This window comes from Geotrypetes seraphini, chromosome 7 (genome assembly GCF_902459505.1).
Source record: "Geotrypetes seraphini chromosome 7, aGeoSer1.1, whole genome shotgun sequence".
NCBI classification, from domain to species: domain Eukaryota; kingdom Metazoa; phylum Chordata; class Amphibia; order Gymnophiona; family Dermophiidae; genus Geotrypetes; species Geotrypetes seraphini.
The window spans coordinates 153564383-153684884 of NC_047090.1; the positions used below are offsets into that span (position 1 = coordinate 153564383).

The window sequence follows — 120502 nt, forward strand, 5'->3', positions numbered from 1 at the left end:
AAAATAAGAAAACCTTCTTTCGGTTCCTCCCAACCAAGGGCTCCTGAAGTAGATATGGGTGTACAAAGCGCGGAAGGAGATCTGTCGCTGAGTAAACCGGGTGCAGAGGCAAAAGTGGAGATAACGTCAGGAGAAAAAACCATCAGTTTTGACCCAGTCAAGGCAGCAGCAAGCGAAGTACACATGCGCTTGCCTAAAGCAGAATTGCCCAAATTGGAATCAACTGCAGATGCCACTTTGCCAGCAGTCGACGTGATTCTATCCAAACATGACATACCAGAGGAGATAGAAAGAAGCTTCCAGATGTTAGTGCCTTAATTGTTGAGACTGTGAAAGACTTCAGAGTCCCAGACATGCAACCGTCCACTGAAGGAAAAGAGTTGGAACCTGAAGTAGCAACTGCATCATCTCAAAGGTCTCTAGAAAGTAAGGAAGTAAAACATTCAGGTCTAGAAGGCGCAATTACGTTTCCCAAACTTCAAATGCCCAAGTTTGGTGCGTTTCCTTATACAGAGACCATTGCTGCTGCTGCACCCATAGCCATAGCAAAAACAGATGTCATCCAACCAGCAGTTGCAGCAGATGTGGAAGCTGCAGTGGCTCCAATTGAGGCATCAGCACTGGATGTAAAGGCCAAAGTCCCATGATAGAGAAAGTGAATCTGCCGCCTGGAAAATGCAAGTGCCTTCTGTAAAACTCCCAATCTTTATTAAACCTGACCTGAAAGCTCCAACAGTTGATCTTAGTCTCCCTAGCATAGATGTTTCAATTGCAAAACCAGAGGTACAGATGGAGGAGCATGAAGCCGAGACCAAGAAATTAACAGTTGAAAGTGAAATCACACCTGCAGTGATTGAACCTGGTATGGCAGAAAGTTCCTTCAAAATGCCCAAAATCGGCATTGCCTTCCTTTGGCCTCTTCTCCAGAAAGGGTACACGTGGCCAACATGAAACAGAATCGAGTGAATCAGAGGCTGAAATACCAAGGAACCGCAGTCGAAGGCGATCATCAAGTCAAACAGCCAGAACTTGAAAGCAAGGAAGGAGCCACTGTGGTTGGTATTCCGTCCTCTGGAGATCTTGAAGTAAAAGAAGAGAAAAGCAAAGCAAAAAGGTTTAAAATAAAAATGCCATCATTCCGTAAATCTCCCCAAAAGGGGAAGGGCCTAGAAGAAGACATTCTCGGGGAGCCACATCTAGAAGGAGAAACATTACTACCTGAACCCAAAGAAATCAAGGCTCTCGATGTCAGGAGTTTCCATAGAAGCAAAGGAACCACAAATTGGTATTACAGAACAGCTTGATGAGATTTCAGCAGAAACTAAGGGCATTGACTTTACAGGACCTGAAGGCAAAATTGTATTTCCCAAATTTGAGAAGCCCAAGTTTACTGTTTTGCCTCCTGAACCAAGAACGATTGATGCTACTGTAATCATAGTCAAACCTGAAGCTGACATTTCCCTACCAACACTTACAGCAGATGTAGAAACTACGCTCTCTACAGCTGAGCCTTCTCTGGATGATATATATGCCAAAGCCTCTCAAGGAGAAAGTGAATCTGCAGAGTATAAAATACAGATGCCCATCGTGAAACTCTCACAGTTCACTAAACCTGACATGAAAGCACCAAAGGTTGACATTAGTCTACCTTCAGTAGACATTGCAACTCTAAAATCAGAGGTACACACTCAAGAGCTAGAGGGACAGAGTGAACCATTGAAAATAGAAGGACAAATAGAACCTGCAGGGATTGAGAAGGAGGCTGTAGGGAGTTCTTTTAAAATGCCAAAACTTAAATTACCCTCATTTGGTCCATTCTCCAAAAAGGGAACTGCTGGCCAACTGGATGTTCAAGCAGGCCCTGGGGACACAAAAATAACTATGCCCTCAACCTTAGCAGAGGCTGAAATCCAACTTTCTCAAACTCAGGACGAGAAAGCAGATATAGATGTGGACAGTACAGAGCTGGAAATAAAAGGAAAGAAGAGCATAATAAAAGTACCTAAAATAAGAAAACCTTCTTTCGGTTCCTCCCAACCAAGGGCTCCTGAAGTAGATATGGGTGTACAAAGCGCGGAAGGAGATCTGTCGCTGAGTAAACCGGATGCAGAGGCAAAAGTGGAGATAACGTCAGGAGAAAAAACCATCAGTTTTGACCCAGTCAAGGCAGCAGCAAGCGAAGTACACATGCGCTTGCCTAAAGCAGAATTGCCCAAATTGGAATCAACTGCAGATGCCACTTTGCCAGCAGTCGACGTGATTCTATCCAAACATGACATACCAGGAGATAAAAAGAAGCTTCCAGATGTTAGTGCCTTAATTGTTGAGACTGTGAAAGACTTCAGAGTCCCAGACATGCAACCGTCCACTGAAGGAAAAGAGTTGGAACCTGAAGTAGCAACTGCATCATCTCAAAGGTCTCTAGAAAGTAAGGAAGTAAAACATTCAGGTCTAGAAGGCGCAATTACGTTTCCCAAACTTCAAATGCCCAAGTTTGGTGCGTTTCCTTATACAGAGACCATTGCTGCTGCTGCACCCATAGCCATAGCAAAAACAGATGTCATCCAACCAGCAGTTGCAGCAGATGTGGAAGCTGCAGTGGCTCCAATTGAGGCATCAGCACTGGATGTAAAGGCCAAAGTCCCTGATAGAGAAAGTGAATCTGCCGCCTGGAAAATGCAAGTGCCTTCTGTAAAACTCCCAATCTTTACTAAACCTGACCTGAAAGCTCCAACAGTTGATCTTAGTCTCCCTAGCATAGACGTTTCAATTGCAAAACCAGAGGTACAGATGGAGGAGCATGAAGCCGAGACCAAGAAATTAACAGTTGAAAGTGAAATCACACCTGCAGTGATTGAACCTGGTATGGCAGAAAGTTCCTTCAAAATGCCCAAAATCGGCATGCCTTCCTTTGGCCTCTTCTCCAGAAAGGGTACATGTGGCCAACATGAAACAGAATCGAGTGAATCAGAGGCTGAAATACCAGGAACCGCAGTCGAAGGCGATCATCAAGTCAAACAGCCAGAACTTGAAAGCAAGGAAGGAGCCACTGTGGTTGGTATTCCGTCCTCTGGAGATGTTGAAGTAAAAGAAGAGAAAAGCAAAGCAAAAAGGTTTAAAATAAAAATGCCATCATTCCGTAAATCTCCCCAAAAGGGGAAGGGCCTAGAAGAAGACATTCTCGGGGAGCCACATCTAGAAGGAGAAACATTACTACCTGAACCCAAAGAAATCAAGGCTCTCGATGTCGGAGTTTCCATAGAAGCAAAGGAACCACAAATTGGTATTACAGAACAGCTTGATGAGATTTCAGCAGAAACTAAGGGCATTGACTTTACAGGACCTGAAAGAAAAAATGTGTTTCCCAAATTTGAAAAGCCCAAGTTTACTGTTTTGCCTCCTGAACCAAGAACGATTGATGCTACTGTAATCATAGTCAAACCTGAAGCTGACATTTCCCTACCAACACTTACAGCAGATGTAGAAACTACGCTCTCTACAGCTGAGCCTTCTCTGGATGATATACATGCCAAAGCCTCTCAAGGAGAAAGTGAATCTGCAGAGTATAAAATACAGATGCCCATCGTGAAACTCTCACAGTTCACTAAACCTGACATGAAAGCACCAAAGGTTGACATTAGTCTACCTTCAGTAGACATTGCAACTCTAAAATCAGAGGTACACACTCAAGAGCTAGAGGGACAGAGTGAACCATTGAAAATAGAAGGACAAATAGAACCTGCAGGGATTGAGAAGGAGGCTGTAGGGAGTTCTTTTAAAATGCCAAAACATAAATTACCCTCATTTGGTCCATTCTCCAAAAAGGGAACTGCTGGCCAACTGGATGTTCAAGCAGGCCCTGGGGACACAAAAATAACTATGCCCTCAACCTTAGCAGAGCCTGAAATCCAACTTTCTCAAACTCAGGACGAGAAAGCAGATATAGATGTGGACAGTACAGAGCTGGAAATAAAAGGAAAGAAGAGCATAATAAAAGTACCTAAAATAAGAAAACCTTCTTTCGGTTCCTCCCAACCAAGGGCTCCTGAAGTAGATATGGGTGTACAAAGCGCGGAAGGAGATCTGTCGCTGAGTAAACCGGATGCAGAGGCAAAAGTGGAGATAACGTCAGGAGAAAAAACCATCAGTTTTGACCCAGTCAAGGCAGCAGCAAGCGAAGTACACATGCGCTTGCCTAAAGCAGAATTGCCCAAATTGGAATCAACTGCAGATGCCACTTTGCCAGCAGTCGACGTGATTCTATCCAAACATGACATACCAGAAGGAGATAAAAAGAAGCTTCCAGGTGTTAGTGCCTTAATTGTTGAGACTGTGAAAGACTTCAGAGTCCCAGACATGCAACCGTCCACTGAAGGAAAAGAGTTGGAACCTGAAGTAGCAACTGAATCATCTCAAAGGTCTCTAGAAAGTAAGGAAGTAAAACATTCAGGTCTAGAAGGCGCAATTACGTTTCCCAAATTTCAAATGCCCAAGTTTGGTGCGTTTCCTTATACAGAGACCATTGCTGCTGCTGCACCCATAGCCATAGCAGAAACAGATGTCATCCAACCAGCAGTTGCAGCAGATGTGGAAGCTGCAGAGGCTCCAATTGAGGCATCAGCACTGGATGTAAAGGCCAAAGTCCCTGATAGAGAAAGTGAATCTGCCGCCTGGAAAATGCAAGTGCCTTCTGTAAAACTCCCAATCTTTATTAAACCTGACCTGAAAGCTCCAACAATTGATCTTAGTCTCCCTAGCATAGACGTTTCAATTGCAAAACCAGAGGTACAGATGGAGGAGCATGAAGCCGAGACCAAGAAATTAACAGTTGAAAGTGAAATCACACCTGCAGTGATTGAACCTGGTATGGCAGAAAGTTCCTTCAAAATGCCCAAAATCGGCTTGCCTTCCTTTGGCCTCTTCTCCAGAAAGGGTACACGTGGCCAACATGAAACAGAATCGAGTGAATCAGAGGCTGAAATACCAGGAACCGCAGTCGAAGGCGATCATCAAGTCAAACAGCCAGAACTTGAAAGCAAGGAAGGAGCCACTGTGGTTGGTATTCCGTCCTCTGGAGATGTTGAAGTAAAAGAAGAGAAAAGCAAAGCAAAAAGGTTTAAAATAAAAATGCCATCATTCCGTAAATCTCCCCAAAAGGGGAAGGGCCTAGAAGAAGACATTCTCGGGGAGCCACATCTAGAAGGAGAAACATTACTACCTGAACCCAAAGAAATCAAGGCTCTCGATGTCGGAGTTTCCATAGAAGCAAAGGAACCACAAATTGGTATTACAGAACAGCTTGATGAGATTTCAGCAGAAACTAAGGGCATTGACTTTACAGGACCTGAAGGCAAAATTGTATTTCCCAAATTTGAGAAGCCCAAGTTTACTGTTTTGCCTCCTGAACCAAGAACGATTGATGCTACTGTAATCATAGTCAAACCTGAAGCTGACATTTCCCTACCAACACTTACAGCAGATGTAGAAACTACGCTCTCTACAGCTGAGCCTTCTCTGGATGATATACATGCCAAAGCCTCTCAAGGAGAAAGTGAATCTGCAGAGTATAAAATACAGATGCCCATCGTGAAACTCTCACAGTTCACTAAACCTGACATGAAAGCACCAAAGGTTGACATTAGTCTACCTTCAGTAGACATTGCAACTCTAAAATCAGAGGTACACACTCAAGAGCTAGAGGGACAGAGTGAACCATTGAAAATAGAAGGACAAATAGAACCTGCAGGGATTGAGAAGGAGGCTGTAGGGAGTTCTTTTAAAATGCCAAAACTTAAATTACCCTCATTTGGTCCATTCTCCAAAAAGGGAACTGCTGGCCAACTGGATGTTCAAGCAGGCCCTGGGGACACAAAAATAACTATGCCCTCAACCTTAGCAGAGGCTGAAATCCAACATTCTCAAACTCAGGACGAGAAAGCAGATATAGATGTGGACAGTACAGAGCTGGAAATAAAAGGAAAGAAGAGCATAATAAAAGCACCTAAAATAAGAAAGCCTTCTTTCGGTTCCTCCCAAACAAGGGCTCCTGAAGTAGATATGGTTGTACAAAGCGCGGAAGGAGATCTGTCGCTGAGTAAACCGGATGCAGAGGCAAAAGTGGAGATAACGTCAGGAGAAAAAACCATCAGTTTTGACCCAGTCAAGGCAGCAGCAAGCGAAGTACACATGCACTTGCCTAAAGCAGAATTGCCCAAATTGGAATCAACTGCAGATGCCACTTTGCCAGCAGTCGACGTGATTCTATCCAAACATGACATACCAGAAGGAGATAAAAAGAAGCTTCCAGATGTTAGTGCCTTAATTGTTGAGACTGTGAAAGACTTCAGAGTCCCAGACATGCAACCGTCCACTGAAGGAAAAGAGTTGGAACCTGAAGTAGCAACTGAATCATCTCAAAGGTCTCTAGAAAGTAAGGAAGTAAAACATTCAGGTCTAGAAGGCGCAATTACGTTTCCCAAACTTCAAATGCCCAAGTTTGGTGCGTTTCCTTATACAGGGACCATTGCTGCTGCTGCACCCATAGCCATAGCAGAAACAGATGTCATCCAACCAGCAGTTGCAGCAGATGTGGAAGCTGCAGAGGCTCCAATTGAGGCATCAGCACTGGATGTAAAGGCCAAAGTCCCTGATAGAGAAAGTGAATCTGCCGCCTGGAAAATGCAAGTGCCTTCTGTAAAACTCCCAATCTTTACTAAACCTGACCTGAAAGCTCCAACAATTGATCTTAGTCTCCCTAGCATAGACGTTTCAATTGCAAAACCAGAGGTACAGATGGAGGAGCATGAAGCCGAGACCAAGAAATTAACAGTTGAAAGTGAAATCACACCTGCAGTGATTGAACCTGGTATGGCAGAAAGTTCCTTCAAAATGCCCAAAATCGGCATGCCTTCCTTTGGCCTCTTCTCCAGAAAGGGTACACGTGGCCAACATGAAACAGAATCGAGTGAATCAGAGGCTGAAATACCAGGAACCGCAGTCGAAGGCGATCATCAAGTCAAACAGCCAGAACTTGAAAGCAAGGAAGGAGCCACTGTGGTTGGTATTCCGTCCTCTGGAGATCTCGAAGTAAAAGAAGAGAAAAGCAAAGCAAAAAGGTTTAAAATAAAAATGCCATCATTCCGTAAATCTCCCCAAAAGGGGAAGGGCCTAGAAGAAGACATTCTCGGGGAGCCACATCTAGAAGGAGAAACATTACTACCTGAACCCAAAGAAATCAAGGCTCTCGATGTCGGAGTTTCCATAGAAGCAAAGGAACCACAAATTGGTATTACAGAACAGCTTGATGAGATTTCAGCAGAAACTAAGGGCATTGACTTTACAGGACCTGAAGGCAAAATTGTATTTCACAAATTTGAGAAGCCCAAGTTTACTGTTTTGCCTCCTGAACCAAGAACGATTGATGCTACTGTAATCATAGTCAAACCTGAAGCTGACATTTCCCTACCAACACTTACAGCAGATGTAGAAACGACGCTCTCTACAGCTGAGCCTTCTCTGGATGATATACATACCAAAGCCTCTCAAGGAGAAAGTGAATCTGCAGAGTATAAAATACAGATGCCTATCGTGAAACTCTCACAGTTCACTAAACCTGACATGAAAGCACCAAAGGTTGACATTAGTCTACCTTCAGTAGACATTGCAACTCTAAAATTAGAGGTACACACTCAAGAGCTAGAGGGACAGAGTGAACCATTGAAAATAGGACAAATAGAACCTGCAGGGATTGAGAAGGAGGCTGTAGGGAGTTCTTTTAAAATGCCAAAACTTAAATTACCCTCATTTGGTCCATTCTCCAAAAAGGGAACTGCTGGCCAACTGGATGTTCAAGCAGGCCCTGGGGACACAAAAATAACTATGCCCTCAACCTTAGCAGAGGCTGAAATCCAACTTTCTCAAACTCAGGACGAGAAAGCAGATATAGATGTGGACAGTACAGAGCTGGAAATAAAAGGAAAGAAGAGCATAATAAAAGTACCTAAAATAAGAAAACCTTCTTTCGGTTCCTCCCAACCAAGGGCTCCTGAAGTAGATATGGGTGTACAAAGCGCGGAAGGAGATCTGTCGCTGAGTAAACCGGGTGCAGAGGCAAAAGTGGAGATAACGTCAGGAGAAAAAACCATCAGTTTTGACCCAGTCAAGGCAGCAGCAAGCGAAGTACACATGCGCTTGCCTAAAGCAGAATTGCCCAAATTGGAATCAACTGCAGATGCCACTTTGCCAGCAGTCGACGTGATTCTATCCAAACATGACATACCAGGAGATAGAAAGAAGCTTCCAGATGTTAGTGCCTTAATTGTTGAGACTGTGAAAGACTTCAGAGTCCCAGACATGCAACCGTCCACTGAAGGAAAAGAGTTGGAACCTGAAGTAGCAACTGCATCATCTCAAAGGTCTCTAGAAAGTAAGGAAGTAAAACATTCAGGTCTAGAAGGCGCAATTACGTTTCCCAAACTTCAAATGCCCAAGTTTGGTGCGTTTCCTTATACAGAGACCATTGCTGCTGCTGCACCCATAGCCATAGCAAAAACAGATGTCATCCAACCAGCAGTTGCAGCAGATGTGGAAGCTGCAGTGGCTCCAATTGAGGCATCAGCACTGGATGTAAAGGCCAAAGTCCCAGATAGAGAAAGTGAATCTGCCGCCTGGAAAATGCAAGTGCCTTCTGTAAAACTCCCAATCTTTATTAAACCTGACCTAAAAGCTCCAACAGTTGATCTTAGTCTCCCTAGCATAGATGTTTCAATTGCAAAACCAGAGGTACAGATGGAGGAGCATGAAGCCGAGACCAAGAAATTAACAGTTGAAAGTGAAATCACACCTGCAGTGATTGAACCTGGTATGGCAGAAAGTTCCTTCAAAATGCCCAAAATCGGCTTGCCTTCCTTTGGCCTCTTCTCCAGAAAGGGTACACGTGGCCAACATGAAACAGAATCGAGTGAATCAGAGGCTGAAATACCAAGAACCGCAGTCGAAGGCGATCATCAAGTCAAACAGCCAGAACTTGAAAGCAAGGAAGGAGCCACTGTGGTTGGTATTCCGTCCTCTGGAGATCTTGAAGTAAAAGAAGAGAAAAGCAAAGCAAAAAGGTTTAAAATAAAAATGCCATCATTCCGTAAATCTCCCCAAAAGGGGAAGGGCCTAGAAGAAGACATTCTCGGGGAGCCACATCTAGAAGGAGAAACATTACTACCTGAACCCAAAGAAATCAAGGCTCTCGATGTCAGAGTTTCCATAGAAGCAAAGGAACCACAAATTGGTATTACAGAACAGCTTGATGAGATTTCAGCAGAAACTAAGGGCATTGACTTTACAGGACCTGAAGGCAAAATTGTATTTCCCAAATTTGAGAAGCCCAAGTTTACTGTTTTGCCTCCTGAACCAAGAACGATTGATGCTACTGTAATCATAGTCAAACCTGAAGCTGACATTTCCCTACCAACACTTACAGCAGATGTAGAAACTACGCTCTCTACAGCTGAGCCTTCTCTGGATGATATATATGCCAAAGCCTCTCAAGGAGAAAGTGAATCTGCAGAGTATAAAATACAGATGCCCATCGTGAAACTCTCACAGTTCACTAAACCTGACATGAAAGCACCAAAGGTTGACATTAGTCTACCTTCAGTAGACATTGCAACTCTAAAATCAGAGGTACACACTCAAGAGCTAGAGGGACAGAGTGAACCATTGAAAATAGAAGGACAAATAGAACCTGCAGGGATTGAGAAGGAGGCTGTAGGGAGTTCTTTTAAAATGCCAAAACTTAAATTACCCTCATTTGGTCCATTCTCCAAAAAGGGAACTGCTGGCCAACTGGATGTTCAAGCAGGCCCTGGGGACACAAAAATAACTATGCCCTCAACCTTAGCAGAGGCTGAAATCCAACTTTCTCAAACTCAGGACGAGAAAGCAGATATAGATGTGGACAGTACAGAGCTGGAAATAAAAGGAAAGAAGAGCATAATAAAAGTACCTAAAATAAGAAAACCTTCTTTCGGTTCCTCCCAACCAAGGGCTCCTGAAGTAGATATGGGTGTACAAAGCGCGGAAGGAGATCTGTCGCTGAGTAAACCGGATGCAGAGGCAAAAGTGGAGATAACGTCAGGAGAAAAAACCATCAGTTTTGACCCAGTCAAGGCAGCAGCAAGCGAAGTACACATGCGCTTGCCTAAAGCAGAATTGCCCAAATTGGAATCAACTGCAGATGCCACTTTGCCAGCAGTCGACGTGATTCTATCCAAACATGACATACCAGGAGATAGAAAGAAGCTTCCAGATGTTAGTGCCTTAATTGTTGAGACTGTGAAAGACTTCAGAGTCCCAGACATGCAACCGTCCACTGAAGGAAAAGAGTTGGAACCTGAAGTAGCAACTGCATCATCTCAAAGGTCTCTAGAAAGTAAGGAAGTAAAACATTCAGGTCTAGAAGGCGCAATTACGTTTCCCAAACTTCAAATGCCCAAGTTTGGTGCGTTTCCTTATACAGAGACCATTGCTGCTGCTGCACCCATAGCCATAGCAAAAACAGATGTCATCCAACCAGCAGTTGCAGCAGATGTGGAAGCTGCAGTGGCTCCAATTGAGGCATCAGCACTGGATGTAAAGGCCAAAGTCCCTGATAGAGAAAGTGAATCTGCCGCCTGGAAAATGCAAGTGCCTTCTGTAAAACTCCCAATCTTTACTAAACCTGACCTGAAAGCTCCAACAGTTGATCTTAGTCTCCCTAGCATAGACATTTCAATTGCAAAACCAGAGGTACAGATGGAGGAGCATGAAGCCGAGACCAAGAAATTAACAGTTGAAAGTGAAATCACACCTGCAGTGATTGAACCTGGTATGGCAGAAAGTTCCTTCAAAATGCCCAAAATCGGCATGCCTTCCTTTGGCCTCTTCTCCAGAAAGGGTACACGTGGCCAACATGAAACAGAATCGAGTGAATCAGAGGCTGAAATACCAGGAACCGCAGTCGAAGGCGATCATCAAGTCAAACAGCCAGAACTTGAAAGCAAGGAAGGAGCCACTGTGGTTGGTATTCCGTCCTCTGGAGATCTCGAAGTAAAAGAAGAGAAAAGCAAAGCAAAAAGGTTTAAAATAAAAATGCCATCATTCCGTAAATCTCCCCAAAAGGGGAAGGGCCTAGAAGAAGACATTCTCGGGGAGCCACATCTAGAAGGAGAAACATTACTACCTGAACCCAAAGAAATCAAGGCTCTCGATGTCGGAGTTTCCATAGAAGCAAAGGAACCACTAATTGGTATTACAGAACAGCTTGATGAGATTTCAGCAGAAACTAAGGGCATTGACTTTACAGGACCTGAAGGCAAAATTGTATTTCCCAAATTTGAGAAGCCCAAGTTTACTGTTTTGCCTCCTGAACCAAGAACGATTGATGCTACTGTAATCATAGTCAAACCTGAAGCTGACATTTCCCTACCAACACTTACAGCAGATGTAGAAACTACGCTCTCTACAGCTGAGCCTTCTCTGGATGATATATATGCCAAAGCCTCTCAAGGAGAAAGTGAATTTGCAGAGTATAAAATACAGATGCCCATCGTGAAACTCTCACAGTTCACTAAACCTGACATGAAAGCACCAAAGGTTGACATTAGTCTACCTTCAGTAGACATTGCAACTCTAAAATCAGAGGTACACACTCAAGAGCTAGAGGGACAGAGTGAACCATTGAAAATAGAAGGACAAATAGAACCTGCAGGGATTGAGAAGGAGGCTGTAGGGAGTTCTTTTAAAATGCCAAAACTTAAATTACCCTCATTTGGTCCATTCTCCAAAAAGGGAACTGCTGGCCAACTGGATGTTCAAGCAGGCCCTGGGGACACAAAAATAACTATGCCCTCAACCTTAGCAGAGCCTGAAATCCAACTTTCTCAGACTCAGGACGAGAAAGCAGATATAGATGTGGACAGTACAGAGCTGGAAATAAAAGGAAAGAAGAGCAAAATAAAAGCACCTAAAATAAGAAAGCCTTCTTTCGGTTCCTCCCAAACAAGGGCTACTGAAGTAGATATGGTTGTACAAAGCGCGGAAGGAGATCTGTCGCTGAGTAAACCGGATGCAGAGGCAAAAGTGGAGATAACGTCAGGAGAAAAAACCATCAGTTTTGACCCAGTCAAGGCAGCAGCAAGCGAAGTACACATGCACTTGCCTAAAGCAGAATTGCCCAAATTGGAATCAACTGCAGATGCCACTTTGCCAGCAGCCGACGTGATTCTACCCAAACATGACATACCAGAAGGAGATAAAAAGAAGCTTCCAGATGTTAGTGCCTTAATTGTTGAGACTGTGAAAGACTTCAGAGTCCCAGACATGCAACCGTCCACTGAAGGAAAAGAGTTGGAACCTGAAGTAGCAACTGAATCATCTCAAAGGTCTCTAGAAAGTAAGGAAGTAAAACATTCAGGTCTAGAAGGCGCAATTACGTTTCCCAAATTTCAAATGCCCAAGTTTGGTGCGTTTCCTTATACAGAGACCATTGCTGCTGCTGCACCCATAGCCATAGCAGAAACAGATGTCATCCAACCAGCAGTTGCAGCAGATGTGGAAGCTGCAGAGGCTCCAATTGAGGCATCAGCATTGGATGTAAAGTCCAAAGTCCCTGATAGAGAAAGTGAATCTGCCGCCTGGAAAATGCAAGTGCCTTCTGTAAAACTCCCAATCTTTACTAAACCTGACCTGAAAGCTCCAACAGTTGATCTTAGTCTCTCTAGCATAGACGTTTCAATTGCAAAACCAGAGATACAGATGGAGGAGCATGAAGCCGAGACCAAGAAATTAACAGTTGAAAGTGAAATCGCACCTGCAGTGATTGAACCTGGTATGGCAGAAAGTTCCTTCAAAATGCCCAAAATCGGCATGCCTTCCTTTGGCCTCTTCTCCAGAAAGGGTACACGTGGCCAACATGAAACAGAATCGAGTGAATCAGATGCTGAAATACCAGGAACCGCAGTCGAAGGCGATCATCAAGTCAAACAGCCAGAACTTGAAAGCAAGGAAGGAGCCACTGTGGTTGGTATTCCGTCCTCTGGAGATCTTGAAGTAAAAGAAGAGAAAAGCAAAGCAAAAAGATTTAAAATAAAAATGCCATCATTCCGTAAATCTCCTCAAAAGGGGAAGGGCCTAGAAGAAGACATTCTCGGGGAGCCACATCTAGAAGGAGAAACATTACTACCTGAACCCGAAGAAATCAAGGCTCTCGATGTCGGAGTTTCCATAGAAGCAAAGGAACCACAAATTGGTATTACAGAACAGCTTGTTGAGATTTCAGCAGAAACTAAGGACATTGACTTTACAGGACCTGAAGGCAAAATTGTATTTCCCAAATTTGAGAAGCCCAAGTTTACTGTTTTGCCTCCTGAACCAAGAACGATTGATGCTACTGTAATCATAGTCAAACCTGAAGCTGACATTTCCCTACCAACACTTACAGCAGATGTAGAAACTACGCTCTCTACAGCTGAGCCTTCTCTGGATGATATACATGCCAAAGCCTCTCAAGGAGAAAGTGAATCTGCAGAGTATAAAATACAGATGCCCATCGTGAAACTCTCACAGTTCACTAAACCTGACATGAAAGCACCAAAGGTTGACATTAGTCTACCTTCAGTAGACATTGCAACTCTAAAATCAGAGGTACACACTCAAGAGCTAGAGGGACAGAGTGAACCATTGAAAATAGGACAAATAGAACCTGCAGGGATTGAGAAGGAGGCTGTAGGGAGTTCTTTTAAAATGCCAAAACTTAAATTACCCTCATTTGGTCCATTCTCCAAAAAGGGAACTGCTGGCCAACTGGATGTTCAAGCAGGCCCTGGGGACACAAAAATAACTATGCCCTCAACCTTAGCAGAGGCTGAAATCCAACTTTCTCAAACTCAGGACGAGAAAGCAGATATAGATGTGGACAGTACAGAGCTGGAAATAAAAGGAAAGAAGAGCATAATAAAAGTACCTAAAATAAGAAAACCTTCTTTCGGTTCCTCCCAACCAAGGGCTCCTGAAGTAGATATGGGTGTACAAAGCGCGGAAGGAGATCTGTCGCTGAGTAAACCGGATGCAGAGGCAAAAGTGGAGATAACGTCAAGAGAAAAAACCATCAGTTTTGACCCAGTCAAGGCAGCAGCAAGCGAAGTACACATGCGCTTGCCTAAAGCAGAATTGCCCAAATTGGAATCAACTGCAGATGCCACTTTGCCAGCAGTCGACGTGATTCTATCCAAACATGACATACCAGGAGATAGAAAGAAGCTTCCAGATGTTAGTGCCTTAATTGTTGAGACTGTGAAAGACTTCAGAGTCCCAGACATGCAACCGTCCACTGAAGGAAAAGAGTTGGAACCTGAAGTAGCAACTGCATCATCTCAAAGGTCTCTAGAAAGTAAGGAAGTAAAACATTCAGGTCTAGAAGGCGCAATTACGTTTCCCAAACTTCAAATGCCCAAGTTTGGTGCGTTTCCTTATACAGAGACCATTGCTGCTGCTGCACCCATAGCCATAGCAAAAACAGATGTCATCCAACCAGCAGTTGCAGCAGATGTGGAAGCTGCAGTGGCTCCAATTGAGGCATCAGCACTGGATGTAAAGGCCAAAGTCCCAGATAGAGAAAGTGAATCTGCCGCCTGGAAAATGCAAGTGCCTTCTGTAAAACTCCCAATCTTTATTAAACCTGACCTGAAAGCTCCAACAGTTGATCTTAGTCTCCCTAGCATAGATGTTTCAATTGCAAAACCAGAGGTACAGATGGAGGAGCATGAAGCCGAGACCAAGAAATTAACAGTTGAAAGTGAAATCACACCTGCAGTGATTGAACCTGGTATGGCAGAAAGTTCCTTCAAAATGCCCAAAATCGGCTTGCCTTCCTTTGGCCTCTTCTCCAGAAAGGGTACACGTGGCCAACATGAAACAGAATCGAGTGAATCAGAGGCTGAAATACCAGGAACCGCAGTCGAAGGCGATCATCAAGTCAAACAGCCAGAACTTGAAAGCAAGGAAGGAGCCACTGTGGTTGGTATTCCGTCCTCTGGAGATCTTGAAGTAAAAGAAGAGAAAAGCAAAGCAAAAAGGTTTAAAATAAAAATGCCATCATTCCGTAAATCTCCCCAAAAGGGGAAGGGCCTAGAAGAAGACATTCTCGGGGAGCCACATCTAGAAGGAGAAACATTACTACCTGAACCCAAAGAAATCAAGGCTCTCGATGTCAGAGTTTCCATAGAAGCAAAGGAACCACAAATTGGTATTACAGAACAGCTTGATGAGATTTCAGCAGAAACTAAGGGCATTGACTTTACAGGACCTGAAGGCAAAATTGTATTTCCCAAATTTGAGAAGCCCAAGTTTACTGTTTTGCCTCCTGAACCAAGAACGATTGATGCTACTGTAATCATAGTCAAACCTGAAGCTGAAATTTCCCTACCAACACTTAGAGCAGATGTAGAAACTACGCTCTCTACAGCTGAGCCTTCTCTGGATGATATATATGCCAAAGCCTCTCAAGGAGAAAGTGAATCTGCAGAGTATAAAATACAGATGCCCATCGTGAAACTCTCACAGTTCACTAAACCTGACATGAAAGCACCAAAGGTTGACATTAGTCTACCTTCAGTAGACATTGCAACTCTAAAATCAGAGGTACACACTCAAGAGCTAGAGGGACAGAGTGAACCATTGAAAATAGAAGGACAAATAGAACCTGCAGGGATTGAGAAGGAGGCTGTAGGGAGTTCTTTTAAAATGCCAAAACTTAAATTACCCTCATTTGGTCCATTCTCCAAAAAGGGAACTGCTGGCCAACTGGATGTTCAAGCAGGCCCTGGGGACACAAAAATAACTATGCCCTCAACCTTAGCAGAGCCTGAAATCCAACTTTCTCAGACTCAGGACGAGAAAGCAGATATAGATGTGGACAGTACAGAGCTGGAAATAAAAGGAAAGAAGAGCAAAATAAAAGCACCTAAAATAAGAAAGCCTTCTTTCGGTTCCTCCCAAACAAGGGCTACTGAAGTAGATATGGTTGTACAAAGCGCGGAAGGAGATCTGTCGCTGAGTAAACCGGATGCAGAGGCAAAAGTGGAGATAACGTCAGGAGAAAAAACCATCAGTTTTGACCCAGTCAAGGCAGCAGCAAGCGAAGTACACATGCACTTGCCTAAAGCAGAATTGCCCAAATTGGAATCAACTGCAGATGCCACTTTGCCAGCAGCCGACGTGATTCTACCCAAACATGACATACCAGAAGGAGATAAAAAGAAGCTTCCAGATGTTAGTGCCTTAATTGTTGAGACTGTGAAAGACTTCAGAGTCCCAGACATGCAACCGTCCACTGAAGGAAAAGAGTTGGAACCTGAAGTAGCAACTGAATCATCTCAAAGGTCTCTAGAAAGTAAGGAAGTAAAACATTCAGGTCTAGAAGGCGCAATTACGTTTCCCAAATTTCAAATGCCCAAGTTTGGTGCGTTTCCTTATACAGAGACCATTGCTGATGCTGCACCCATAGCCATAGCAGAAACAGATGTCATCCAACCAGCAGTTGCAGCAGATGTGGAAGCTGCAGAGGCTCCAATTGAGGCATCAGCATTGGATGTAAAGTCCAAAGTCCCTGATAGAGAAAGTGAATCTGCCGCCTGGAAAATGCAAGTGCCTTCTGTAAAACTCCCAATCTTTACTAAACCTGACCTGAAAGCTCCAACAGTTGATCTTAGTCTCTCTAGCATAGACGTTTCAATTGCAAAACCAGAGATACAGATGGAGGAGCATGAAGCCGAGACCAAGAAATTAACAGTTGAAAGTGAAATCGCACCTGCAGTGATTGAACCTGGTATGGCAGAAAGTTCCTTCAAAATGCCCAAAATCGGCATGCCTTCCTTTGGCCTCTTCTCCAGAAAGGGTACACGTGGCCAACATGAAACAGAATCGAGTGAATCAGAGGCTGAAATACCAGGAACTGCAGTCGAAGGCGATCATCAAGTCAAACAGCCAGAACTTGAAAGCAAGAAAGGAGCCACTGTGGTTGGTATTCCGTCCTCTGGAGATCTTGAAGTAAAAGAAGAGAAAAGCAAAGCAAAAAGGTTTAAAATAAAAATGCCATCATTCCGTAAATCTCCCCAAAAGGGGAAGGGCCTAGAAGAAGACATTCTCGGGGAGCCACATCTAGAAGGAGAAACATTACTACCTGAACCCGAAGAAATCAAGGCTCTCGATGTCGGAGTTTCCATAGAAGCAAAGGAACCACAAATTGGTATTACAGAACAGCTTGTTGAGATTTCAGCAGAAACTAAGGGCATTGACTTTACAGGACCTGAAGGCAAAATTGTATTTCCCAAATTTGAGAAGCCCAAGTTTACTGTTTTGCCTCCTGAACCAAGAACGATTGATGCTACTGTAATCATAGTCAAACCTGAAGCTGACATTTCCCTACCAACACTTACAGCAGATGTAGAAACTATGCTCTCTACAGCTGAGCCTTCTCTGGATGATATACATGCCAAAGCCTCTCAAGGAGAAAGTGAATCTGCAGAGTATAAAATACAGATGCCCATCGTGAAACTCTCACAGTTCACTAAACCTGACATGAAAGCACCAAAGGTTGACATTAGTCTACCTTCAGTAGACATTGCAACTCTAAAATCAGAGGTGCACACTGAAGAGCTAGAGGGACAGAGTGAACCATTGAAAATAGAAGGACAAATAGAACCTGCAGGGATTGAGAAGGAGGCTGTAGGGAGTTCTTTTAAAATGCCAAAACTTAAATTACCCTCATTTGGTCCATTCTCCAAAAAGGGAACTGCTGGCCAACTGGATGTTCAAGCAGGCCCTGGGGACACAAAAATAACTATGCCCTCAACCGCAGCAGTGGCTGAAATCCAACTTTCTGAAAGTGAGAGTTCCACCAAAATTCGAAATCTTGCTATGCCTTACTTTGGTCCTTTCTCTGAAAATGATACTGACAGCCATTTTGAAGCTATGGATACCACAGATGCACCTTATGGAAGTGATGTTAATGCCAGAGCTTCTGAAAATAAACATGGAGAACTGAATATCCCTGTCCTTTCCCTGAAACTCCCACAGTTCACTAAAACTGATATGAATGTAGCAGTTGCTGAAATGTGTCTACCTTCAGTTGATTTCTCAAGTGAAGAACTAGAGATGCATAGGGTGGAACATGGAGCAGAATTCAAGAAATTAATATTTGAAAAAGAAATTGCATATGCAGTGACTGAATCTGAATCTCTGGTTAGTTCCTTCAAAATGCCAAAAATCAAATTTTCATCTTTGCAATCATACTCCAGAAAGGGCACTGGTATCCAGTTTGAAACTGGATCAAATATTATGGAGTCAAATATATCTGAATCCATAATTAAAAGTAATGTTGAAATAGAAATTGAAGAAGTTGAAACTGTGACACCAGCAGTTGTTCCATGCCCTGAAGATCTTTTTATCAAAGAAGAAAAAAGCAAAACAAGAAAATTAAAATTGCCAGCGTTTTCGAAATCCCTTCCAACAGGGAAGGGATCAGGGACGATTCTTATTGGTCAACCATGTGTAGAAATCAGAGAAATGCTATCTGAAGCTCAAGCAATGGAAGCTCTTAGTGCTAAAGTGGAGAGACCAGCTACAGGATCTTCAGATGATATTATTCAAGAATCTGAAGAAAAGCTTGTCTTTGCCAGTACAATTTTCAGATTACCTAGAGAAGACACCAAGGAGCCTGAATCTCATGAGTCCAGAGAAATAAAGTCCTTGCAAATTAGATCTTCTACACCATCAGATGGGTTTTCTTATGATGGAGAATTAATGCAAATTTCCATACCAGAAACTTTTACATCTGATTCTTTCATTCAAGATACAAAGATGCTGAAAAATGGTACTAAGATATTGGAACTTGAACAAGATTCTGCCCTACAAAGATTGAAAACAGATGTGGCAGGAGTTGAGATCCCTACTCTTTATATGAAATCTTTATCCCAGGAAGGGGGAATTGAATTACTTGAATGGAATATCCAAATCCCGGCAGATATTATGGCAAAAACTGAAGGAAAAATATCAAATGTTGATAGTAGTAGTGTTATTTCTGTTGGTATTTCAAATCTAAAAGCACAGGTAGATAGTGAAGAAACTGATACAGTGGGTGGAAATTTAAACATTAAATGTGGTGTAACATCTGAAGAGTCTGAGACAGCACAGCACAAAAGTCCATTCAAAAGCCCCAAAATTAAATTTGGTCCGTTTTTAAGCAATGAATATACAACCCAGCATGAAGCTGAACCTGAAACAAGTCAAAAACTATGCTCAGTCAAACTAGACTCTAGTGGCAAACTTAAAGGCACCGAAGTCTGGGAACCAAAACCAGACAAAATTAAGTTTAAAATGTCAAACGTTCTAACATCACAGTTAGATTTCAAGGATTCTGATGCTAGCTTTCCAAAAGATGGAGATGAGGCAACCCTGTGTAAAGAGAATGAGGTAGAAATTGATTCAAGTTCTGAAGTTTATAGCCTACAGGGAAATGAACCTATGGGGGTGGTGAAAATTTCTAAAGGCAAGTATGTCAAATTTATGGTCGCCTCAACCGAGGACATGAAGGACACTTTATTTTCTAGTACAATCACACCTCATGTTACCTACAGCAGCAGATGTGAAGATGAGGATTCAGATTTGCTAGTTCATAGCTGTGAGTCCAAACTGAAATCAAAGGTGAAAACAAACCTCAAAGAATTCGAACTTTTATCTCATGCTACTGAAATGTGTAAAGAATGTCCAGAAACTGATGTAATACCTGCTGAGACTTATTCCATTCAGATTATTAAAAAATCTCAGATTTTAACAGAGACTAAAACTCCTAAATTTGGATTTTCACTTCTGAAGGTAAAAATGCCTGATCTGTGTACTAATGTTGATATTGCAATTGGGCAAGTTTCTGACAAAAAGGATATCTCTGAGAGGTCAGAAGATAAAGAACACCAACCAGATATTGCTGATGAAAATGTGAAGATTGCACTACAAAAGACCAATACCTGTTCTAATGAAGTGATGGAAGAAACAACAGTAAATGTGACAGACATTGGCCAAAAAATGTCTTCCAATATCAGCATACCAAAGTTGAAAATGTTTACATTTGAAATTAAATCTTCCACAGATGATACAAGTAGCTGCCACAGTATGGAGCCAAGTCAAACAACAGAATCTATTTTATCTGAATCAGCTGCACAACCAGGTACTGAGGGAGATTTCCTAGAGGACCAAGATGATAAACATGACAATAATAAGTTACCTGGCAGATTGAAATTCTGGCTTCCAAGAGTTGGGTTTTCTCCTGTTGACACTAACCAAGAATTCAAGGCTGATATCCAGAAATCTATGGCAGAAGAAGCACAGCCAGCTGATCCTAATCTTTCTACACCAAAGAAAAAACCTGAATGGTTTAGACTTCCAAAAATTGTTTTTTCAGCTCCTATGAAAAGGGACAAGACTGCTGACCAAGAAAACATGAAAAAGCAAGTCGAAGTCGATAAAGCAGCAGCAGCCCCAAATGAATCTACTTCAACAGAAGAGGAAGCAATGAAAGGTCGAGAAAGTATAGAAGAGGCTGGACCAAAAACACCCAGTAACGTAGTTAGGTCTTCTGCAAGAACTGAGTTAATCTTGTTGGAAAAAGAGGAGGAAGATATTTCTGACATTCATCCTAAACCAGCAAACAAATAGGTGGATGAATGTGATTTAGAGAAACTGTACAAGTTATAGAATAGTCTGAAATACACAGACTTAAAAAATGTCCTTTCATAGGTTATAACAAGTTTGTAACTGGGATTGAAATAGGACCAGAGGGTCACAGCTTATGGAGAATTGATATGCCTATGCTTGTCCTCATGAAGACAAAGCTATAGTATTTTAAAATAAATCTTTGATGGTAAAGATGTTTGAGAAAAATACAACTGCCATACAGTAAGAAGGATGATTGTAATTAATTGAATTAAGGATGACTGGAAATAAACTATGCATATAGTTAAAAATAATGCCAAAATGAATGAACTGTAAGGACATTGGTTTAGATGTATAATTTTATATCCATGTGAAAATTATTAGAATCTCTAGCCTTTGGCCATGCATGGTCCTTCAAAGTGAATGTATGCCTAGTTGTTATACTTGGTAATTATGTTTGAAATTGCATAAATAATTTTTCAAAAAGTAAATGTATGCCAACATAAGAATTAGACAGAGAATCTTGTAAGTAAGCTTTCAAAATGTTCTATAAAGATCACATGCACTATCATCTTTGACTAATTCTTATGCTAGATCCATAGATGGTATCAAAAATTGCAAAAGATTCACTTTTCTCCAGGTCCTATAATTGACTGGAACGCGGCAGGAGCAACAAAATATAGACATTAACGATATGCTACTGAAAATTACGAGGATAAATCATGAGATGAACAAATATTGACCAATTTAGATTTTATTTTTTTAATGCACTTTTGTTTTAATGTACTTTGCTTGTAAAATAAAATTTTCTTTAGCTGATTAAGCAAAAGAACATATATACAGTATTTTATAATCATTACAATGCAAAACAAATCAAATTACAGATTTACATGCTGTTAACAAACTATTTTTAAGTCTGCAGTTGATATTTTGATATCATGCCAAATAAATGTTTTTATTTAATGCTTAAGAGTTCTGCAAAATATACACTGATGAGTGAAAACTTAATAGCAGACTGAGAAATTTAGGTCAAAATGAAAGGCTAGTCCTGTAGGAACCAGAACAGTCAATGGACAAAACAGCCCCTCTTCCATTTTAGGTTTATGGGGTTGCAGACTCATTCAAAAGAGCAGCTTGTGCCCTTCCTGCCCTGCCTTGACACCCTGGGGTCATCCTGCCCAACTCTAAAAATAGCCCTGACAGGAACAAGCACCCAATGGAGGTGGTGAAAACACAAAGGGCAGCACAATTTAAGGCAGCCTGGGATAAGCAGAGATGATCCCTAGATGCAAATCTGAGAGATCTACTGGGGTTTGTGACATTGCTCCAGAAAGCACAGTTACTTACTGTAACAGGTGTTATCCAGGAACAGCAGGCATATATTCTCATGAATGGGTGACGTCACCGACGGAGCCCCGGTACGGACCACTTCAAATGTGCATTGTCACTTTAAGTGTTTAGACAGTTCACAATAGCCCGAAATTTCTAAGCGTGAGTGCCTGCCCACCTGACGTAAGGCGCGTGGTCCCTCAGTTAAGATAAGCCAGCTAAGAAGTCAACCCGGGGAGGTGGGTGGGATGTGAGAATATCTGCCTGCTGTCCCTGGATAACACCTGTTACAGTAACTGTGCTTTATCCCAGGACAAGCAGGAAGCATATTCTCAAGAATGGGTGACCTCCAAGCTAACAGAGATGGGATGGTGGGAGTGTTGGCCTAAGAAAACAAATTTTGTAATACAGATTGGCCAAAGTGCCCATCCTGCCTGGAGAAAGACTCCAGACAGTAGTGAGAAGTGAATGTATGAACTGAGGACCAGGTGGCAGCTTTACAGATTTCCTAAATGGGAGTAGATCTGAGGAAAGCCACAGAAGCTTCCATAGCTCTAATTTTGTGGGCTGTGACATGACTCTCCAGTACCAGTCCAGTCTGAGCATAGCAGAACGAGAAACAGGCAGCCAGCCAGTTGGAAATTGTTCTCTTGGATACAGGATGCCCCAACTTGTTTGGGTCAAAGGAGATGAACAGTTGGGGAGATGTTCAATGTGGCTTTGTCCGGTTAATGTAGTAAGCTAGAGCCTGTTTACAGTCCAAAGTATGCAAAGCAATTTCCCCAGCATGAGAATGAGGCTTAGGGAAAAACACTGATAGAGCAATTGACTGATTAAGATGAAATTCAGTGACAACTTTTGGAAAAACTTTAGATGTGTATGCAGAACCACCTTGTCATGATGAAAAACTGTGAAGGGTGGATGTGCTACTAATACTTGTAACTCACTAACCCTCCTGGCAGAGGTGAGAGCAATAAGGAAGACCACTTTCCAGGTAAGAAACTTGAGATGAGCTGTGGCCATTGGTTCAAATGATGGCTTCATCAAACTGGAAATAACTACATTAAGGTCCCAGACAACAGGTGGAAGCTTGAGAGTGATTTCACATTGAAAAGTCCTTTTTTCATAAACCTGGAGACCAAAGGATGAGCAGTCAGAGGTTTGCCCTCGACTGGCATGTGAAACGCTGTAATAGAACTGAGATGGACTCTGATAGATGTAGACTTCAGACCAGAGTCAAACAGATGAAGAAGATAATCCAACACCAATTCCACTGCCAAGGAAGTTGGATCATGATGATGAAGATGACACCAGGATGAAAACCTAGTCCACTTTTGCTGATAACATTGCTGAGTGGTTGGTTTCCTGGACGCATCAAGAATTTGACGAAAAGGCTGAGAAAGTGTAAGTGAGATGGATTCAGCCTGAGAGAAACCAAGCTATCAGGTGTAGTGATTGCAGGTTGGGATGTAGAAGTGATTCCTGATTCTGAGTGAGCAAAGTAGGAAATATTGGAAGAGGTATGGGTTCCCTGGAACTGAGTTAAGTAGAAGGAAGAACCAATGTTGCCCTAGGCCACCATAGAGCAATGAGAATCATGATGGCTGCTTCTCTCTTGAGCTTGAATAAAGTTCTCAATATGAGAGGAAGTGGAGGAAATGCATATAGAAACAGACCTGTCCAATCCAGAAGAAAAGCATCTGCTGCCAGACGAAGAGGAGAGTAAAGTCTGGAGCAAAACTGGGGCAACTGGTGATTGTGAGGAGCCACAAACAAGTCCACTTGAGGAGTGCCCCATTGAGCAAAGATGGACTGGAGAGTTGCAGAGTCAAGAGTCCATTCGTGAGGCTGAAGAATTCTGCTGAGGTTGACTGCTAGGGAATTCTTCTCCCCCTGAAAGTAGACAGCCTTCAAGAAGAGATTGTGAGCTGTCCCAGTGTTCCCGCTAAGCTGCGCTGGCGTGCGCTGGCGCACAAAATATTACATCGCAGCGCACAAGTTTCACGTCACAGCGCACACTCGAGCGGAGGTGAGAGGAAGCGGCGGCGGTCTGCCCTGATCGCCTAAGATGCAGCAGCGGCGGCTCCTTTCATGATCCCCGTAAATTACGGGGATGCCGCCGCTGCTGCATCTTAGGCGATCAGGGCAGACCGCCGCCGCTTCCTCTCACCTCCGCTCGAGTGTGCGCTGTGACGTGAAACTTGTGCGCTGCGATGTAATATTTTGTGCGCCAGCGCACGCCAGCGCAGCTTAGCGGGAACACTGGCTGTCACCCAAGTCCAGATTTTTTGAGCTTCCTGGCATAACAGGAGAGAGCCCGTGCCTCCTTGCTTGTTTATGTAGTACATTGCTACTTGATTATCCGTGCAAAGGAGGAGGACTTGAGGGCAGATAAGATGATGAAAAGCCTTGAGGTCATAAAATATCACTCTGAGTTCTAGGAAATTGATGTGAAATTACCATTCCCTGGCAGTCTAAAGACCCTGAGTCTGCAGATCGTCCAAATGAGCTCCCCAGGCATAAGGGGTTGCATCTGTCATGATGACCTTGTGATGAGGGGGTAAATGGAAAAGGAGACCTCTGGATAAATTGAAGGAGGTCATCCACCATTGAAGCAACTACAGAAGAGATGATGTCACAGATATATGTTGTGAGAGACGATACGTCGCTTGAGACCACTGAGAACCGTTGAGGAGTGCAAAGATGCAGCCTTGCCAGTGGTGTGATATGGACAGTTGAAGTCATGTGGCCTAGAACCATCATGTGTCTGGCAGAGATGGTTTGAAGAGGAAGCAGTTGCTGACACAGACAGATGAGAGCCTGAAGGTGATCTGGCGGAAGAAACGCTCTCATGTGAATGGTGTCTAGAATTGCCCCAATGAATTGCAGACGTTGAGTCAGAATAAGATGTGATTTGGGGAAGTTTACTTTGAATCCTAGAACCTGGATTTAGAAATGGTCTGAGATGTTGCTTGGACCACTTCCTGAGATGAAACAGCCTTGATCAACCAGTCATCCAGGTAAGGAAAAACTTGAAGGCTGTGTGATCGGAGAGATGTGGCCACCACAATCAGGCACTTCGTGAAAACTCTGGGAGAAGATGCCAGGCCAAAGGGAAGTACCTTGTATTGGTAATGACAGTGATTGATTTGAAAATGGAGATACTTTCTGGAAGCCAGATGAATTGGAATGTGTGTAGGCTTCCTTGAGATACAGGGAGCATAGCCAGTCATTCTAATTGAGGAGAGGATACAGCAGGGTGAGTGAAAGCATCCGGAATTTCTCCTTGACTAGAAATTTGTTGAGAGCTCTGAGATCCAGGATGGGTCTCAGTCCTCCAGTCTTCTTGGGAACTAAGAAGTAATGGGAGTAGAATCCCTGCTTCTGCTGATTGAGAGGGACTTCCTCGATGGCATTCAGCAGGAGAAGGGATTGGACCTCCTGCAGAAGAAGGGAGGACTGTGCAGGGTCCAAAGAAGACTTGCTTGGAGGATTGTCTGTTGGTAGTCTGAAAATTAAGAGAGTAATCCTGACGAATGATGTTGAGGACCCAGAGGTCCGATGTTATGAGTTCCCAATGACTGATGAATAACAGAAGACGACCTCCGATGGGCTGAGGCAAAGTTTGGGAAATGGTGATATTGACTATGCTCCTGAAAAACAGGTCAAAAAGGCTGAGTAGATTTAGGTGGCACAGTTTGTTGTTTTTGCTGCTGTTGGCGAGGTTGTTGTCTCTGCCTCCTAGGTTGAGACTGAGGCGGAAGCATGGGTTTTGCAGCAAAACGACGTTGATATGAAGATTGCTGCCGGAAAGGGTGAGCTGGTGGAGGTTTCTTATTGGTCTTCACTAGAGTATCCCACCTGGTCTCATGGGCCAATAACTTTTGGGTGGTTGTATCTAAAGAAGTCCCAAAAAGGTCATTGTCCAAACAAGGAGCATTAGCGAGCCGATCCTGATGGTTTACATCAAGCTCTGATACCCTAAGCCAGGCTAGGCGTCGCATAACCACAGACAGCGCAGCACGTGAGGTTAGCTCAAAAGTATCATATATAGAGCGGACCATATATTTGCATAGCTGAAGCAAGTCAGAGATGTAACGCTGAAATGCAAGCAATTTGCAATCAGGCAAGTATTTTTGAAAAGCGGCAACTTGATTAACTAAGTGCTTTAAGTAGAATTAAAAATGAAAAGCATAGTTGCCGGACCAGTTGGCAAGCATGGCATTTTGATACAGTTGTTTGCCAAAACGGTCTATTGCTTTACCCTCTCTGCCAGGAGGTATGGAAGCATATTGTATACACAGGCTCCTGTAGATTTTTTAAGGGTTGACTCCACCAAAAGAAACTCATGGGGTAGCTGAGACTTGTTAAAGCCTGGTATGGGAACTACCCGGTGGAGTGAATCAAGTTTGCGAGGAGCCACAGGGATGGTCAAAGGAGTTTCTAAATTTTTGTAAAAGGTCTCCCTCAAGATGTCATGGAGGGGAAGCTTGAGAAACTCCTTAGGTGGCTGCTTATAATCTAATGCGTCCAAAATCTGCTTAGATTTTTTGGAGTCAGCTTCCAGGGGTATAGAAAGAGTTTCAGCCATGTCTTTCAAAAATTTAGAAAAAGAAAACTTATCTGTTTTTTGAATAGGGACTTGTGAAGATGGTAATTGAGAATCTTCATCTGAAGAGATGTCATCATCAGAAAGAAGAGGCTCCTCAGAATCACCCCAAAGATCAGAATCTCGTGTAGGTGGAAGGCGATGTCGAGCACTTGGTGTCGATTCAAGATGTTTCATCTTCTTCAAGGCCTTACCCAATTTGACTGACACTGTCTCGGGAGATGTTTGCGAAGAAGAATGGTGCCGAGCTGTCTCCGACATCGAGCCTCTAACCAACCCAGGTGGTACCGATGAAGATTTCTGTAATGGTGCCGAGTCTGGAAATGTCGGTGCCGATATCGAAGACTCAGACCTGACTGTGACTGGCACTGGAGGAGCCAGCATCATCATAACAGGGAGTAAGAGCTGTAATTGCGCCCTTAACTCCTCCCGCAGCAGTTCTTGAATTTGCTGCTTGAGAGAGTGCACTGGTACCACTGGCTTTTTTGCCGGTACCGTCAGTGTGGCTCTGCGCTCCGGCGATGAGGAGGCTGATGCTCACCGCAATAGGAGCCGAGCGCTTCTTGGGTCTCCTCAAGGTCTGCAGGACTTGGCTCACTGCTGAAGTGACCTGAGGACCCGAAGGGGTGGGGGAAGGTGGCTTACCCACTGCGACACTAAAGATGATTTCATCGACGTCATATGTTGCGGTGTCAATTTCGGTGCGGACCCCGACGTCGGTACTGGTGTCAAATCACCCTCCATAACAGGACCAAAGAGGAGACGTTGCTGAATCTGATGATTTTTAAGAGTCTTCTTCTGAAGGGAGGAACAATGAGTGCATGATTCAGCCCTGTGCTCTGGCCCCAGACACTGGAGACATTAGCGATGCAGATCTGTGATGGAAATAGGGCAAGCACACCATCTGCCCTTCTTAAAACCCATTTGAGGACGTGACATTGAGGGAAAAATGGTCTCAGCAAAATCGATTGTCGAGGTTTAAGGAGTGGAATAGGCCCCGCCGGGCCGAACCCGCGAAAGCAAAAAAGTTAAAAAAAATTATTTTTTTTTAACTGTAAAAATGAAAGGAAGAAAACAAAAACTGATTAAAAAAGTCAGAAAATAAGCTGTGTGAGCGGAAAGGCAGTGAAAAACTATCAACGTCCGTTGATGAGCAACTTCTTAGCTCTGCAGAAGGTACTCGCACATGCAGAGTTTGGGCTATCGCAAACTTTCTAAACACTTAAAGTGGTGATGTACTTTTGAAGTTGTCCGTACCGGGGCTCCGTCGGTGACGTCACCCATTCGTGAGAATATGCTGCATGCTTGTCCTAGGATAAAATGAATTTGGTAGAGTAGGTAGGTCATATGATTCTTATCTGTTGTCTTATCTGTTTCTGTGTTAAGAAGGTTACTGGCACACTCCAGTGAGCACTAAAGCATTAAATGCAGATCCACACATCATGTTCTATAGATGACTGTTACTATAAGTCAGTGATCTATTTATTCATCACAAGTGAAAATAAAACATGAATTTAGTTAATAAAAGTGATTTTTTTTTTTCTTTCATATCAGAGGCATATCTTGTGGCAAAGTTGTATATTTTGGGTGAGTAGTTGTATGCTCATGCTTTATATAAATGTTTTTTGTGTATAAAAAAGCCTTGGTTTATGCTGAAGGATTGTGTGTGCAGGGCTCTGTCTCAGTATTCAGGACTAATGAGAACAGATACTTCTGGCAATGTCTAGTCACAGATGTGCCTTTACAAAACAAAAAGAAAATGCCTGACTCAGGGGTCATAACCAAATACTTAAAAATGGTATGTAGACTTCTTAATGCATTTGAATAAGTATTGTTTTAAAAGCTTTCTTTCTAAATAGTGAACTCTCAATATCAGTCATCAAAAGAAGATAAAACAGATACAGGCAGTAAAGGAAATTTAATTTTAAGAGACTGCACCAGGAACTGATGGTTGTCATGTTGACCATTTACATTGCTGCTGTTACTGCTCCTTTAAATTAGACATGCAGCCTTGTTGATCCTTCAGTTCATCAATACTTATTGAATACTTAGAATTCCAGTCTCGCTGGAAAACACCATTTAATTGTTCTTGTATGGTCCAGTTCTTTGACTGAGAATATGATGTTGCTTGGCTGATAACCAGTCCTACCCCAGCTGTGGAACTAAAATAATCTTCAGACCAATTGGATGTTCCTGGAAAATATTAAACTGATAGTCACTGAGAAAGTACAGAGATGATCTAATTACAGTGTAGGTAAATAAAATATGAAATCTGTAGATGCCTCATTGAGCTTGTACAGGTTTGTGCAACTCACAAATGGAAGTTTAGATTAGACATTAACACTATTATATGTGAACCCCAATTTTGTGTAGGTCATCAAGTGTCAGACCAAGTGAGGATGTTCAAAATTTGCACTGTATTTTACCAAAGAATCACTGAATGTGGAGCCTTTTGTAAAATACATGTGGAGGGGCATAATCAAACAAAACGTCTAAGTCCCCTTTTGGCCTAAGTCCTTAAACGTTCAAAACAGAAGCAGGGAAAGTATACATAACCAAAACAAACATCCTTGTTTTGATTACGGCCTGCCTGTACTAAACACCCAGATCACCACTACGTCTACATGGGCCCATGGGCCTCAGGCCCCGCCCCCAGGAGGGGCCTAAGGCTCCCTGGCCTATTCTGATTGGCCCAAGCACCTTAGGCCCCACCTGTGGGCGGGGCTTTGGGACGGCTGGGCCAATCCGGCCCCATTCTGGAGTCGGCTGCCTGCCGGACGGGCGGGTTTGGCATCCATCTGTCCGGCCAACTTGAAAATGTACGGGGAAGGGGGATGGGGGTGGGGGGTCTTGGGGTCGGCCAAGGGGGTCACGGGTCAGCGGGGGGGGGGGCGATCAGGGATTCTGGGGGGATGACCGTTGGGGGGAGGGGGGTTGCATCAAGGGCAGGAGGGCCTGGGATCCCTCCTGCCCGTAATGTAGTGGGGGGTGGGGGTAGGGGGTTGCCTGGGCCAGGAGGTCTTGGGCTCACTCCTGGCCTGATCGAGATGCGGGGGGGGGGGGGGTTGCTGGGGCCAGGAGGGCTTGGGCTCTCTCCTGGCTCGATGTTAATCGGCGGGGCAAGAGGGCTTGGGTTCCCTCTTGCCCCTATGTTGTGTGTAGGGGGAGGATGATGGATCGCAGCAGGAGAGATGCCTCATCTCCTCTACCGCGATGCCATCACTCCTCTACCGAAACTGCCGCGACCCACGGCAGGAGAGATAGGGCATCTCTCCTGCCGCAGGTCACAGCAGTTCGAGTAGAGGAGTGATGGCATTGCGGTAGAGGAGATGAGGCATCTCTCCTGCCGCAATGCTTGTGGTGGAGGGGTAGGCAGGTTGAGTTTTAGGCACTTAGACGCGTTTTGACTTGGTCTAAGTCAAAAACGTATAAGTGCCAACTAGGCAACCTGCCTAAGGTTTTGGTTATACCTGTTGTACGCCTAGGTGTAGGTCAGCCCCCTCCCGCCCACCGCCCTCCCTTTCCCCTCCTCTAAACACGCATCTTTTTTCTCTGTGCGTTTAGAGGCAGGGGAAAGGCCTAAGTTGGTTTTAGATACGTCTAAAAACCAGCTTTGGTTATGGGTACTTGGACAATCAGGCTTTTTGATCGTCCAAGTAGCCACTTAGGACACTTTTTAGACGTTTTTTTTTTTTATTATTATTATTATTACCCCCATAGTCTCAGAAAAAAAAAAATCAGTAAATTCAGCAACACATAAAGAACAATCATTTTACAAAACAAAACTTATTAGAAAAAAGAACAGCAGCATGTGGATCATTTGTATATGTAAGTGGTATTGTGAGCAGTAGATTTTACTAACTACACATGTACATGCCACATTTTCTAATAACGCCTCAGTTAAACCTCAATACAAAGTAAGCCAATGAAGGAAGGGAATGACACGGGGAAAAAATCTGTCCCCGTCACTGCACCGTCCCCGGCCCACCATCCTCTGCACCGCCCCGTCACCGCCATCCCTTTCACCGCCCAGTCACCGCCACTGCCATCCCATTCACCGCCCCGTCACCGTCCCCGCAGCATCCATATAAGCCTTAGTACTGCAATATTTAGCTTATTCCTTTCTTATAAATCAAAGTTCCTGCTGCTGAACTAGAGAAAGAGATGTTCAGCTGACAGGGCTTTGTTTATAAATTTTTATAAACACAACTAATATACTACTTTATCCTAAAGCAAAAAATAAATAAATAAATAGAATTTTTTTTTCTACCTTTGTTGTCTGGTTTCTGCTTTCCACATCTTCTCATTCAATTCCTTCCATCCACTGTGTGTCTTCTCTCTGCGTCTTCCATTTGCTGTTACTGTGCCTCTCCCTTCACCCCCTCCCACAATTGGTCTAGCACCCATCTTCTTCCCTCCGCTCCCCCATAGTCTGGCATCTGTCTTTTTCTTCCCTTCCAGCGTCTTCTCCCCACTCTGCCTTCCACATTTCCAAGGAAGAGAAACTTTTCCCTTTCACCTCCTCCTTTCTTGTGTGAGCCGGAACACGCGGTCCCCGCAGCCCCCACCCGCATGCCGGCTCGATCGTTTAACCAGCTTCCTCTCTCCAGCTCTCCTTAGTTTGCCGGCTTTCTTTTTCGGCGACCGACACGCTTTCAAAGAGCCGTGCACGCGCGGCTGCTCAAAGTTCAATCTTCTGCTCTGCTGCAACTTCCTGTTTCCGGTTGGGTCAGAGCAGAAGATTGAATACTGAGCAGCCGCGCATGCGCGGCTCTTTTGAAAGCGTTCCGGTCGCCAAAAAAGAAAGCCGGCAAACTAAGGTGAGGTGGAGAGAGGAAGCTGGTTAAACGATCGAGCCGGCGTGCGGGTGGGTGGGAGGGGGCTTCGGGGACCGTACGATCCTTTATGCCTCACTGCGGTGACAAGACCATTCACCGCTCCACGGGGCGGTGATGGCCTTGTCCCCGTCCCCGCAGAGGCTGCTAATTTTCATTCCCCATTTTTGGCGGGTTACCCGCAGCTAAACGCGGTAGCCGCGGGTAAACCGCCACCATGTCATTCTCTATTCTGAAGCTCACTGTTTTGGCATTTTAAGGTGATTTTCAACACATAGGGATAATGACAATTACTCCATCAATACAGGGCTGCGCTAAGAGTTATTTGACACCCTACACTAGTGTATTGCAAAGGCACCTCCTGTAGGCAATCAGCCCGCGCCAGTGCCTCTCCCTTGCAAGTACCCCCCACTGCCAGCAAAGTGCCCATTTGAAGGGCCTTTGCACATGTGCGGACGTTGATGTGATGACATCACGCACATACGGCGATGTCGTACACTTCCGGGTGTCTCGAGCCGGGGACACTAGATTTAGTGTGCCCCAGCTCAAGAAAGATTGCGAGACACTGCCCTACACAAACCTCCCCCTCATCAAGGACTCCTTCATATCTAGCATCTTCCTTTTTCTTTCATAGTTCAACATCTTCTCCTCCCACCCCTTTCTGGTCGCTCCCCCCACCTCTCTCTCCCATGGTATCCAGCATCTCTTTCCTTCCCTACCCCCACACCGCTAAGGTTACAAGCATCTCTCTGCTTTCCTAATCCCCTCTCTCTATAAGATGTTCAGTAGGTTTCCTCCCTTCCTTACCACCACTGGCACTGATGGTGGCAGTCATGGTATCTATAGAAGATCCTGCCTTCTCTGAACCTCCTGTTTTAGAGGGGATGGGATCTGGCAGGCGTTGACATATGCACATATGCTTAAGGCCCCATGCTGACCACGATGAATCCTCTGTACATGTTATGACTGCCGCATTAGTGTCACTCCCCAAATTTTGCCACCTTAGTGGACAGGCAGTATCTGTACCAAGATCCTCTCCCAAGCTCATGAACAATAAGTTAACTCACACTTGCCTATAAGCAGGTGTAAATGCTGATGTGGAAATCTTTTGAAATACATCACAAAACACACAATACAGGTGTAAACACAGTAACATAAGAACATAAGAAGTTGCCTCCGCTGAGGCAGACCAGAGGTCCATCTCGCCCAGCGGTCCGCTCGCGCGGCAGCCCATCAGGCCCATTGCCTGAGCAGTGGTCCCTGACTAGCTCTACAACCTATCTCTACTCCTATTCCTGTAACTTACCTCTACTCCTATCCCTACAACCCATATCTACACCTATCTATACCCCTCAATCCCTTTGTCCTCTAGGAACCTATCCAAACCTTCTTTGAAGCCCTGTACAGTGCTCCTGACTACCACAGCCTTTGGAAGCACATTCCATGTATCCACCACCCTCTGGGTGAAAAAGAACTTCCTAGCGTTTGTTCTAAACATAGAAACATAGAAAAAAGCAGCAGAAAAGGGCTATAGCCCACCAAGTCTGCCCATTCCAAGTATCCCCTCCCCTGAATTTACTCCCTTAAAGATCCCACGTGAGTATCCCATTTTCTCTTAAAATCCGTCACGCTGCTGGCCTTTATCACCTGGAGTGGGAGTCTGTTCCAATGATCCACTACTCTTTCGGTGAAGAAGTACTTCCTGGAGTCGCCATGAAACTTCCCTCCCCTGATTTTCAGCGGATGCCCTCTGGTGGTCGAGGGTCCCATGAGCCAGAAGATATCATCTTCTGACTCGATGTGTCCCGTGATGTACTTATATGTTTCAATCATATCTCCCCGTTCTCTTCTTTCCTCAAGTGAGTACAGCCGCAATTTTATAAATCTTTCTTCATACGTGAGATCCTTGAGCCCCAAGACCATCCTGGTGGCCGTTCGCTGAACCGACTCGATCCTCAGCACGTCCTTTCGGTAGTGTGGTCTCCAAAACTGAACACAGTACTCCAAGTGAGGCCTCACCATGGCTCTGTACAACGGCATCATAACTTCAGGTCTCCTGCTGACGAAACCTCTGCGGATACACCCCATCATTTGTCTTGCCCTGGAGGAAGCCTTCTCCACTTGATTGGCAACCTTCATGTCCTCACTAATGATCACCCCTAGGTCGCGTTCCGCCGTGGTCCTAACCAAGGTCTCACCATTTAGTACATAAGTTCTACGCGGGTTTCTCTTACCCAGATGCATTATCTTGCATTTTTTAGCATTGAAGCCTAGCTGCCAAGTAGTTGACCATTGTTCCAGCAACAGTAGGTCGTGTGTCATATTATCAGGTAATAAGCTTTTGCCTACTATGTTGCAAAGTTTGGCGTCGTCGGCGAACAGTGATACCCTTCCTCTAAGTCCTTGCGTCATATCTCTTATGAATAAGTTAAATAGAATCGGGCCCAGGACCGAGCCCTGCGGCACTCCACCGATCATGTCCGATGCTTCGGATGGGGTACCGTTCACCACCACCTTCTGAAGTCTACCGCTCAGCCAATCCCCAACCCATGTAGTTAGAGTGTCTCCTAATCCTATCGATTTCAGCTTGTTCAGTAATCTTCGATGAGGGACGCTATCAAATGCTTTACTGAAGTCCAAATATACCACGTCCAATGACTCTCAGGCGTCCAGTTGTCTAGTAACCCAGTCAAAAAAGCTAATCAGATTAGATTGGCAGGATCTGCCCTGGGTGAACCCGTGTTGGTGTGGATCACGCAGTTTTTCTTCGTCTAGGATTGTTTTAAGATTCTGTTTGATCAGTGTTTCCATGAGTTTACACACTATAGACGTGAGACTCACTGGTCTGTAGTTTGCTGTCTCTGTCCTGCAGCCCTTTTTGTGGAGTGGGATTACGTTGGCGGTTTTCCAGTCCAAGGGGACCCTTCCTGTGCTTAGGGAAAGATTGAAAAGAACAGATAATGGTTCTGCCAGGACTTCCCTTAACTCCCTGGGGTGTAGGTTATCCGGTCCCATGGCTTTGTTTACCTTGAGTCTTGATAGTTCGTCATAGACGCTACTGGGCGTAAATTCAAAATCTTGAAACAGGTCTTTCTGGTTATCTCCCGTCTGCAGCTGTGGACCAGCTCCCGGCGCTTCGCGGGTGAACACTGAACAGAAGTATTTGTTTAGTAGTTCTGCCTTCTCAGAATCTGATTCCGCAAAGTTACCGTCTGATTGCTTCAGGCGTACTATCCCATCTTTGTTTCTTTTCCTGTCACTAATATAGCTGAAGAAAGATTTATCCCCTTTCTTAATTTTCCGTGCTAGCTCTTCCTCCATTCGGAGTTTGGCTTCTCTGACTGCTGTTTTGACAGCTTTAGATCTGTCTAGATAGTCCTCTTTCGCCCCATTTCTGCCTAAATGTTTGTAGGTGATAAATGCGTCTTTTTTCTGTTTAACTAGGTCTGAAATTTCTTTACTGAACCATTGGGGTCTTTTGTTTCTCCTGCGTTTGTTTTAAACCTGTCCCCTTTCAATTTCTCCGAGTACCCCCTTGTACTTGTGGTTCCCCTTAGTTTGAAAATCTGTCCCTGTCTACTTTCTCTATGCCTTTCAGTATCTTGAAGATCTCTATCATGTCTCCCCTAAGTCTCCGCTTCTCCAGGGAGAAAAGTCCTAACTGTTTCAATCTGTCAGTATATGAGAGATTTTCCATACCCTTTATCAGCTTTGTTGCTCTTCTCTGGACTCCCTCAAGTACTGCCATGTCCTTCTAGTAGATGATGGCAGATAATGACCTGAATGGGCCATCCAGTCCTCCCCAAAGAGCTCAGAATGTGTTACAGGTTAGCATACATAATACAGTCAAACCTCAGTTTGCGAGTGTTTTGCAAGACAAGCAAAACATTTTCGCAAATCATGACTCGCAAACTGAGCATTGACTTGATTTGCGAGTCTCCCCACCTGTGAACCAGCATCGCCCCCCCCCCCCCCGCCCGCGAACGCTGCCCCCCTCGCGAATACCCGCCCAAACTGAAGCCTTACCCCCATCTGGCACCGGAATGCATCATCAACCCATAGGAGATGCTGGTGCCAGTGCCCGAAGATCATGCTGCTTGCCGGACTGGGCCTTGATCATCTGCACATGCTCAAGGCCTTCTGGCTCCCGCCTCTCTCCGAGACGAGAGCCAGAAGGCCTTGAGCATGTGCAGATGCTCAAGGCCCAGTTCGGCAAACAGCACGATCTTTGGGCACCGGCATCTCCTGTGAGTTGGTGCTGCATGCCGGTGCGCAGGAGGGATGTGGAAGTGCACCAGTGGCCTCGGGGATGGGGGGTCTTTTTGGGATGTGGTGGGGTGGAGCAGCACCGATGGCTGCGGGGGTGGTGAGGTGGAACCAATCAAGCAAGTTTCCCTTACTTCCTATGGGGAAACTCGCTTTGATATACGAGTAATTTGGTTTACGAGTATGCTTCTGGAACGAATTATGCTCGTAAACCAAGGTTCCACTGTATATAGTTAACGGGTTACAATTTGCCATAGTTATAGTACAAGTTTTGTTTTTATTTTTTATGATGATTTACATATGTAAATGTCTTTTTATATACATGAAACTTGAGAAAAAACCACACTTGTTGCATAATAAACTCAAAGACTGTCAACGTACACACAAATACTGTAAAGTGCTTAGACACCTCAGACCTAAATACCCCAACCCAGACCAACCAGCTCCTACCGTAGGGCTAGCATCTGTCATAGGCAACCCCAAAGCACTATATATGTGGAGAAAAACGCTCAAAGGCATAAAATAAACTCCACAAACTGTGAGTGTAGACAAGACAGAGATATCATGCAATGGGCCATAGTAAAAATAAATGAATAAATAACAAAAGCAACCAGACTATAAAATCCACAGGATAAGGTCTGAACAGTACATCCAGTTACAAAAACATATACAGTATTCAAATATGTCTAAAATTTTAATGCAATAATTTTTACATATAAGGTATCCACAGCCAGTCGTATAGCTCAAAAATGTGCTTGAAAACATGCTATATGTTATATATTTGTACATCCAGAGAATTGAGATCTACTAGAAAGTATGCATACATCTCTAATATTTTGAGAAAACATTGTTCAGTTGCTCAATTACATGAATGTATTTTTGCTATGCAGTTGCAAACATCATACAATAGACGCAGAATTTAAAAGATAAATTATATTATTCAGATGTGTAGTCCACTACGAGGGATGGTAGGGGTGGATAAGTACTTTACAGTCTGAATCTAACCAGCCTTGTACCTATTTATCTTTTATTTTCCTAGCTCAGGATCCAGTAACATAAAAGCAGGACAAAGAATCTTTGCTAGACTAGGAATAGTGAAATCCGAGGCTACTGTTAAACAAGATCCTTTGTGCCTTAAGCAGAAAATTGGTTTAAACAGCACACAACCCTCATGAAGAAACAGCCAATTAGGACAAAGCTTACACCTGGGACTGGCTTTTACTTCCCTACTGCAGGCAGGAGAAAGAGAGGAACACATAGCAGCAGCAGAGCTGGAGACCTAGAAGCAACCCATGTAGGGTTTGGAGAGTCAATTCAGTCCAAGCAAGGGAGCAAGACAAACAGCATTTTGAACCACAGGTAGAATCCCCAAAATCAGGAATTCAGAATGATAATATGTCACCATGTTCTGAGAATGCTGAAGTTAAAGGGGTAGATGAATTCAGGGACTTTACTGAAAGCAGTGCAGACTATTTTCCTACTGAAAGCATAATGGAAGTGAAACTATTTAAAAGGCTAAAAGATTACTGTTTTAAAAGTAAGTAATTTTTAAAGCTGTGTTGTTTTCCTGACCTACTGAAGGCAGAGTTAAAGAAGCTGAAAAGACTCAAAAGGAATAAGCTAGTAATGTGAAAACTGTAGTTCTTTTTTAATGCTCTTCCTTAGTGGAATGGTAAGACTGTTTTATTGGTTACTAGTTTTTTAGCCCGTTACATTAACGTGTGCTAGAATAGATGTGTAGACAGACATTTCTTTCTGTATGTCTGTCTTTCTCTCTCCCTGCCCCCTTTCTTTCTGTCTGTCTTTCTTTATATCTCTCTCCCTGGCCCCCTGTTTTGCTGTCTGTCTTTCTTTCTGTCTCTCTCCCTGGCCCCCTGTCTGTCTGTCTTTCTTTCTTTCTGTCTCTCTCCCTGCCCACTGTCTGTCTTTCTTTCTTTGTCTCTTCCCCCTGTCTAGCAGCACCCCCTTCCCTGCTCCCGCTGTCCAGCAGTAGCCCTTCTCCCTTCCTTTTACCTCCCTCCTATCCAACAGCATCCCTTCCCTGCTCCCCCTGTCCAGCAGTATCCCTTCTCCCTTACTTTTACCTCCCCCCTGTCCAGCAGCACCCTTTTTTCCGTCTGTATAGTGTTTTGGGGTTGCCTATGATAGATGCTGGCTGTTACCCTACAGTAGGAGCTGGTTGCTCTGGGTTGGGGTGTTTACGTCTGAGATGCCTCAACGCTTTACAGTAGTTGTGTACTGATAGTCTTTGAGTTTATTATGCTATATGTGTGTCTTTTTCTTAGTTTTTTGTTTATTGTCCTGCACCCTCTATGAAGATTTATTTTTATACCTATGTAAATCTGCTAAAATTATATACATCAAAAACAAATTATTAAGAAGAAATCTGTCAAAGAAACAGAATAGACTGCCAGTATGATACTTACCAACATATACCCCTTTATCAGTGATCATATATTTGCTGTGATTTACTCTACAAAAAGGAATGCTTGAATGATTCCCAACTGGAACAATAAAGATTTTCTGCAAAAGAGGTAATTACAAAAATGAAGATTTATGCATTACAGAAATACATTTGAATGATCTTTCAGGAAACTCTGATGGAATATTCTTTCTCATCTGTGTAGCTAATTAAGCTGTGGTGAAATCTGGGCTCAGTGCATTCTAATGCTGGACTTTCCTAAGTGCTAAGCCCACATTTAATGTGGCATTAAAGTAGGGCTTTCATTTGCTTTTGTTTAGTTTTGCAGGTTGTGCACTAATGTTCCCATTAGTACATGACACCTGCAAAAAAATAATGTGAGATCATAGAAACATAGAAATATGATGGCAGATAAAAGCCAAATGGCCCATCCAATCTGCCCATCCACAGTGGTCACTGCAATGTTTTTATTTATTTATTTAATTTTCTATACCGTTCTCCCAGGGGAGCTCAGAATGGTTTACATGAATTTATTCAGGTACTCAAGCATTTTTCCCTGTCTGTCTCGGTGGGCTCACAATCTATTTAATGTACCTGGGGCAATGGGGGGATTAAGTGACTTGCCCAGGGTCACAAGGAGCAGCATGAGTTTAAACCCACTACCTCAGGGTGCTGAGGCTGTAGCTTTAACCACTGCGAGTGAGGTGATTCAATTTGCAGACAATACGAAGTTATTCAGAGTAGTGAAGACACAGAAGGACTGCGAAGACCTGCAACATGACATAAACACGCTCGAGAAATGGGCTGCGACATGGCAAATGAGGTTTAACGTGTAAGGTGATGCATATCAGTAACAAAAATCTTATACACGAATACAGGATGTCCGGTGCAGTACTCGGAAAGACCCCCCAGGAAAGAGACTTGGGAGTACTGGTCGACTTCATAAGAAAGGCTCCAAGATGGAGACAGCAAACTACAGACCGGTGAGTCTCACATCAATAGTGAGCAAACTAATGGAAACTCTAATCAAACGCCAATTGGATACGATCATGAACGAGGAGAATCTACGGGATCCCCGTCAACATGGATTTACTAAGGGGAGATCCTGCCAATCCAACCTGATCGGCTTCTTTGATTGGGTGACGAGAAAGCTGGATGTTGGGGAGTCCCTGGACATCGTATACCTGGACTTCAGCAAAGCATTCGATAGCGTACCACATCGCAGGTTGCTGAGCAAGATGAGTTCTATAGGATTGGGCGACACGTTGACGAAATGGATTGGGAACTGGCTTGAGGGTAGGCTTCAGAGGGTAGTGGTGAATGGCACCCCCTCCGAAACGACGGAGGTGATCAGTGGAGTGCCACAGGGTTCCGTCCTGGGCCCGATCCTGTTCAACATCTACATAAGAGACTTGGCAGAAGGGCTCCGAGGTAAAATAACATTATTCGCTGATGACGCCAAACTAAGCAATGTAGTGGCCAAGAGTGCAACAGACAAAAATTCAATGCCCGACAACATGATGCACGACCTACTACTACTGGAGCGCTGGTCTAGGTCCTGGCAACTCAGCTTCAATGCCAAAAATGCAAAGTCATGCACCTGGGCAGCCAAAATCCATGCAAGACTTACACCCTAAATGGCGAGATCCTAACAAGAACTGAAGCAGAACGTGACTTAGGGGTGATCGTCAGTGAGGACATGAAGGCTGCCAATCAAGTGGAGCAAGCTTCCTCCAAAGGCAAATCATAGGTTGCATACGCAGAAGTTTCGTCAGCCGTAAGCCTGAAGTCATTATGCCATTGTATAGATCCATGGTGAGACCATACCTGGAGTACTGTGTGCAATTTTGGAGGCCGCATTACCGAAAAGATGTGCTGAGACTAGAGTCGGTCCAGAGAATGGCCACCCGGATGATCGCAGGTCTCAAGGATCTCCCGTACGAGGAAAGGCTGGATAAGTTACAGCTCTACTCACTCGAGGAACGCAGAGAGAGGGGAGACATAAGAACATAAGAACATAAGCAGTGCCTCTGCCGGTCAGACCATAGGTCCATCCTGCCCAGCAGTCCGCTCCCGCGGCGGCCCAAACAGGTCACGACCTGTCTGAATCACTAGAAGGGGCTCCCTTGCCACCTTGGTATCTCGTTTAAGTCCTGCCTTCCTATCGAAGTCCTAGCCCTCCAGTCTTGCACATGCACGACCTGGTTGGTTTATACTCATTACCTGGTTAACATTCTATACTTGTGTTACATCCCAGCTCCTCCCTCAGTATCCCACGATCCCTTTATCCGTCAGGAATCTGTCCAATCCCTGTTTGAATCCTTGGACCGTACTCTGCTTGATCACTTCCTCTGGTAGTGCATTCCAAGTGTCCACGACCCTCTGGGTGAAAAAAAACTTCCTTGCATTTGTTTTGAACCTATCTCCCTTCAGTTTCTCAGAATGCCCCCTTGTATTTGCTGTCCCCTTTAGTCTGAAGAATCTGTCCCTATCCACCCTCTCTATGCCCCTCATGATCTTGAAGGTCTCTATCATATCTCCCCTGAGCCTCCTTTTCTCCAGAGAGAAGAGCCCCAGCCTTTCCAGCCTCTCGGTGTATGAGCAGTGTTCCAGCCCTCTTACCATTCTCGTTGCTCTCCTTTGGACTCTCTCAAGTACCGCCATGTCCTTCTTGAGGTGTGGCGACCAATACTGAACACAGTATTCCAGATGCGGACGCACCATCGCTCGATACAATGGCATGATGACTTCCCGTGTTCTGGTTGTTATGCCCTTCTTTATGATGCCCAGCATCCTGTTGGCTTTTTTCGAGGCTGCTGCGCACTGTGCAGATGGCTTCAGTGATGCATCCACCAACACACCCAAGTCTCTCTCGAGTCTGCTGTCTCCCAACAATACCCCCTCCAATTTGTAGCTGAACAACGGGTTCTTTTTCCCTATATGCATGACCTTGCATTTGTCCACGTTGAAGCGCATTTGCCATTTGTTTGCCCAGTCTTCCAGCTTGTCCAGGTCCCTTTGTAGGTCCTCACACTCCTCCCTGGTCCTAACTCTGCTGCACAGTTTGGTATCGTCTGCGAATTTTATAACCTCACACTTTGCCTCCTTTTCCAGGTCATTTATGAATATGTTAAAAAGCAACGGCCCCAGCACCGATCCCTGTGGCACACCGCTCGTGACTCCCCGCCAGTCAGAAAATTGACCCTTTACTCCAACCCTCTGCAGTCTACCTGACAACCAGTGTTTGATCCATCTGTGCACATCCCCTCCCACCCCGTGGTTCCACAGCTTCTTAAGTAGCCTTTCATGTGGCACCTTGTCGAAAGCCTTCTGAAAATCGAGGTAAATGATGTCTATGGGCTCCCCATTGTCCACCCGACTGCTTATTCCCTCAAAGAAGTACAGAAGGTTCGTTAGGCACGACCTTCCCTTGCAGAATCCATGCTGGCTTGTTCTCAGTAGGCCATTCCTCTCGATGTGCTCGCAAATGGCGTCCTTGATCATAGCTTCCACCATCTTCCCTATAATTGAAGTTAGGCTTACCGGCCTGTAGTTCCCGGGGTCACCCCTCGATCCCTTCTTGAAGATGGGTGTGACATTTGCCAATTTCCAGTCCTCTGGTACCTCACCAGTTTTCAAGGATAGGTTGCAAACATGCTGGATTGTGCCCGCTATTTCCTGTCTTAGTTCCTTCAGAACCCTTGGGTGGATCCCGTCCGGGCCCGGTGATTTGCCACATTTTAACCTGTCTATCTGTTTGAGGGCATCCTCCTTACTTACCTCTATGTGCTCTAGTTTCTCAGCCTGTTCCCCACTCATGAGCTCCTCTGAGTCCGGTATATTAGATGTGTCTTCGCTCGTGAAAACCGACGAGAAGAACGTGTTCAACCTCTCAGCTACCTCTTTATCCTCCTTAACCACTCCCTTCCTGTCCCCATCGTCCAACGGCCCCACTTCCTCTCTCGCTGGTCGCTTCCCCTTTACGTAACTGAAGAATGCCTTGAAGTTTTTCGCCTCCCTGGCCAGCCCCTCTTCGTATTTCCCCTTTGCTTTTCTAACCTCCCGGTGGCATTCCTTTTGGCATTTCTTGTGCGCCTGGTGATTTTCCTCTGTTGGATCCTTTTTCCATCTCCGGAAGGATACTTTTTTGTCCTTTATCGCCCTCTTTACTTCTATTGACATCCAAACCGGGTCTTTTGATCGCTTGTTCTTGCAGCCTTTCCTGAAATTGGGGACGTACATTCTCTGTGCTTCTTGCAGGGTGTCCCTGAATAGGGTCCAGGTGCTTTCCACAGTCTCCATCCTAAAGATGTTTCTGAGCTTTCTCCCCACCATTTCCCTCATAGCAACATAGTTCCCTTTCTTGAAGTTCAGTGCAGTTGTTGCGGTCCTCCTAACTATGGGTGTCCCTCTTTCTAATGTGAATCTGATCGTGTTGTGGTCACTGTTGCCTAGTGGTCCTCCCACTTCTGCCCCTCTTGCAGGCCCCCCTAATCCGTTTAGGATGAGGTCAAGAGTAGTACCCCCTCGCGTCGGTTCTTTGACTAGTTGCTCCATAAAGCAGTCCTTCACAGCTTCTACAAATCCTGTCTCCCTAGTGCAGTTGTAGTGACCCGTACTCCAGTCTATCCCTGGGTAGTTGAAGTCCCCCATCACTGTTACACTTCCAGTCCTGCACTCCTGTCTCAATTCCTCTTCCAAGTCGTGTCCGACTCCCTCTGGCGCACCAGGTGGTCGATAGTACAGCCCCAGTTTTATGCCCGCGTCCTTGTTTCCCGGTAATTTGACCCATAGCGATTCCAGCCCTTCTGCCTTCGTTGCCATATCCATCCCGACTGAGTGGATAGTGTCCTTTATATATAGTGCTATGCCTCCCCCCTTTTTGTGGGTCCTGTCCCTCCTATAGAGCTTGTACCCCGGCAGCGCTACATCCCATTGATTTTCCTCTGTCCACCAGGTTTCTACAATTCCAATTATATCCAGGTCCTCCCCCTTGGCCATGACTTCTAGTTCACCCATCTTGGCCGTGAGGCTTCTTGCATTTGTGTATAGGCACCGCAGGTCCCGTCGTTTTTCTTCCACCTCTGCATTTACCTGGGCCACTTGCCCTTGGATTTCTGGCAGTTTTCCCGCTCTCTGTGCTTCTGCTTTGCCCTCAGCCTTTACCCTCTTAGGTTTCAGCTCCCCCACATTTCTGCCACCCCACTTTCCCGCTTTTCCTCTGGGATTTCTAGCCCTACCGGCCCCATCCTGGGCTATCATCCCTTGAGCTTCTGTTTGATCCCCCTCGCCTTGTGGTACTTCCATGTTACCCTCGGCTTTCGCCTTCATGCCACTCAGTCCCTCTGTGTCCCCATGCCCCTTAGTCTTCTCCCAGCAAGCTCCCTTTACCTGATGTTTCTCTCGCTGTCTGATTTTGAGGTCTTCCGGTCCCTCTGTTTCCTTCCTGCAGTCAGCCCGTTCAGCATCTGTTCTGGATACTGTTGTCCGAAGCGTCAACATCAGATCAGCTGTCGGCTTTCTCCCTCTCCTCAGTTTAAAGCCCTCTCGATCTCCTTCCTCACATTGGCTGCCAGTAGTCTGGTTCCCGCTGTGCTCAGGTGCAGGCCGTCCCGCCGGTAGAGCTTGCTCTTTCCCCAGAAGGACGTCCAGTTCCTCACAAAGCGGAAACCCTCCTCCTGGCACCATCTCCTCAACCATGCATTTACAGCTTGGAGGTCTGCCTGCCTCTTTGCATCTGCTCTCGGTACAGGCAGGATCTCCGAGAATGCTATCCTCCGTGTGCTCCGCTTCAGCTTTTGTCCCAGGACCCTGAACTGGTCAGTCAGTGCGTCCATGCTGAAGTTCCTCCAGCATCACATCATGATCGAGACGTTCAAGTATCTCACGGGTCGCATCGAAGTAGAAGAAGATATCTTCCTTCTCAAGGGTCCCACAGCAACCAGAGGGCACCCGTGGAAAATCAGGGGAGGGAAACTGCACAGTGACACCAGGAAATTCTTTTTCACTGAAAGAGTGGTTGACCGCTGGAACAATCTTCCACTTCAGGTCACTGAGGCCAGCAGCGTGCCTGATTTTAAGGCCAAATGGGATAGACACGTGGGATCTATTCACTGAGTTAGGTGGGGAAGGGTCATTGCGGTGGGCAGACTAGATGGGCCGTGGCCCTTATCTGCCATCTATTTCTATGTTTCTATGACAAGTCAATGAAGCCATCTGCGCAATGTGCGGTGGCGGCGAAAAGGGCGAACAGAATGCTAGGAATGATTAAGAAAGAGATCACAAACAGATCGGAGAAGGTTGTCATACTGCTGTACCGGGTCATGGTACGCCCACATCTGGAGTATTGCGTCCAGCACTGGTCGCCATACATGAAGAAGGACACAGTACTACTCGAAAGGGTCCAGAGAAGAGCGACTAAAATGGTTAAGGGGCTGGAGGAGTTGCCGTATAGTGAGAAATTAGAGAAACTGGGCCTCATCTCCCTTGAAAAGAGGAGACTGAGAGGGGACATGATCGAAACATTCAAAGTACTGAAGGGAATAGACTTAGTAGATAAAGACAGGTTGTTCACCCTCTTCAAGGTAGGGAGAACGAGAGGGCGCTCTCTAAAGTTAAAAGGGGATATATTCTGTATAAACGAGAGTGGTAGAAAACTGGAACGCTCTTCCGGAGTCTGTCATAGGGGAAAACACCCTCCAGGGATTCAAGACAAAGTTAGACAAGTTCCTGCTTAACCGGAACATACGCAGGTAAGGCTAGTCTCAGTTGGGGCACTGGTTTTTGATCTAAGGGCCAGCGCATAAGCAGACTGCTGGGCACAATGGACCACTGGTCTGACCCAGCAGCGGCAATTCTTATGTTCCACACCTTCAAATACCACCTCCTATTTAGAAGGCACTAAGTTCTGTCACATTACCCTGTGCTATCCAATTAGGGCCTGATTCTGTATAGGATGTTGGTCTCAGCGGCCATCTAAGAAGCAGCTGAGAATTGCACGCTGGCGTCCTGTACAGAATCACATCTATGTTAAAGGACAGATGCCTTACCCCCTCCCCCCCCGCCGATTCCCTAATCGGCGCCCATGTCAGCCTGCACTGGTTAGAGAATCATGCCTGCCTGATCGCAAAGATAGGCAGGTCGGGCGCCTATCTTTGCCGAAGGATCCCTTGCCATCAGCTGATTGTGACATAGGAATCCCCGATCAGTTGAGCTGGCAGGACTTCCAGAAAATGTGGCTTCGGGGAGTCCTGCCGACTCAGCTGATAGGGGGGGAAATACCCCTGCTGCGATCAGCTGAGCTGGCTGTGGCAGAGAATCCCCCAACACCCACCCCCAAGACTGACAGGAAGGATGCCCACTCCCTCCTGCCTAATACCCCCCCCAACATCCCCACAACCGCGATCGGCAGGAGAGATGCCCACTAGCTTTTGCCGCTGGGCCCCCTTGATCCCCTGACACCCCAACATCCTTACCCCGACACCGTTGGAAACAGGATACTGGGCTTGATGGACCTTCAGTCTGTCCCAGTATGGCAATGTTTATGTTCTTATTTTAGAAATATCCATGCATAAATTATGCCTCCCCCAAAATATCCCTCCCTTTTCCCACCCTCCTTATGACACACTCATCTTTCTCTGCCCCACTGCCCTCCTCATAGCACACTCAACTTGCTCTTCCTCTTCCATATGGCACACTCATCTTGCTCTGCCCCTCCCATCCTTATCTTGGTACACTCGCCTTGCTCTTCCCACTGCTTTTTAACACATTTATCAATGATCTAGAGATAATTAAAATTGCTAACGATATAAAGTTGTTAAATCACAAGAAGACTGTGAAAAATTGTAAGAGGAGCTTGTGAGACTGGGAGACTGAGCATTAAAATGACAGATGATATTTAATGTGAGCAAGTGCAAAGTGATACATGTGGGAAAGAGGAACCCGAACTATAGCTATGTGATGTTCGGTTCTATGTTAGGTGTCATTGTTGAGGATATGTTGAAACCTTTGACTCAACGTGTTACAGCAGCTAAGAAAGCAAACAAAATGTTAGGAATTATCAGAAAAGGAATGGAAAATGTTATAATACCCTTGTATCACTCTATGGTACGGTTGCACCTCAAATACTGTGTACAGTTCTGGTCACCATATCTCAAAAAAGATATAGCAGAATTAGAAAAGGTACGGAGAAGGGCAACAAAAATAATAAAAGGGATGAGATGACTTTCCTATGAAGAAAAGCTAAAGCGGCTAGGGCTCTTCAGCTTGGAGAAGAGATGGCTCAGGGGTGATATGATAGAAGTCTATAAAATAATGAGTTGAGTGGAAAGGGTAGATGTGAATCGCTTATTCAATCTTTCCAAAAATACTAGAACTAGGGGACATGCGATGAAGCTACTAAGTAGTAGATTTAAAACAAACCAGAGAAAATATTTCTTCACAAAATGTGTAATTAAACTCTGGAATTTGTTGCCAGAGAATGTGGTGAAATCAGTTAGCTTAGTGGGGTTTAAAAAGGTTTGGATAATTTCCTCAAAGAAAAGTCCATAGGCCATTATTGAGATGGCTTGGGAAAATCCACTGCTTAATCCTAGGATAAGCAGCATAAAATCTGTTCTACTACTTGGGATCTAGCTAGGTATTTAGGATCTGGATTGGCCACTGGTGGAAACAGGATACTGGGCTTGATGGACCTTCGGTCTGTCCAAGGATGGCAATTTTATGCCTATTCTTCTCCCCTCCACCTTCAAGGCACACTCACCCTGCTCTGCTCTGTCACCCCCTCACCCCCACTCCCGTGGGACATTCTCCTTAATTTGCCTCCTCCGCTCTAGAGAGTTGCATGGGGACAGAAATCCCACCCATCCCCGCCAGGATCCTCTCTGTCCCCACCTGTCCCCATCAGGATCCTCTCCATCCCCACCCATCCCCACAAGGAATTACCTCCATCCCCGCCCGTCCCCATAAAAAGCAGCAATTACTTCTGACAGGGTCATCAATTCCACAGTTTCTTTTGTGTTTGCGCTGCTGTTTTCCTTGTGGAATCTCTTTGGTGGAACCCTTTTTTTGTTTTCTATTCAGGTAATTCACTTATAAACCCCCTCTTTTACTAAGGCTCACGTGTCCATTATATTATATGGATGAACCCTGCTTCCAAAGCCTTCCATCCCCGTGGGAGTCCTGTTGGCTAGAGGGGGGTCACCGTGGGAGTCCCATGGGCCAGAGGGGGGTCCCCATGGGTTAGGGGGGATTCCAGTGAGATTCCCATGATCCCTGTTCCCAAGCAGACCTCTATTCCGCTCTCTGTTCTACCCCATCATAGTGCACTCAGCCAGCATCAGCTGCTCTCTCCCTCTCCTGCAGAGATCATGAAGCAGGAAGAAGATGAAGTTAACTGCTGTACATTGAGTCACTTCCTCCTCCTCTGCTGGTTTAGACCCAATAGTGAACCATGGAGTTCATGTTCAGAATCAGATCTAAGCCGGCAGAGGGAAAGGAAATGGGGAATCGTATACTGCCCTTTTGTGGCTTTGGCATTTCAAAGCTTACGTTCAAAAGCGGTGGGTACTGGAGGATTAAGTGACTTGCCCAGGGTCACAAGGAGCAGCACTGGGATTTGATCTCACAACCTCTGGGTGCAGAGGCAGCAGCTCTACCAGTGAGCCACACCTTCTGATTTGCAGCGGTTCACTTCCTCCTCCTCCTGCTGCACAATCTCTTTGGAGGGGGGAGAGAGAGCAGCTGATGTTAGCAGCTTCGCAGGGTTCCTTTCCTTCATTGTTTCAACATGTCTATTTGTAAAATGTCTGCTCCCATTGCACATGCTGGGAAATCCATGTCCTGAGCTGGACCTCTCATTTCCAATCTCTACATTCTGTGTAAAATGGGGCTTATGTTTATGTACAGGCATTCCTGGGGTTGAGAATACATGAAGTAGGGGTGGCACTGGTCCTTAATGCATGTATTATATGAAATATACACAAGTGCACCTAGAGGACAACTCTATAAGGATGTGTGTAAATCCTATAGTCCAAAACTGCAAGGATTCAACAAAGGGATAAAGACTATCCTCTTCTCAGGCTACTTCAAGTGAAACTGTAAGCCAACAGAGGGAAGAAGGAGCATATCTTAAACATTTCTGGAAAGATTTACTGCGTGCATACACTGAAAAAGAGGGGTTTGGGGCGTGGCTTGGAGCTGCAGTAAGATGGTCGGCTGATAGTGCAGCTCCTCTATAGCAGGTTGAAGTTATAAGAAAATAAGCTTCAAAATTCAATTTTTTTAATTGAACTTCTGAATACCTTTAGTATTATGGCATCGAGTAAGCAGATGAAGGGAGAAATAGCCGGTACAAGTTTAGGGTGTGCGAAGAGATCGAAAACGGAGCCGACGACTCCTTCAAAGGTACTGTTGCCACGGGATGACTGCAGTGATATCGTGGCAGAGCTCAGGCAAATTAAAGAAATAGTCTTAAACAACTTGCTGAAGATACAAGAGGCTATAGATGAAGTGGCTAGCCTCACACGAAGAATGGCAGTTATGGATGTTAAGGTGGATCAGCTGGAACGCAGGACTGAGCCAAATGAAGCTGAAATACGGCAGTTGAAACCAGATAAAAAGTTAATTCAAAGCCTGTCAAGAGATCTTGAGGATTGCATTAATCGTGCAAAACGGAATAATTTGAGAATAATTGGATTACCGGAAGGTATAGAAAAAAATGACCCGGTTTCATTTTTAGAGAGCTTTTTACCTAAGATCTTGCCTCTTAAATTCAAATATCCTATGGAATTTGAGAGAGCCCATAGGATTCCAGCTCGAAGAGGAAATAAACAGCTGGGACCGCGTCCTTTAATTTTCAAATTATTAAGGTATCAGCAGGTCATGGAGATTCTCAGGCTTGCAAAAGAAAACCGAAATTTAAAGTGTCAAGACTCAAAAATTTACATTGTGCCTGATTTTGTCAAAACTACTACACATAAAAGAAAGAAATTGTTAGAACTGAGGCCAAAATTGAAAAGTCTAGGTGCTAGGTATGGTTTGATATACCCAGCCACAATGAGAGTCACATATGAAAACAAGACTTTGAATTTTGAAGATCCAGTAAAATTACAGGAATTTTTGGATAACTGTGAACACCCAATGTCTATATAATATACTTTTATTTATGGAAAATCTGTTTGCATGGGATCCTTTTGAACAAACGTTCTAAACGGGCATGGTTATTAGCTGCAGATGACAACATTCTCTCTTAAATTAGTTGGATTGGATTGTTTATAATATTTATAGACAGCATTTCTTGGTCAAGAGGGTACTTTTTACAGCATATAAGTTACATTTGAATGGATTGAGTTGCTAAAGTTTAAGTCTGGCATGTTAATATGCTAAAAGAGATAGCGGCGCCTTTGGATCTGAACTCCTCCCAGAAATGTTATTATTGGAAACTCAGGAAATGTGATGATCAGATATTTGTATCAGCGTTACCAACTTCTGGCACCAGGAAGTTGAATGGTTGAAAGAATTAGAATGTGGCAACTTTTCAACAATCAGACAAATCATATAAATCAACATGTTGGGGTTCCCTGTGAAATGATTCAGAGGAATTCAAAAAGCATTGTAATGGTTATGCATCCTTGAGATACAGAAAAGGAGGGTTACCAAGGTTTTCCTTTTTTGTTTTAAAAGAGAAGGGATGAAAATGTTTGGAGAGAGTTTGTTTCTTGGATGCTGCAGTGGTTTCATAATCCTCCTTTCCATTATTGCTCTGTTCTTTGCTTTACTGTCTGATTGGATGGTTGTGCATGTCCTCTTGCATACTATGTTCCTGGATTTTGATGGAATGCTACGCTTTTGAAGTTTAACAATAGTAGCAATGCATAGTATGGTGTTTATGGGCATTCGGTTCCTATAATTATCATTTGAATATAAGATTTTTCCCTAGACTGATGTGGATTACATATAGGAAGAATGATTTTCATCGTCTTGTTGTAGAAGAGTGATTGACATTTAGAATTCATGTATAACTTTATTTCTGCAGTTCTAAAATATATGGACTTTTACCAATCCATAAACAAGGAAAACATTAGTTTATTTTTGATAATCAAACGGAGACTGAGACTGATAGGTTCAAATTTGGAGTCAGATGAGATGGTACATTATTTCCTGATTTACATAGATACACATAGTGACATCGAAGTTGAAACTGAATGGAGGACAAGTTGATAGGAATTTTAGAATTTAGTAGTCAACCTTAAAGTGATAATAGACTTATACAATGAATTTCAGATTGCTTCTTTTGGGAGTCTTGGGTTTATGATAATAATAGATATGAAAATGAAATGTCAGATCTTGTATTTCTTTTTTTATAATTAATTGCTTTGTTTTTCTTTTTAATGGTATTTTTTATGAGTTTTTCTAATATTTTATTTTACAATTATTAATGGATAAATGATATAAGTTTTATTAATGATATAAGTTTATTAAGTCAGGAAACATAATATATATTTTTGATTTGGCAGGAGTAAAATAATTATATTAATTAAATTGATAGTTATTTATGAACATAGAAACATAGAAAAAGACGGCAGATAAGGGCCGCGGCCCATCTAGTCTGCCCACTCCAATGATCCTCCCCTATTTAACTCTGTGCAGAGATCCCACGTGACGATCCCATTTCTTCTTAAAATCAGGCACGCTGCTTGCCTCGATCACCTGAAGTGGAAGTCTATTCCAGCGATCAACCACTCTTTCGATGAAAAAGTATTTCCTGGTGTCGCCATGCAATTTCCCACCCCTGATTTTCCATGGATGTCCTCTTGTCGTCGTTGGACCTTTGAAAAAAAAGAAATCCTCTTCTACCTCGATACGGCCCGTGAGGTACTTGAACGTCTCGATCATATCTCCCCTCTCTCTGCGTTCCTCGAGTGAGTATAGCTGCAATTTATCCAGTCGTTCCTCGTACGGGAGATCTTTGAGTCCCGAGACCATCCGGGTGGCCATTCGCTGGACTGACTCAAGTCTCAGTACATCCTTGCGGTAATGAGGCCTCCAGAATTGCACGCAATATTCCAGATGGGGCCTCACCATAGTTCATTATTAAATGACATGAGGTAAACTTGAACAGATATTATTTAATTATATAGTTGTTGGAAATTATTATGCATTCATTAAGATTTTAAATAAATTATTAAAATATGGGAAATTTATATTTGATTAGTAAAGTTATTGGATTAAAGAATTTCTGGAAATATATATATATATAATGAAAGGGTCATGGAATATAGCTTTTTGGATAATTTTTCTAAATAAATAGTTTTTGGTTAATTTGGAAATCATAATAGTTTTAACTATAGTCTTGTAATTACAGTTCTTTCATGAGTTAAGAACAATTTAATGTATGCAAATTTGGGCTTTATTGGTTTAAATGGGAATAATCCTCCAACAGTTTATTTTAGATATGATAAATTAATTTATAATTTGGGTATGTAAAATTTAGATAGCTTATTATATTTATGAATTTGGATATAATATTTAACCTGTAGAAATTTCTCATCACCTGTTACCACATATGTGTTTCCAAGTTTTCTCTTTTGATCAGGGGAGTGGGGAGGGAGTGGGTTGGGGGTATGAAAAAGGGGTTTGGGGAGGGAGGGGATTTCTTTCCTTAGTTTTTCAAAGTGGGAAAAGTGATAATGTAGTTTATTTTCAATATAATTTTATTTATTTGAAGATATTTTAGAAGTTTTATTTTATAGAATTATATGAATTTTAAAATATTTTCGTTAAATGTAAATGGCCTAAACCATCCAATTAAAAGGAAAAAAAAACATTTTTTTTTAAACATCAAAATGCGGATATTTGTTTTATCCAAGAGACTCATCTGTTGGCTGAAGTATCCAAAAAATTGGTGGGTAATTGGGTGAAGTATTGTTTCTTTGACCCTGCTGTGGGGAAAAAAGCGGGTGTAGCTATCTTAATCAATAAAAAATGTAATGCAATATTCAATAAGGTAGCTTCAGATCCTTTAGGAAGATGGTTGCATGTAAACATGAGCATGGGTAATACTACTATGGCGCTTTTCAATGTATAAGCCCCTATTTCGAACCAAATAGAGTTGTTTAAGTCTCTGCAAAGTTAGTATTACCACTGGCTGCTTTGAATCCCCGTAGCGTACTCTGCCCGACCACTTCCTCCGGGAGCGCGTTCCATGTGTCCACAACCCTCTGTGTGAAGAAGAATCTCCTGGCATTTGTTCTAAACTTCTCCCCTTCCAGTTTCTCCGAGTGCCCTCTTGTGCCTGTGGTTCCCCGTAATTTGAAGAATCTATTCTTGTCTACCTTCTCCATGCCCTTCATGATCTTGAAAGTTTCTATCATGTCCCCCCCCTAAGCCTCCTCTTTTCCAGGGAGAAGAGTCCCAGCTTGTCCAGCCTGTCAGCGTATGAACAGTCCTCCATACCATTTATCATTTTCGTAGCTCTTCTCTGGACCTTCTCAAGCATCGCCATGTCTTTCCTGAGGTACGGCGACCAATATTGGACGCAGTACTCTAGATGCGGGCGCACCATTGCACGATACAGTGGCATGATGACTTCCTTCGTCCTGGTTGTAATTCCCTTCTTAATGATGCCCAGCATTCTGTTAGCTTTCTTCGAGGCCGCTGCACATTGCGCTGATGATTTCATGGTTGTATCTAATAGCACACCCAAGTCTTTTTCAAGATTACTCTCCCCCAGCAATGTTCCCCCCATTTTGTAGCTGTACCTCGGGTTCCTTTTCCCTATATGCATGACCTTACATTTTTCTATGTTAAAGCACATTTGCCATTTGTTTTCCCACTCTTCCAGTTTGCTTAGGTCCCTTTGCAGGTCTTCGCACTCCTTTGTGTTCCTAACTCTGCTGCAGAGTTTGGTGTCATCAGCAAATTTTATAACTTCACACCTCGTCTCCGTTTCCAAGTCGTTGATAAATATATTGAACAGCAGTGGTCCCAGCATTGACCCCTGCGGAACACCGCTTGTGACCCTCTGCCAGTCGGAGTATTGGCCCTTCACTCCAACCCTTTGTTTTCTGTCGGCCAACCATTTGATCCATTTGTGTACATCCCTTCCCATCCCGTGGTTCGACAATTTCTTAAGTAGCCGCTCATGGGGGACCTTATCAAAGGCCTTTTGGAAGTCGAGATAAATGATATCTATGGATTCCCCTTTGTCCATCTGGCTGTTTATCCCTTCAAAGAAGTGCAGTAGGTTTGTTTGGCACGATCTTCCCTAGCAGAAGCCATGTTGGCTCGGTTTCAGCTATTCCTCGTAAAGAGTGGGAATATAAACTCTCTGCATATGCAGATGATATATTATTGTATTTGAGAAATCCTGGCACAACCATTTCTTGCCTGCTAGAATTGATAGGAAATTTTGGAAAATTCTCAGGGTATAAAATAAATTGGAGCAAATCTGAAATTCTTCCACTTAATGTACACTGTACAAAAAGTATGTTTGATACATTCTCATTTGTATGGAAAGATGATGGTTTAAAATATTTAGGAATTTGGATCAAAACCACGTTAGATGATACGATTAAGGAGAATGAAAAGCTGTTACTAAAAAAGGTAACAGAAATGTGTGAACATTGGAATCCATTACATTTGTCTTGGTGGGGGAGAGTTCAAACGGTTAAAATGATGATAATGTCTATGGTTTGTTATCAAATGGGAATGATACCAGTGTTTTTTCAGGGGTCTTTTTATAAAAAATTGAATTCATTGCTTACTAAATTTATTTGGCTTGGTAAAACTCCCAGAAATGCTCTAGTATCTTTACAAAAGCCAATTAAAGAGGGTGGGGTAAATTTTCCAAATTTTTATAGGTATCATCAGGCCTATATTTTACGTCAAGGTATGTATTGGGTCCTCCCGGAGCTCATTGAGTACACTCCAGAGTGGTTATATTTGGAATGGCGACTCAAGTTTCCTTTACATCTTAGTCATGTTCTTAGTATCAAGATGCCCAGATTATATAAAGAAAATAGAATTTTAATGGACACTTGGAAAACATTACGATTTGTCAATAATTTATCAACTATTCCTATCAGCAAGTCAACAAATCAAACCATTTGGCTAAACCCCAAGATTCAAATTGGCGGTTTTAAGATCATCTGGAAGCATTGGATAATTGCAGGATGTTATTCTAAATGGTAAACTGCTTGATTTTACACAATTGCAACATAAATTTGGGCTCAATAAATCGCTAAGTTTTAGATGGTTGCAATTGAAGCAGGCCATTCAGGCAGGGTTCCCTGAATGGAAAAGTCTCAATAATCAATATAGTTTGGAATTCTCATGCTTCCAGGTAGACTTTATGGGACACCAGGCCACGCAGTGGTATAAAACTATTAATGATTTGGTTAAAAAGAAACCTAAAAACGGCCTTAGGGATATTTGGAGCATTGAGATTAAGCACCAGATTTCGGCTTCTCAATGGCCACAGATTTGGTCTTGGAGAATGAAATGTACAATGTCAGCATCTATGAGACAAACATGTTTTTTTCTTTTGCATAGAGCATTTTGGACCCCAGTTAGAAAGATTTACAAGTGATGTTTTCTATATTATTTATGGTCATGTTTGTATACTTGTTAAAAGATTGAAAATGAATAAAGATTATGAAAAAAAGAAGAAGTATCTTTTTGTAATAATGCATTCTTACCTATTATCCTAAAGAAATCTTCATATAGATCTTCAGAAAAGAAATAAAAACAATTCTCTTCAAGAAATCACTGAATCACTCTTAACATATCAATTACCGTCCATCCTCCTGCCCTCACCCCGCCCCACAGATACTACCAGTCCTTCTCAATTGCTTTTGAAATCACCAATAATTTACTGTATCCCACTATGTATATCTCTTTTATATCTCCTTTTGTAATCCGCCTTCTCAACTTTTCTTGAACTTACCAATGATCCAATATTGTAACCCACCTTTTATAACTCTTTTGTAATCCGCCCTGAACTGCAAGGTAATGGCGGAATAGAAATCTCTAATGTAATGTAATGTAATGTAATTATAAATTATTTCATTATAGCTAGATTACCATTTCATATGATATCAATTGATCCTTCTAATACCCTTTAGACAGAATTATATTTAATCAACTTTATTATAAAAATTCCTCAATCAATATGTTACTATTAAATAATTGAAATTTCCAAAATTTCATGAGTAATGGAAAATAAAGTCCATATTTGAGACCCTTTTCTTTCAAATGTGGCCTCAGTTGAAGAAACTGTTTTCTTATGTCCGCAGTATGCTTTTCAAAATCTGGCAAGAATAGCAACTTTGAAACTTTATAGTTTAAATTTCTGTCAGCTTTAGCCAAATTCAAAATCTCTAAAGCCTACTGGAATCTTAAGGCCTTGAATATTAAAGGACTTGGCTTCACTTGGCTAGCTGACCGTTTGTATGGAATTCTGTGTGCACGTTCTATCTCCAGGGGATGTTTTGAATTTAACTGCAGTAACTTTGGTAAAAGGTTTTCCGGGAACTGCACAGCATTTTTCCCTTCCAAATTCTCAGCCAAACCAATAATTTTCATATTCTTCCTTCTTCCACGATTCTCATAATCTTCAAGTTGCTTCTTTAAGTCTTTAATATCTTACTATCAGCTTTATATTGCACCGCAGTGATTTCCAACTGCTCCACTTTGTTTTCCAGTGTCAACATTCTCTGACTGGCAATCTCCATCTGCCTGTTAATATTTACTACCTCCTCTTTCACTTCAGCGATCCCGCCTGCATTATCCAGAAGCATTTGTCTCAGGCTCTGAAATTCAGCCATCATTTCACCCTGTCTAGCACATCAACGGTTTCAGCATGGAGAGGCACCTTCAACAGCGTGCACGGGGCTTGTTTCATCCTCTTAGCGGATCCCCCCGCCACGAAGGCAGTATCTATTTTCGCCTGCCGCGTAGCTGCCATACTCCCCAATACTTTAACAATATTTTAGCTTCGAAAAAACCGCGACATACTATTTATATTCACAGCGAGTCACCTGGGTTTAAGGAGCTCCACAATTACACTGCCATCTTGTGTGCTGCCAAGCCATGCCCCTCTTAGTGATATGTTTCTAAAAGTGCTCTTTTTTTCTGCCATATATGGCCAATGATATGATTTTGGGCTCCAGTATTGCATAGTTCGTTTAGACAGCTAAGGCTGCTATCTATGCTTGTTGTGTCTATGAGGCTGCTTTGAGTAATTTTTCAGTGTGTTAATTGGTTCCTACAGCAGAGACAGGTACTGGTATTGCAATATTTTTGTTTTCACGCTACCTTTGTTAATCAATTCTATGCGCATACATGTCATGTCTTATCCTCCTATCATGTTCCTAGTAGGGGGCGGGGGGAGCCTGCTATTTTCTTCTATGTTGCTTCCTCCCTCTGGGGAAAGTTTTTAAAAGTGTGCAGGCACATAAACATAGAAACATAGAAAGTGACGGCAGATAAGGGCCAAGGCCCATCAAGTCTGCCCACACCAATGACCCTCCCCTACCTCCCTTTGCGAAGAGATCCCACCTTTCGATCCCATTTAGCTTTAAAATCAGGCACACTGCTGGCCTCAATCACCTGCATCGGAAGACCATTCCATCGATCCACCACCCTCTCGGTGAAGAAGTATTTCCTGGTGTCGCCATGCAATGTCCCTCCCCTGATTTTCCATGGATGCCCTCGTGTTGACGTGGGTTCCTTGAAGAAGAAGATATCCTCCCCCACCTCGATACGGCGCGTGAGGTACTTGAATGTCTCTATCATGTCCCCCCTCTCCCTGCGTTCCTCTAGGGAGTAGAGCTGCAATTTATTCAGCCGTTCCTCATACGGGAGATCCCTGAGCCCCGTGACCATCCGTGTGGCCATTCGCTGGACCGATTCAAGTCTCAGCACATCTTTGCGGTAATGTGGTCTCCAGAATTGTACACAGTATTCCAGATGGGGTCTCACCATGGACCTATATAATGGCATTATGACTTCGGGCTTACGGCTAACGAAACTCCTTCGTATGCAAACCGTGATTTGTCTGGCTTTAGATGAAGCTTTCTCCACCTGAGTTGCAGTCTTCATGTCCTCACTGATGATCACCCCTAAGTCTCGTTCCGCTACAGTTCTCTCCAGGATCTCACCATTAAGAGTGTAAGTCTTACATGGATTTTTGTTGCCAAGGTGCATGACCTTGCATTTTTTGGCATTGAAGTTTAGTTGCCAGGTCCTGGACCAATTCTCCAGTAGGAGGAGGTCGTGTGCCATACTATCGGTCTTGGATTTGTTGTCAGGTCCTGTTGTGTTCTTGTCAACTATATTGCATAATTTGGCGTCATCGGCGAATAACGTTAATTTACCCTGAAGCCCCTCAGCCAAGTCTCTTATGAAGATGTTGAACAAGATTGGGCCCAAGACCGAGCTCTGCGGCACTCCATTTATCACCTCTGTCGTTTCGGAGGGGGAGCCATTCACCACCACCCTCTGAAGTCTACCTCCTAGCCAATCCCCCACCCATGTAGTCAAGGTATCTCCCAAACCTATAGAGCTCATCTTGCTCAACAACCTGCGGTGTGGTACACTATCGAATGCTTTGCTGAAATCTAAGTACACGACGTCCAGGGACTCCCCAATATCCAGCTTCCTCGTCACCCAGTCAAAGAAGCTGATCAGGTTGGATTGACAGGACCTCCCCTTTGTAAACCCATGTTGACGGGGATCTCGCAGATTCCCCTCGTTAAGGACCGTATCCAATTGGTGTTTGATTAGAGTTTCCATTAGTTTGCTTACTATTGATGTGAGACTCACTGGTCTGTAGTTCGCAGCCTCCGTCCTGCTTCCCTTTTTGTGGAGTGGAATGACATTAGCCGTTTTCCAGTCTAGCGGGACTTTTCCTTTGCTAAGGGAGAGATTGAAGAGTGTTGATAGTGGTTTCGCCAAGGTGTCTCTTAACTCCCTGAGTACTCTGGGGTGTATGTTGTCTGGCTTTGTGAACCTTGAGTTTGGATAGTTCACTGTAGACACTACTGGGCGTAAACTCGAAGCTGTAAAACGGGTCTATCGAGCTATCCCCTGTTGGTAGCTGAGGGCCGGATCCCTGCGCCTCATGGGTGAAAACTGAGCAAAAGTATTCATTTAACAGTTTAGCCTTCTCGGAGTCCGATTCTACATAGTTCCCGTCCGGTTTCCTAAGGCGTACTATCCCTCCTGTGTTCCTGTTTCTATCACTAATATACCTAAAGAATGCTTTATCGCCCTTTTTGATATTCTTTGCTAGATTCTCCTCTGCCTGCAATTTGGCCTCTCTGACTGCTGTTTTGACGGTTCTTGACTTGGCCAGATAGTCTTCCCTGGAGCCCTGCTTCCCTGAATGTTTGAAGGAGATGAATGCTCTTTTCTTCTCTTTTATGAGGTTGGAGACCTCCGTAGAGAACCACTGCGGTTTGTTTTTTCTTCGTCGTTTACTTACAGATTTAATAAATCGGTTTGTTGCTTCGTGTATGGTAGCTTTCAGTGTTGACCACAATTCCTCTACATTATCAGTCTCTGCTTGGTTTTGCAGCGACTGATGGATGAATTCCCCCATGTCCTCGAAGTTGGTGTCCTTGAAGCTGAGGACCTTAGTTAATGTGTTGGATTTGGTGAAACCTTTTCTGTTGCCTTTATCAAACAGGCACAACATACTGTGCATGCTTTTGTTCAAGTTTCAAGTTTATTAATATTTTGATATACCGACTAGAGAATGACATGGCTGCACAAAACGGGGGGGGGGGGGGGGGAAGTGCTCACTGCAGGCACAGGGACAAGGTCATCCACCGCCCCGTGCAGCGGTGAATGGCCTTGTCCCCGCAGTTAAGGGAGGGAAGGTGTACGGTCACCTATCGCGTGCGCCCCCCTCCCATCCTTCCATACGGCCAAATCTATCTCCCCATTACCTTCACGGTGCTTTCGTAAAAAAACTTACTGAAGCCTGCCTGCCTGCAGTCGCGTATTGTGGGTGGAAGCTTCTCCTCTGACGCAATTTCCGGTTACGTCAGAGGAGAAGCTTCCGCCCACACAACGCGATTGCAGGCAGGCAGGCTTCAGTAAGTTTTTTACGAAAGCACCGTGAAGGTAAGAGGGAGGGAGGGAGATTGATTTGGCCGTAGGTAGGGAGGGGGGCCACGCGCAATTGGTGACTGCTCGCCTTCCCTCCTTTAAGTTTCAATTCTTTACTAATGCGCCGTAAAGGTAAGGGGGAGGGAGGGTGATTCTCGGGCCGCTGAAGGGTGGTGAGGTGGCGAGAGGGAAGGGTAGATGCTGCGGGGATGGGGCAGTGAAGGGGACGGTGGGGACGGGGTGGTGAAGGGGACGGTGGTCCGGTGAAGGGACAGTGACGGGGACAGATTTTTTTCCCGTGTCATTCTCTAATACCAACTATCACAAGTATTTGGTCAGTTTACAATAATAAAAAGTTAAAAAATTATTTAAAATATTAAAATTATGTATAACAACAAAAAAAAAAGTCTAAATAAAAATAGGGGGAGCCCTGTCATAAAATTACTCTTCACAACATTACATCCAAAGTTTTCTTACCACATCCACTGTGAGGTTGGCTTGATGATCATTGAGCGCACGCAGTGATTTTAGGTAAGCAAACATTGAAGGGTCGGTGTGCATCCAGCAACTGATCAGAAGTTGTATCTGCACATGTCGATTAAAAGCTGCTCTTCGCAAAGCATTATCAATCACTGCCCAGTATCTAATAAGAAAATAATAACACTCTTTTTCAAACATGCCAGAAGAATATATTCTAAGGATTAACATGAGCACTTGTTCAGCTGTGTTAAAGAAATCCTGGAGAGGCTCCTGGCCCTTAAATTGCTTGTGCGGGTCTATCCAGGGGTATATTCAGTAGCATTTAACAGATAGTGCCACTGAATTTCCTTTCTAACCATCCAGGCTGAAACTGGCTAGTTTGTGGATGGTCCGGGGTAGAGGTAGTATGAAGCAGAAGCTTGGCCAGTGAGTAGCAATTTTCAATCCACTAACCAGCTGAGCAACTGCATAGTTAGAACACAAAGAAAGGCTGTTCTAACTTTATGTAGGGTGTTAACAAGTACCAGTCTGAATACTGGCCAGTGCCCGGTTAACTTCCAGGTCTTGGCTAAATGTGTTGCCTGCCCTTTCCCCCTCTCCCACTCCCCAAAAGCACATAGCCCCCCCTCCAATCCTCTCCCTTCTCCCCCCAGAAGCACACATTCCCTCTTTTGATCCCTCTTCCTCCCTCTTATCTCATTGAGGCATTACCCCCCTTTCTGGTCCCTCCCAACTCCCCTCACCCCATGCAGGATAGGCTCTTTCTCAGGCCTAGCTAAAGTCCCTAGTAATCCAGTGGGGATCATGGGGGCAGGAGCAAACCTTAAGTACTGTGAGACTGCCACTAGAGGTTGTGGCAGCTATTTTCAAGAGGCAGCAGCAAGTGGGGTTCACTCCTACACACTCGCCTAGGGATCAGGGTCTGTAAATTCTACTTTTTTACTCAAATCAATACCCTATATGAAACTGATAAAAAAACTCTGCAACACTAAAAGGCCTCAATTAAACACACCATACATTCACACACCTACAAGTGGAAAAGACAAAAGATAAGCAAGAAAGAAAAAAAAGAAAGAAGTGGAGAAAAAGCCTCAGTTCTACTTCATCTGGCAAAAAACTCCACTTCATAAGATAACCACTTGCACATGTGAACACAAAAAGTGAAAAAAGCACTGTAATAGCCTGTAGAGTGCTGTTTGACATTACTCTACAGGCTATTACAGTGCTTTTTTCACTTTTTGTGTTCACATGTGCAAGTGGTTATCTTATGAAGTGGAGTTTTTTGCCAGATGAGGCTTTTTCTCCACTTCTTTCTTTTTTTCTTTCTTGCTTATTTTTTGTCTTTTCCACTTGAGGGTGTGTGAATGTATGGTGTGTTTGATTGAGGCCTTTTAGTGTTGCAGAGATTTTTTGCAGTTCCATATAGGGTATTGATTTGAGTAAAAAAGTAGTTCACTCCTACACCCACTGCCCCCCCCCCCCCCCACTGGACAACCAGGGAGTTTAGGTAGGCCCAGGTTGGGGCCTATCCTGACCAAGGGTGGATTGAGAGAAGGTATAGACTTGGTTGGAAGCTGGAAAGGGTTTTTGCTTCCTCAGGGGGGTGGGAGTGAAGGAGGACCTGTGTGTTTTTGGATGGGGTTGGTAGGGAGAATGGAATGGAAAGCAGGGGAGCAGAGGGCATCTGCAAGGTCTACAAATAGGGTAAAGGGTCATGGATTTGATAAATGGCATAGTGAGGGTAGGAGGCACCCTGGGAGGTGACGCTCCTCTGCACCCTCCTCTCCTCCCTGCTCCTTCCTGCCCTCCACTCCATACTCGCACTTTCCCTTCCCCCCACATACATCTGTAAATCTTCGCCAGAGCGAGTGGCTTGTCCAGCATGCCGCTCGCACTAGTGTTGCTTTTCCCTCTGACGTCACTTCCTGGCCCTGCAACCTGGAAGTGATTCAAAGGGGAACCAGGCCGGCACAAGAAACAGGCAGGAGAAGTTGCTTGTGCTGGCAAAGATCTACAGAGGTACAGGGTGGTGGGGGGCAGGTATGGCATGAGCGTGGTGGAGAGGTGCCAACACCTCCATCGAGATGGCGCCCGGAGAGGTCTGCACCCTCCCCTCCCCCCCCCCCGCTTCCCCCTTACTACATCACTGGATTTGATACACCATCTTTCTGTGGACACAACCAAAGCAGCTTACATATACTATAAGCAGGCACATAAGCTCCAGCAGCCAGTACAACTGCAATTGGCCCAAGACATTCAGTGCCGGTGCCCGGACATGACCAGCATTGAATATGTAGCGCTAATTCTGCCCAGGTGGTCAGCATTCAAAAATATACTGAATGTCAACCAGCCTGTTCCCAATCAGGAATAGAAAGTTCTAGAAGTTAAAAGGAAAAGCAGATAGGCCCTCTGTACTGTACCCTCTGCACAAAATTTGGAGGATAAACAGCAGAAGAGAATTGCAGTGAACTTCCAGAGGAGCTTCTGACTGAAGGCTTCCAGTAGTCATTCCCCACTGGCCCTCAATAGACATTCCTTATTGACCATTGAGGCCTTATCTATTCTCAGTTTAAAAAAATAGTAAAAATGCACACAGAGTAAAACATAGTAAATGACAGCAGATAAAGACCTGAATAGTCTATCAGACCTTTACATGGGGACTGCAGAACACAAAACAGAAAGCCTTTTCAAGCTGGGGAGAGAAAGACACTGACAGGGAGAGAAAGGCTGTTGCAGACTAACTGGAGAGGAAGACTAGCTGGGGGAGTGAGCTTGAAAGATTGGAGAGAAGAAGAGAGACTGATGGAAACAGGAATGGGAAGGGAGGTAGAGGACTATTAGGGATAGGCTTGGGGCTGAGAGGAGGAGGTCTTTTAGGAGTGGTGGGTCCCTGAACATTTTGGAGGTTAATAAGAGGTTCACACAACTAAAATGGTTGGAAAACTCTGCACTAATTTATTATTTGGTCTCTGCTGTTTAGCAGTGTGGTTATGTAAAGTTCGGAGATAAATCATCTGTCATACTTGATAAAAACAAATTTAAAATGTTGTGTAACAAAATATGTCAAAAGGGAAAGATTTACATTGGCCAAACCAGTGCCTTACTTTGCAGGTTCTTTGAAGCGGGATGTAGGGAAATACTCCATGACTGACACGTACAGATACTCTTCTGCGCCCTCAATAGTGCTTATGATAGCACCGAGATCATGGGTACGGCCACTGGGGCAAAACCTGGACGGAGAAGCCTGAAAGAAAGTGAAGCAGCAAAGTTCGATGACATGAATTATCACATTTATGAAATACATTCTATTTCTTATTCAGTATTTTCTCCAGGACCTAAAAATCCTGGCAAGCACCCTCTGCCAACTGTCTTTTTTCGCTACTGAAATTAGCACTGCAAGGTCTGAACTGTCCCATTTAAAAATTTCCCATCCAAAAAGAAACCAACCAGCAATTTACCATATCCCAAATACCTATTTCATGCAACAAATCCAACAATAGGCCACAAAGGTTGATATCAAAAGTCACTAATGGATGTAGTTGTTTCAAGGCATCTCATCCCTCATCTGCTCACATCCTGAGATCACAGGTACCAGCTCTATGTGTGACAGGATATCACCAATATTTTTTTGAAGCATTGCCCAGACATCAGAGCTGAAAGCTTCAGGATACAGAGCATCGGGGGAAAGCAGAAAGAAAGGCTGTGTCTCCTAAGCCAATGTTTCTCAACTTGGTCCTGGAGTACCTCCTTCAGTCAGGTTTTCAGGATATCCACATTGAATTTGCAAAAGACAAAGACAAAAGACAAAGGCAAAAGACAAAGAACTGGAAACAGAACTAAGGTGAGAATGCAAGAATGGAATTGTCACGGTAATGGGGGCTTTAACTACCCCGGGATAGACTGGAGTATTGGAAGCTCAAAGAATGCAAGGGAAATGGAATTCCTAGAGACTGTGCGGGACCGCTTCATGGACCAGCTCATCAAGGAACCAACGAGAGGGAATGCAACTCTCGACCTACTACTCAATGGGCTGGGGGGATCTGCAAAGGAAGTGGAAGTAATAGGACCACTAGGAAACAGTGATCACAACATGATCTAGTACAAACTACAAGTAGGAGCATCAAAAGGGAAGAGAACCACAGCAACAACGCTCAACTTCAAGAAGGGGAACTATGACGCTATGAGAGCAATGGTGAGAAGGAAACTCAGGAAAGGCTTGGGAAAAACAAAGACTGTGGAGCAAGCTTGGTCCCTATTCAGGGACATGGTACAGGAAGCACAAACCCTGTATATCCCCAGATTCAGAAAAGGGTGCAAAAAGAATCAAACAAAAAACTCGGTGTGGATAAACAATGCAGTGAAGGATGCGATACGGGGCAAGAAACAATCATTCCGGAAGTGGAAAAGGGACAAAACCGAGGAAAACTGGAAAAAGCACAGGGAACATCAGAAAGAATGTCACCGAATGGTCAGGAAAGCGAAAAGAGAATACGAAGAGAGACTGTCCAAAGAAGCAGGAAATTTCAAATCCTTCTTCAGATATATTAAAGGGAAGCAACCGGCGAGGGAGGAAGTGGGACCGTTGGACGATGGAGACATCAAAGGAGCGATAAGGGGGGAAGAGGAGGTGGCTGACAGATTAAACATGTTCTTCTCATCAGTCTTCACAAGCGAGGACACATCCAATATACTGGAAACCGAAGAATTCTTTAAAGGAGACCCAGAGGAAAAGCTATCGACATTAGAGGTAAGCCTCCAAGATGTCCTCCAACAGATAGACAGATTAAAAATCGACAAATCCCCAGGTCCGGACGGGATCCAAGGGTACTAAAGGAACTGAAAACCGAAATAGCAGAGACACTCCAAAAAGTTTGCAACCTGTCCTTGAAAACAGGGGTGATCCCGGAGGATTGGAAAATAGCAAATGTCACACCTATCTTCAAAAAGGGCTCGAGAGGTGATCCAGGAAACTACAGACCGGTGAGTTTGACTTCAGTGCCAGGCAAGATGGTAGAAGCACTGATAAAAGACAGTATCTGTGAGCATATAGAAAGAAATAGACTAATGAAAACGAGCCAGCATGACTTCTGCAAAGGAAGATCATGCCAAACAATCTTACTACACTTCTTTGAAGGGATAAACAGCCAGATGGACAAAGGGGACCCCATAGACATCATATATCTCGACTTTCAAAAAGCCTTTGACAAGGTACCTCATGAGCAGCTATTTAGGAAACTGTGGAATCACGGGGTGGAAGGGGACGTACATAGATGGGTTAAATACTGGTTGGCAGACAGAAAGCAGAGGGTTGCAGTGAAGAGCCACTACTCGGGCTGGAGAAGGGTAACGAGCGGTGTCCCACAGGGGTCTGTGCTCGGGCTGCTGGTGTTCAATGTATTTATAAATGACCTGGAAGCGGGGACAAAGTGTGAAGTTATAAAATTCGCAGATGAAGGAGTCACGTGATGTGCTGAGCCGAGCAGGACGTGCTCTGCTCGAGCTCCGGGACCCTGAGTCCCTACGCACCCTACCTGCCTTCGAATCTTGACTTAGCCTCCAATTAATTGGATCGGGTGTTTATGGAGAGGTACCTGCAGTCTCCCTGCACTGCTATGAGTTCCAAATCGGGCCACGTTGCAAAGGATCGTGAGGTAAGAGCCTCGCGGTCTGAAACCAAGATGGCAGCGGCGGCGGCTGAGGAGGGCTCCGCGCTCCCTTTATCGGCGGCCCACATCGAAGCGTTGTCCGCCTCGGTGGTGAGGGCTCTGGATGCCCGATTCGACCAACTCTCTGCCCAGCTGACCTCGATGGAAACTCTGCTCTCTGATACCACCCGACGTACCAGGAAGCTGGAAACCCGCGTCGCCCACATGGAGGAGGCCCACTCTGCTTCCGCAGTGGACCTCTCTTCCTTAAAAGCCCAACTTCGGCGCCAGGAGGACAAACTTGAAGATTTGGAGAACCGCTCGAGGCGTGATAATTTGCGCCTGATCGGCCTGCCTGAGGCGGTCTCGGATGCTCGCCTGCTTACCACCTTGGAGTCCTGGCTTCAGGCTGAGTTGCCGCTCCCCGCTGGAATGGGGCCCCTTAGGTTGGAAAGAGCTCACCGCCTTGGCCGGCGGGCTGAGGATCATACCCGCGCACGGGTAACAATATTCAAAGTTCTCAACTCTTCTCACAAAGCTGAGCTCATGCGGCACTACAGGCGGAAACGTAACACGCTTACCTACAAAGGGGCTCTGGTCCACTTGTTCCAGGACTATTCCCCCACCTTGCAGGAGTGGAGGCGCCAGTTCTCCATGGTTTGTACTGCTTTGTTTGAGCGCAAGCAGCGTTTCCAACTCTCCTATCCTGCCCTCCTGCGGATTTGGACTGCTGCCGGGTGGAAGAGCTACACTTCAACAGAGGATGCACAGGCCTACTTGGATGCTCTTCCGGGGGAGAGTGGCCCTTCCTCGGCCCCTTGAGATTCCGACGGCCTTGCTTTGGAGCTTCCTGGGATCTCATCGTGGCCCCTTTCTTTGGGGGGCTCCTTGTTTGGCTTATGCCTGCGTTTGGCCTTTGGCCCCCTTTAGTGGGAGTCTTCCTTTTTCAGGACCTTGGAGTGTGGTTGGGTGGCAGTGATGTTTCTCCTTACTGTTGGCTTCTCTTGATGCCACACGGAGTGACCGTGACCCTTGCTGGACTGGAGCCGCCTAAGGACTTCTTGACCTTCCCTTCGTGTATTGCTTGATTGTAATGGATCTTGTTGTGGGTGATTGAAGATTATTTGGGGGGTCTGATTGTGGTTGGGGGATGCAAGCTTACCTGGGGATTGGCTTTCTTGTGGGGTTCTCCTTCTATAACGGAGGCCTGACATTTTGGTTCCCCAATTGTACTGTTTGTCTGAGTGGGGGGGGGGGCATGGGGCGGTGGGTGAGTGGCAGGTATATCGAGTGTAGGCGAGTGGGGTTTCTGCTTTCCTTTGCTTCTTGAGGTGGGTGGGGTGGGGGGATTGGGGGCCCTGTCTGCATCTTTGTGTGGCTTCCTCTCCACTCCATGTCGATTGACTGGGGTGTGTGTTTGTGGTTGGCTTACTGGGTATGTTGGGGGGGTGGTGGTTGAGAAGGGGTGGGGGTTGGGTTTGGGCGGGTTGGGTTGGTGGGGGCAGGGGGTTCTCCTTCAGAATGTCCATTTTGTTTACTTTGCTTTTGCATAATTCCTGTTTTCTCTTTCAGGAATGGTGTTAGTGGTGTGGGACCAACGCTCTGGGGGATGGCTGGGCCCCTGGGGTGATTTCCATTTCTTTTCTTTGCCTTTTTTACGATGCTTCCGTCCTGACTTTCTGACCTGAGTACCCCTTTTAGATTAACCTCTTGGAATGTCGGGGGCATCATATCTCCGATAAAGCGGTCCAAAATCTTAGCAGCTTTACAGCATTACCGCTCTGATATTGCTTGTTTACAAGAAACCCGCCTGACTGACTCGGAACATCTTAAATTGGCCCGCTCCTGGGTGGGGGTGGTCTATTTTTCCTCCTCTCAAGGCCGTCATGGTGGGGTGGCTGTGTTGGTCCGTAAATCTTCGCCTCTTGGGGTGCAGGTTCTAGACAAGGGGGGTGATGGGAGATCCTTGCTCTTGCGCCTCACCCTGGGTGTCCGATCCTATCTTCTGCTTGTCGCTTATGGCCCCAACTCGGGGGAATCCGCTTTTCTTCAACATCTGCTTCAGATTTGCTCTCGTTTTTCTGGGGATCCGCTTCTCATTCTGGGGGATTTTAATTTGGTAATGTGTCCGGACTTAGATAAGTCTGGAACCTCAGTTGCTTCTCTGGGGGCTCGGGGTCGTCTTCTTTCTGACTTTTGTGATACTCTTTCCGTGGTTGACCCTTGGCATTTTTTACATCCTGAAGTTCGAGATTATACACATCTTTCTCGGGCCCATGGGACCTGGTCCCGGATTGATCACAACTTTTTGTCTTCCTCATTGTTCCCCTTTGTCAAATCGGCAGAGATTGGTCCTCTGAATATTTTGAACCATACTCCAATTTGGGTGGATGTTTCTCTGGATTCTATCTTCGGACCCCATTTTGGCGCTTTCCCGCCTATCTTGCTAAGGACAAGGAATTTCAAACCTTTTTGCATACCCATTGGGAGGACTACTCTACTAGAGGTCTGCATGGGAACGGGGATTGCGAGGATCCCGCGGGGATCCCGCGGGTTCCCCCCCTGGCCCACCACGGGACTCCCACGGGGACGCCCCCTGGCCCACGGGACTCCCACGGGGATGCCCCACTGACCCACGGGACTCCCACGGGGACGCCCCCTGGCCCACGGGACTCCCACGGGGATGAAAACAGCCTACTTAAATTCTGGCGATGCAGGCGTGCAGCTTACAAGTCCGGCGTCGCGGCGGGAAATAGCCATGCTGAGCAGTGAGCTCAGCACGTACACAGATGAAAGCCTTGCTTGCTGATTGGTCCGGCGGCCCCGCCCTGCCGTGCCGCCGGACCAATCAGCAAGCAAGGCTTTCATCTGTGTACGTGCTGAGCTCACTGCTCAGCATGGCTATTTCCCGCCGCGACGCCGGACTTGTAAGCTGCACGCCTGAAAAAGAAATCATCCTGGCCGGGGTCGGTGTCATGCTCCGGAGCTTCTACAGCCTTCCTATCTCCCTCTCCCTTCTACCTGCTTCCGGCCACACCCCCTGCTCCGCGGCTCTCTTCGGCAACTCAGCAGCAGCGATCGACACAAGCTTCTGACGTCGGGGCCTACCCTCTGCGAGTCCCGCTTGTTTCAACTTCCTTTTTACGGGACTCGTAGAGGGAAGGCCTCGATGTCGGCAGTTTGTCTTGATCACCGCTGCTGATGAGTTGCTTAAGAGAGCCGCGGACCAGGGGGGTTTTGCCAGGTGCAGGTAGAAGGGAGAGGGCCAGATGCAGGACTCGTGGGTGAGGGAGCAGAAGAGAGAGAGAAAGAGAGAGGGGAGGGAAACAAAAGGAAATATTTCATACTGGGCTGGATCGGAGTGGAGGGAAGGTGGAAAGATTCTGGCTACCGGGTGCAGTAACAAAAGAAAAGGGGGGAAAGCTGAAAATGGAGATAGTGACACAAAGAAGAGAAAGAGTAAGCAGGACCTACTGAATAAGGATAGAGATACAGAGGGGACATGAAGAGGAGGTGAAATAGAGACATATAAGTAATGCTGAAAAAGTGTGTGGGGGGGGAGATAAAGACATTGAAAGGGCAAATGGTGAACATGGGGTAAAGACAAGGACAGAGACAAATGAAGATTCTGAAAAAGTGGTGAGATAGGGATATAGGTGAGATGGACACAAAGAAGGGTGATGCTGGAAAATAGGTGGAATGGTAATTCTGACAAACACAGAAGGGAAATGCTGGATCAAGGAGAGATGGGGCTCAGGCTGGATGGAATGAGGAGAAATGCCTTGTTGGCCCGGAACTTCCTCTCCTACGTCAGAATTGACATCAGGGAGCGGAATGCTGGTCAGCGCGACGCTTCTGCAGGGAAAGCTTGGGACAGTGGTGGCTTGGGGGCTATTCCCCGATGGCGGTGGCAGCAAACCGAGTGGCTTGGGGGAGGGCACGGAGAAAGAAAGAAAGGGGGCAGACAGGGAGACAGAAAGAAAAAGTTGGGGGAGAGAATGAGGTCTGGAGGAGAGGAAACATACAGGAGGCTGAAAGAAAGGAAGAAAGATGGATGCACAGTCAGTAGAAGAAAGTGCAACCAGAGACTCATGAAATCACCAAACAGCAAAGGTAGGAAAAATGATTTTATTTTCAATTAATGATCAAAATGTGTCTGTTTTGAGAATTTATATCTGCTGTCTATATTTTGCACTATGGCTCCCTTTTACTAAACCGCAATATCGTTTTTTAGCGCAGGGAGCCTATGAGCATTGAGAGCAGCGCGAGGCATTCAGCGTAACTCCCTGTGCTAAAACCTACTATTGTGGTTTAGTAAAAAGGGAGGGGGTGTATTTGTCTATTTTTGTATTTTGTTACCGAGGTGACATTGCATAGAGTCATCTGCCGTGACCTCTTTGAAAAAACCGGGAATATGAATAATTAACATTTTCTCTGCCTTTCATTGTGCTTTGTGGGTTTTTTTAAATTTTATTGTTTGTAGATCATTTTGACTTAGTCATTATAAAGTAGCTCGCAAGCCCATAAAGTGTGGGCACCCCTGCTCTTACTCTGGGGCACCAGACCTCCCTCACGGCACACACACGGCAAATGGAAGAAAGAGGAGAATTTTTGGTCGTAGGGAGGAAGGTACAGAATGTGATAGGGAAGAAAAAGATGAGAGTGAGAAATGTGGCAAGGGAACAATGGGACAGATTGAAAGGGATGCAAGAGGGAGGAATATTGGACAGTGGTGAAGGGAATGGAGGGAGAGATGTGGCATAGTGTTGGAGAGGGGTGATAGAAGGAGAAATGTTGGGCATGGGGCTGGTGGGCAGGCACGAAAGATGAGAAAGAGATAAATGCTGGACCATGGTAGGGGGAACCAATGGACAGCAACAGAAGAATTTACAGAAGATGGGAAAGCGGAAAAAAGAAACTGGGACCAACTTTATGGAAAAATAAGTCTCCAGACAACGAAGGTAAAAAACGGAATTTATTGACTAAAATATGTTAGCTTTGGGAAATGTATATGGCAGATGTCTTTGTTTTGTGTTCAAAAGAAAAGGAAATGCATTTCTGGTTTTATTTCTACAGTGTTGAAGTACTTGTTGACCCTTGCTGTGACTGGTGGGGATCCCCAAGCACCGCCAGCAGAGGACCTCCTCTAGAGATGGCCAGAACTCCCCTCCACCAAGCGCAGCAGTCGCTGGCAGCATCCATGAGCCACTGAGGTGCCAGCATCTGTGACTCAGGGATGCTACTGCTGCCTGCCAAGCTTGGCAAAAGGGACCCCCGGCCAACTGCAAAGGAAGTCCTCAGCTGACAGTTTGTGGGTTCTCATCAGCTGAGTATTTATATTTTATATTTACATTAGAGGTTCTGGTAGAAACCCATTTACAAAGTATGTATTCTTCCCAATTAATATTTCCAAATTAATAAAGTCTCTGTGCTTATTTGTAAATGGGTCTCTACCAGAGCCTTTAATTCAGTAGCATAATTAAATAAAATAACTATTTCTGAAGTTTATAGGGAAGGATGGTGACGGAGGGGATTCCTCGCGGGGACGGATGGGGACGGAGGGGATTCCTCGCGTGGACGGGTGGGGACGGAGGGATTCCTCAAGGGATGGGTGGGGACGGAGAGATTCCTCACGGGGACGGGTGGGGACGGAGGGATTCCTCACGGGGACGGGTGGGATTTTGGCGGGGACGGGTGGGATTTCTGTCCCCGCGCAACTCTCTATACTCTACTACAAATGCTCCTCATTTGGATGATCCAATTTTGTTTAAGCTTATCAATAAGGGTATTATTAACCTAGAACGGGCTTTGCGAGTGGCTAAGTGGTCTTTTCACTTGAATCCCTCGCGGGAGGCTCGAGAATGCTATTTGTCTACCCAGGAGGCCTTGAATTCGTTACTTCACTCCCGTTCCCAACGTTGGCTGGCTTTTCACAAGCACCGTTTTCAACGTTTCGGCAACAAACCTGGGCGTCTCATGGCCCGTTTGGTCAAAGTTGAGACTGCTAGGAAACCAATCTTGTCTCTCCGAACCCCAAGTGGGGGGGGGGGTAGTGACCAAAACGGCTGACATTTCCGGAATACTTTTTGACTTCTTTAGCCAGTTATATGCTGCCCCCGATGATGCTTCCCCGGACTTATTGATGGATTACCTTCAGTCATCTGGCCTTCCTCATTTGCCGGAAGATGTAGTTTCTTCTCTCAATAGCCCCTTTCGGGCGGCTGAATTAGAATCTGCTATTAAAGCCCTCCATTCTGATAGAGCCCCAGGCCCGGACGGCTTTTCGGGTGACTTTTACCGTCTCCTCTCTCCTCATCTATGTGGCCCTTTGTTGGCCTATTTTAACGCTGCTGTTGCTCAGGGCTCCTTTCCTCGTTATGCTAATGAGGCCATTATCTCTCTATTGTTGAAGCCTGGCAAGGAGGCTGACTCTCCGGGATCCTATCGTCCCATCTCTTTGATTAATGTGGACCTCAAGCTTTTTGCCCGTATGTTAGCTGATCGTCTTGCTCCACTTCTTCCTGAGCTTATTCATGAGGATCAGGTTGGGTTTGTTCGGGGGCGTCAATCGGTTTGTAATGTCCGTAAGGTTCTTTTTGCTCTAGCCCATTGTCATTCACACCAGATTCCGGCTCTGTTTGTCAGTCTTGATGCCTCTAAGGCATTTGATAGTGTCCATTGGTCTTTCTTGTTTCGCTCCCTAGAGCATGTTGGGTTGAGGGGTTTTTACCTTGCTGCTATACGTTCTCTTTATTCTAATCCACGGGCCTTGCTTCTCATCAACGGGACCCGCACGGATTCTTTCCCCATTCTTCGTGGTACCCGGCAGGGTTGCCCCCGTTCCCCCTTGTTGTTTCTTCTCTCTTTGGAGCCTTTGCTGTGTACTCTTCGGGGATTCGCGGCAGTGCGGGGCCTTTGTGTTGATGGGATTGAGTTGAAGACGTTAGCATTTGCGGATGATTTGTTTTTGATTCTTACTAGACCGGAAGATTCTTTACCGACAGCGTTGGAGCTCATCTCTGAATTTGGCTTTTATTCTGGTCTGTCTCTTAATCTGGATAAATCTTTGGCTTTGCCTTTCCCGCCTGAGCTGCGATCCAGGTGGAGGGGTGTCTTTCCTCTTCGTTGGGCGGACTCTACCTTGAAATACATGGGAGTCTTTATCCCTCAGGATTTGTCTAATCTCTATCGCTTGAACGTAGAGCCGCTGTTCTCAGCTCTTCAGAATAAATTGCAACTCTGGGGCACTCTCCCCTTTTCCCTTGTAGGTCGGGTGCATCTTTATAACATGCTCATTGTCCCCTGCTGGTTATATATCTTTCAGGTCCTTCCTCTTTATTTGTCTTTCTGGGATGAGAACCGACTGGTACGCTTGGTACAGAGCTTCCTTTGGTCTGGGAAGCGAACTCGTCTGCCTTATCGGCGGGCTTCAGCTCCATGGTATAGGGGCGGACTGGGTTTATTGAACCTCCATATTTTGACTGTTGGTTGTGGCATGTGCCACATTAATGATTTTTTTAGGGGTACTTCAGCATTTACTAACACTCCTTTGGAACTTTTCTGTTTTCGCTCTACTCACTTTAGTGCCTATTTTCACTCTCTTCCTTCTCTTGTGCCTGAATCTCTTTCTACAAAGGTGCTCCATGGTCCCCTACGGAAGGATTGGCGCTGGGTTTGTAAATTTCATGCTCTTTCTGCTTCTGTCACTCTCTTTCTACCTATCCGCTTTAATAGTTCCTTCCTACCAGGGATTGATGGGCCGAGTTTTGCTCGGTGGGAAACAAGGGGAATTCGCTACATATTTCACTTGGTTGATGATAATGGCAAAATCAAACCTTTTGCACAGTTGCAAGAGGAGTTTGGCCTCCCGTCCACTGATTATTTTGCTTATATGCAAATTCATCATTATATTTCTTCTTTATCCTCTGGGTCTTTGAATGCCTCTTGTCATGAGTCACTTTCCACAGCTTTCACCATTGGTTCTCAACTTCCTGTCCCCCTTAAATTCCATCATCGCCAATTGACGGATGAGTCCCCTTTGTTTGACCATTCCACCTTGAGGGAGGCTTGGGCACGTGATCTTGCTGTTGATTTGCCAGATGATGTGCTTTTGCAAGCTGTCCGTAGGTTGCCAGCCTTTCATAAATATACTACTTTTTGGGAACAACACTATAAGTTGGTTTTTCGTTTGTACATCTCTCCGAAGAGGGCTTATCTATCCCGCCTTCGTGAATCTGCAGCTTGTCCCAGATGCCAAGCTCCAGAGGCGGGCTTGGGACACATATTTTGGACTTGCCCTCATGTTCAAGCTTTTTGGAATGCTATTTTTGTCTTTGTGGAGCGCATTTGGAAAATTGTCATTCGCCGCTCTCCTTTGCTGTTGTTTGGCACTGTTCCTCATTATTTCCCCCAAGTGCGGGGAGCTGCGGCTTTCCTTAAATGGACTGTTTTGGTGGCTCTGAAATGTATTTTGCTCCACTGGCTTGAAGACACTGCTCCTGATTACTCTCTTTGGCGCTGTCGGATGATTACCTTCTTGATGTGGGAGCGAAGGGATGTGTTGGACCTTTATTCTCTGTCAGGCCGGGTCTTCCATCGCACTTGGGAACCATTTTGGACGACAATGACCCCGCTGGCCAGAAGCCGCTTATTGAACTGTTGAATCTTACACCTGATTTATCTGATCTTTGTATACTTTTCTTTAGACGAGATGTATTTGGAAGGAGGACCCTGGGGGGGGGGGTTCTTTATTTTGGGGAGGGTTGTGTTGGGCAGGGTTTCTTGGGAATTGAGCTTGGTTTTGTTCTTACAAAAACTTTTTGAGCTTGTCTATTTTCGGCATGTTTCTTGTTTGTTGGTTTTGTTGTGCTCAATAAAATATATTTGACTAAAATAAAATGCGCAGATGACACTAAACTCTGTAGCAGGATTAAAACTATAGGGGAATGTGATGAACTACAAAGAGACCTGACAACATTGGAAGAGTGGGCGAACAAATGGCAGATGAGCTTCAATATAGAGAAATGCAAGGTCATGCATATAGGGAAAAAGAACCTGATGTTCAGCTACAAAATGGAGGGGGCTGGTACTGGGGGAAAGTAACCTTGAAAAGGACTTGGGAGTTTTGGTGGATACAACAATGAAACCAACGGCGCAATGTGCGGCAGCTTCGAAGAAACAGAATGTTGGGTATTATCAAGAAGGGTATTGCAACAAGAACGAAGGAAGTCATCCTACCGCTGTATCGGGCGATGGTGCGCCCGCACCTGGAGTACTGTGTCCAATATTGGTCGCCATACCTTATAAAGGATATGGCGATACTTGAGAGGGTCCAGAGGAGAGCGACACGAATGATTAAGGGTATGGAGAACCTTTCATACGCTGAGAGGTTAGAGAGGCTGGGGCTCTTCACCCTGGAGAAGCGGAGACTCAGAGGTGACATGATAGCGACTTACAAGATTATGAAAGGTATAGAGAGGGTGGAGAGGGACAGATTCTTCAGCGTACGAGGAACTACAAAAATAAGAGGGCACTCAGAGAAATTGAAAGGGGACAGATTTAGAATCAATGCCAGAAAATTCTTCTTCATTCAGAGGGTGGTGGATACCTGGAATGCGCTCCCGGAAGATGTAATAGGACAGACTACATTAAGGGGTTTCAAAGAGGGATTAGATAAATTCCTGAAAGATAAGGTGATTGAGGGCTACAGATAAAGGAGGACAAAGGAGCAAAAAGGGCAAAGATAAGAGGGAAGAGGGTTTTTAGGATATAAGAAAGTAGGAATCCAAGGGTTAGACAAAAGATCACTTACAGGTCATGGACCTGATGGGCCGCCGCGGGAGCGGACTGCTGGGCTCGATGGACCCTTGGTCTGACCCAGCGGAGGCAAATTCTTATGTTCTTATGCATAAACTGCCTCCATTATATGCAAATTTCTTTCATGCATATTTATTGTGGAGATCTTGAAAACCTGATTAGCAAGGGGGTACTCCAGGACCGAGTTGCGAAACACTGTCCTAAGCTATGTTCCTACCTCTCCCTGAAGCCTATTGGCTGGCTAAGGAAAGTCTGACCAATGGGCTAACAGGAGAAGCAGAGATCAGTAGTAATGTAGGCCAAACAGGCTTCTTGTTTTTGATATACCATAGAAAAGTAGAAAAATGCAGGAAATGTAATGAGGAGCTGATGGGAGCAAGGGAAGGAAAAGAAGAGCTGAGAGAGGGTGAGAGTGTGGAGGAGTGTGAGAGTGTGAGGAGTGTGAGAGAGATGCAGGCAGAGAGGTTGGGAGAGGGAATGAAAGCTGTTAAAGAGGGTACTGGCTAGGAGATATAATACTGCTGTGAGGTCCTGGGGGGTAACTAAAAAGAAGAAAGAGAGGCTGATAGGGTAGGGTTAGGGTTACCAGATTTTCTGGAACTACAATCCAGACCCATGGATCTGACCCCAGACCCACCCAGTTCCACAAGGCCCCAACCAGTTCCACCCAAGCCATGCGCTGTTCCAGCCCCAGCACCACCACCTCAACCTGTTCATTTGTCGAGAAGACATCAGTGCATGCGCTGGTGTGAAGCGATGACATCACATGCATATGCACATGCGTGTGACATCACCAGTGTGTTGCATCTGCACATGCGCAGATGCTGTCCCGTCACTTGAGCATGGGAAGCCGCGCACTCATGAAGCTCAAGGTGTGAAAAATAACAAAAAATGCAAAATGGCGCTAACGTAAAGTTACCAAAGTAATTTTATTGTGTTTATCTTCAATCATGAAACCAAAAGAATAAAGCATAATTGCATTAGCAGTTACGTTAGCGGGAGATCGTTATAGTTGCCAAAATGCTGGCCTTCTGATAACGAGCTCAGCTCAATATTTCGAAACACTCTCATTATATACCTTTGGCTCAGTCTGACATCATCAGTTTGACAGCCAATCAAACTAACAGAGGAGGTGTTTAAAAGTTAGACAAAGAAATTCCTCTATGTTTAAAAGTTTCAGAAATTACATTTGTTTGTTTACATTCATTTCTGAATATACATTAACATTTTATAACATTTCCAATATTCCTTTGTCATTCTTAAAACTTATTTCAGACAATTTGTCTATGTATCAAACAAGCTGCTGAAAAGTTCTAAACCTGCTTTCGTGTTACCTACAAATAGTGCTGAAAATTAGTCAGCCTGCTTGTCATTACAATAAAGGAGAAGGAGGACGAGAAGGAGGGGCTGTTTTCCCCCTCTCCCTGCTAGAGACTGTTACAGAATCAGATTTCATTGATCTGCACACAGAAGCCTTCCTGTGTTAGAGACTGGAACAGCAGTCTCTGACTTTAAGTTAGCCATTTCTGGATGTTGTGTCTTCCATTTCATTTTTAATACCACTTCTTTCATATCCACACATTCAAACTTGCTTGGGCCCAAGCATTCATAATTTTCATTCATATCTCGGCCATTCATATTTCATAAATGTTATATCTCAGTTTAGGATACGTAATCCAATATACTTTTCCTACCCAGCCTAAGGCACATCTGGTATCAATTAACACCACGATGCTGAGAAGCGGGAAAACTAAACAAAAGACATGGAAAAAACTGAACACAAAATGGATTCCAAAGACACAAGAACCCAAAATGGAGTCCTTGTATATCCTGGTTTCCTTCATGATTTGGCCTAATAGCAAAGTACATAAAAAGAATATTATTATACTTTCCCTTATATTAATCTGTAGTGTGTTTTTCTGGCCTTGACTGCATCCATATTCAGATTTTTATTCACCCGTTTTTCATACGCTTCTATTTGGGCGTGGCCTTAACTAACACATATGCTTGTATCTAACTAGAGTTACCCAGAATCATACAAAAAAAACCAGGCCCTTTTGTAGAAAAATTCTACAAAATACTGCACTATCATATCCTGATGTCCATTCCATTACCGTCCCATAAACATCACCCCCTATTGGCCACAAGCCACTATTCCTCACACTCCTAGCTGGAAGCTTTACAAAACCTGGACAAAGTGCCGGGTTTTGAAAATCTGTCCTCTAAAAGGAGGACATGTCCGGGGAAATTTAGATATCTGGTAACCCTCTTTTTGAGGACTCTTGTCAGCAGTCTGGGTGGTCTTTAAAATTTACAACTTTTGTCCAGGGAAACCAAACATCTACACTCACGCATCTTTCTTGAGACCTGCTCCTTCCCCCCACTGCGCACCTTTCTGGAGTCCTCCTCCCTCTACCACACCTCCGCACACCTATCTGAAGCCCTCCTCCCTCTCCTCCGTGGGATCTTGTGCTTGGTCATCCAGCACTGCTGTAACTCTTTGCAGCGTGAGTGAAGTAAACACACTGCCATCATCGACCCAGAAGCTTTCTCTCTGCAGAGGAAAAGCTTCCGGATCAATGAAGGCAGCGTGGTTTACTTCACTCATTCACGATGCCGATGGCATCATTTTTACAGTAGCACTGAATAAGCAAGCACCAGATCCCGGGGGTGGTAAGAATTATGCTGGACTGCAGGGATGGGGAGGAAAGGGAAAGAAAGATGCCCTAGACCTGCAGTGGAAGAAAGGGAAGGGGCAGAGAGAGATACCATACCATGGGAGGAGAGGAAGAGAAGGAGGGAGTTGTCAGACCACTGGATGGGGAAGGGGGGGATAAGAAGAGAGAGATATCAGACCAGGAAAAGGAAGGAGGAGGGAGGGATTCTTGATTAAAGCAGGGGGAGGGGAAGGGAAAGACAGAGAGATACCAGATCACAAAAGGGGGAGAAGGGAAAGGAAGGAGAGAGATCCCAGACCATAGGCGTGAGAAAGAGGGGAGACAGATGTCAGACCACAGGAAAGGTAAAGAGAAGGAGAAGATGGTATACAGGGATGGAGGGGTGGGGAAGGAGAAAGCAATGGAGGAGATAATGCATAGGGATGGGAGGAGTGAGGAAAGTAAGAAAATGGAAGAAATGCTGTTTATGGATAGATGGGAATAGGGGAGAAGAAAAAGGGAGAAGATGGTATACATGGAAAGATGGGAAGGGAAGACATAGAAAAGTAGATAGATTTGAGGAGGAAGCAGAAAAATGGAAGAAAGTTGAATGTTAAAAGTTAATGCCAAAGATGGATGTAAACTTAGTCAAAAATGCTAAGGCAGGGTACTTCCTGTAAACAACAAGGAGATAAGAGAGGGGTCACGTGATGCAGCCTACCTAGTTGGACGCAGGGACTGAGAGCTCCCGCTCCACTGCCCGACATCGGCGATTACGTCCGCTATTTCCCGCTCCCTTCGATGTGGCTCCTGCTCCAGCTGGTCGGGTAACCTCCCTGCGCCGCGGGGACACCTTCGGGGGGTGACGGTTGAGCCGGGTATGCCCATAAGAGCGGCCCGAAGAGTTCGGGACAAGCGTCTGCCTGCGGCTCCCAAGATGGCGACAGAGCATGCTGCCTTTACGATCCCGGCCGGGGACTGGATAGCGGACATCACTAAGTCCGTCTCGGCAGCGCTAGCGGATCGGCTGAACAAACTGCAGTCGGCTGTGGACGAGGTAAATGAGAAATTTGATTCCCACAGCCGACGTCTGCTAGAGGTGGAGCAGCGAGTGTCCGATCAGGAGGACACGTGCACGGGCCTGGCTGCACAAATGGCGGAGCTCCGGAAGACCACCCAGGCACTGGAAGACAAACTAGAGGAACAGGAGAATCGCAGCCGCCGCAATAACCTGCGGCTCGTTGGGCTCCCAGAGACGGTGGGGGATCAGGACTTGTACAACATCTTTTCTGTCTGGCTCCCTGCTACCTTGGGTCTGCCCGCGGAGGCGACACGTTATGGCTGTGAAAGAGCCCACCGCATCGGAGCCAAGCCCGCAGACGGGAGGAGAGTACGCTCTGCCATTGCCCGCTATAACAACTGGAGGGAGAAAGAGCTGATCCTACAGGCCTACCGTAAGAAGGGGTCTCTGGACTATGAGGGCTCCAGGGTGCTGGTCTTCAACGACTACTCCGTGCGGGTTGCAGCTCAACGCAAGCTTCTGTCCCCATTCTGCACAGATCTACACAATCGAGGGGTGCGCTTCTCATTGGTGTTTCCGGCAAAGTTGAGAGTATGGCATGCTGGAGTAACCCACACCGCGTCTACAGTTGAGGAAGCCCGGGCACTGTTGGCGCGACTGCCCGCCTGAGTTGACCAAGGGGGCCGTTTGATTCTGATTTCTTCTCATGCTTCGGAGGGGTTCCTCTGGGGTCTGCTTGAGTTCTGGGTGCCATGGTGTGCCTTCTGCGGGCCTTGGTGGTGTGGGACCGTCACTTCGCCTTGCAAGTACCGGTTGAGTCTGCCTGACTGTTTTTCCTCGTGACTGGCATCTGGAGAGACCTAGGATTCTTGTTCCGGTGGGACCCGCTTGAATTCTGAGCTTTGCCATCTCTGCTTTGGTCCCTGGACTTGAACTTACACCTGCTTCTCTTTGAACCTTCTCCACTCTTCCGCTGATTTGTCCGGACTTGCTGACTGGGGGGAACGGGAGTGGATGGGGGGAGGGGGCGGGAGGTCTCTGAGTAGGCTGGGGGGGATCTGATTTTGGGTTTGTGTGCCGTAGGGGTGCGCTTGCTTTGGGAGGTTGGGGAGAGGGGTGGTGGGTTGGTGGGCTGGATGCGAGGAGATTGCGTGTGGGTGTGTATGTGTGTATGGGGGATGTTCGGGGGTACTGCAGGGGGGAGGGGGAGGGCTCATCGGGAGAAGACACTGCGACACTACCTTCTGGGAGAGGCAGAGCTCGGCTGGGAGGCTAGGCTTGCTCCCCTACTTTCTGAATCTGCTGAGTTGTCACCTGAGCGGCCTGATGACCCGGGATGAGCCACACTCTTTGCTGAGGGGGGGAGGGAGATGGAGCTTCCCTCCTTTGTTTCTTGCTTCTTCTTTCCTTTTTCTCTTTCTCCAGTGTCTTTCTGCTTTGGTTTCCTTCTGTCTTCTTTCTCTATGGCGGACTTGACAGTGGTCTCGTTTAATGTGAATGGTATCCACTCCCCCATTAAGAGGTCTCGTCTTCTGACTGGCCTGCGAAAGGCGGGGGCGGACATAGTTTATCTGCAGGAGACCCATCTCACTCAGAGCGAACATGCCAAATTGAGGAAAACCTGGGTTGGGGAAGTCTACTCCTCCGCGTTTAGTGGGAGGCAGCGTGGGGTGGCGATTCTGCTGCATAAGAGGCTGCCATTTACGCTGCATAAACAAATCACTGATCGGGATGGGAGATACATCATAGTTCTGGGGGAGGTCTGGGGCCTGAAAGTGATCCTTTGTAATTTATATGCTCCGAATGTTTACTGCCACAAATTTTTTTCTAAAATCCTATCCTTAGTGTCCACATATCCTGAGTACCAAGTGATCCTGGGGGGTGATTTCAATATCACGGCGGCTCCGGGGGTGGACTGCAAGCCTCCGAGGGCTCGAATGGGGGATCATGACGACAAGGGTGTGGGTTTTCTGATGCACAATTTAGCTCTTATTGATGTGTGGCGTGCCTTACACCCTTTTGACTCTGAGTTCACTTTTTACTCCCATGTTCACCAGGTTTATGCCAGGTTGGATTATTTTCTTCTTGATAAACGCTTGTTCTCCTGGGTTCATAAAGCTGAGATTCTTGAGAACACGCTTTCTGACCACGCGATGGTGAGACTCACCCTGACTCTATCCAGGGGTCGACAAGCGTCCTCCTGGAAATTGTCCCCGCACTTGTACTGTGATCCCGAGTTTCGCACTTTCTTACGGGCAAGATGGGTAGATTATCAGGCTACTAATGCTACTCCGGAGGTGGGGCCGGTGTCCTTTTGGTATGCTTCCAAGGCGGGTATGAGGGGCCACATTATAGCCTACACGGCTGCTAAGCGACGGGAACGAGAGGGGGAGCTTTTGACTCTTACTCAGCAACTACATGGGTTCCGTAGGGCGCATATAGCCACTTTATCTGAGGCGGACCGTCTAGCCTATCAGGGGGTGAGGAAGAAGATAGAGGCCCTGCTTGTTCAACGCGCAGAACAATCTCTCTTCTACCAAAGGTATAATCTCTATCGATGGGGCGGTAAGGCGGGGAAACTTCTTGCTAATTTGGTGAGGCCCTTCAAAAAACGGCAAATTATCACGGCTATTCGAGATGCCCAGGGGACTCGGCATGAGGGGGAGACGCAGATCGCTGCTCAGTTTGTCCAGTATTACGAAGCTCTCTATGGGCGCCGGCCGCTGGACAGGGATGCCTTGGAGGCTTTCTTTCGGGGCCTTCAAGTTCCTCGGTTGGATGATGCCCAGGCCACTTCTCTTAGTCAGCCGATTACTATGGAGGAGGTGAGGGCCGCCGTTAAAACTCTCACACTCACCAAGGCGCCGGGGCCGGATGGGTTTGGGCCGGAATACTATAGGATTCTGCCTGATCTGATTGCGCAGCCCCTGTGCGAGATGTATAATACGGTGGCAGCGGCGGGCGGCGCATTCCCGGATAACATGGCCCATGTGGTCCTGATCCCCAAGCCTGGCAAGGATCCGGATCTGGTGGGTTCCTTTCGGCCTATCTCCCTCTTGGACCAGGACATTAAACTTTTGGCTATGATATTGGCGCACCGGTTGAATCGTTATCTTCCGGCCCTGATTCACGCGGACCAAGTTGGTTTTGTCCCGGGACGCTATGCCTCTATGAATTTGATGAAAGTCTTGGGGGCCATCTATGCCCGGTCAGGGAAGGGAGGGTTAGAGGCAGTGGCGGGTCTGGACATGGAAAAGGCATTTGACAGTATCTCCTGGGACTATCTTTTTTGGGTTATGGGACGGGGGGGTTTCCAGGGGTGGTTTTTGGCCTGGGTGTCTGCTTTATACACTAATCCTAGGGCGCGCCTTCTGATTAATGGGGGACTCACCAAGGATTTTGGGTTGCAGCGGGGTACCCGTCAGGGTTGTCCTCTGTCCCCGCTCCTTTTTCTCCTGGCTATTGAACCGTTGGCTGCTAAAATAAGGCAAGATGGGGGGATTCGGGGGATTCAGATAGGGGGTCAGGAATGTAAAATTAGCCTTTTCGCTGATGACATCCTGCTGTATTTCGACCAGGTCACCCCCCATTTGTCTAGAGCTCTAGATGTCGTTCGGGCATTTGGAGCCTTGTCCGGTCTGCAAGTCAACTGTAGCAAGTCGGAGCTTTTGTTGCTGGGCGGGGGCCCCCCCGGTGTCATGGCACGCCTTATTACCTATCCCCCCTACCACTAAGCCTATGCGTTATCTGGGCATTTTTCTTAGCACGGACTTAGCTACGCTTTATAAAGTCAATGTCCAGCGACCCTTGGAGGCCATTGGGAAGTTATGTCGGTCCTGGCAGGACTTGCCGCTGGGCATTTTGGGGCGGGTGGCCCTGGTTAAGATGGTTTTGCTACCAAAAATCTTATACCCTTTGCAGACTATGCCGCTCTGGCTCCACCGCCGGGACGAGTTCTCGTTTAAAGCAGCTATCTCGCGGTTTATATGGAGAGCTAGGGCTCCGCGGATAGGGATGCTTAAACTCACCCTAGATAAATGTTTAGGCGGTCTTAGCCTTCCAGATCTTCGGATGTATAATGTGGCTGCGCTTTTTCGGTGGATTCATGAAGGGTATACCGGGCACACTCGATACTCCCCGGGGGAGTGGATGGAGGGCTGGTGTTCTCCTTTTCATTTTATCAATCTCCTTCACTCCCAACCAGACCTGGCGCGGCGGTCCCAGACAAGTCTTAGCTTTCTTCGTCCGTTCAGGATGGCGTGGCGGTGGTGGCGGCGTAGACAGGGTTTGCCTGGGGAGATCTCCCCCTTTGTGCGTTTTGAGGGCAATTCTCAATTTCTGCCCGGTTGGGGTCGATCGGTGTTTCGTGATTGGACGGCCCGGGGTTGTGTGAGTATGGACCAACTGTTAGAGTTGAGTCCTGAGGGATTCCCTTCCTTTCAACAGCTTAGGGAGCGGTGGGATCTCCCCTCCCGATATTTCTTCTCTTACTTACAACTTCGACATTATTGGGAAGCGGAACGGAGAGGCCGGGAGGGGGCTTGGGTTAGGGGGAGCCTGGACACCCTTTTTGCGGGGACCCCTGAGACTGCTAACACTCTGGCTTACTGGTATCGTTTGTTGAAATCGTCCATTTCCTTGTCTGTGCTTGCCCCGTTACGCTCTCGGTGGGAGCAGGAGTTGGGGTTGAGTCTTCCTGAGCCACATTTTTTGACTTGTTTCAAGACTCTTTACACCTACACTAAGTCCGCTGACTTTCAGGAGCTTCAGTTTAAGATCCTTCACCGGGCATACTTTACCAAGCAGCGGGGGGCCCGTTTGGGGCTTTGGGATAGTGCCCTATGCGTAAAGTGTCACACTCAGGCTGGAACTTACCTTCATTCCTTCTTGGAGTGTCCCAAGCTGCGTATTTGGGGGGAAGCACTCCCTCTTCTGGAGCGCGTAGTGGGCCGCACTGTGGAGTGGGACTATGGGTTCCTCCTTCTGGGGCTGCAGCATTCCCTCCGGGATCAGGGGTTTCATGTCCCTCAGTGTCGTTTCTTTTATAATGTTATCCTTCTTGTTAAAAAGTTGATCTTGACTTATTGGATGTCGGAGGATTCGCCTCCGGCGTCTCGGTGGCGGAGTAGACTTCTGGAGATGGCCCGCTTTGAGGTACGGTCTTATGCTAGATCGCCGTACCGGGATACGAGACAGTATGTTCGCTTGTGGGAGCAACTGCAGGAGTTGGTAGCGGCTTGAGGGGTGCTTGAGGCGAGGGGGCGTACTGACAGGTCCGCACTTTCTGCTCTCTTCTTCTTGTCTTCTTTTCTTTTCTTCTCTCTTTCCTTTTCTTTCTTTTACTCATTTCTTCTTCTTTTCGTCCCTCTTCTCTCTCTTCCTCCCCTTTGCTTGCTTTCTATTCTTTTCGGTGGTCTGTATGATCTTGCTTCTGGTGGTGCCCTGGGGGTGGGTTGGAGGGGGTTGTTATGTATGGGAGCCTGTTCTGAGATATGGTTTGACTGTAGGTGTGAGTGGGTGAGTGTGTGCAGGGATTGGTCCCGGTTGGGGACCACTACATAAAATAGTGGAAGGTTGTGACGCTGGATCTTTCTATTTTTGTATTTTCCTGGTTGGCTGAGCCTTCCCTGGGACTACTGTGCCCTGCCCCATAGAGCATTTTCGTTTCTGCTGTGTATTTGGGGGGGGGGGGGCTGTGACCGGGGATGTTGCTGTTGTACTTATTGTTCTGATTGCCTTTCTGGGCCCTTTGGCTGTATTTCTATTTCAGTTTTGTATTCTGCCTGAGTCTGGTTGTAACCTTTTTCACTTTCAATAAACATAAGTTTAAAAAAAAAAAAAAAAAAACAAGGAGATAAGAAACGGTATACTTCTAGAGTGTATACCAATTAATACTTATGAGATACAACCTCTCTTCTATCAATTTCAAATAATCAATTTGAACCAGTATTTGATTGATACTGCTCTTCATACGCTCAGAGATATGAAGCTCTAATGGGAAGTGGTTGCCTCCCTTGCGGAGCTCACCGTCTAGTCATAGCATATAGTGTAGTATTTCACTCAATTTCTGCAACATATTTCATCAGTGGCAAACAGGCAGGTGCGAGTTTCTCGCTTCCTGCCTTGTCTCGCGCCGCTCTGTGAATGGCTCTCCCAGTTCTCGGCTTTCTCCCCAGTGCTCCAACTCTGCCACTGCCTGGGGAGAAAGCCGGATAGAAGGGCAGGAGGCTGAAAGCTCCTACCCTACAGCGCTGGACCGCCCGTACCGCTAGAGAAATAAAGGTAGGGGAGGGGGGGTTAGTTAGTATTCGCTGTATAAGATTCACCCTTATTTCCACCCACTTTTTTAGGGGGAAATAGTGCGTCTTATAGAGCTAAAAATACGGTACATGTGAACTGAGTCGAGCTCCACTGGAAGATGACCCAGTATATAAACCAAAGATTAAATTAGATTAGAAATCTTATGTTTTCAGATGTACTTTCTGGGACACCAGACTGCTCAGTGGTATAAATTAATATCTGGATATTTGAATAAGAAACCAAAAACTGATTTACGGGACATTTGGAGCATTGAGATAAAGCATCAAATTACTGCATCTCAATGGCCACAAATTTGGGTTTGGAGAATGAGGTGTACAGTGTCTGAATCTATGAAACAAACTTGGATTTTTCTGTTATATAAAGCATTTTGGACCCAGGTTCGTTTACAGAAGTTAGATAGCTCTAAGTCTAATAGATGCTGGCACTGTCATCTCAAAGCTGGGACATTAGATCATTTGCTATTCTATTGTCCATTGATACTTGCTTTTTGGAAATCAATATGGGGTCTAATAAATTGTATGTTGGAAAATCCAGTGGCATTATCATATGATACGGTGCTGTTTGGCATGTCAATGAGGGCTAAGAGCCAAATATCATCTAATAATAACAGGCTTCTACTTATTATGACAAGGGTTGCCTTATAACAAATTACGAATAATTGGAAAAACTGGGAGAGGCTGAATTACAGTTTCTGGTGGAACTCTTTATGTCACATCTATAAAATGGAAAGGATAATAGCCACACAGCAGGGGAATTTTAGAAAATTTCTGAATATTTGGGAGCCATTAACAATATTGTAATGATTGAATATTATTTTTCCCCTTAAATATGCATGTCTAAGGTGGGCGGAGGGGGGAATGGTATTTTGGTCTGATTAGTAAGGTAAGGTATATGGGAATGGGGATTATTATATGTTTTCTTGAATTTAAAGACTGTTATTGATTTGGGGTGGGATAAATTCTGATATGGATTTTAACAGAATAATAAGTGTTGTATCTGAGTTTAAAATGTTATATATGCTGTTACACTTATTGTAAGTTTTTTAAAAATGAATAAAGAATTTAAAAAAATCAAAAGAAATCAATTTTTGCCTTAATATTTTTAATTGGGAACCCCAAGAAGTTAAACTTAGTATGTACAGTACTACAACATTGGAGACATAAAAACAGAAAAGAATACAAAGACATTTGTTATGCACATTTCCCAAAGTTAACATATTCCATATAAGAATAGCCATACTGGGTTTCTATCGGAGAGAGAAAGAGATAATGGTTACTGCGGATGGGCAGACTAGATGGGCCATTTGGCCTTTATCTGCCATCATGTTTCTATGTTTCAATGGTTCATCTAGTCCAGTATCCCATTTCCACAGTGGTCAATCCAGGTAACAAACACCTGGCAGAAACCCAAATTATAACAACATTCCATGCTACTGATCTCAGGACAAGCAGTGGCTTCTCCCATGTCTGTCTCAATAGCATACTTTTCCTCCAGGAACTTGTCTAAACCTTGTTTAAATCCAGCTACACTAACCACAGTTACCACAACCTCTGAGAACTTGTTCCATTTCAAACATTCAGAATAAAATGCTTTTTTCCTAGCTTTATTGTCTAGACATTTTATTTTGCCATCATGTTGGTTCCAGTTTCTCTTTTCTGCCATCCTGTCTGTCTGCTAATTCTTCTTGAAGTAGCTGCTGTTCATTTGGCTTTTTTTCTCTCTCCTGTCTATTACCTCACTACACCAGCCTTTTTGGTCTGTATTCAGCATGTTTTACATGTAAAAATCCTTAATAGCTTTACATTTACTTACAGAAAAATAGACTTTTGAAAAAGTTCCATTAAATTTCAGTTCCATAGGCTGACTTTGGTTGATATCAGTGGAATAATTGTCTGGCCAAGGTGATGGAATCGAAGCACTGGGAAAACCAAGATCCCAGTATGTGTTAAATGTTTTCAATAAATCTTTGGCTAAGCAGCTGCAATTGTATATCACAGCACCAAGTTCTTTCACCTGAGGAAACACCAAGACAAGTCATAAATACATGTAAAATGTCATGGAGGTTTGTTTAATCACCCTGGGCCTGTCATAATAAATTATAAAATCAATAAGAATTACCCCTCCCCCCCTTTTACTAAACCGCAGTAGAGGTTTCTACCACGGCCCGGAACACTAATGCTCTGACGCTGCTCTGACACTTATAGAATTCCTATGAGTGTCGGAGCATTAAGCACCCCAGGCCACAATAGAAACCTCTACCGCAATTTAGTAAAGAGGGCCTAAATTAATAGTTGCTTTGGAAGAGGAGAGGATCCGAATGCTTAAAGTTCATTATATAGCATGTTCCATAGTCTACCTGAGTAAGTGACCGCCAATCCATGTTGGCACTCCCAATGTATATGTGTTTCAAATCCACAATCCAAAATTTAGTGTGTAAAACACCACGTGTCAATTTTCCAAAATTTATTCTTCTGATATGAGCACCTACAAAAGATATAATCATGATTAGTGGCTAGTGTTTTTCATGTGGACTTTATATTCGAGAATGGCCAAAAAAGATAGACATACTAAGGGCCAAAATGTCTAGATAAGTCAATTAAAAAAAAAAGATAGATGTCTTGCAGTTTTGAAAATGAACATTTTCTCTTCTGGATTTCTGGACATCTTTCTCAAAACATCCAAACTCAGACTTAGACATCCTACTGAAAATGCCTCTCCATGTATTTCCCCTCCCCCTACGTCCTGGAATGCATGCTTCTATCCTATCAAATAAATTGTAGTTCCTTTCTTATGTTACTTTTATTTTAGATTGTACACTGCCTTGCTGTTTCCCTACAGTTAATCACAAATCAATCAATCAATCAGTACAGGGGCAGAGCTGTTCTGTGATAACCTTGGAATTTTCAAAGTAATGATAGGACCTAAAACACATTAAACAACCAGACTTGTATAAGATCACAGAAAGACAAGCCTGGAAGTGGCCTTAAGAAGTCAGTCAGTCTATCACCTTCCAACATGCTCATCACAATTCATTACCATCACAATAACAATAACAACCAAAATGTAAAACATGACAAATACAGAATCATGCTTTGAAATAGTAACATACCTTTGTTTTTCAGAACTTCAAGATCTGTAGACTTGTTAACCATTGATGGTTGGCTTGTTGCAACATACAGTGAGACATTTTTCATAAGTAAAGTTTCAAACTCCTTCAAAATCTCTTCTCCCTGAAATATATCTTATCATACTAGTAAGATGAAAACAAGGAACAAATGTATACTTATTTATAACAGTGATAAACATATCTCTCCATGTCCATGAGACCTCAGAAATGTTTTAAATATATTGTGATTCCAGACAGAGGCCACCAGGTCCAGAATGACCCCCCATCCCACATGGGTTCCATTATAAAACCCTCAGGAAAATAAAACATTACATATCTCTGTAGAAATGAGAATATAAGAATAACAGTAGTCTTTACTAATGTCCATAGTATAAGAAATAAGGATCTAGGGACTGTGATGGAAGAGGCTGATGGATTTTGTGGCATCTCCCATTGTCTTCAAATTCAAGCCAAAAACGCATTTTTTTGAAATTGGGTTTATGCCCTGTCCTCCCATTTTGGAAATCACCCATATCTGTTGCCATTTCCTCTTTAGTCCCCTACCTCTAGTCCCCTATATTTCCTCACCTATGTAACATGTATAAGCCTTTATCCTAGGTCCATCTTAATTGGATTGTAAGCTTTTTCAAGCAAGAATTGTCTCTTGCATGTTTGTTGTACAGCGCTGCATACATCTGATAGAGCTTTATAAATAACGAACAGTAGTAGGGAGATGTGATTCACAGAGAACCATGACTGGTTATATCGGGTTATAATCTATTAAGGAAAGTAAGGATATGATAGGGAGAAATGGAGGAGTGTTTATTTGTTAAAGAGAATATTAAAGCAACAGACTTACAGGACTTATGGAGCAAGGAAGAGGCGCTGTGGGATAAGCTGGAAGGAGGAAATGGATAACCTGTTTACATTGGTGTGATATACAGCCCTCCTTTACAGGAAGAAGTGGACTGAGATTTAATTGAGGACATTCACAGAGAAAATACTACTAATAAATGATTTCAATATGCTGGATGTTGATTGGGACATCTCTGTTGGGGGTTGTCTAGAAATAAGGAGAACCTGGATTCTTTATAGGGAGAACTGTTCCAGCAATGGAACCCATGCGGGATAGGGCCATTTTGGACTCGGTGCTTATGAATAGTGAAAGTATTCCTGATGTTATAGGGGGTGAACATCTGGGATCCAGTGATCACTGGATGGTGTGGTTTAATATTTAAGACATTGAAACAGAGAAGAAGAAAATCCCCACAGAATACAAGTAAAACCAGAGCAGAGAGAGCCAAAAATGGAGAATTGAATCACAGGTGCAGATATGGAGTAACTTTATTAATTGGCTGACCCGAAACAGCCGTGTTTTGACACAGTGCTGGGTATCCAAGGTTGTTATCACAAAGTTGACATATGCTGTGTTCAGTGTCCCAAGTAACAAATAATGCCTCATTTTGCACTGAGAGCAACATTCCTCAAAGTACCACACTATTTTAGTGCTTAGAAATTTGGGGGCTACTATTTATCACCTGAAAATTGTAAATATGGCATAAATCAACTTTGTGTCATGGCAATGATCCCTGATGCAGTTAATATTAAGACATACATAGAAAGGGTTTATTCAAAAGTGAAGGTTCTAACCTTCACAAGAACCAACTTTGTCAAGATAGAGGAATGTCTAAAATAGTTTTTAGCTGGATGGGAACAGCTTGTGGAAGAAGAAAAGCTGCGGGTAAAACTGAAAGGAGCTATTTTAAGGGCAACAAACCTTTTTGTTAGGAAAGAAAATATATGTAAGAGGAAAAGAAGATGCCTTAGAGGAAAAGAAGATGCCTTGGTTCTCCAAGTAATATCTGAAAAGGTAAGGAACAAGAAGTTGGCCTTCATAAACTATTGGAGGTCACAGAAAGTGGAAGACAGGCAACAATATCTGGAAAATCTAAGAAAAGCTGGTAAAGAAATCAGGAAAGCAAATATGCAAACAGAAGAATAAAACAGGCAATATGGTAAAATTGGCAAACAACACTTTTTGGATATGTTCGTGATAGGAGTAGGTACAAATTGTGATAGGAGTAGGTACAAAAGACTGTGTTAGCTAAAGTTGGACAAAGTGACGAGGTAGAATAGGATATATCTGAAGGAAGTGAAAAAACTTAGGAATTTTCTCATGGTTCCACTATCTGACTTTATCAGTACTTCTTTACAGTCTGGCACAGTCCCAGAGGACTGGAAAAAGACAGATGTGGTTCCGGGATAGGTCCCAAAGTGATGGGCTGGGTCAAGAACTGGTTGAGTAGAAGGTGACAGAGGGTAGTAATCAATGGAGATCGCTTTGAGGAAAGGGATGTTACCAGTGGTGTGCCTCAAAGTTCTGCTCTTGGGCCTGTTCTTTGATGCCCCTGAATAAGACTGGTGAGACCTCATTTAGAATATTTTTACAATTCTGGAGTCTGCACCTTCAAAAAGATATAAAAAGGATGGATTCAGTCCAGAGGAAGGCTACTAAAATGGTGTGTGGTCTTTGTCATAAGGTGTATGAGGACAGACTTAAAAATCTCAATCTATAATTGTTATCATTATTGATTTTATTTTGTACTTTTCTCTAAGGAAGAAGTCCATTGCCCTGACGCAGCTGTAATAGCGAAATGCCGGCTAGCTCTTGTCGGCAAGAACAGGACTGGGCAGAGATAGCACAAATAGAAAACAGAATCCCGATCCAGATAAGTTGTTTTGCATGAAGTTTTTTTTTGAATGATCAAGACAGCTATTATGAATGTTTGAATAGCTGACATAAAGATAAATTGATTCTCATCACAAGTAATTAGGTCGGAATAGGAGGTTTTTGAGCCAGTGAGGTTTTTACCCTTTCTATTATGTCTGCTTAAAACAAATATCAGCAGCATATGGGGTTCTGAGGCTCTTTTCCTCCGAAGTGAATTAATTTTGAAGCAGATCAAAGTACAGAAGATTCTTCACAATTCAAAAATATAAAAAGAAATAAACTGATTATAGAGGGGTATTGACAGTGAACCCCAATATTTACCTATCTCCATTGAAAATATTGGCCATTTAAACACACTCTCTGTTTTCTGTCTTTCAACCAGTTCTTACTTAAAAATAAACTGAGCAGTCTCAGTGTGGGCTAAAAAGTGACTGGGTTGGAAACTAGTTGAGTGGAAGATGACAAAGGGTAGTAGTAAATGGAGTCCCTTGAAGGAAAAGGGATGCTGTCAGTGGTGCATCTTAGGAAGAGGAAGAGATAATGGATGGACAGACTGGATGGGTCATATGGATCTTTATCTGCTGTCATTTTTCTTTTTTTTTTTTTTTAGGACAACAGGTTACAGGCTATCAGATTGCTTATCCTGCTTCATATAACAACATACATTTTACATCCTAGGATACACTGACAAAAACCCCCAAACAACAAGGCCATTTTGTCATTTTTCTATGTATGTATCTCTATGTATTTCACTGCATACCCAGAATCATAACAGTCATGCACCATGCTTAGATTGCTGTTCATACCCATTAACATTCTACTCTACTCCCTAAAAGGTATTTTCAGGTTGGATCATTTCAAAAGGTGACAGCAAAAGCTAGAAAGATGCAAGGTTGCATAGGGAGAGGTATGGCTAGTAAGAAAAAGGAGGTATTGATGCCTCTGTCTAAGGCTTTGGTGAGACCTCATTTAGAATATTGTGTACAATTCTGGAGGCCAAAACCTTCAAAAAGATATAAAAAGGATGGAGTAGGTCCAGAGGACGGCTACTAAAATGGTATGTGGTCTTCGTCATAAGGCGTATGGGGACAGACTTAAAGATCTCAATCTGTATACTTTGGAGGAAAGGCGGGAGAGGGGAGATATAATAGAGACGTTTAAATACATACATAATGTAAATGCGCATGAGTCGAGTCTCTTTAATTTGAAAGGAAACTCTGCAATGAGAGGGCATAGGATGAAGTTAAGAGGTGATAGGCTCTGGAGTAATCGAAGGAAACACTTTTTTACAGAAACGGTGGTAGTGGTAGATGCGAGGTGGTGGAGACAGTGTCTGTATCTGAATTCAAAAGGGCCTGGGATAGGCACATGGGATCTCTCAAACAGAGAAAGAGATAATGGTTACTGCGGATGGGCAGACTAGATGGGCCATTTGGCCTTTATCTGCCATCATGTTTCTATGAAGTGTTTTTTTTATTTAAGGACACCTATAATCTATAATTCGTTAATGAGAGATACTTCATTTCTCTCATTCAATCCCCTTCAAATTGTTCTTCCCTTAAATGTTACCTTTTCTTTAAAGATTGCACTTCCTCCCTTCCTTTCCTTTTGTTCAAGTTAGTCGGTGTGGGTGGAGGTTTGTTTGTTTCCTGTATTTATTGTATTTAAATATGTATGGTATCTAATTTTAATTAAATTGTACCTTGCTTAGGAAATCAGATAAATGATTGTATCAAATTTTAATAAAAACTTGGAACTTGATAACTGTATCCCTCATATCCATATGAATGTATACTTACCGGAGTAGAAGATGAGTCATTTACACCTACATCTGCTCCAGTCAGTGACCAATAGAAGGAAGCTATGTTAATATTCTCCTTGGCAATGCTGAGGAGATCCATCCATGCATCATACAAAGGTTTTCCATTAGTGATGTTATCTTCATAAGTCATGTCAACAGGAAAACTTTCCACAAGCACAAAACTGCAATAGATATTAAACGTCTTGACACAAAAGGTCACAAAGCTGAAATATGTAGGCTACCTTAAAGGCTACATCAAGTAATCTGCCACATATGGCACTGGTTCTCTAGACCCAATTTCCAGTATTAAAACCCCAGTACAAAAGGTTTAAAATTCCTACTCCTTTTTAAAAAGTGTAGAAAAAGCAATTATAAATTTATTTAATTTTTGGCAATCTGTCAAACTTTTTTGATTATGGCTGTCAGACCACTAACCCCTTTCTTCTACGAAACCACGCAGGCATTTTTTAGCGCAGAGAAAACCGCGCTGCTCCCAACACTCATTGAGTTCCTATGAACATCAGGAGCAGAATGGGCCATTCAGCAAGGCTCTGCACTAAAAACCGCTAGCGCGGTTTTGTAGAAGAGGGGATACGTCTAGGTAGGCCTACATCCCGCCCTATCCACTCCTCCAAAAATGCCCCTTTTCACTCTGGGCATACAGAGGCAGTGAAAAGGCCTAAGCTGGTTTTAGATACGTCTAAAACTAGTTTTGATTATCGGTACTTGGACAACCTGTCTTTTTTTTTTTTAAATTTTTATTTATAAGTTTTCCATTCTTACAATATTTGAGTAATATAATATACAATAAAGTTTTTTTTACATATTTAAAATATTGTCATTAATAATACATCGTATTTAAAATATGATATGATAAAGATTATACATTAGCATATATAATATAATTCCCATCCCCTTTTTATATAGTATATTTCCATTAATTAGTCAAATCCCACCCCATTCATATATAATTATTTATCATTGTGCTAAGAACTAATCATTAGAATATTTTGTCAATGGTTGCCAAATTTTATTAAAATTAAGATGATTTCCCTGTTGTAACGCTATTATTTTTTCCATTTTATAAATATGACAAACAGAATTCCACCAGAACGTATAATTTAATTTGGTGTAATCTTTCCAATTTTGAGTAATTTGTTGCATGGCGACTCCTGTTAGTATTAGTAATAGCTTATTATTGTTTGCTGAAATCGGACTCTTAGTTCTCATTGCAGTACCAAATAATATGGTGTCATACGAGAGTCCTACATGATTCTCTAGTAACTTATTAATTTGGGGCCAAATTAAATTCCAAAATGCGTTTACAAAGGGACAAAAAAAGATTAAATGATCTAACGTCCCTATTTCCAATTTACAGTGCCAGCATCTATTAGATATAGTACTATCTATTTTTTGCAGGCGCGTTGGGGTCCAGAATATTCTATGTAATAAAAATAACCATGTTTGATTCATAGATGCTGACCTTGTAGATCTTAATCTCCAGGACCAAAATCGTGGCCATTGAGATTCAGAAATTGTCTGACCTATCTCAATACTCCAAATATCCCTAAGACTTGTTTTCTTTTTTTTATTTAAAAATCCATATATCAATTTATACCATTTTGCGGCTTGGTGACCCAACAAATCCGTCTGGAAACATAGAACCTGTAAACTATATTGATTATTTAGATTTTTCCATTCAGGGAACCCTACCTGAATGGCCTGCTTCAATTGCATCCATTTAAAATATTGTGATTTATTTAATCCAAATTTATTTTGCAATTGTGAAAAACTAAGCAGTGAACCTTCTGATATGATATCATTCAATGTTCTTATTCCTGCATTTATCCATTGTTTCCAGACGATTTTAAATCCGCCAATTCTGATCCTGGAGTTTATCCATATTGATTGATTTAGAGATTTAGCAATAGGTTCAGGTGATAGATTACTAATATATCTCAATGTTTTCCAAGTGTCAAATAAAATTCTGTGGTCTTTGTATCTTTTAGGCATTGTTATAGTTATTAACTGTTCTGGATATAAAGGGAACAGGAGCCGCCATTCTAAATATAGCCAATCTGGTACATTTTCTAGAAGCTCTGGAAGGATCCAATACATACCCTGTCTTAAGATATAGGCTTGATGATACCTATAAAAATTTGGAAAATTTACCCCCCCTTCCATAATTGGTCTTTGTAATGATACTAAAGCGATTCTTGATCTTTTCCCACACCAAACAAATTTTGTAAGAATATTGTTAAGTTTTTTATAAAATGACCCCTGAAAAAATATTGGAATCATACTCATTTGGTAACAAACCACAGGCAATATCATCATTTTAATTGTTTGAATTCTTCCCCACCAAGAAAGATGTAATGGATTCCATTGCTCACACATTTCTGTTATTTTTTTCAATAAAAGTTTTTCATTCTCTTTGACTGTGTCTTCAATTGTATTTTTGATCATAATTCCTAAGTATTTTATACCATCATCTTTCCAAATAAATGAATATGGGTCAAATAATCCTTTGGTACAATGAACATTTATTGGGAGAATTTCAGATTTGTTCCAATTAATTTTATATCCAGAAAAAGTACCATATGTTTCTATTAAATTAAGTATACATGGAATAGTAGTTTCCGGTTTTCTTAAATATAATAATATATCATCTGCATATGCAGATATTTTAAATTCAAAATTGTTAAATGATATTCCCTCTATCTCCTTAGTTTTGTTTATTGCAATTAATAGAGGTTCTAGGACAATATCAAAAAGTAAAGGAGACAGAGGGCATCCCTGTCTAACTCCCCTGTGCAAGTTAAATCTATTTGATAAATTATTATTAATATATAATCTTGCTCCAGGAGAGCTATACAATGTCTGAATCATTTCAATAAAACCGGATCCTATACCAAACCATTGTAAAGCTTGGTATATAAAATTCCATTCCACTCTGTCAAAAGCTTTTTCTGCATCTAAAGATATTAAAAAAGCTGGATCATTTATATTTTTTGCTAAATTTAATGAGTGGAATGCTAATCTAGTATTATTTGATGAATGTCTTTTAGCAATAAATCCTGTTTGATGTACATCAATAATGAAAGGGAGAGCTTTTGCCAATCTTAATGCTAATACTTTAGCCATTAATTTGTTATCCACATTCAATAATGAAATAGGCCTGTAATTTGAAACCAGAGTAGGATCTTTGTTTGGTTTTGGTAAGACTATAATTATTGATTCTGCCATAGTACCAGAAATTTTTCCATTCTTTATTTGATATTGATATAAATTTAACAGATGTGGTAATATGATATTTTGAAAAAATTTATAAAATTCAACAGTATACCCATCTCCACCTGGAGCGGATCCAACTCTAAGAGACTTCAATGCTGTTTCTAATTCTTTTAATGATATAGGTTCTTCTAAACTTCCTTTTATATGATCTGGAATATTTGGTCCAATATATGAATTTAAAAAAGTTAATCCGTCTTGTTCTTTATTTTTATAAGAATTGGAAGTATATAATTCTTTATAAAAATCAAGAAATTGTGTTATAATATCTTTTGTGTTGGTATGTGTGTTACCTTTTGTATCTTTAATTGCAATAATCTTAGATTTTCTTTTCTTTGCTTTTAGAAAGTTTGCTAATAATTTACCAGCTTTATTTGAATTTCCATAATATTGTACTTGTTTGTTGAAAATGTCTTTCCTCACAATTTGAGAAGAAATTTCATTGTATTTAACTTTTAATTTTAATAATTCTTGTAATGTATTATTTTCCCATTTCTCAATTAATTTATTTTCTAATAATTTAATTTGCTTTCCCATCTCAATAAATTGTTTTTTTTTTTGTTTGTTAATAAATGTTGAATATGAAATAATATTTCCTCTCATAGTTGCTTTAAAAGCATCCCATAAGATCTCAGCATTAATATCATCTGATTCATTAAATTGAAAGAATTCTTGCATTTTTATTTTGAAATCTTCAAGAAATTTTGAATCCGCTAATAAATCATTATTAAATCTCCAAATTAAATCAGAGTTTTCAGCATCATAATTTTGAAGATTAATCCACACACCAGCATGATCTGAAATTATAATGGGATCAATTACTGCTTTTAAGACACGCTGCGCTATATTATTAGAAACAAATATATAATCAATTCGTGAAAAGGATTTATGGACCTGAGAACAAAAAGAAAATTCCTGATCATTAAAATGAAGAATTCGCCATATATCTACTAAATCACAAGATAGTATCAAATTATCTAAGCCTAATGATTTCATAACTTTACTTGGTTTTTTATCCAATATCGGATCCATTACAGCATTGAAATCCCCTACTACTATTAAATTAGATGTAGCCAGTGGTAAGAGCAATTGCTGAATTTGTTTAAAAAACTCCATTTGATTCGTATTAGGAGCATATAAATTGAATAAATTCAGGGTAGTATTTCCCAGAACCATTTCGACATGCACCCATCTTCCTAAGGGATCATAATTAATTAGTTTAAAATCTGCATTACATTTTTTATTTATTAGAACAGCCACTCCAGCCTTTTTCTTTAAAGCCGGTGCAAATAAACATTTAGAAATAAAACCTCCAGATAATTTTTTTGATTCAATTTCCGAAAGATGAGTTTCTTGAATAAAATAAATATCCGCATTTTGATTTTTAAGGAACGATAATAATTTCTTCTTCTTAATAGGATGATTTAAACCATTGACATTCAGCGAATACATTTTTAGATCCATCTGATTAATAATTATACTTAATCAATATTCTATGATTGTTTACATGATTAGCTCCTAGCACATTCATTGAAAATTTATCCCCTAACCCACCCATTATTTTCCCTCCCCTCCCACCCATTATCTTATTCTGATTTGGAACACGCATTGGTCATGCAAAACCTACATCTCCATCTCCAGGCAACTAATAATACATTATATTATTTAAAATATATTTCTGAATTCAATACATTCTATATACTTCCACCCTTATATTATTAAAAATTATATTCATTTAATCTATAAAATTTTATGAATTCACTGAGAATTAAATATATTTGAATTATAAAATTAAATTCAATATCATGCATACTTATAATATAATATTTCTAATAAATAAACATATTTCAAATATAGCTCTTATTCTCTATATATATCTATATCTATATCATCATATAACTTAAATATATCCAGTATTATATAAATATATAATATTGATCTTAATTATAATGCATTTCAATCGTTTTCATAGATCATCTTCATACTGAATTAATTTGAATGAATAATTGATTAAAATATACATTTTATGTCAGTAAATAAGTTTTATAATAAATTCATCTTTTATTAATTATCTATCATTCCATTACATTATTTTCTTATTTTTCATAATAAGTTAATATGACTGAATAATTAAATCAAATAAAAATTTTATATTAGACATCTATTTTATTAATTATTTCTGTCAATAATCAATTATTTTCTTGTATATATTTCATAAAATTATAATTTTCTTATACAGTGTTAAAATATTGTTTTTATAATAATTAATATATTTCATTTTTAAATCTTATTCTCAATATAACAATTATAAATTTTTCCTTTCAATATTTTAATGATATTTTCATTGTAAATCATTTCATTGATCCTTTATCATAATAATTTAATATGCTATATAATAGAATATATTATCTATTTTGATTAAAACTTGTATTTTATATATATTTTTTTTTAAAATAATTAATTTATTTATATTTTGATAATAATAATATATATTTTTTTTTTTTTTTTTTTTTTTTTTTTTTAATAATATTAATAATAATTAATGATATTAATGATTGTGGATGCTAATTTTTAAATATTGTTATATTATTGCATCCATTATTTCAATAAATTATATTTCCAGTTGATAACATTTCTTTTAATAATCTTCTTTATTTTCCCTTTTTTTTTTCCATCTTCTTTCTTCTTTCTTCTTTCTTCTTTCTTCAGCTGAATTGTTCTGTTATTTATATAAACTTAGGATCTTTTTGTGTCAGAAATTCTTTCAGTTTTGCCGGGTCTTGAAAATATATGGATTTATTTCCACTGGATACTCTCATAGTGGATGGATAATATATTCCATATATATATCCCTTTTCTTTCAGCTGCTGTCTGTATGTGAGGAATTGTTTTCTTATGTTAGCAGTATATTTAGCAAAATCCGGTACTAAAATCAGTTTTGATCCTTTATAATTCAAGTTTTTATTTGCTTTTGCCATTTTTAATATTTCTTGAGCTTGTTGATACCGTAATACCTTGAATATCAAAGGTCTTGGAGCAGCTTGGTTTACTGGCTTTCTTGTGGGGATTCTGTGGGCTCTTTCAATTTCTAACGGCCATTTTGAGTTGAGCTGAAGCAGTTTAGGTAACAGATTTTCTAGGAATTGTACAGGATCTCCTCCTTCAATATTTTCAGCCAGCCCCAAAATTCTTATGTTCTTTCTTTTTCCTCGGTTTTCCATGTCCACCATTTGATTTTTTAAAGCTGCTATTTCTTTTTTATCTTTGTCATATTCCTGTGTGAAAGATTCAAACCTCTCCACTTTTTCTTCCAGCACTGTCATTCTCAGTCTCTCAGTTTGGATTTCTTGTTTCATGTTAAGAAGCTCTTCTTTTACTTCAGATATTTTATTGGAGTTTTCAGTCAGCATAAGTTTTATTTTAAACAGTTCAGTCATTATATCAGCCTTTTCAGTGATTTCTTCAGTCTCCATCGGGAACGGGACACTCGATGGTGACAGGGGAGTGACTTTTGTTCTTTTTGCTGATATTCCCGATGTTGAAGGTTTTTCAGCTTTCCCCTGCTTTATATTCGCCATCTCCGACGTTGTTTAGTGTATTTTTTTTAGCGATTTGAAAAAGTAGAAGTTTTAATTTTGTTCCGTTTGTTGCCTGGATACGGGAGCGCTGTAGTTAGGCTGCCATATCGTGCGCGCTCCAAGCCACGCCCCGACAACCTGTCTTTTTGATCGTCCAAGTACCGTTGGGTTTATTTTGAATTCTACTCTTTCTTCGACTAATCAAATTAACAATGTATCTAAAAAATGCTTCTTTAGTTTACAGATGTTAAAGAGAGTTCGTAGTTTTTTTTCATCAGCATCATTTTGCCGTATTGGTCCAGGCTATTAGCTCACTTGGACTATGCAAATTCTCTTTACATCAGTTTATGCAAGTGTAACTTAAAGAGATTGCAGTTTATCCAGAACACAGCTGCCAAATTAATTTTCGGTAAGAGTCGATACAATCATGTTACTCCATTACTGAGGGCATTGCATTGGCTCCCGGTTTACTGGAAGGTTCAGTTCAAGTGTGCTAATGTTGTACTTAAAAGTTTATATGGGATCTTTTCCCCATTACTTACCTTTTCTTTTAATTCTCAACAACCTCTTTCTACTAGAGGAATACATAAATTTAAATTAGTATTCCCTTCTATTAGAGGTATTCAGACTTTAGGTAGGCTTTCAAACTCCATGGCATTTGCCTTGGTAAAAATCTGGAATGACCTCCCTTCAGAAATTAGACTCCTCTCTTCTTTGACATGTTTTAGAAAAACTTTGAAGACGTATCTGTTTAAGAAACTTTTAGCTGACAAATAAGGGATTGTAATAGATGAACTTCCTGTCCAATTATTGATTTCCTATGCTCTTCTGAGCTAATTTTGTTAACCGGTTCGAGTCCCTTTTGGGAATGACCCGATATATAAGACTAAGATTGGATTGGACACCTGAGCGTATTTTGCAGTAAGCCTTTTAATCTGCAGTAAACACTCACGAATGCTTACCACAGCTTAGTAAAAGGGTTCCTAAATGAGAAAAAAGCCCGGATTCTCTAAATGGCACTGTTATCGGCGGCCACTTTTAAGGTGGCTGCTTATCACGTGTCAATTGTGCGACGACGCCATTTAGAGAATCACGCCTCTGGCAAAAGTAGGCACCAGAAATGTAGGCCAGGGTTTTCAGGTCAAATATTTCCAGCGCCTACCTTTGATGTGAATCACACCGCCGGAGGCACCTACCAGCACCTAACGCCACTTCCAGCATTAGCCACACCTACAGTGGCATTAGGCACTGGTAGGCACCTCTGGCGGTGCGATTCCAGCACCATTTTTTAGGCGCTGGTAGGCGCCTTTTAATTTCTCTTTCGACCACTTTTAAACAGCATTTTAGACTTGATTTAGGTACTAGTAGGGCATCTACCAGCGCCTAAGTTAATACGCCGTTTATAGAAAATGGGCCAAAATGTCTGAACTAAGTACCACCTAACTTGTGCATCAAATGAACAGCTATGTGAACTGCTCTGGCTAATCTGTTGGAAGATAAGAAAGGTGAAAAAGATTTTAGATTAACCACAACCAATCAGGATCCACACAAGGTTAATCATACAGAGATTAGGTAACTAAATGAAGGAAAGAATCTCAGAATTGCCACTCCAAGGATCATAGTGATATTATCCATATAGGAATTGTGGCATGGGTATCTTTCACTGATGTGTTAACAAATTATATGAGGACGCACAACATATAATATGCTCATATAATGAGTCAAAATGTTGTGTGATCGTGGCACCGAGGTACCCCCCTCCCTCTTCAAACCCAGTATGCACCCAAAAAGAGGGAGAAAAAGCCTCAGACTAATGTAGCAGTATAGAACCAAAAGGTACAAATCAAAACTGCTTTTGATACTTTCACTGGCAAAAAAACTCCCTCACAGAACAGCTCTGGTTCAGAAAAAGACAAAGTCACCCAGAGGCATGTTCAAGGACTTAGCTGACAAAAGACGACTTGAGCTCCAAAGCTGTCATGTCTTCTCCAATCTTCCAAGCGACCTTGTTTCACCAATGTTTGGCTCATCAGGGGAACAAACAATGCAGCCTTGAAAAGTGCAACCACGATGAGACTTTGCCCTTTTCTAAACGTGAGCTGTTCTGTGAGGGAGTTTTTTTGCCAGTGAAAGTATTTAAAGCAGTTTGTTTTTGTTTGTTTTTTATAATTCTTTATTCATTTTTCATCTTACAACAAATACATATATATTAAACATTTGTCAATTAAAACATCATTTGAAATTCAGTTTTGATTTGTACCTTTTGGTTCTATAGAAACATAGAAATTGACGGCAGAAAAGGGCCATAGCCCATCGAGTCTGCCCATACCAACTCCCTGATTCTTACTCCCCTATAGATCCCACATGAATATCCCATTTTCTCTTAAAATCTGACACGCTGTTGGCCTCAATCACCTGCTGAGGCAGCTCGTTCCAATGATCGACCACCCTTTCGGTGAAGAAGTACTTCCTAGCATCACCTTGAAATTTCCCTCCCCTGATTTTCAGCGAGTGTCCTCTGGTTACCGTGGGCCCTGTAAGACTGAAGATATCATCTTTCACCTCTATACGCCCCGTGATATATTTAAAGGTCTCAATCATGTCCCCCCTCTCTCTTCGCTCCTCCAGTGAGTACATCTGCAGTTTTTTTAACCTTTCTTCATACGTGAGATCCCTGAGCCCCAAGACCATCCTGGTAGCCATTCGCTGAACCGACTCAATTCTCAACACATCTTTCCGGTAGTGTGGTCTCCAGAATTGAACACAATATTCGAGATGAGGTCTCACCATGGATCTGTACAGTGGCATTATGACTTCAGGTTTTCTGCTGACAAAACCCCTACGGATGCAGCCCATCATTTGTCTTGCCTTGGACGAAGCCTTCTCCACATGATTGGCAGCCTTCATATCATTGCTAATGATCACTCCTAAATCACGTTCCACCGTGGTCCTGGACAAGGTTTCACCATTTAGTGTGTAAGTTCTATGTGGATTTTTTTTGCCTAGGTGCATTACTTTACATTTTTTAGCATTGAAGCCTAACTGCCAAGTTGATGACCACTATTCCAGCTGCCGTAGGTCCTGCGTCATAAAGTCAGGCACACTGTTTTTGTCTACTATGTTGCATAGTTTGGCGGCGTCGGCAAACAGTGATACTTTTCCTCTAAGCCCTTGGGTCAAATCTCCTATGAATAAATTGAATAGAATCGGCCCTAAGACGGAGCCCTGAGGTACTCCACTCGTCACTGCTGACGTTTTGGAGGGGGTACCGTTTACCATCACCCTTTGAAGCCTACCATCTAGCCAATCCCTTACCCATTTAGTGAATGTATCCCCTAATCCCATCGATTTTAGTTTGTTCAACAGCCTGCGGTGTGGGACGCTATCAAAAGCTTTGCTGAAGTCCAAATATATCACGTCCAGGGACTCCCCGGCATCCAGATGACTGGTCATCCAGTCAAATAAGTCAATCAGATTAGATTGGCAGGACCTTCTCCTGGTAAATCCGTGTTGGTGTGGATCACGTAAATTTTCTTCGTCTAGAGTTTTGTCAAGTTTCTGTTTGATCAGTGTTTCCATGAGTTTGCACACTATGGATGTAAGACTCACCGGTCTGTAATTTTCTGTCTCTGTTCTGCAGCCCTTTTTGTGGAGTGGAATTACGTTAGCTGTTTTCCAGTCTAGGGGTACTTTTCCCGTGCGCATGGAAAGATTGAAGAGCACGGATAGTGGTTCAGCCAGAACTTCACTCAGCTCTCTGAGTACCCTGGGGTGTAGATTGTCTGGTCCCATGGCTTTGTCTACTTTGAGTCTTGAAAGTTCGTGGTAGACGCTACTGGGTGTAAACTCGCAATCCTGAAACAGGTCATTTTGGCTGTCTCTTATCTGTAGTTGTGGACCAGCTCCCAGTGCTTCACAGGTGAATACTGAGCAGAAGTATTCGTTTAGCAGTTCTGCCTTGGTAGTATCAGAATCTGCGTAGTTTCCATCTGATTGCCTAAGGCATTCTATCCCATTTTTGTTTCTCTTCCTGTCGCTAATGTATCTGAAAAAGGATTTGTCCCCTTTTTTAATGCTACATTAGTCTGAGGCTTTTTCTCCCTCTTTTGGGTGCATGCTGGGTTTGAAGAGAGGGGTACCTCGGTGCCATGATCACACATTTTGACTCATTATATCTTTCATTGATCCAAAACCTTCATATACTACAATGACTTTTTTCATCAATCTAATAAATTATTACTACTCAAAAAGTGTTTAATACATTATAGAAAAAAAATTTTTCTTTTTCTCAGAAGAATTTATTACTGATACTAATCAGCTTGAGTGTATTGCACCATAAGACACTATTAATAGTCTCGACCAATATTAGCGGTTCTAGATACTCAATGCTATAACTCAATGCTGGAGATATATAGCAAAGTCTCAATATGAGAAAATCAACATCATATTAAGTGACAACCAGCATTAATAGTTGTAAAATGGAGCATTTATCTTTTGCTTTGACCTATGTCAATAAGGCTGCATGGAATATGCCGCTATAGCCCCAATCAGTATTTGTCCGAAGGGGACCCGTTTTGCTGCTAACAAGCAGCTTCCTCAGGGTTTACAAATTGGGTTATAATTTTAGCGTTAAAACATCATAACGCTATCAAGGCACCTAAAAAATCAATGACTGAATCATACCTCCTTAGGCGCTATAGGCTGCCTACTTTCACTGTGGGTGTGGCTAATGCCAGAAGTGGCAGTAGACAGCCTAAAGTGCCTACATAGGCATGATTCATGACAAAGATAAGCACCAGAAATGTAGGCCTGAAAAACCCTGGCCTACATTTCCAGTGCCTATCTTTTCTAGAGGCGCGATTTTCTAAACGGTGCAGTCGTGTGATTGACAAGTCATCAGTAGCACTTTTTAGGCAGCTGCCAATATCAATGCCATATAGATACTCCGGGCCTACGTGTCTTCCAGTTTCCCTGCTGTTACAGTTCCATGATGATTCTGATTATATGCTGGACAATAAATAAATTTGGACTCAAATGGAGTGTCTTATGTGGTTTAATGCAGTAGACACAGTACACCAAAGGCTCTCCTAACAGAGAAAACGCTAATGGCAAATAGAGAGTTTTGCAGTTACACAGGCATAAAAAAAACTTGTCAGAATCATATTTGGAAATCAAGAGGAAAAGATAATACACTGGGCAGGACTGCTGATACTAAATGCCTTCCAGAGGGTATCACAGCTTGCTTCTATATTCATACAACTACAAATGGATGATCAACTTCCATCAGTCTTATATTATAACTACCTGTACATATTATATAAAACCATTTGGCTATTTTTGTATTTTTTCCAGTCACTTACTCCCCCTCTCCCTTTTATCAAACTGCACTAGAGGTTTTTAGCGCGAGCGGACAAAGTGGAATTCTATGAGCGTCAGAGCATTTACCACGCTGGCTCACGCTGAAAACTTCTAGCGCAGCTTGATAAAAGGGGCCCTTCATTTGCGAACTACTACTAGATACATTGAAAACTAATGACTTTAGCTCACCTGCAGGGGTCACCACAACTGTGAGCATGCTCCATCTTGGGTCCACGCTTTTCAAGGGCTATGCCATCTTTTGCATGTATCCGTTTATTGAGGAGAGTTTCTTCAGTCCCAGTGGTAACGAATATTGCTAGTGCTTTCAGGATGTAAACGGTCATCATGACTGCGCAGCACATCATTAGAAACATTCCTAACCTTTGAAACTAGAAAATAAATAGCCAATTTATATATCAAGCCCAGCTGAAAAAATGCTTAGATATTGGGCCCAGAAGGGTCCATTCAGTTGAACACCTGTTTTCAGCCTGCTCTACCACTTTGATTTTGAATCAAGAGATTTTGCCCTTACAAAGGGATATTTGATCTTACAGCCTTTTTGGAAGATTCACCTGACATCATTACTTCTAAATCCACTCTCCTTGTGACTCTTGGGAATGAGAAGGACAAGGCATTGGTTATGAAGAATTTCTAAAAAAAAATAAATTTAAATATATCATATTCTTGGACATAAATTTCTGCTTTCCAGTTTTCTTTTTTTTTTTATTTCCTGATCTATAATAAAATGTTAGCCGCGCATGCGCACTCTCGCCGCGTGTTCCCTGAGATCTGATCTGTCGCACTGTGCCCGCAGCGAGAGTGCGCATGCGCGCTTAATACGTCACCACACAACAGGCGGAACATGGCGAAAGAGACAGCCGGGACCGAAGGAGCCAACGGCAGAAATATCAGCTCGGGGAGCCGCAGCTCAGCCTCTTCAGACCCCGCCGCTCCTCCTCTTCGGGCAGCAGGCTCCTCTCACGCACCCAGCGCCGCCGCTCAGAGGCCGCCGGGACAAAGCTGCGGCGCCGATCACCTCCACAAGCCCGCTCCGCTCCTCCGGTCTCCCCGGGCCCTTTTTCCCGGACGCGGCTGAAGTTCACCGCTAGCCAGGTCAGATTTTGAGCCCTCCTGCCTCTGCCCATAATTCGTTTCGGTTTTGAGTCCCGCGGACCGACCGGCCAATAGAAGAGCCGTAAAATGCTGAGAGAGCCAATCAAAAATAAAGACGGAGGTTAAGGGCCGTTCGCGGACCCGCCAATAGAATGCAGAGACGGCGACTGCGGTGCAGTTCCGGGGGTTTTCTTGGTTTGGACAGAGCAGAGCGCAGGAGGCCGGTAGGTGGACGGTAGACCCATAGCGACCATCTGTCTATCTGCTCACAGTAGAGGAAAGACTCTGATGGATAGAGCAGCTTTCAGCTCTTTCTCTACTGAGATCCACCACAGCATTTGGAGACCTGGGGAAGGGGGCACAACAAATACTGGACCCAGGCACAGGGAGGGGGAGGGTGGAAAGACACACTGGACCCAGGAATGGGGGAGAAATGCTAGGCCTAAGGTTGGGGGAGCTGAAGAAAGGGAAAGAGAGAGAGAAACCTGGAGCATAAGGGGAGAGTGAAGAGAGGGGGCAGATGTTAGATTGGGGGGGGAGTGGAGTTGCAGAAGGGAGAAATGCTGATCCAGTGGAGGGGGGGGGGGAGAGATAGATGTGTAGACTACAAAAGATGGGTGGGGGGTCAGGAGGAGGCAGGAGGAAGGGGAGGAACAAGGCAATAACGGAGCAGGCCAGACTGCGGGAAGGGAAGGGGAGGCCGAAGGCCAGACCGCGGGAAGAGAAGGGGGAGTGGGGGAAATGCTGCTGCTGCTGCACAGGGGCAGGGAAAGACACAGAAAGACAGACAAAGAAAGGGGGCCAGAGAGAGAGACAGACAGAAAGAAAGACAGACAGACAGATATATATTCTAGCACCCGTTAATGTAAAGGGCTAAAAGACTAGTTAATGTCTATTTCTCTCCCATTTTGTGGGCTAGTTGACACGGAGGGGCATTTTCAACATGGAATGGGACGATTGATTGCAAGAAGTTTCATCACAGCGACGGAAGTAGTGATGGGATGGATTATTGGGAGAGGTGCGGAGGAACTGCCAGTGATAGCCTGAGCAGGACGGTGCAAGGGGAACGTTGAGCACCCGGCCCCATCTGGCCCTGCACCACAAGAGCAGAGCAGAATGGTGGACAGGAGGTGACAATGAGAGGAGAAGCTGGGAAAGGACATTTTGGGCAAAACATTCAAACATCCAGCAAAAAAAAATGAAAATTAATTCAAACCTGAAATACGTCTTTTTGTTTTGAAAATAACCATTTCCTAGATGTTTTTGAGCTTAGTGGTGTCGATCTTTTAGGACCATTTTCAAAAAGAAAACCACACACAAACAAGCCATTGGAATGTAGGAGGGGCCAGCATTCTTGGTAGACTGACCACACAAGCATCCCAGCTGAGCAGTGGGGGGCACTTAGAGGGCACTGAAGTGAACTTCACATAAAAGGTCCCAGATACACATCTCACTATGACCCCCTTAAAGAGTATAGTAAGCCCTCTAAAACCAGTAAACCCTCCAAAACCCACTCAAAACTTTACTCTACCCACCTGTACACAACAATAGTCCTTATGCCTGCAGGTGTCATCTTTATATAGGTACAGTTGGTTTTGGAAGCTTACACATTTCACTAAAAGTATACTAGGTAGACTGGAATATGGGCCTGGGTCTCCATCTCTATAGTCCACTGCACACTGGTCACTAGGCTACTCCAGAAACCTCCTTGCTCTTCTAATACGATTGGCCATAACATCTGAAGCTGTCGCCGTCCAAGCAACTCAGGAAGCACCTGCATATCCTCCCCTTGCCTGGTCCCACCCTCTCGACCCTCCTTCAACTGCCAACTTTTCTTCCTTTTCTGAAATCACAGAGGAAAAAACCGCACAACTTCTGTCCTCAAGCAAGCCTACTACATGCCCTTCAGACCCTATTCTCACCCCTCTACTTGACCCCATCTCATATACTGCTATCCCTCCATCTGCCATTTCCACTGCAACTGTCCTCGATGCCTTCAAACATGCGGTGGTTAAGCCTGTCCAACTATCACCCTGTCTCCCTTTTTCCTTTCCTATCCAAGCTACTTGAGCATGCTGTCCTCCGTCGCTGCCTTGATTTCCTTTCATCTTGACAGACTCTTGATCCTCCACAATCAGGATTTCACCCCCTACATACCACAGAGACTGCCCTCACCAAAGTCTAAAGTGACCTGTTCATAGCCAGATCTAAGGGCCTTTTTACTCAGTCCTCATCCTGCTTGACCTGTCTGCTGCCTTTGATACTGTTAATCACTACTTACTTCTTGATACGCCATCCTTGCTTGAATTTCGCAAATCTCCTGGTTTACCTCCTATCTCTCCCATCGCACCTTTAGTGGACCCTTCTCTGCTGCTTTCCCACTAGCAGTTGGAGTACCCCAGGATTTTGTCTTAGGACCTCTTCTTTTCTCTCTCCACACCTCTTCTCTCGGTGCCCTGATCTCTTCTCATGGTTTCTACAGATCTACCTCTCTACACCTGAAATTTCACCTAAAGTCCAAGAAAAAGTCTCAGTCTTTTTGGCTGACATTACTGCCTGGATGTCTCACTGCCATCTGAAACTAAATATGTCCAAGACTGAGCTGCTCCTCTTTCCACCTAAACCCTCCGCTCCTCTCCTTTGGTTTTCCATCTCTGTATATAATACTATTATTATTCCAGTCTCCTCCGCTCGCAACCTTGGAGTCGTCTTCGACTCTGACCTCTCATTTTCTACACACATCCAATAGACTGCTAAAGCCTGCCGCTTCTATCTCTAGAACATCACCAAAATTCACGCCTTCCTCTCTGAGCACACTACCTGGACCCTTATCCACACTCTCATAATCTCAAGCTTAGACTACTGCAATTTAATTCTAACAGGTCTCCCACTGAACCGCCTCTCCCCTCTGCAATCAGTGCAAAACAAAGTACAACGGCTTATCTACACTCACCTTACACCTCTCCTCAAATCAATTCACTGGCTCCCTATCTGTCTCTGCATACAGTTCAAATTCCTATTACTAACCTACAAGTGTGTTCATGTTGCAGCCCCTCAGTATCTCTCCTCTCTTATCTCTCCTTATACACCTCCCCGAGAATTCTGTTCCTCAGAGAAGCTGCCAATTCCAGACTACATTCCTTTCATCTAGCTGCCCCGTATGCCTAGAATAAACTACCTGAGATTGTCTGTCATGCCCCTAACCTTACCTTGTTTAAAAGCAGACTGAAAACCCACCTTTATGATAAAGCCTTCAATCCATAACCCTACTCCTCTCTGCTCACCACCCTAGTCGGGCAGATTAACCTCCTCCCTAACTGAATCCCCCACCCTGGCATCCTGTTTATCTATCTTGTCTGTTTAAATTATAAGCTCTTTCAAGTAGGGACCATCTCCTTCATGACTCTGTACAGCACTACGTACGTCTGGTAGCGATCTAGAAATAATAGTAGTAGTAATAGTAGAAAGCTGGTGTGTACCATTTCTTTCACATCTTTGGGAGATGGGAGGGGTCAGTAAGGGGGGGGGGAGTCATGCCTTACTCCCTCCAGTGGTTATCTGTCAGTTTGGGCAACTTTTTGGCACTTATTGAAACAGGACTAGCCTAAAATCTCCAATTTGTGCCCTAGACATTTTCTACAACGTTCCATTATTACAGAAAAGCATCCTATAAATAAATAAATAACAGAAAAGCATCCAAATCATAAGCCTGCCCTAGTTCCACCCAAACTATGCCCCCAACATGCCCTCTGGTGGTCTACTCTGCTTTGTTCACTGCTAATCTAATCTAATCTAAACCTTAAGTTTATATACCGCATCATCTCCATGAGAATGGAGCTCGACACGGTTTACAAGAACTTAAAATAGTGGGTAGAGAAGAAGAAAAAGGATTACATGAACTTATGTGTAGAAGGGGGGAGAGAAAGGGGGGAAGGATAGAGCTACAATTTGCTGAAAAGCCAGGTTTTCAGTTGTTTGCGGAATAACTGAAGGGAGCTCAGATTCCGCAGCGGGGTGGTGAGGTCGTTCCAAAGACCTGTGATTTTAAAGAGAAGGGATTTTCCCAGTTTGCCTGAATAGTGGATGCCGCGTGGAGAGGGGAAGGCTAGTTTAAGCCTTTGGGCAGTTCTGGAGGAGTCGGGACTGGAGGAGTTGAAAGACAGTGGGATAAGAGGAGGCAGGATTCCGTGAATGATCTTGAAAGCCAGGCAGGAACATTTGAAATGGATTCTGGAGATTATTGGGAGCCAGTGAAGTTTGGCAAGGAGTGGGGAGGCATGGTCAGACTTGCGTTTTGAGAAGATCAGTTTGGCTGCAGTATTCTGGATTAGCTGGAGTCTTAGAATACTTTTTTTTATAGATTTAAGTAGATGGCGTTACAGTAATCTAGTTTGGAGAGGATGATGGATTGGACAAGGATGGCAAAGTGTTGTTGGCTGAAGTAGGATCTAGCTTTCCTCAACATGTGAAGGCTGAAAAAGCATGATTTTGCCAAGGAGTTGAGGTGGTCATTGAGGGAGAGAGAGGAATCGATAGTGATAGGAATCTTGCTGTTTGCAGATCACTGCCTCTCAAGTGTTTATTTGTAGCCACAGGGGGGGTGGCCAGGGTCCCCTCCAGAACTGCAGCATCCCTTTATCTCTGCTAGTGGGAATGTTGAAGCCCCGAGCCAACAGACAACAGTGGAGGTTCAAGACCAAGAGTGTGCAATTTTATTCAACAAATCATAGTCTAAATATAGTACTACTGCTCCAGGAAATAGTGCAAGGAGGAGGAGAGCAGTGGCATTGTACTTATTTGGCTGGCGGGGCCTCTCATCCCTGCCATCAACAGTATGTTTACAGTGCGGGGGGAGGAGGGGTCCACCTCTGGGTGCCCCCAAAACTGGAGAGCTATCTACACCCCAGACCAAAATCTTGTTTTTCAAGTATAGCATCTGCATGCAGTAAGTTATCTATTTCACTTATTTGCAACAAACAGTTGAAAATTAAGAAAGTGAGCCTACCTGTGGATGTTGGCTTAGTTTAGCCATTTGTTTAAATAATGCTTGCATACGCATTGTGAGATTAGCACAATTCTAGTTGTTTTCACTGACTAGAAACATCCCATAAGTGGGGCTAATATACAGTACTCCTTCCAGGAGCCTAAGGTTTCTTTAGAAGACTGTCAGTCTCAGTCTAGCCATCCCTCTTACGATTTCTCCACTCACTGCAGTTGCTCCATCTACAGGTTCAAACATCAGACTGCCATTGTGACCTAGAGCAGGCTCACAACATTCTGGGGGATTCTACCACTAGGGCTTAAAATACAGGGGTTTACACTATCTGGGACATACCATATGGCACAGGTGCTGTAAACATAGAGGCTGTTATGCACATTTCTGTTAACTGTTTTAGTGCAAATAGAGATATGCTGTTTCTAATTTAACCTTTACTTCTTTACTGTCCTATAATTTGATGTAGTTCCACCTCTTTCCCTTTTGTTCCGGTATGTGTGTATTGTCCCTTTGGCTTTTACTTATCAAATATACCCCGCTTAGAAGTATGATATACGGTTTGACCAATATTAAATAAACTTGGAAGCTTGGTAATTTTAAGAGGCATTTCTGCTTAAACTTATGCACAAACGCCCTGGATTCTCATATGTTTTTATGACCTAAGTGGAGGTACTCCCAGGACAGGCTTGGGGCAAGGTCTGGAGACTTAAGCATGTATTTTACAAAATATGCTCATTTGCACATAAAATAGACCTGAAATTTTGTGCACACTTTCAGGGAGTAATTTTCAAAAAGTGGTATAGCTTGTACACCTAAATTAATGCCCATATAAAAGCTCCTTTTCATTAAACAATTTGCTGCTCTTTGCAAAATGTATTATTGATACATTTTGCAAGTGAACACCTCTGTCTTCAAAAGTGACATGAATGGGGGAAATGTGGGACGTAATATGAATGGAAAAGCTAACTTGAAAGGAACTTTGGTTACAATAGTCTGACCTTTCTTGTCTGATCACACTACCAAAAACCCTTATTCACACTCTCATCACCTCTCACCTAGACAACTGCAGCCTGCTTCTCACAGATCTTCCGTTCAAAAATCTGTTCAGAATTCTGCCGCCCGCCATATATTCTGCCACTGTTGCTATGCTCACATCAACCCTCTACTCAAGTCACTCCATTGGCTCCCTATATGCTTCCAGTTCAATCTCCTCTTATTGACTTAGAAATGCATTCACTCTGCAGCTTCTCAGTATCTTTCTTCTCTTCTCTCTCCCTATATTCCTCCTCAAGAACTCCATTCATTAGGTAAGTCTCTCTTTACTGTATCTTTCTCCTCTAGTGCCAACTCTTAGCCCCTTCCCTTCTAACTTGTTGCGCCTTATGCCTGGAACAGACTACGTAAGTCAGTACATCTAGCTCAGTCTCTGGCAGTGTTCAAATCTAGGCTAAAATCCCACTTTTTTTTTTGAGGCTGCTATTAACCCCTAACTTCAACCCACCTATAAAGTACCCATATCTATTTGGCACTCCCTCTGTAATTCCCTACCCCAATTGTCCTGTTTGTCTGTCTGATTAGATTGTAAGCTCTGTCAAGCAGGGACTGTCTCTTGCATGGTTAATGTAATATACAGCGCTGCGTGTCTGGTAACACTATAAAAATGTAGTAGTAATTCAAAGTTATGCACACAACTTGGTAGGTGCCTTCTATAATGTGCTGCATATCAGCTCTAGTGCACAAATCTGAAAAGGGAGTGTGGTTGGTCATGAGTGTTCCTAAAAGTTACACGCACTGACGTAGAATACACCCAATTCACACACACCTCAGGCGCAGGTGTTTAGGTTTGGTTTTCCTTGGCCTAAATGGGTACATCTAAATGCTAAAGCAGTGTATCGCAAACTGTGTGTCCCTTGAGATTTCAGGTATGCCGCGAGATGCCGGAGAGGAGGAGAGGCGCCAGCACTGTCTGACTGCCTCTCGCAGCAGTCAGGCAAGCACCTCTCCTCCTTCCTGGCGTCTCTCCTCTCCACGCCTCTTCTCTTTCAGTACCCCCTGCTGGCGGCTCAGAGCCCCGTCTGGAGGGCCTCTGCACGTACGTGGACGTCGACACGACGATGTCACACTTGCGCGTGATGTCATCGCGGTGACATCCGGGCACATCCGGGTGCCCTTGAGCCATGGCAGCCAGTTTAGTGTGCCGTGGCTCATAAAGTTTGCGAGACACTGTGTTAGAGACACATATGGCTAAGCACAATTTCATATATGGCATGTGCCTTTTATCACACTAAGCGCTACTGTAGTCAGCACTGATGTTTTTTTGCAAAGAGAGAACCAGTGGGGAGGGGGATAGAACATGTTAACCTTGGGACAAACAAATCTTTATTTCTATAAATTCAAAATAAATACAAGCACCCTATCCCCCTCCCACTTGTTCTCTCTTTGCACTTAGGGCTCCTTTTACTAAGGTGTTTTAGGGCCTTAACACGCGGAATAACGTGCATTAAATTTTTGCATGCGCTAGACTTTATCACCAGCATTGAGCTGGCGTTATTCTAGAAGCATACCGCGTGGTTTAGCACGCAGTAATTTTTTGTGTGTGCTAAAAACACTAGCACACCTTAGTAAAAGGAGCCCTTAATGGTTAATAAAATGTATTTCAACCAAGCAACCAAACAAAAAAGCAGCCTTCTGCTTTAATTCTCTGATTCCTCATGCTACTTCAGTTTCACTTCCCCTCTATGCATTTCCAACTCTCATTTCTCTTTATGTTGAAGTTTTTAGTTCCACCTGGCTGCAGCACCATTTTCTGCTTCCCTGTCTTACAATTTTTTACTGCTTCCATCTAAAAAAAAAAAGTTGTCTGTTTTCATGATGGGGGGTTTTAAATTAATATTTGTATTTTTGGAAACACAACTGGTCGCTTTAATACTGCTGACTTTTGATAATAGGCAAAATTATTTGGTCAGATTTGGCACAAGCTAATGCAGTATATTCACTTTCACTTGCCCCTGTCTTGATAAGGCGTATCATGTGTAACTCACAAGAACATAAAAATAGCCTTACTGGATCAGACCAATGATCCATCTAGCCCAGTGTTCTGCCCCCATGTTATGTGGGCATTTGCTCAGTTTCCTTTATAAGAACTTGTTAAGTGTTTGTAACAAATGTATAAGTAGGGGTACAGTAGCAGCATTTCATGCCACCGATCCAGGGCAAGCAGTGGCTTCCCCCCCATGTCTGTCTCAACAGCAGTTTATGGACTTTTCCTCCAAGAACTTGTCCAAACCTTTTTTTTAAACCAGCTACATTAATTGCTCTTACTACATCCTCTGGCAACGCATTCCAGAGCTTAACTATTTTTATTTTTTTTAAATAAATCTTTATTAATTTTCAAATGTTAACAGTGCCATACAATGAATTTAAACATAAACACTACACAGAACGCACTTTAAATACACAAATAATTCAAAAAAACAATCATTTTCTCCCCCCTCCTCACCATAATAGAAGTACATATTTAATTTCAATAATATAGATAATTAAATATAGCAAACAATAATACATTCCCCTCCCCCTACCCACCCTGGATGTGTAAGGAAGTCAAATAAAAGGAAAGATACATGACAGTTATTGTGAATCAATAAATGCAGTCAATGGGCTCCACCATTTTGAATGCGTTACTATATCCCAAACATTCCGCGTTCATTCTTTCATACTTGTAACTGGAACATAGGTTTGCCCACCAGAAAGTGTAATTCAGAAAGATTAACCATCTGGATGGCTATTCCTGTCATTATCAAGAAAAGATGGCTTTTATGTCGATCCAAAGAAGGTTTAATATGTAATAGAGTACCACAAATTATGGCTTCCAGAACTTAACTATCTAATATAATAAAATGCTAGGCCGCACATGCGCACTCCCATCTGCGTGCGTCCGTTTTCCACCTTAGGTAGGAGTGCGCATGCGCGCTTACGTCACCGCCGCCAATGCCTCCACAAGCCGGGACCGCAGCCAGCCGCCGATCTCTGTTCCTCCTGCGGGCGAGCGGGCGGGCGGGCGGGGGGAGGCGTCTCGGAGGAGAGGGATCGCGGCCGCTCAGCGCCCCCACCAAGGAGCCCAGCAACTTTCCGCCCCGGCTCTTAAACTGACCCGAGTCCTTTGCCGTCCCCCGTTCCCTTCCCGCGGGCTCGACTACCTACCCGGCGATTCAAGCAGCGTGTGCAGCAGTCTTCACACGCTGCTTCGGGGCCTTCTACTGCCCTGATTTGCTCTGCCGCGTCTCTGATGATGTCATCAGGGACGTGCCAGAGTAAATCAGGGCAGTAGAAGGACCCAAAGCAGCGTGTGAAGACTGTTGCACACGCTGCTTGAATCGCCATGTGTAGTCGGGCCCGCGGGAAGGGAAAGGGGGGATAAAGGAAACGCTAATGCTGCTGTACAGGGAACTAGTGTGGGGGGTGGGAAATGGAGGGGGAGGGAATGCTGCTTCGGACAGACAGACAGAGGGAAGAAGGGAGATAGAAAGAAAAGAAGAAAGACACAGGGGCAGGGAGATACACAGAAAGACAGAAAGACAAAGGGGACCAGGGACAGAGACAGACAGAAAGAAAGACAGCGGGAGTCGCGTCAGGAGGGGTGCGGGATGCGGCAGAGGGAACTTTTCCAATGGGTGCAACTGGGCGGCTATCGGGAACCTCTGATCAGGGGCAGAGCAAGGTAAATGTATCATAGGGATAAGAAGGAGGGGGGGGAGAAAAAGGAAGGGTCGCCTACTGCTGGACAGGGGAAGAAGGAAAGAGGTGCTGATGGACAGGGGGGCTGAAGAAAAAGGAACGGAGGCCTAATGTTGGACAGGGGGAGAAGGAAAGAGGTGCTGCTGGACAGAGGGGAGGTAAAACAAAGCGCTGCTGCTGCATAAGGAGAGCAGTGAAGGGGTGATGGTGGACACAGGGGAGGTAAAAAGAAAGGAGAATAGACAGGGGGAGCAGGCAAGGAGTGGTGATGGACAGCCAAGGAAAAAGAAAGATAGAAAGAAAGAAAGCGGCTGAAAGAGAGAGAAAGAAATAAAGACAGACACACACACATATATTCTAGCACCCGTTAATGTAACGGGCTATAAGACTAGTTAATAATAATATTAATAATAATAATAAACTATTCTCTGCAATGTACTTATTTCTCACTGACCTACCATTGTTCTCTTGGTGTTTCTGTAGCTGGCATTGTGCTTGTTGCAGGTTTTCGGGTCTCGCTGTGTCTTTGTCAGGTACAAACCATGCTGTGGCTTTCTTCAGGGTATGCTCTGTAGTCTGCGGTGTGACTTTGAAAATAGTGTGTTCACTGGCCTGATTGGGAACAGGGCAGTCCGCCAATTTGAATTTTGGCGGGAAAGTCAGTTGGTCAGAAATTTGAATTTTGTTGTGAAAGTCTATAGAGTGGAAAAGTCTCTGGCAGGTTTAAAGATTCTCTCCCCATAGAGCTGGGTTAGATATTCTGTCAGTGTTTTTATTTGTTAGGCTTCTGCTCTTAATATTCTATTACCACCACCACCACCTGTCCTGATGCTCCAATTTGTTATTACATTTTTGGTGTACTGATACTTTTCAGCACGTGATTTTTCTTTCACGAGCTCTGATGCGCTCAATCTCAACAGTACACAACAGAACTCATAGCACAAAAGACTGAATCCAGTGCTGAAACTTTGCAAGGGAGCTTTCTGCATCTCTTCCTTGTTCGTCTCTGGAGTCCTTTTGGAAATGTAACCAGCAACCTGCTGATGAAAGCAACAGTGGGGAGGTGGAATGGCAAGTACAGGAGTCAGGAGAAAGCTGTGATATGAGGTAGAGAGTAGAGAATGACACGGGGACAAATTTTTCTCCATCCCCGCGGGAACTCATTTTCCCATCCTGGCAGGTTCTTTTCCTGTCCCTGCCCCTGCCCCATTCCTGCAAGCTCTGTCCTCATCTGCACAAGCCTCAAATACTTTAAAATCATAAGTGTTCGAGGATTGTATGATTAAGGCAGAGCTCACAAGAATGGGGCAGGGACAAGGACAGCAACAAAACTCATGAGGAAATTGAGTTGCCGCAGGGACGGGGAAAATTTTGTCCCCATGTCATTCTCTAGTAGAGAGAGACTGGTGGAGCTCAGGTTTAGAGGAAAGGGATATGGGGCTGGGCTTGTCTGGGGGAATGAGACTAGGTTGGAATTGTATGGGAGAAAGTGCTAGGTGATGAAGTATATGCTGGTGGCTAGGGCAATGTGTACTGTTTTGTTGTGGAAATGTATATACTCAGCAATACCTGCATGGTGCACGCACCTATAACAAAAATTTTAAAACTCCTAATAAGCTGGAAAATAAAGCAGGCCACAACCCTCTTCCGGTAGAAAAGTGTAGAGTCCTGTCTACCTGCTTCATCTTTTTGCTCCCGCTCAACAGGGATTACAGTATTTGTTTATATAAAAATGGTGATTATATTTATACTCTTGCAATAAAGCAGTTATACTTTTCTACCTACCATTTTGATCTCCTTTTTATGATCCCTTGCCTTCACACTCACACACACCTGTGGTACGGCTGAGGTGTTTATCCATTTCTTTTCAATCTGGAACATATGAAACAAGGACAAAAGAATGACTTCAGGGCTTGGTCATAGTGTTGATGGGGGGGGGGGGGCACACACTGCAAGTTCATTGGTAGAGACTGCTGCGGTAAGGGCAGCAGGGCTGGACCACCCATTAGGCAAGATTAGGTAGTTGCCTTGGGCATGTACTTCTGGAGACAGCAAAGATCTGCTGCAATCAATGCAAAAGAACAGATCCTGAGTCACACTAACTGAATGCATGATCGAGTCATAGTGTGATCTCCAGAAAGGGGGGTAATATTTAAATACCCCAACTAACATACATACACACACACAAAGTTCAAAAGTAAGATATTATGGAGGTTTGGGGGGGGGGCTGAAAATTAATTGAGGGAATACAGATGAAGGTTCATTAGGGTGCTCCTTACTCTCCCTTACTTAAATTCTGGGATAAAGCTTGTTCCCTCTGTAGTGCGTTCAGCCACTGATGGCCCCCTTCCTAGGAAGCTTGAAGCAAAGCTCCCTGTGTGCTGCTGACCCACTTTTTATTGGTTAACTGAAAGTTATGTCTTCTATAACTTCAGACCTGGTGCATACATAATGGAACCACTGCTTCTGTAGTTAAGACTTCCAATAGATGCTCAGCCTAATGATTAGAAAAATGGGTGTGCCCCAAGGGAGGCCATAAATCAAATCCTGTGTTACCCCCTGATGATGCTGCTGCTTGTGACCTTCTTAGGCAAGTCACTTTACCCTTCATTGTACCCTGAGCTTGGATTTGGTGAAAGTGACTATTAAAATCCCCAAATCTACTTTTTTTAGGCAACAACAACAAAAAAAGCATTTTTATTCTCGTGACCAAAAGGAAAAAATATCTGAGAGCTCTACAAGCCAAGCGCAAAGTTTCTGAGCTCAAATCAGCAGGGGGGAAACACTGCCGGCTTTGCAGCAGCAGGTTTCATATTTCGTCTCCTAGCGCTGATTCAATCAGAAGGCCGCAAGAAGAACGTTTTCGGATTTATTTTTTTTTTTATTATTTTCATTGAAGGCTTCCGAAAGTCTGAACGCCCCCTGGTGCGCTCGAAGTCCACCAGCACCGTTGCAGCCTAAGCTGTTTTGCATCGTTCCAAATGACCCCGCCAAACCGCTCGAATAAATTCTGGGATCAGACACGTCGTTTTAGCTCCGACGGACCCTAAGTGCCAAAACTTTTGCCCTGAGGTCCCGTGCCACTTTTAGTCTCAGCAGAGGGAGGGAAAAGCACTAGGGTCCGTCAGAGCTAAATCGTCCTAGAAGTCTGTCAGAGCCATAGTAACCTATGCTGAGACTGAAAGTGGCACCGACCTCACCTCAGACTTTTTAAGGACGTGCGGGTTTAGATCCGCGAGGTCCGCGTTTTACCCCTTCCCGCCGCTAGGCACTGAAGATTTCGCAAGGATGGGAGGGGGGTATGCTGATTTTTATGTTTTTTCTAGCAAGCTTTCTAAGGGGGGGGGGGGCGGTTCTCTCACGCATCCTGCCTGCATCACTCTGAATCCCAGTGTTGACAATTTGCGCGCGAATGTTCTGGTCTCCTTTACGAATGGAACCAGCAGCAACCCGTGTTCACCTCCCAGATCTTTTACAGTCTATTAGGCCTAGCACTTACCGGCCTGGCGAACCACCACATGCTGCTCCTGCAGGTTGCCTTTCTCCAGTCGCTTGTCCGGACTTTCATTGCCTTTAACATCCCGAAACCGGCGGGTAGCTCGCCACAAGGCGCCGTATACAGTACTTTCTTTTTCAGATCTCTTGGTTCCGCTTTTTTTGTGTTTAAGTGAAATTAATCCTGAGCGGTTTACATAAAGAGAAAAACTTTTTGTAAAAAGGTAAAAATAAAAATAGTGTGTGTGTGTGTGGGGGGGAGGCATACTCTGACTAAAATACTAAAAGAAACCACTGGACACAACAGGGAAAACGGTAAAAGGATACATCATATAAATCAAAGGGAAAGGGACAAACCAGGAGGGCGGGAAAACTGCGAAAAGAGAAGAGACACAGGAGTAAACGTACTACCCCAAAAGGATTCTGGTTTCCAAAAAGGTTACGTCAACGGGGTTTGTTTAGTGCACGTTTTAGTGCGGCTAATTAATGCCGTATTCACTAAAGTGCAATAAGTGATAACTGCCCTGCTCTTCAGCATCTCTTCGCCTTGGGTACGACTTGAGGAGAACAGGGACATTGGGCTACTTGGTTTGCTCAGGGGGCCAGAGAGAGATAGGCAGGAGGCCAGGAAGAGAGACAGACAGAAAGAAGTGGAGGGAGAGAGGGCAAATGGGCTGCTTTGAGGGGAGGGGTATGCTGGGGGGCAGGTAGCAATCTTGGTTTGGTCGGGGGGCCAGAGAGAGATAGGCGGGGGCCGGGGAGAGAGACAGCAGACAGAAAGAAAGACAGACAGACAAGAGACCAGGGAGAGACACAGACAGAAAGAATGACAAACAGACAGGGGGCCAGAGAGACAGGCAGACAGACAGCGGCCAAGGAGCGAGAAAGAAAGATAGACAGGGGACCAGAGAGACAGACAGACAGCGGCCAAAGAGAGAGAGACAAAGAAAAAAAGACAGACAGACAGCAGCCAAGGAGAGAGAAAGACAGATAGCGGCTAAGGCGACAGAGACAGAAAAAAATACAGACAGACACATCTATTCTAGCA

General features: G+C 43.9%; 2 protein-coding genes across 2 annotated transcripts; one reads left to right on the top strand and one right to left on the bottom strand.

The window, feature by feature from the left end:
- Nucleotides 1-1245: 1245 nt before the first annotated feature.
- Nucleotides 1246-20739, top strand: LOC117364251 (neuroblast differentiation-associated protein AHNAK-like). Its single transcript, XM_033953267.1, has 9 exons — nucleotides 1246-3054; nucleotides 3157-5055; nucleotides 5158-7056; nucleotides 7159-9051; nucleotides 9154-11049; nucleotides 11152-13050; nucleotides 13153-15045; nucleotides 15148-17046; nucleotides 17149-20739. The coding sequence occupies exons 1-9, from the start codon at nucleotides 1246-1248 to the stop codon at nucleotides 20737-20739; spliced, it is 18678 nt and encodes a 6225-aa protein (XP_033809158.1).
- A 3692-nt stretch (nucleotides 20740-24431) lies between these two features.
- On the bottom strand, nucleotides 24432-119556 carry PLD4 (phospholipase D family member 4). The gene is made up of 11 exons (XM_033953033.1): nucleotides 119459-119556; nucleotides 117745-117831; nucleotides 105306-105505; nucleotides 92888-93071; nucleotides 88361-88481; nucleotides 87608-87735; nucleotides 87064-87264; nucleotides 62896-63035; nucleotides 59789-59954; nucleotides 38202-38298; nucleotides 24432-28867 (listed from the first exon to the last, which is right to left on the bottom strand). Exons 1-11 carry the CDS (start codon nucleotides 119537-119539, stop codon nucleotides 28656-28658), a joined length of 1617 nt encoding a protein of 538 aa, XP_033808924.1. The 5' UTR covers nucleotides 119540-119556; the 3' UTR covers nucleotides 24432-28655.
- Between the last annotated feature and the right edge of the window lie 946 nt (nucleotides 119557-120502).

Excerpts from the sequence above, each read along its gene's own strand:
- LOC117364251 (XM_033953267.1), top strand. The coding sequence starts at position 1,246 with ATGTCAGGAGTTTCCATAGAAGCAAAGGAACCACAAATTGGTATTACA. Across the intron at positions 3,055-3,156 it reads GCAAGGAAGGAGCCACTGTG|GGGAAGGGCCTAGAAGAAGA; the intron begins GTTGGTATTCCG and ends TCTCCCCAAAAG. Across the intron at positions 11,050-11,151 it reads GCAAGGAAGGAGCCACTGTG|GGGAAGGGCCTAGAAGAAGA; the intron begins GTTGGTATTCCG and ends TCTCCCCAAAAG.
- PLD4 (XM_033953033.1), bottom strand. The coding sequence starts at position 119,539 with ATGTTAAAGGCAATGAAAGTCCGGACAAGCGACTGGAGAAAGGCAACC. Across the intron at positions 117,832-119,458 it reads TGTGGTGGTTCGCCAGGCCG|ATTGAAAAGAAATGGATAAA; the intron begins GTAAGTGCTAGG and ends CATATGTTCCAG. Across the intron at positions 105,506-117,744 it reads ATAAAAAGGAGATCAAAATG|TTTCAAAGGTTAGGAATGTT; the intron begins GTAGGTAGAAAA and ends TTTATTTTCTAG.